Here is a 144,179-nt window from a genome sequence, read left to right on the forward strand (position 1 = left end):
GCTACAAGCTACAGGCAACCAAGGGAGCTCAGCTACCCATGAATCACAAAACGAAAGGCTACAAGCCACTGACGAACAAGGGAGTTCAGATACATCTGAATCAGAAAACAAAACGCAGAAAGCCACTGGCGAACAAGGCAGTACAGATACATCTGAATACAACATCACAAAACCGTACAAGCGATGGGCGACCAAACGAGTTTTGATGCAGGTGAATCATAAACACAAAACGCTACACGCTACTGGCGACCAAGCGAGTTCAAATCTCGGCTGAATCATTAAACAAAACGCTACAGGCGTCCAACAGAGCTCAGATACATCTATATCACAAAACAAAACGCTACAAGCTACAGGTGACCAAGGGAGCTCGGATACATCTGAATTATAAACACAAAAAACTACAAACGATGGGCGACCAAGAGAGCTCAAAAACACCTGAATCACCGAACAAAGCGCCACTGGCGACCAAGAGAGCTCAGAAACACCTGAATCACCAAACAAAGCGCCACTGGCCACCAAGAGCGCTCAGAAACACCTGAATCACAAAACAAAGCGCCACTGGCGACCAAGAGAGCAACACCCGAATCACCAAACAAAGCGCCACTGGCGACCAAGAGAGCTGAGAAACACCTGAATCACAAAACAAAGCGCCACTGGCGACCAAGAGATCTGAGAAACACCTGAATCACCAAACAAAGCGCCACTGGCGACCAAGAGAGCTCAAAACACCTGAATCACAAAACAAAGCGCCACTGGCGACCAAGAGAGCTCAGATACACCTGAATCACAAAACAAAGCGCCACTGGCGACCAAGAGAGCTCAGATACACCTGAATCACAAAACAAAGCGCCACTGGCGACCAAGAGAGCTCAGAAACACCTGAATCACCAAACAAAGCGCCACTGGCGACCAAGAGAGCTGAGAAACACCTGAATCACCAAACAAGCGCCACTGGCGACCAAGAGAGCTGAGAAACACCTGAATCACCAAACAAAGCACCACTGGCGACCATGAGAGCTCAGATACACCTGAATCACAAAACAAAGCGCCACTGGCCACCAAGAGAGCTCAGAAACACCTGAATCACCAAACAAAGCGCCACTGGCGACCAAGAGAGCTCAGATACACCTGAATCACAAAACAAAGCGCCACTGGCCACCAAGAGAGCTCAGAAACACCTGAATCACCAAACAAAGCGCCACTGGCGACCAAGAGAGCTGAGAAACACCTGAATCACCAAACAAGCGCCACTGGCGACCAAGAGAGCTGAGAAACACCTGAATCACCAAACAAAGCACCACTGGCGACCATGAGAGCTCAGATACACCTGAATCACCAAGCAAAGCGCCACTGGCCACCAAGAGAGCTGAGAAACACCTGAATAACCAAACAAAGCACCACTGGCCACCAAGAGAGCTGAGGAACACCTGAATCACCAAACAAAGCGCCACTGGCGACCAAGAGAGCTCAGAAACACCTGAATCACCAAACAAAGCACCACTGGCCACCAAGAGAGCTGAGAAACACCTGAATCACCAAACAAAGCACCACTGGCCACCAAGAGAAGAGCTCAGATACACCTGAATCACCAAACAAAGCGCCACTGGCCACCAAGAGAGCTGAGAAACACCTGAATCACCAAACAAAGCACCACTGGCCACCAAAAGAGCTGAGAAACACCTGAATAACCAAACAAAGCGCCACTGGCCACCAAGAGAGCTCAGATACACCTGAATCACCAAACAAAGCACCACTGGCCACCAAGAGAGCTCAGAAACACCTGAATCACCAAACAAAGCGCCACTGGCGACCAAGAGAGCTCAGATACACCTGAATCACCAAACAAAGCGCCACTGGCGACCAAGAGAGCTGAGAAACACCTGAATAACCAAACAAAGCGCCACTGGCCACCAAGAGAGCTCAGATACACCTGAATCACCAAACAAAGCGCCACTGGCCACCAAGAGAGCTCAAAAACACCTGAATCACCAAACATCTTCAACAACGGGCCTACAACTAAACTGTCCTACGCCGTATAATGTATTACAGTACATCCACAGGGAATACAGCCACCATCACAGGATGTCCTGTCTTGTCCGCCACCGCCACAAGATCCCTCTGCGCTGTGTTTTCATGAATAATAAATGACAACAAGAAGTTATTTCCTTTGTGAAGCAAGCTACAATGACAACATGGTGCACTTGCATCTGCATTCTATATTGATCCAGGCTTCAGGTACGTTAATGGCATGTAATAACGATATTCCAGTATACATTGATGTGAACCTAAACAGGGCCTATATACAGTGGTGAATTATTGAAGCAGTTCTGGTCCAGCTACACTGGTCGTCATAGATATATAAATATTATCAATATGCCACCACTCCCACGTAGCGTATCAAACGATAAAGATGCAATTCCAACCTTCAAAATACCTTAAGTGTATATACAATTCTTGACTACACCTCTCCTACCATTTCTGCTTTATTGGTTTTGGAAAAAATATATTTTTTAAACTTTTTTTTTAAAATTCATGTTGAGACTTTAACTTTTGATCGGGATAATTTAAAATTGATAAGGCAAAGTTCGATATCGTTTTGTTTTCAGTTTTTTTTCCCAAGCCATATCTGCAACTGGCAGCTGCAGTATTCTGGTTGCCTGGGACGACAGGAATCTCAAAACAGTGTCCTGGCCTTCCACAATGGATGCTGCAGTTCTAATATGACGACTCGTCGCTCATTTAAAGGGAGACTCTGTCCATGTACTGACTTGTTCGTACGAGTTGGCGCGTGGGGTGACATCAGGATAAGGATAGCTACAGTAGGCCTTGTTTGTCATGAATCAACATAAATAGGCATCCGTGGCATGGAAGATGGTGTGTCATCGTGCCCTGGTGCCAGGTGTTGATCATTCAATCAACCACTGGTTTTCTTGGCCAAGACTCAGATATATTCAGGCTCCCGTGATATATGCTAGTAGGTTTCAAAGGTCATGTGAATCTCTAACACATCTTAAAGACATATCTAGAAGAGTAGCACATTTTGATCAAGTTGTATATATCTAAATTCATAGAACTATAATAAAACCTAAAATTAATTTGAAAAGATAAATCGTCTTTAAAATCTAGCGTAGTCGTAACTACTTTCGTCCTTGTGATAACCGCCTTGCTTGAACATTGCTATGAGCGGCGTAAAACTGCACTCACTCACTCACTCATATACTACCCATCAAAAGTTTAGACTCACTAGAGTAAATGTTGCCACTTACTTCAGTCAACTGTTCTGAACTAGATTTTGCAAAATATTCCATACTGTTTAAAGGTACTGTTTACACATGAACTGATGTGTTGTAAAACAAATTCGTAACGTTGAAAAGATTATTGTCATGAGTTCAATAAATGATGAAACTCAGTGAAAATTGGCGAATTCTTAAAAAAACTTTACACCAAAACGCTGCTGTTCACATGCACGATATTTGCACATGCTTTTCAGCAATTTGATGCATGATCCTCGTGCAATTCATCTGCATAATGTTTGTAGTTGGTTCCCCAAAGTTAGTGGAGAAATCAATCTTCGATGTAACCGCATATATATACATAATATACAGTGAGTGCTTTAAGTGAGTCTAAACTTTTGATGGGTAGTATATTTGACATGACGAACTTGACAACGTAGGTCAGGGTAATAATATTTAAACGTTTCTGGTTTGAGATCCTCGTGTAGTGCGGTCGTCCTGCATTTCTGAGACTTCACGTGTATTGTGTTTTTTTAAAAGGTCCACCGCAACCTCTGCCAGTGAGAAGCTGCGAGTTATTGATCATGTGATCAGGCACAGTGACCTGGTTGATTGCATGTCATTTTACTCCGACCAACTCGCAGCTGCTCCTGATATCTATCACTGGTTTATCTGGTCCAGAATCTACCTATTACTGTAAATAATATTCCAGCTATATCAGTCCGCTCTGTAAATAATTGAGGCTGGCGCCCGATCCAGACAACGTTCGTAGCACTGTGCCATTCGTAAATCTATGATAAAGTATAGAGTTACGATGGGTCGTAACGTTACGAACGCTTTGTGGATCGGGACCCTGGACCAGAAAATCCAGTGGTCAACAGCATGAGCATCGATCTACGCAATTTGGACGTGTCAACCAATTCAGCGAGCCTGACCACTCGATCCCTTTAGTCGCCTCTTTCACGCGGGTGACACTGTTTCAGCAATAATTGTGTCACAATAGGGGGACCGTTCATAATTTGGGCGGTGTGTGTGTGTGTGTGTGTGTGTGTGTGTGTGTGTGTGTGTGTGTGTGTGTGTGTGTGTGATGATTTTTATGGAGAGGCATGTACAATGTGAATGAACCCCCTAAGATTTATGTACAAAGTAAGTGACACCCCTCCTGCATGTCATGTACAAAATTAATGACACCCCCCCACACCCACACCCATAACCTTTAAGCATGTTTTTTTATTATTGTTATGTACAAAATAGCTGACCCACCCTAGATCGTGGGTACAAAATTGATGACACCCCCACCCCACACATCCTTACCTTCCCGGAACAAAATGGGTGACCCCACTTAAAATCACACTCCACCCCCCAGCCATAAATTTTGAACGGTCCCTAGGGATGGAACATGAAACGAACATGAAATTTGTAATTTACTGTTGGATATCAATGATGAATACTTGATAAAAATTACGATATATGTGCGGCAAAATGTATTTTTTGATATCACAAACGGATAAATAACTCTATTAAATTATTCGAATCGGTGTTTCGTGTTTTAAAATATCGAATTCTCGATAGAAATATAATCTTTGCAAAAAGTCAACAAAGATCATTAAATTAAAATTAAAATTATTAATAAATACACACTCATTTTTTTAGAAAATTAAGTTTTATTTGAACATGTATTACAGGATGCATCGTCTTCTTCGACGCTTGCTCACACGATCGACGCAGCATGATCTAAGGGAAATAACTACGTATGCAGAAAACTCGCATCTGCCATTGCTTCCGGTTGAACCTGTGACATGTGACGAGCAAAATGTAAACACTTTGGACGGCAGTCCCTGTGACCAAAAATGTTAACAGAATGATTGAATTCAAGAAATGTTTTGACTTGACAGGTTCAATTACAGCTTTTATATCCCGAAGACGACAAGAGCATGGCGTATCAGGTACTGTTTTGCTTATCCACTGTTCATATTTCTAGTATTTGCCACTTTGACAACTCCCCCCAAACCAGACTGAGAGGATCGACAACCTACAGCAACAGCAACAACCTAGAATATCCTGGCAAAAAATTAATATAATGGTAGAAGATGAATCTCATTACGACTCCCTGCGAGTATTTACAAGTGCGCTATAATATTTTAATGTGACATTAAACTTCCGGCCGCAATCCGTGCTTTATTATAAAAAATGAATGTAAGACCCCTGAATTAAAGTACTAAGAAATCATTATGTCCTATTAATTAAATATGATGCGAAACTATCACCGACTTTACATGTTTGAAAGGTAGGGTATGGTTAATATTTGATGATGGGGTTAGTTACATTGTATGTCATCTTCGTCTCACATATACTGGCAACACAGATAATCATGATCACATGCACATCTTAGCACCAGAGACCATATATTAGATTATATGTTCTCTGTTAGCACTAAGGTGAACGTATCATCCCTTACTGGCTAGCGAACAGTTATCGCCGCGTAACAGTTATCGCCAATACATCAGTATCACACGTGCGCAGTTCCGGCCAATTACAATTTTCCCCACGGTATTTGACAACAATAAAGGACAGCAAAAGAAAATCCTTCACGGTAAGTAACATAAGAGACAACTCAATGATAAAGTTATGAACCCTATAAAAAAATAATTAACTTAGTTGGGGGATGTCCCATGACCTATATAGTAGCAAGTTCAAGTTCACAAGTCATTAATTGTTTCATTCCCTATCAATCTACTGTAAAAGAAACACTCAAATAGTCACACAAGCAATTATTCGAGGTTACTGTATGATATGAATATATCTTATTTCATGAATGGCGATAAGTGTTACAGTTAGTTGTGAGAAAACATGTATTTATACTGCCATGATTCCCTTCCGCCGCGTTATATAAAAACATGATCGGTGGCAGGGAATGGGCTGGATGCATCAGCAAATAGCTAATTAAGTACCATGATTAATTCTGTTTCATTAATTTAACGAACGGCTGAGTAATTTTGTAAATACGGCTAAAATGAGGCCATAACTGTTCGCTAGCCAGAGTCCTACAATACCCCTGATCATAGGTTTCACCATACCCCTAATCATAGGTTTCACCATACCCCTAATCATGGGTTTCATGATACCCCTGATCATGGGTTTCACCATACCCCTAATCATGGATTTCATCATACCCCTGATCATAGGTTTCACCATACCCCTGATCATAGGTTTCACCATACCCCTAATCATGGGTTTCATGATACCCCTGATCATGGGTTTCACCATACCCCTAATCATGGATTTCATCATACCCCTGATCATAGGTTTCACCATACCCCTGATCATAGGTTTCACCATACTCCTAATCATGGGTTTCACCATACCCCTAATCATGGGTTTCACCATTCCCCTGATCATAGGTTTCATTATATACCCCTGATCATGGGTTTCACCATACCCCTGATCATAGGTTTTACCATACCCCTGATCATGGGTTTCACATACCCCTAGTCATGGGTTTCACCATGACCCTTATCATGGGTTTCACCATACCCCTAATCTTAGGTTTCATCATACCCCTGATCATAGGTTACACCATACCCCTGATCATAGGTTTCACCGTATTCCTAATCATGGGTTTCTCCATGCCCCTAATAAATTGTTTCACCATACCCCTGATCATAGGTTTCACCATACCCCTAATCATGGGATCACCATGCCCCTATTCATAGGTTTCACCATACCCCTGATAATAGGTTTCACCATACTCCTGATCATGGGTTTCACCATAGCCATGATCTTGGATTTTACCATACCCCTAATCATGGGTTTCATCATACCCCTGGTCATGGGTTTCACCATACCCCTAATCATGGGTTTCACCATACCCCTGGTCTTGGGTTTCACCATACCACTGGTCATGGATTTCACTATACCTCTGATCATGGGTTTCACTGTTCTCCTGATCATGGGTTTCACTGTACTCCTGATCATGGGTTTCACCATACCCGTGGTCATGGGTTTCACCAAAGTTATAGACAAGAAAAGTCTCGTCTGCCTTTCGTCCTACAGCATGCTCACACACCGTGATGTATCTTAAATACTGTGGTCTTAAACCCAGTTTACACATTTACACTGAAGGAGCGGCCATTTTGTTTTTCGATGTCTGAATCCTGGCCCCGATTTCTCGAAAAAAACTTAAGTTTTTACTCAAATTTCAAACTGAGTTTGACTATTTGAAACAGCTGAATTTTAAATCAGCTGCATTTTTAAAATACAAAAAGCCCAAACAACTTCAGTATTCTATTCACCAAACTTAAATTATCTACTATGTTTGAATTAAATATCGTTTTCAGCTCATTCTGAGAAATGCTTTTTCTCAAATTTTAGTAAAAACTCTAACTTAAGTCAAAACTCAGACTAAAGTTTGTTTCGAGAAATCGGGGCCGGGGCCCTTATTCTCGAAACGTTCTTAGCCCTACTAACTTCTTAAGCCCATTCTTAACACATTGGCTACGATCAAAGTTAAAAAGTCTTAGGCAACGAACGTTTCGAGAATAAGGGCCCAGGTCTTTATGATTATGGTTTCAGCATCATTGTATCGGATTTATATGTTATGTGTGATATATAGTTCATCCCTTGATTAGCAGCCTCTGTCGGCAAATACCTTTGGGTGGGTTACTTTCTAATGACTCTTAAGTATGTATATGTTGTCAATGTGTTCAATTAGATTTTATCTCGCCTATCTCTTCCTATTAGATGCTGGGTCCATATCTCCACGAGTTCTAACTCAAGAAAAGGATGGATCTATCATATATTCCTGGAATGACTTCGACCCTCCCAACAAGAAGGTATTTCTTAATTCTATGTTATCCCAGAATTATGTGTAAAGTAGCAAAGAAACAGGTAGGTAGATAACGCGACAAACTGTTATAGATTTTTTTCAGTTAAATTACGTCATACTTACCCGTTTTAACAAGGAAGTCTAAAACAGCTCTTTGTATGTAACCATTAATTATCGCAAAGTATTGCGTTCATTGTAAAATTATTTTTGGTTTTGTTAAGCACAGTTTCTTTAAGATCCTTACGTGGGTTTTCATGAGCTGGACATTCAATGAGGTAGTGCTGAACTGTTTCTGGGCAGTGTAAGTTACAGCTTTCACACAGAGGAGATAGGTCTTTATCTAAAACACTTCTATATGCCTTTAATCCACAACGTCCCAGCCTGAGACGAGTTAAAACAACTTCATCTCTGCAACAACGCCGACAAATTTTATAATGTTTGTTTACTACAGGAAAAGTAGAGTACATCATGTGTCTACCTGTATTTTCATTATCCCATTTATTTTGCCAAGATGCATTTATCGAAGATGAAATGAAAAACCAGTAATCTCTTGGAATGGGCTTAATTGATTGAATATCTGGCTGTGGTCTGTTGCAAGCCATCTTAGCAAGTGTGTCAACTACTTCGTTTCCAGCTACACCAACATGTGCAGGAATTCAAACAATATCACAGCTGATGTACATGGAGTTTAAAACAGTATCAAGATACAAGATGTCATATAGTATGTCACTGTGTGGACCTTGTACACCTGATTGAATTGCTTGTACAGCTGACAACGAATCAGTAAATTATTGCTTCGTGTTCATTATCTTTTACCTATTTTAAAGCTTGAAGTATGGCTGTCAGTTCTGCTGCAAATACAGACAGATGATCAGTCAATCTAAATCTTTTGGATAAACCAATATTGGGAATATAAAAAGCTCCACCAACATGACCGGTTCTGGGATCCTTTGAAGCATCAGTGTAAATATGAGTAAAATTGCTATATTTGGTGTGAATGTAATCTTGGGTTAGGATTTTAATAACACTTGGTGACATTTGTTTGTTTACAAGCTCCGATAAATCCTGTGAAATCGAAGGTTGTGTTAAAGTCCATGGAATCGTTTTAGGGAGAGATCGAGCAGCATTCAACTGAAGATTATTCAACTTGTACTGTAATGCAAATTGTTGTACAAGTAATCCAAACGGTGGTTTTCCATGATTCCAATCACACATGACATATTCCACACAATCGCACAATATATCAGTTGCTGGTTGATACCTAGATGAAGCTTTTAAGGATAAATAGTACTTAAGGGCAACTTTAAGACGATGATGTTGCAAAGGAGGTTCTGAGCATTCCACCTGCAGGGCTGAAACTGGAGTAGTAGGAAAGGCACCAGTGCATATCCGAAAAGCTTTGGCTTGAACACAATCAAGTTTAGCCAAATGACATTTTGCAGCATTCATGAAAACTTGACAGCCATATTCTAATCTAGACAAAGTTAGTGCTTTGTACAAAAGAAACAAGGATGATTTATCAGCATCCCACTTTGTGGCAGACACGCTTTTCAGTAAATTGAGAGCTTGAGTACATTTTGATGAAATGTAGTTGCTGTGGTTTGACCAAGTGAGTTTTTGATCCAAGATGACACCCAAAAATTTAAATTCAGAAACAAATTTTATGTTCTGACCACCAGTGTGTAGCTTTAGATTTGGGGAAACTCTTGTTTTGTGAAGAACATAGCAACTGATTTAGAAGTTGATACCTTGAACCCCCACTTTGAACACCAAAGATCTATAGAATTTAGAGCTAATTGGATAGATTTATGAACAAACTCAATGTTTCCAAAACATCTCCAACAAGCACTGTCATCTGCAAATTGTGATGCATCAATGTTTAACATTGGTTCAGAACAGAAATCATTGATCATTATAGCAAAGAAAAACCTTTTCAGATAAATTACCTCCCTTAGTTGTGCCATTATCTGCTGATTTTAGGTGTTTATTAATAGTCATGGGCATACTAAAGTTATAAATCAGTAAATGTATGATACCTGATGGGCTTGTCTCCAATAAATCACTGACATAAATCCTGTTTAAAAATTGAGTACGACTTGCTCTTATGTTTTGTATTGAGCCTTTTATATATTTTGAACTAATTTTCAAAAGTGATCCCTTATCCTTGTCAGCCAGAGTTTGTTTTGAGAGACAAGTAATTGGACTTTGTCAATCACATGTCATCATAAACCAGCAGTTTGGGATGTTGGTTATGATATTGATCACTGGTTTGTCTAATCTGGACTGATATTGCTGTAACAGTGCTAAGTGCAGCATTAGATAAACAAATAGACAATCCACTGAGTGTTGTCTCTACATGATGGTGTCCCCTGTTTCAGTCTGGATCCCTGGTGACCCATGTGGGGCTTGTTAACCCAGCTACTCAAGAACACAAGGTGAATACTGTGTACATAGTGCTTGAGTGGTAGGTGAATACTATGTATAGTGCTTGAGTGGTAGGTGAATACTGTGTACATAGTGCTTGAGTGGTAGGTGAATACTGTGTACATAGTGCTTGAGTGGTTGGTGAATACTGTGTATAGTGCTTGAGTGGTAGGTGAATACTGTGTATAGTGCTTGAGTGGTAGGTTAATACTGTGTACATAGTGCTTGAGTGGTAGGTGAATACTGTGTATAGTGCTTGAGCGGTAGGTTAATACTGTGTACATAGTGCTTGATTGGTTGGTGAATACTGTGTATAGTGCTTGATTGGTTGGTGAATACTGTGTATAGTGCTTGAGTGGTAGGTGAATACTGTGTACATAGTGCTTGAGTGGTTGGTGAATGCTGTGTATAGTGCTTGATTGGTTGGTGAATGCTGTGTATAGTGCTTGATTTGTTGGTGAATGCTGTGTATAGTGCTTGATTGGTTGGTGAATGCTGTGTACATAGTGCTTGATTGGTTGGTGAATGCTGTGTACATAGTGCTTGATTGGTAGGTGAATACTGTGTATAGTGCTTGAGCGGTAGGTTAATACTGTGTACATAGTGCTTGAGTGGTAGGTGAATACTGTGTATAGTGCTTGAGCGGTAGGTTAATACTGTGTACATAGTGCTTGATTGGTTGGTGAATACTGTGTATAGTGCTTGATTGGTTGGTGAATACTGTGTATAGTGCTTGAGTGGTAGGTGAATACTGTGTACATAGTGCTTGAGTGGTTGGTGAATGCTGTGTATAGTGCTTGATTGGTTGGTGAATGCTGTGTATAGTGCTTGATTTGTTGGTGAATGCTGTGTATAGTGCTTGATTGGTTGGTGAATGCTGTGTACATAGTGCTTGATTGGTTGGTGAATGCTGTGTACATAGTGCTTGAGTGGTAGGTGAATACTGTGTATAGTGCTTGATTGGTTGGTGAATGCTGTGCATAGTGCTTGATTGGTTGGTGAATGCTGTGTACATAGTGCTTGAGTGGTAGGTGAATACTGTGTACATAGTGCTTGATTGGTTGGTGAATACTATATATAGTGCTTGAGTGGTAGGTGAATACTGTGTATAGTGCTTGAGCGGTAGGTTAATACTGTGTACATAGTGCTTGATTGGTTGGTGAATGCTGTGTACATAGTGCTTGAGTGGTAGGTGAATACTGTGTACATAGTGCTTGATTGGTTGGTGAATACTGTGTACATAGTGCTTGATTGGTTGGTGAATACTATGTATAGTGCTTGAGTGGTAGGTGAATACTGTGTATAGTGCTTGAGTGGTTGGTGAATACTGTGTACATAGTGCTTGATTGGTTGGTGAATACTGTGTATAGTGCTTGAGTGGTAGGTGAATACTGTGTACATAGTGCTTGAGTGGTAGGTGAATACTGTGTACATAGTGCTTGATTTGTTGGTGAATACTGTGTATAGTGCTTGAGTGGTAGGTGAAAACTGTGTATAGTGCTTGAGTGGTAGGTGAATACTGTGTACATAGTGCTTGAGCGGTAGGTTAATACTGTGTACATAGTGCTTGAGTGGTAGGTGAATACTGTGTACATAGTGCTTGAGCGGTAGGTTAATACTGTGTACATAGTGCTTGAGTGGTAGGTGAATACTGTGTACATTGTGCCTGATTGGTTGGTGAATACTATGTATAGTGCTTGAGTGGTAGGTTAATACTGTGTACATAGTGCTTGAGTGGTTGGTGAATACTGTGTACATAGTGCTTGATTGGTTGGTGAATACTGTGTACATAGTGCTTGATTGGTTGGTGAATACTGTGTATAGTGCTTGAGTGGTAGGTGAATACTGTGTACATAGTGCTTGAGTGGTAGGTGAATACTGTGTACATAGTGCTTGATTTGTTGGTGAATACTGTGTATAGTGCTTGAGTGGTAGGTGAAAACTGTGTATAGTGCTTGAGTGGTAGGTGAATACTGTGTATAGTGCTTGAGTGATTGGTGAATACTGTGTATAGTGCTTGAGTGGAAGGTGAATACTGTGTACATAGTGCTTGAGTGGTAGGTGAATACTGTGGACAAAGTGCTTGAGTGGTTGGTGAATACTATGTATAGTGCTTGAGTGGTAGGTGAATACTGTGTATAGTGTTTGAATGCAGGTGAATACTGTGTATAGTGTTTGAATGCAGGAGGAATACTGTGTATAGTGTTTGAATGCAGGTGAATACTGTTTATAGTGTTTGAATGCAGGAGGAATACTGTGTATAGTGTTTGAATGCAGGAGGAATACTGTGTATAGTGTTTGAATGCAGGAGGAATACTGTGTATAGTGTTTGAATGCAGGTGAATACAGTGTATAGTGTTTGAATGCAGGTGAATACTGTGTATAGTGCTTGAATGCAGGAGGAATACTGTGTATAGTGTTTGAATGCAGGAGGAATACTGTGTATAGTGTTTGAGTGAGTGAGTGAGTGAGTTTAGTTTTATGCCGCTTTTAGCAATATTCCAGCAATATCACGGCGGGGGACACCAGAAATGGACTTAACACATTGTGCCCATGTGGGGAATCGAACCAGGGTTTCTGTGTAGTGTGAATGCAGGAGGAATGCAACGCTGTTAACCACTAGGCTACCCCACCGCCCTGTATAGAGTTTGAATGCAGGAGGAATACTGTGTATAGTGTTTGAATGCAGGTGAATACTGTGTATAGTGTTTGAATGCAGGAGGAATACTGTGTATAGTGTTTGAATGCAGGAGGAATACTGTGTATAGTGTTTGAATGCAGGAGGAATACTGTGTATAGTGTTTGAATGCAGGAGGAATACTGTGTATAGTGTTTGAATGCAGGAGGAATACTGTGTATAGTGTTTGAATGCAGGAGGAATACTGTGTATAGTGTTTGAATGCAGGAGGAATACTGTGTATAGTGTTTGAATGCAGGAGGAATACTGTGTATAGTGTTTGAATGCAGGAGGAATACTGTGTATAGTGTTTGAATGCAGGAGGAATACTGTGTATAGTGTTTGAATGCAGGAGGAATACTGTGTATAGTGTTTGAATGCATGGGAATGAATACTGTGTATAGTGCTGGGAGGAATACTGTGTATAGTGCTTGAATGCAGGAGGAATACTGTGTATAGTGCTTGAATGCAGGAGGAATAGTGTGTATAGTGCTTGAATGCAGGAGGAATAGTGTGTATAGTGCTTGAATGCAGGTGAATACTGTGTTTAGTGTTTGAATGCAGGGTGGATACTGTGTATGGTGCATGTGAAGTAGTGAATGTTTGTAAAATGAGCATATGATGTTGACAGCAACATCTGCCTTGACAGGCCAGCCCTGCACTAGAGATATATACAAATCCACAAGGCAAGGCACTTAATTGCTTTGACAAGGACTCATTTTCCAAAGTGCCTTTACAATTCTGTTCTATCAGTTCAACATCCCAAATGTAATTTCAATGATAAAATAAGCAGTTCAGTTCAAGAAAATCTTTCAACAAACATCAACACTGTCTATACAGTAGTTTCCACATAATGAATGATCACATTATTACATATTAGTTTAGAACCTGACTGCATAGCTTTAAGAACCCTCTTGTAAACCCTCAACAAGTCAATAACTATCACTGAAACATGTCATCAGTTTTGAAGGCTATCAGATGCCCCAAAGCAATGAGTTATGATGATGGAGGAGATTTATGTACTTGTGTTCAGGTTATACAAGTCAACAACCAGAAGCTGAAGATTGTATCCTGCTCCGTCAATGCATCGAAGACGTTGCTAGGTAGGAGCATTGCATGCAGGGAATTCATAAAGTACCACTGGAATAGTTCAACACTTCCCAGATCATTATGTTCAAGTTTGAAGAAATAAATACCTTTTTGACTTTCCTGTTCTTATCAGTACATTCATGTTCTGTGTTTATATATCGTTTAAGGTTTATAGGATATTTCTTACAAGTAAACTTCGGGGTGGTGGGGTAGCCTAATGGTTAAAGCGTTGGCTCGTCACGCCGAAGACCAGGGTTTGAATCCCCACATGGGCACAATGTGTGAAGCCCATTTCTGGTGTCCCCCGCCGTGATGTTGCTGGAATATTGCTAAAAGCGGCGTAAAACTAAAATCAGTCAGTCAGTCAGACAAGTAAACTTCAGTAAGGCAAGATAAACATATGAACCAGCCATTCGGAATATTGATTGGCCAGACAAGTTAATGTGTAAAATTACAAGCTGATTCATTGTTAAATTGAAGAATGGTTACAATTTTTACAAATTACCATTTTTATGCATTAATTGTGTCTGTGCCAAATATTATACAATATTTATGACTAATTGTTTTCCAGAAAGGTCGCTGTTATGTTTTTGTTGATGTTTTTATTTGTATCTGTTGAATGTTCTTATCCATTAACTAAGCAGCTATACAGAAGAGAAGAAATTTTAACACTACCTCAGGAATGAAGTATTTAGTTAAACAGTGTGAATAAATTTAATACAGTTGAACTGTTGTTGATGCTTCTGCATACAAATGATGTTATAATTTGTTCCAGCTTTTACAACCTTGTCCAAGGGGGATGTATCTAAAGATGGCAAGACTGGAAGAGGTAAACCTTACCCCTTGTTGGGGATTCATTGTTAGAATAGAACTTCAGCAATCATTGCTGGTCGTAAGAAGCAACGGAATGGAGCGATATATTGCTAGACTTGCTGGATGAACCTTGTTACCAATACTACCCCTTGTTGGGGATTCATTGTTAGAATAGAACTTCAGCAATCATTGCTGGTCGTAAGAAGCAACGGAATGGAGCGATATATTGCTAGACTTGCTGGATGAACCTTGTTACCAATACTACCCCTTGTTGGGGATTCATCTTTATAATAGAACCTCAGCAATCATTGCTGGTTGTAAGAAGCAACTGAATGGAACGATATATTGCTACACTGGCTGGATGAACCTTGTTACCAATACTACCCCTTGTTGGGGATTCATCTTTATAATAGAACCTCAGCAATCATTGCTGGTTGTAAGAAGCAACTGAATGGAACGATATATTGCTACACTTGCTGGATGAAGCTTGTTACCAATAGTACCCCTTGTTGGGGATCCATTGTTAGAATAGAAACTCAGCAATCATTGCTGGTTGTAAGAAGCAATGGAATGGAACGATATATTGCTAGACTTGCTGGATGAAGCTTGTTACCAATACTACCCCTTGTTGGGGATTCATCTTTATAATAGAACCTCAGCAATCATTGCTGGTTGTAAGAAGCAACGGAATGGAGCGATATATTGCTAGACTTGCTGGATGAAGCTTGTTACCAATACTACCCCTTGTTGGGGATCCATTGTTAGAATAGAACCTCAGCAATCATTGCTGGTTGTAAGAAGCAACGGAATGGAGCGATATATTGCTAGACTTGCTGGATGAAGCTTGTTACCAATACTACCCCTTGTTGGGGATCCATTGTTAGAATAGAACCTCAGCAATCATTGCTGGTTGTAAGAAGCAACGGAATGGAGCGATATATTGCTACACCCGTTGGGTGAACCTTGCTAGACTGAGGTCTAAAGCAGCTGTCGCTTTCTGAATTGTTTCATAGAAGACTGGTCACATTTATGAACAGTGTGGTAAAATACTACATTATTTGTGTGTTATATGCCACAGTCAACAATGATAATTCTATGAAGACCACGAACAGTTGGAATGATGTTAAGTCCGATCTTTGCATAAGTTTTTATATGTTTCTATGTATGATTTGGATTCCTAAAGGCTACTTGAAAAATTTGGGGCCACTTTATGAGGTGAGTGAGTGAGTTTAGTTTTACGCCACACTCAGCAATATTCCAGCTATATGGCGGCAGTCTGTAAATAATCGAGTCTTGACCAGACAATCCAGTGATCAATAGCATGAGCATCGATCTGCGCATTTGGGAACCGATGACATGTGTCAACCAAACCAAGTGCCCAGCTGTTAGTCAGCCCTGACCATAGTCGCCGATCCCATTGAAGATCGCGGATCTCTTTATGAGGTATTATCCTGGTGGTCAAGCATAGAAACATTTTTGTCACGCATGGTTTGAACCACTTTCGCAACATTCCAAAGTCTATCGTGTCTGTACCAATGTTGGGAATTGAACCCGAGTCTTCTGTGTCACGAGCGAGCGCTTTAACCACTAGGCTATGCAAATGCACTGTGTATGTTGAAGGTGTACAAGATTGAAGGTGAGCTTCACTGCCTGAGAAGCAACTCATCTCCTGGCGCTGTATTTTCAGAGATGTACCAAGCATATCTTGCCGAGTTACAAGCCTCGGACTATCGTGTCTTCTCCCTCAACCTTGAGCGAAGAAGCTTCCTCAAAGTCCAGTTTCTGTACTCAAGTCATTCTGACCAATCAGCCCCCAGGGAGTCCCATCTTCTAGTCTTCCTTCATAAAGAGTGTAAGTATGACACACCTAGTCTGTCCAACCAATCAGCTCCCAGGGAGTCCCATCTTCTAGTCTTCCTTCATAAAGAGTGTAAGTATGACACACCTAGTCTGTCCAACCAATCAGCTCCCAGGGAGTCCCATCTTCTAGTCTTCCTTCATAAAGAGTGTAAGTATGACACACCTAGTCTGTCCAACCAATCAGCCCCCAGGGAGTCCCATCTTCTGGTCTTCCTTCATAAAGAGTGTAAGTATGACACACCTAGTCTGTCCAACCAATCAGCTCCCAGGGAGTCCCATCTTCTAGTCTTCCTTCATAAAGAGTGTAAGTATGACACACCTAGTCTGTCCAACCAATCAGCCCCCAGGGAGTCCCATCTTCTAGTCTTCCTTCATAAAGAGTGTAAGTATGACACACCTAGTCTGTCCAACCAATCAGCTCCCAGGGAGTCCCATCTTCTAGTCTTCCTTCATAAAGAGTGTAAGTATGACACACCTAGTCTGTCCAACCAATCAGCCCCAGGGAGTCCCATCTTCTAGTCTTCCTTCATAAAGAGTGTAAGTATGACACACCTAGTCTGTCCAACCAATCAGCCCCCAGGGAGTCCCATCTTCTAGTCTTCCTTCATAAAGAGTGTAAGTATGACACACCTAGTCTGTCCAACCAATCAGCCCCCAGGGAGTCCCATCTTCTAGTCTTCCTTCATAAAGAGTGTAAGTATAACACACCTAGTCTGTCCAACCAATCAGCTCCCAGGGAGTCCCATCTTCTAGTCTTCCTTCATAAAGAGTGTAAGTATGACACACCTAGTCTGTCCAACCAATCAGCTCCCAGGGAGTCCCATCTTCTAGTCTTCCTTCATAAAGAGTGTAAGTATAACACACCTAGTCTGTCCAACCAATCAGCCCCCAGGGAGTCCCATCTTCTAGTCTTCCTTCATAAAGAGTGTAAGTATGACACACCTAGTCTGTCCAACCAATCAGCCCCCAGGGAGTCCCATCTTCTGGTCTTCCTTCATAAAGAGTGTAAGTATGACACACCTAGTCTGTCCAACCAATCAGCTCCCAGGGAGTCTCATCTTCTGGTCTTCCTTCATAAAGAGTGTAAGTAACTAGTCTGTCCAACCACAATTCAAGTTACCTTCAGGCTGACACTATAATGTCTTCTGTCCATGGAACTATTTGTTTGGAAAATGTGATAATTTGTCTATTAATTGTTGACTAGGTACAGGTACGTGTGAAGATCATCATTATAAATGCAGTGACATCTATTTTTCACTTTACTGTCACCACTGATTCTGATCCATAGCAGAATTTGATTCATATGTACAGTCCGTTTGATTTCATTTGAGACCGATTAATTGCTCACTAACACAAAATGTAATAAATGCAACAAAACCAATTTTGCACAGTCACGTGAAATCAACAGACCAACTTTGTCTCATAATTTTGGATACCAGAATAAAAAAGTTGTTCAAGAAATGATCATTATTTTGTAGTCACTTTTCGCTATTCTTAACGAAGGGGGACCACAATTCATCAGTCTCAAATGGAATCAAACGGACTGTACTTGATGATCCTCGCGTGTTGTCATGTCTTTCTGTTTATGAAGACAGGTTATAAAGGTGTTGGCACTAAACTTTGAATGCTTTGAATTTTTGGTTATGTATTCTTTCATGAGAATCACATGTGTTTACAATCTCACCTCAAAGCTGAATCTATTAATTTAATGTCTTCCACAACAAGGTACCAAGAGTTATCCCCCTTTGTGTAACTGTGATTTGTTCAGCTGGGTCATTGTAACCGTGATTAGCATCAAATATTGCTTTATCTTTGTGTATGTATTGTTGCTTTCTATTTTCAGCAATAGGTTTATACAAGATCCCAATGGCAAGAGCTGGGGATAAGAGAACCGTGAGTGTTTACTTTCTGTTATCTGTAATCAAGAATTAATGTCATTAAGAAGTAATATTGAATAGTTAACGTTATGCATATCTTCTGACATGATGCCTGAAACGCTTTAGAACATCCCAATCCCTGATGTGATCTTCCCTGTGTATCTAATGTTCTAAGATGCCTAGCGGTTAGAACAATCAAAAAAATACATTATCAGACAATAAAGGTATAGTTTTTTGATGACGTAACAATTGAATGACATTATCCCGTCACTGCGCCATTCTAGTGTGCCCCCTCGCAATCGAACCATTTTACATTACTTCACAATGTAGGCGACGTCACGATGCATGTCAGTTGTCATCGCCTCGTACGGCCTCCTACAGTAAACTACACCGTTGCATCCAGTTTCTTGGTTTGCTGTTGCTTCACGCAGCTAACATCACTGGTGGAAACATTACGTTTATGTTTTACGACGGTTAAAATGTGTCATTGTAATGTTTACATTCCCACAAAGCAATTGTTGAATGTCGCTTGACTACTCAACTTCCTCTGGATGTACTGATCTAAACTTACGCTGGTAGTAGAAATGCAACGTTCATATTGCCCCATAGGGTTTACGTTAATGACAGATGTATTTAAAATAATTCAGAGAAGAAATTTAATCCAAACGTAAACCGTCATCAAACTGTTATCATTTTTTTTTCTGGTAACGTTCGTCTTAACGTAGGGGGCAGACACATCAATAGAACAGCTCGCCAGTTAGCCCTGTGCGAGGATTTTTAATTTAGGTCACCGACACTGTCGTTTGTTTTCTGCCTTAAATTAATCGTAATTATCTTTAGAAAGTATTAAATTTGGCATCTTAGAAAAGAAATACTCTTCGCTCTACCACCATGTATAGTGTAATAAAACACACTTTCGCCCTGAACTATTATAACGTTTAACTATAATAGTTAAACTATTATAACGTTTAACTATAATAGTTCAGGGCAAAAGTGTGTTTTATTACACTATACATGGTGGTAGAGCGAAGTGTATTCTTAAATACAAGACCTGTCTCCTCCAGGTAATAATCATAACTCTGTGCATCATGTCCCATGAGTATAATCCTGACAAACGTATGTCTGCTTAATCGCGTTCTATGTGTATAATCCTGATAAACCCCAGTCTCCCCAAGTCCCATGTGTATAATCCTCATAAACCCCAGACTCCCCAAGTCCCATGTGTATAATCCTGATAAACCCCAGACTCCCCAAGTCCCATGTGTATATTCCTGATAAACCCCAGTCTCCCCAAGTCCCATGTGTATAATCCTGATAAACCCCAGACTCCCCAAGTCCCATGTGTATAATCCTGATAAACTCCAGACTCCCCAAGTCCCATGTGTATAATCCTGATAAACCCCAGTCTCCTCAAGTCCATGTGTATAATCCTGATAAACCCCAGTCTCCTCAAGTCCCATGTGTATAATCCTGATAAACCCCAGTCTCCTCAAGTCCAAGTGTATAATCCTGATAAACCCCAGTCTCCTCAAGTCCCATGTGTATAATCCTGATAAACCCCAGTCTCCTCAAGTCCATGTGTATAATCCTGATAAACCCCAGTCTCCTCATGTCCCGTGTGTTTAATCCTGATGAACCCCAGTCTCCTCAAGTCCCATGTGTATAATCCTGATAAACCCCAGTCTCCTCAAGTCCCATGTGTATAATCCTGATTAACCCCAGTCTCCTCAAGTCCATGTGTATAATCCTGATAAACCCCAGTCTCCTCATGTCCCGTGTGTATAATCCTGATGAACCCCAGTCTCCTCAAGTCCTGTGTGTTTAATCCTGATAAACCCCAGTCTCCTCAAGTCCATGTGTATAATCCTGATAAACCCCAGTCTCCTCATGTCCCATGTGTATAATCCTGATAAACCCCAGTCTCCTCAAGTCCCATGTGTATAATCCTGATAAACCCCAGTCTCCTCAAGTCCATGTGTATAATCCTGATAAACCCCAGTCTCCTCATGTACCTGTGTGTATAATCCTGATAAACCCCAGTCTCCTCAAGTCCTGTGTGTTTAATCCTGATAAACCCCAGTCTCCTCAAGTCCATGTGTATAATCCTGATAAACCCCAGTCTCCTCATGTAGCGTGTGTATAATCCTGATAAACCCCAGTCTCCTCAAGTCCCATGTGTATAATCCTGATGAACCCCAGTCTCCTCAAGTCCTGTGTGTTTAATCCTGATAAACCCCAGTCTCCTCAAGTCCATGTGTATAATCCTGATAAACCCCAGTCTCCTCATGTAGCGTGTGTATAATCCTGATAAACCCCAGTCTCCTCAAGTCCCATGTGTATAATCCTGATAAACCCCAGTCTCCTCAAGTCCCATGTGTATAATCCTGATTAACCCCAGTCTCCTCAAGTCCTGTGTGTTTAACCCTGATAAACCCCAGTCTCCTCATGCCCCGTGTGTATAATCCTGATGAACCCCAGTCTCCTCAAGTCCTGTGTGTTTAACCCTGATAAACCCCAGTCTCCTCATGCCCCGTGTGTATAATCCTGATAAACCCCAGTCTCCTCAAGTCCATGTGTATAATCCTGATTAACCCCAGTCTCCTCATGTACCGTGTGTATAATCCTGATGAACCCAAGTCTCCTCAAGTCCCATGTGTTTAATCCTGATAAACCCCAGTCTCCTCAAGTCCATGTGTATAATCCTGATAAACCCCAGTCTCCTCATGTAGCTTGTGTATAATCCTGATAAACCCCAGTCTCCTCATGTCCCATGTGTATAATCCTGATGAACCCCAGTGTCCTCAAGTCCTGTGTGTTTAATCCTGATAAACCCCAGTCTCCTCAAGTCCATGTGTATAATCCTGATAAACCCCAGTCTCCTCCTGTATGTAGTGTGTGTATAATCCTGATAAACCCCAGTCTCCTCAAGTCCCATGTGTATAATCCTGATAAACCCCAGTCTCCTCAAGTCCGTGTGTATAATCCTGATGAACCCCTGTCTCCTCAAGTACTGTGTGTATAATCCTGATAAACCCCAGTCTCCTCAAGTCCCATGTGTATAATCCTGATAAACCCCAGTCTCCTCAAGTCCCATGTGTATAATCCTGATAAACCCCAGTCTCCTCAAGTCCAGTGTGTATAATCCTGATAAACCCCAGTCTCCTCAAGTCCAAGTGTATAATCCTGATAAACCCCAGTCTCCTCAAGTCCCATGTGTATAATCCTGATAAACCCCAGTCTTCTCATGTCCCGTGTGTATAATCCTGATAAACCCCAGTCTCCTCAAGTCCCATGTGTATAATCCTGATAAACCCCAGTCTCCTCAAGTCCATGTGTATAATCCTGATAAACCCCAGTCTCCTCAAGTCCTGTGTGTATAATCCTGATTAACCCCAGTCTCCTCAAGTCCAATGTGTATAATCCTGATTAACCCCAGTCTCCTCAAGTCCATGTGTTTAATCCTGATAAACCCCAGTCTCCTCATGTCCCGTGTGTATAATCCTGATGAACCCCAGTGTCCTCAAGTCCTGTGTGTTTAATCCTGATAAACCCCAGTCTCCTCAAGTCCATGTGTATAATCCTGATTAACCCCAGTCTCCTCATGTACCGTGTGTATAATCCTGATAAACCCCAGTCTCCTCAAGTCCATCCGTATAATCCTGATGAACCCCAGTCTCCTCAAGTACTGTGTTTTTAATCCTGATAAACCCCTGTCTCCTCAAGTCCATGTGTATAATCCTGATAAACCCCTGTCTCCTCAAGTCCTATGTATATAATCCTGATAAACCCCTGTCTCCTCAAGTCCTGTGTATATAATCCTGATAAACCCCTGTCTCCTCAAGTCCATGTGTATAATCCTGATAAACCCCTGTCTCCTCAAGTCCTATGTATATAATCCTGATAAACCCCAGTCTCCTCAAGTCCTATGTATATAATCCTGATAAACCCCAGTCTCCTCAAGTCCTGTGTGTTTAATCCTGATAAACCTCTGTCTCATCTAGGTCATGTCCGACCAACCACAAACCATGCAGTTAGTACGGAAGTTTGTTTGGTGTCAGTGGGACGCCGTCAACCAGCGACTCCACTACATCTACAACTACCGCCCACAAGGGGACAACAGCAGCGCCGTGGCTCAGAAACTTTCCACTCTTCAGTTCCATAAGAATGCTGACCATGACAGCATGGTAAGGGGACATTGGTTACCTGATGGCATAAGTGACAGAAACTGAGGGGTTTGATTATAAACCGTTGTTTCTGACCAACATACCTCTACTTGTAGGTTTAGCAGAAGCACTTTGAGTGTTTGCTGCATTACATGGAATAGTGGGTGGGTGAGTGAGTGAGTGGGTGGAGTGAGTGAGTGAGTGAGGTGAGGTGAGGTGGGTGATTGTGTGAGTGGTGAGTGGGTGGGTGGGTGTGAGTGGGTGGGTGAGGTGAGAGTCGTGGGTGATTGTGTGAGTGAGTGAGTGAGTGGGTGGGTGGGGGATTGTGTGAGTGGAGTGGGTCAGTGATTGGGTGAGTGAGTGAGTGAGTGAGTGAGGTGAGGTGAGGTGAGGTGGGGATTGTGTGAGTGAGTGAGTGGGTGGGTGGGGATTGTGTGAGTGGGTGGGTGAGGTGGTGTGGGTGATTGTGTGTGAGTGAGTGATTGGGTGAGTGAGTGAGGCATGTGTGGAATGCTTGATATTTACCACTTTGGTGAAGCCCACGAAGAAGTAATTGGGGCTGATACCATAAACCATCTTCATCAGGGCAAATCTGAGAATAAAAACTCTTCATGGGCTTCCTTCACACCAAAGGACTGCAACATGGTGTATGTCAAATTCACATATTGCTATAGAGGCATGCTGCTATTAGAAACAGGGCTCCAGACAATTTTTCCACATCAGGAGTACGTACACCTTATTTCTTCAATATAGGAATACTGGATAAACTTAAGAGTACATTTTGAGTACTGAGTGGAATTTAATGGCGTATCAGTAATCTTGTGTTTCGTTTCATATATGCACCACAACATTGCTGCTCTTGTGTAAACAGGTCAATAAACAATAAACAACACTCTTTCAGATAAATACGTCTGTAAATGATTCCCAGACCGTACAGCATTGCTGTGGTGTGTATGTGCTACGTTTTCTAAATTATTTCCTACCATATCGTGCATATTTTTTATCTGCACATACGCCAATACGGCCCTTATCTGGAGCCCCGAGAAATCAAGACTAATTTCTAACTTGAAAAAAGTAACTGATACCCCAAAAAGCTATGCATAAAAAAATGAGGTTCCAGTTATGTCATAGCTTAAACTAATGTGAAGGTTCTTGGCTCACAAGTAAGGAATCTGTCATGAAATAGAGAGTGAGTTAGGATTTTTACTTACATTGGCAGTATTTCAGCCATATCGTGACTAAAACAAGTTACAATATGACTGATATATTTCTGCTTGGATTATTTACAGTATATCACTATTGTTTGAACTCTCCCTTCATAGTATTTACAAGGACAAATATTTTGTCTTTGATTTGACTTGATTTGTTTGTGTTCTTTCAGCTTGACATTCCATTGAAGTTCCCCTTTCCCTATATCAGGTCAACTTTAAGGTAAGTCTTGCTGTTCCATATCACTCTGTTAAACTTGGGGGATGTCATCTAAATTTTCACCCGTGAAGATCTGGGTTATAATCGATCTTCAGTAACCTGTGCTTGTCGTAAGAGGCGACTAATGGGATTGGGCGGTCAGGCTTGCTGACTTGGTTGACACATGTCATTGTATCCAAATTGCATAGATCAATGCTCATGCTATTGATTACTGGATTGTCTGGTCCAAACTAAATTATTTACAGACCGCTGGGAGCACCTTTAGAATACAGCACCACAACTTCTCTCTGCCGTAGGTCACGTGTCATTAAGACAAGCAACCAGTTTGTGAGAACCCGTCGGACGCGAACCCGCAACCTTCGGATTGTTAGCTCGACAGCTAACCGACTGAGCTACGTCCACACTGTTGCACAATGTGCAAATTTATCGAGTCATTCCTGTGACGTCACGGAAATGAACGGAAAGAGTCAAATAGGTCACGAACAATTACGAAGGTTACGGGTAGACTTGGTGTCTCGTGATTTTTATCTATGGACAATTGCAGAATGGATCTGATGCCATTTGGCACACTCAAATCCCATTCCGTAATCTGCAAGATAGCGTGTGGCGTGGAATGAGCCGGTATGCCTCAAACTGAAAGGGTTGTTGACGTCAGGCGTCAGACGTAGATTTTACGGTGCATGCATGAATGACGCGCATTTATATAAATCGGTGATTTTGTGACAGAAAAGTGATGTAGGGAACGCTGTAAGGATAATGTGGATCGCACTAAGGAACGAGGGAGACATGAGCATGTGTTTTGACGGCACGAAGGTGAGTTAGCCTTCGAATCATTACTGAACAAAATTTATGTTCTGTGTGAAAGAGGCTTGAGTGCAAATTCCAGGCCAGTTTCCATTAGCCCAAAATTTCTACATTAAACCATTTCATAGTGTACTTTCGACGTTTTTGGTTTCCCGTTTTTGTGTGAGAAAAAAAAAGTATTAAAATGCAAAAAGGAAAACCAACAAATTGTACTCACGTATTACACCGGACCAACTATATTGGATTAGGCCCCTAACCCTAACCCTAACCCTAACCCCTAAACCTTAAACCCTAAACCCTCAGCCCTAACCCTAACCCTAACCCTAACCCCTTGAAATAATCCTAATAAATAGAATGCATTGACCGAACCGGCAGTATTAAAATGCAAAAGGGAAAACAACAAATGGTACTCACGTATTACACCGGACATGTACCTACTATATTGGATTAGGTCCCTAACACTAAACCCTAAACCCTAAACCCTCAGCCCTCAGCCCTCAGCCCTCAGCCCTCAGCCCTAACCCTAACCCCATGACATAATCCTAATAAATAGAATGCATTGACCGAACCAGCACAAACATGACTGACGTGTCCAGTGTAATGCATTTTTACCACTTCGAAAAATAAAATACTAATAAAAAAAGTTTCTATGTAATGGTGCAAATTACTGAATGAAAAAATATATATATATATGTATTTCAGTTCACATTGGTAAATCATTTAGACTAAATAGTTACTTAGAAACCAAAATATAAAATATATTTACATAATTTAAATAATTACATTGACCAAAATTGCGAATAATCGAATATATATAATATAGGCCGGTGTAACGCATTCTCGCTAAATTTAAAACATACAAAATACAATAGTGCACAAAACATAACACCTCAGCACCCCGTAATACAAATAAATATGAGCGTATTAGTGAAAAAAGAAAAATATTTCAAACTGGTGCTTGCAAAAAAATGCGCATCCGCCAGTATACAACTACTGGAAACTCTCAAAATCGTTGGGCTTATGCAATGACATAGCTAGTAGAGATGAAACACCAGTGAGCGGAGCTTATACGCACTCGCAGAGCTAGACAACCGTGTTGCCATGCAGGCGTCATAGGGCAATGTTTTGAGAACGTGCTTTCGAACAAAATCACATTACATTACGTAAAAGGGTATTATGATGTATTTTTAAAGTTTCTGGTGCTGTATTCTAAAGGTAGGCCGACCGCTGAATATTGCTGAGTGTGGCGTAAAACTAAACTCTCATTCATCTAAACTTTCAACAGGAAATCAGATTTGTCAGCAAGTACATGGATGATAGAGAAGCTATTTCTTAAAGATACATGTTCTAGAAACTGCGCTGAAGTTCTGTCAGTTTGTCTTCTGTATTAACTGCATGAGTGTAATGACAACCTTTGTGTTGGTTCTGTAGGTCCCACTATGCCGATAGACCACTGAATCCTGGCATTCCTGGTAAGTCTCAAGAACAGGGGAGGTAATCAACATGTTTGGGTAATTGATCACCACTAGGAAATATATTCCTGCTCAGAAATAGCATAGTGTTCTTAGTGTGAGCAGGAACGGGTAAAGGTCCATGGTGCCTACCTCTCCTTGGAGCTGTCTGAGCACCATCTTTCATTATTAACACCTCAAGACGCGGTCTAGAGATGGTGCTTGGTTCATGGTAGTTCTCTCCCATGGACAGTGTCCTGCCACCCTGTGGTGAGTCGGATCATTGGTACTGGATCTGTGTTCAGTTTCTGTTACTGATATATCCTCTGAAGGTTCATATCTCTACATCATGTAGCCGTACCAGCTTTTCTGGTCAGGCCAGGTTTGTGTGTCCCTTCCGTCATCCTTCACCAAAAGGGGGATGAGGTGTGGGTTATGAACGTTACAACATTATATGATCATAAACACATGTTAAGATGGAAATGGGTATGAACCCCTGACAGGTCACCACCTGGCCTGTCTGCCATCAAGCTGCGAGATGTGAACTGCTAAATAAAATGGTGAGTCAACATTAGTTCAGATTCACTTTTTATCCCCCGCAACTCGTTTTGCTGGGGGTATTAAAATGGACTCCGTCCATGCGTCCGTCCGTCCGTGCATTTTTGTCTTTTCCGGAGCAGAACTCTAAAACCATTGACTATTTCTTCACCAGACTTGGTACATAGATAGATCTGGTGGTGTACTGGTGCCTTTTGGTAGTTTTGGAATTCTGAATAAAATATTGTTGGCATTTCCATGGCAACAAGTTTGACTTAGACTGAAATTGGTGGTAGTGCTCTTTTCCGGAGCAGAACTCTAAAACTGTTCACTATTTCTTCACCAAACTTGGTACATAGATAGATCTAGTGGTGTACTGGTGCCTTTTGGTAGTTTTGGAATTCTGAATAAAATATTTTTGGCGTTTCCATGGCAACAAGTTTGACTTAGACTGAAATTGGTGGGTAGTGCTCTTTTCCGGAGCAAAACTGTAAAACCGTTTAATGTTTCTTCACCAAACTTGGCACATAGATAGATCTGGTGGTGTACTGGTGCCTTTTGGTAGTTTTGGAATTCTGAATAAAATATTTTTGCGTTTCCATGGCAACAAGTTTCACTTTGACTGAAATTGGTGATAGTGCTATTTTCTGGAGAAGAACTTCAAAAACCTTTCAATACTTTTATCCCCATAACACGCTTCATGGGGTCGTCAAAAATGGACTTTTTGTCTCGGAACTCTAAAAACCATTCACAATTTGGTGATAAGTGCTATTTTCTGGAGAAGAACTTCAAAACCTTTCAATACTTTTTTTGTGCACTTTTGTCTCAAATTTTCCGGAGCAGAACTCTAAAACCATTCACAATTTGGTGATAGTGTTATTTTCTGGAGAAGAACTTCAAAAACCTTTCAATACTCTCCTTCCACTTTTCTATATACACACCTAAATATTTGACATAATCATAACTTGTAGACATAATCATGAAGAGTAATTTGACATTGCGGGGGATATTGATGACTTTGTCTTCTTGTTTGCTATTTTGGGTTTTTGTACACTAACAGAATTTCTCTACACCTGTGACTTTGGTTCTTGGAAGTCTGTGTTAAAATAGATGTATCCCAAGAATGACCTCTTCTGAAAAAGAATGGGGGTTTGCATTTCTTTAAAGAGAGTTTTCCTTGGGGTAGGACCTCCCACCTCCCCACAATTCTGTTCTCTGATGTTTATCATCAGCAGAAGGAATGATGAGGTGGGGCAAGGTGACCTGGTTACCAGCACATGAGATGTAGGGGGAGGTAATCATAAGTGGCGGGGGCCGTATAACAGATAAAAACAAGTTTTATTATTTGTACAGTATTCATATTAAAACATTGGTGCAACTGTCACAGGACATTTTCAGCAGCAGAAAATCCATATTTGTACTCCTTGGAAGACTTTCTTCAAAGAATTGAAAACCCTACGTATTTGGCTTTATTTTAATCTTTAATCATTTGACCGAAGTGGGGTAAATAGAAGTTGAGGTGAAATTGGGTTTAACGTCGTACTTGAGAATATTTGGCTCATATGATGACGAGCATGCTTGTGTATGTGTATGTGCGCCTGTTTGTACTAGGCCAGACTTAAGCTGGTTTTATAGTGCTAGCCCACTGAGATACCATGCCGCAGTGAAGCATGAATACCCCACTCAGACACATTATACTGACTCTGAGCCGACCAGTCCTTGTTGTACCCATTAATGCCGAGCGCCAGGCAGGGACCAACCAGTACCATATTTTAACGTCTTCTGGTATGAGGGGTAAATAGAAAGGAATTGTGTAGATCTTTACTCCGTTATAGTTAAGAGAACAATGGGATTTTTATGTTTTAAGCCATGTGAATTTTCAGATTTGAATGATTAAACCAGAGATGCTTTTGACATCCATGTTATGTTAGCAGCAGACATGGTAGATTAATCTGAGACTGAAGACAGAGTTTCCCATGCGAAATAAATGTTTTCAGAAGTTGCACATGTTAACATTTCAGTTTTAGGTTACTGTTTTGCTACTGTGAGTTGTCATACCTGATGTTTCATTGACATTGTTTGTGTTTAGACCTGTATTTTGTGTTTGTGTAGATGTGAGTCTAAATACCTGTGTGCTGAGTCAGGCAAACGGGACGTACTGCCTGTGTCATCAACATATGACCTTCACCTCCTCCAAGGGCAAGGCCTCGCCAACAGCGGCAGCAGACGACAACACCATCAAGTACTACATCAGCATGGTGCATCACAGTAGGTAGCCCTTATTGCACCTCTACGTTGGCGGGTTTAGGATGAACAGCGTCCTCATGCTTGTTTCACTGATGTGGTAAATGTGTCACAAGTGCCTTCCCTTGAACATGAAACTGACCCGTGAAGATCCAGGTTAGAATTGATCTTCAGTAACCCATGCTTGTCATAAGAGGCGACTAACGGGATCGGGTGGTCAGACTCGTTGACTTGGTTGACACAAGTCATTGTATCCCAATTGCGTAGATCAAAGCTCATGTTGTTGATCACCGGATTGTCTTGTCCTGACCACTGAGTGCGGCGTAAAACTAAACTCACTCACTCACATACATGAAACTGATAAAAAGATGACATACAGTCAACACACCTGGAAACATAATTAGTTCCATTCAGGATTCGAACCCAGGAATTGCTGTAATCCACAGGGTTCGAAGGGCCAGGAAATGTTAGGCTGAGTTTCCCAGGGATTGAAGAGTACTCGTTGGAAAGCAAAATATTTTTAATGTGTTACACTAAATAATGTAATAATATTGTTCATCATCAAGAAACTACAGCTAGCTCCAGTGCTACAACTAAAAGCAAGTCATGCAATTTAAATCCCCAGATTTTCTGTTATGCTCTAAAAAAGTAATGGAAAATTCAGCCAATATTGTATGAACCCGCAAACTCGTACATGAGTAGGGGGCGGTGGGGTAGCCCAGTGGTTAAAGCGTTTGCTCATCAGGCCGAAGGCCCAGGTTCGATTCCCCACTTGGGTACAATGAAGCCCATTTCTGGTGTCCCCCGCTATAATATTGCTGGAATATTGCTAAAAGTGGCATAAAACCCAACTCACTTACTCACTCACATGAGTAGGTCTGATGCTGGTTTTGTTTTGCAGCAAAGGTTCTCCATGGGTGTGTCACAGGACTGCCAAGGAGTTTGATTGGATCACGTAGACTTTCCTTTCATTGGATTGGTGAGTTGTTTGCATAAAACAGGGTGGTGGGGTAGCCTAGTGGTTAAAGTCTTTGCTAGTCATGCCCAAAACCCAGGTTCCATGTGTGAAGTCCGAGTTTGGTGTCCCCCACTATGATATTTCTAGAATATTGCTGAAAGCGGCATAAAACCTCACTCAACCATTTACTCAGCATACATGTTTTGTCAATTACACAACAAGTCAGTAACATAAGCAGGAGTGACATTTATAAGGAATGGACCAACTTGAGGTGCATGCATAATCAAGTAGTTGCAGAAGAAAACATCCGTAGATGTGAGTTCAGATCTACAGAAAGATGCCCCTTTTCATGCCACCATAAGGAGATGGGGAACAGTATTTTAGCTTTGTAGTCACCATGTCTCATGATAATCCATCCTCTATAATCTCCAGGGTATACCTTACAATAAATCTCCACTAGTACCCTGAATCTATGGCTCGGACAGATAATTTTATTACCTCCCTTTGCTGGCTCTGCATTCTCACACTAGCCACTCAGCTAAGCCACCGTTACAACCGAGCTTGCCAGTGTCAACAAAGATAGCGGTCGCAGCCACGAATGTTTGTTCGTAGTGCGACTCAGATTTGGGGGGAAATCATACAGACAAATTGACTGGTCTGAAACCTTAAAAAATATATGCAAGAACTCTTTCTACCTCTTTCAGAGTACCTCTGCAACAATTATGTTGCCAAGTTTAATCAGTTAGATAAAAGAAGCAAAAGTGAGTTGTGATTGGTATGCTCAACTTCCCAGCGTAGACACCTGATTGGAGAAATTGCCAGCCAAGGGAGGTAATAAAATCATGGAGCCGAGACATAGATGCATCCAGGGTATAGTGTAGATTTATCGTAACGTATACCCTGGAGATTATCGAGGATGATGATAGTCCTGTTCTGTTTTTCTGTTCCAGAAAGAAGGTCAGATAATTGCAATGATTTGTTCTCATGTACATTCAGGAGTCTTAACCTCAAATACCTAAGCTTCTCCCAGGTATTCTTTGTCCATCTGCTCAATGTCAAACTGACTGTGGGATAGAGTTCGAACCATGTCATCATATTCTCCTTCACAGTAAGTACAACCCACTGACTGTAGTGGGATTGACGAGTGGGTCTCCCCGCTCAATGTTTCTGCTCAATGTCGGGATAGAGTTGAACCATGTCATCATATTCTCCTTCACAGTAAGTACAACCCACTGACTGTAGTGGGATTGACGAGTGGGGTCTGCTCCGCCTGCTCAATGTCGGGATAGAGTTTGAACCATGTCATCATATTCTCCTTCACAGTAAGTACAACCCACTGACTGTAGTGGGATTGACGAGTGGGTCTCCCCCATCTGCTCAATGTCGGGATAGAGTTTGAACCATGTCATCATATTCTCCTTCACAGTAAGTACAACCCACTGACTGTAGTGGGATTGACGAGTGGGTCTCCCGCCTGCTCAATGTCTCTCAATGGGATAGAGTTGAACCATGTCATCATATTCTCCTTCACAGTAAGTACAACCCACTGACTGTAGTGGGATTGACGAGTGGGTCTCCCCCGTCTGCTCAATGTCGGGATAGAGTTCGAACCATGTCATCATATTCTCCTTCACAGTAAGTACAACCCACTGACTGTAGTGGGATTGACGAGTGGGTCTCCCCCATCTGCTCAATGTCGGGATAGAGTTCGAACCATGTCATCATATTCTCCTTCACAGTAAGTACAACCCACTGACTGTAGTGGGATTGACGAGTGGGTCTGCTCCGTCTGCTCAATGTCGGGATAGAGTTCGAACCATGTCATCATATTCTCCTTCACAGTAAGTACAACCCACTGACTGTAGTGGGATTGACGAGTGGGTCTGCTCCGTCTGCTCAATGTCGGGATAGAGTTTGAACCATGTCATCATATTCTCCTTCACAGTAAGTACAACCCACTGACTGTAGTGGGATTGACAAGTGGGTCTCCCCCGTCTGCTCAATGTTGGGATAGAGTTCGAACCATGTCATCATATTCTCCTTCACAGTAAGTACAACCCACTGACTGTAGTGGGATTGACGAGTGGGTCTGCTCCGTCTGCTCAATGTCGGGATAGAGTTCGAACCATGTCATCATATTCTCCTTCACAGTGAGTCAGTGGGAATTGCAGGAAAGTTTTCTTTGACTTAATGGACCTGGTGGTCAGAACTCCAGCACATGAATAATTGCACGTCATTGTGATGTGTCAATGTATGTATCCTATCTATACTGCAGGAGGTCCTCAAACATGTATTGTGCATGCTGACCAGTTTCAAGTGTAGGAAGTATTATTTACTCCATATAGAACTCTGATTTGCCTTCCATGATACAGCTAAAGAATATTGTAGACTGTGGCATTAAGCATCAAACTACTACGTGGATAGCTCATGGTAGATTTGCCGACAGGCTGTATCAATTGTAGGGGTAGAGAGTGTATTTGTGAAATCCTGAGTGCTACTGCTCCAGATCAAGGAAGAGAGTGTATTTGTGAAATCCTGAGTGCTACTGTTCCAGATCAAGGTAGAGAGTGTATTTGTGAAATCCTGAGTGCTACTGTTCCAGATCAAGATAGAGAGTGTATTTGTGAAATCCTGAGTACTACTGTTCCAGATCAAGATAGAGATTGTATTTGTGAAATCCTGAGTACTACTGTTCCAGATCAAGATAGAGATTGTATTTGTGAAATCCTGAGTACTACTGTTCCAGATCAAGATAGAGATTGTATTTGTGAAATCCTGAGTACTACTGTTCCAGATCAAGGTAGAGAGTGTATTTGTGAAATCCTGAGTACTACTGTTCCAGATCAAGATAGAGATTGTATTTGTGAAATCCTGAGTACTACTGTTCCAGATCAAGATAGAGAGTGTATTTGTGAAATCCTGAGTACTACTGTTCCAGATCAAGATAGAGATTGTATTTGTGAAATCCTGAGTACTACTGTTCCAGATCAAGATAGAGAGTGTATTTGTGAAATCCTGAGTACTACTGTTCCAGATCATGGTAGAGATCGGTCGATGAGCACCTCCAGTACAGCAAGCTTCATGACCTCTGACCCCGAGCTAGATCCTGCCCACAGTAACGTGTCCGCCTCCGACACGGAGGGAACCGACATCCGCCCAGACACTCGCACACACACCGTCAGGTTCCAGGTACAGAGATGTGAATCTGATACCACAGTAACACTTAAAACTGCTGTAGCCATGATTACTGTGACACTCTTATGATGTCCATATATACCTTGGTTGCAGGACACAGTCGTGTTGTAGCACTGTAGCTGGCCTCAGTACTTGATTGTACTAACTGATTGTAGCCCAGCTAGCCTCAGTACTATGTAGTACTATAACTGGCCACAAAGCATGTGTGTAGCCCTGTAGCTAGCCTCAGTACTATGTTGTAGCCACAATACTCTAACTGGCCACAATACATGTGTGTAGCCCTGTAGCTAGCCTCAGTACTATGTTGTAGCCCTGTTAGCTGGCCTCAGTACTATGTTGTAGCCCTGTAGCTGGCCTCAGTACTATGTTGTAGCCCTGTAGCTGGCCTCAGTACTATGTTGTAGCCCTGTAGCTGGCCTCAGTACTATGTTGTAGCCCTGTAGCTGGCCTCAGTAGTAAGTTGTAGCCCTGTAGCTGGCCTCAGTACTATGTTGTAGCCCTGTAGCTGGCCTCAGTACTATGTTGTAGCTTTGTCTGGACAAACCAGTGATTGATAGTTTGAGTCACACTACAGTGAAACCTGGCCACACAATCCACTTATTGTCACCTGGACAACCAGCATTGGTTTCTGGGATCATGTAGGTTGTGTTACAGAGCAAACAAAGATGGTGACTGTGGTCACGGTAGAAGGTGAACATGAACTGAACGACCAACTGTCACACTGGATATGTGGACTGTGCTGACACTAGTGTTGTTCCAATGATGGAAAATAATTGAAAATCTATGAAAAGAAGGATTAAAAATGATTATTGATTTTAAAAAACATAAACGATTATTTTTCCTTATCCTGACTCATGTATTTTTGCTTGTCTCCCTCTTCCCGCAGACATTAGTGGAACACTTGAATCTTCTTTTTGAAGCTCCCTTAAAAAAAGCAGACGTAAAATCACTACTCACCAAGAGTTATCTCCCTCACCTTTTTGGCGGGAAAACGGCGCCACCCGTCTTCCCACTCTTCACTCTCTCCTTCTTCGCCCTAGTGGACGGTTGGGAGAGCACCTGGGTCTCCAACACAGCACTATATCCTTTTCTAACTTAGTTATTACCCTATCAGTTACCTTTATAAGGTTTCAGGGAGTATCCTTCTACAATATGGTTTGAAATTTATTAGCAAATTTGCCTGTTTATTCGCGTTTTCACGTGATTGTTCAATTTGTTTACATTTCATGAAAACCTGTTTTCGTTGCAGGTTTAGGTTCTCTGCTGCAGACCCGCATTTATTGTGCCCTAGTTGCACAGCAGCATGTACTTCCAGCTCTCGCTTTAAATTGTGTCAGCATTTAACAAAATTGGAATTTAATAATTATTATCTTTCTGTACTTAGACGTGCTAAGGATAAATCCAGACGGCTGTTGCAAGTCATGGCTAAACCGGCTGAGTCCCTAAAGAGCTGTTTGTCGTTGTCAGACGACATACTACCATCCAGTGATCTGCCGGAGCCGTCTTCAGAAGATGGGCGTGGGATGAAGTCCGCCATTACGTCGAAGAAAAGATCTTCTATGTCGGACAACTCCTCAACCCATACGAAGAAGAAGAGGTCATCTTCGTCGCAGAAGAAGCCTTATACACCTAAGGCTTCAACGAGATCTACTGGGGGCTCATCACAGACTACGAGGACCTTTTCTGCTGAGAACGTCCCGATGGAAGAAATAGGCTTATATGAAGAGCCGCCTATCCTCATCCCAGAGATACTACATAAGAAGAAGACGCAGGCCTCAGCAACGGTAACGTCAGCAACCTTATCGACGCAGTCTGAGTTACCTTCTACACTGGCAGCAGGGACCCATGAGGTACAGCGATCCCTGGACCATATCGCTACCCTCTCAGATGCGTCATCTCTACAGTCGTCGCAGACATTCAACCCCGGGACCTTCATGCAGCAATTCTCCCAACAGATGATGGACCTGATGGAGAAGCGCTTTGTGCAGGAAAGGACCTTGCATGATGGACAGCCAGCCGGCTCTCATGCTCAAGTCATCAACCTACGAGAGGGACCAGTGCTGCACGAAGGACCCCGCACCGGTGGTGCATCTGAGATGTCTACAAGAGGTTCTAGCTCTAGGACTAAGAGCAGACCTACCCTGCACCGCGGCGTCCAGCGAACCTGCGCGAAGGAAGGGACATTCATCCGACCGGAATAGATCGTCATCTGATGATGAGGCTAATAAAGAGCCTTCGCGCAGGCTACCTACATCACAGAGGAAGAAGCTTACACCTCCAAGAAGATACAGAGAGACGTCTCAGGACTCAGACCCTCAACAAAATCTCTCACCTGCGCGAAGGTCGTCAGATAGATCATCAATAATGTCACCATCACCACGCGCAGGTCATCGCGGGATTCACCACATAGGAATATAGTGCCTTTGGCGAAGGCAACCCCGGACTGCGTAGGCGGCTCACCTCCGCGCGGGTAGCCATACAGATCTCCTCTTAGAACTACACATAGTTCTACGTACTCATCTCCACACAGATCGCCACGCAGATCTCCATGCAGGGAGGATACTCAACGATCATATCCAACTGGACATGATACAGAGGACGATGGCGGAATCATATTTTCGGACTCAGAAATAAAATAAAGGATGGCTAATGGACTGGACCTAGCGTCACCCTCTAGAGAAGAGAATGAAGGATTCACGTACCTAAGAAAGGACGATGATGTAGACACAATCACCCTACCTCCAATTGACCCGGTCTCGGACGTACCTGAGGACCTTGACGCAGCCTTCAGGAAGGCAACAAAGTTCCAGTCTCCAAATATCCCACAGTTCAACGCAAAGAAGTTCTCACTACATAATATTGACCCCTTCATGAAGGCACCAGAAATAGATGAGAACTATAAAATCATCAACGACTCCCGGACCAAATCACCAGATTGATGACAAAAAGCTGGCACAGATAGACACTTTGACCAGACGGATTTTCTTTGGACTTAACAGATCGAGGGCAATTAATGAGACGATCAACTCCAAGTTCAGGAACTCAACTGCGGAGGAAGACCGGATGATTTATTCTGCCTCACTAACGCTGAAAAAGGACCACCAATTTATATCAGAGCATTTGGCATCCATATCAGCAGCCTTGAAGCTCGCCAGAAGACAAGGACTAAGCATCTAAGCATCTCTTGGGAAGGACTAAACGCTTACGCGTTCCCGCCACCAGCTCTAATAACGCAAGTGTTGCAGAAAATCATGCAGACGAAGAACCTGCAACTGATTTTGATCGTGCCTTACTGGCCAGCGAGAATATGGGTTCCATTCTCATACAAGAACTAGGACCTCCTCAACTGCAACTACCAGAGTGGACGAACTTGCTAGTACATCCACACACCAAGCAAGCGACACGGAAACCCCAAAGTGTTCTGCTACACGCATGGACCGTATCAAGGCGTACTTGAATAAGAGAGGATATTCCGCCAGGGCAGTTAAAGCGGTCACGCTAGCGTTACGCAAATCAACCCGGAACTTGTACGACGACAAGTGCCGAAGCTTTGAGACCTACGACTTGAAAAAAGGTTTCACAGCCATGAAAGCGACACACTCTCAAGTGGTGGACTACCTTTGTCACCTAAGACATACGAAGCAGTTAAAAGGGTCAACACTCTCAACATACCTAGCGGCATTAAGCTCAGTTATCACTATGAGGATGAGTGTAAAACTGACTAAGGTACCAGAGTTACTGGCCTTACTATGCTCTTTTAAATTGGAGGACCAACAACAGAGATTTAAATCTCCGGCTTGGGACCTCAATATAGTTCTACAGCATCTCACCAGTGACGCTTATGAACCATTAGATAGGACATCTTTTGAGTTCTTGACGCAGAAAACGCTATTTCTGATTGCCTTAGCAACAGCAGCAAGAATGTTGGAAATACATGCTCTAGACTTTGAAAGGACACGATTTGATGAAAATCAAAACATCGTACATATGGGACTAAGATGGGACTTTATAGCAAAGAATCAACTACCAGGTCAACATCTCAGCATTATCATCAGTCCTTGGGCCTCAGGATACACAAGATTTATCCTTGTGCCCAGTAAGAGCATTAAAAGTCTACCTACAAATGTCTAAGACCAGGAGACGAAAATTCAAGCGTCTTTTCATCCCTATATTGGCAGAGACACAGACAAAGATCTCTTGCACTACGATATCAATATGGATGAGAACTGTCATTTTACGGGCCTACAAAGCAGCAGGACTGGATCCTCCACGAGCCTCCAATCCACATGAAATTAGAGCTCTGGCGTCAACACTCGCTCTACATGGAAACTGCTCTATCCCTACTACGATAATGGAGGGCTGCTTTTGGAAATTGGACATGGTGTTTGCCAACCACTACCTGAGAGACATCCCAACTGAAGACGTCTCCGGTATTCACCATTTCGGCCCCCTTGTTGTAGCACAACAACTGACAGTTCCACAGAGGCGCTGAGACAGAGTCTCGCCCTTTTATCACATGACTTGCAAAAGCCAACACTCAGGAGAGTTATACAGCTTTAGAGTCCATATGCACGTCTAAGATGGACTAGCATGAGTGATAAGACCCAGTACTTGTAAGGACATACTCGTACATAACAAGGGTCACTTCTCCACTTGATGCATGCATCAAGAGATGGAGTTGTTAAATCTCACAAATAATGTTTGTGGTCCCCCCATCAGAGAAAGCTGGAAGTAAGGGTTACAGCAGCAGAGCTTAGCAGTAAATTTAAAGTGCTACCAGGAAGTTCCCATAGGGGGGTTCGTAAGACGTAAATCACCAAATTGGAATCCAGAAGTGGCTTGACCCACCACCAAATCCGTAGGATTCTACAAGCAAAAATACATGAGTCAGGATAAGGAAAAATATGTAATTTTCTGAATAAAATTGATATTTTATACTTATCCTGACTCATGAGGTATGCCCTCCCAACCTCCCCTCAGGCACTTTGGATTTCCCAGCAAATCTAAGTGTCGGGCTTGAAATTCGGAGAGAGTGAAGAGTGGGAAGACGGGTGGCGCCGTTTTCACGCCAAAACGGTGAGGGAGATAACTCTTGGTGAGTAGTGATTTTACATCTGCTTTTTTTAAGGGAGCTTCAAAAAGGAGATTCAAGTGTTCCACAAACGTTTGCAGGAAGAGGGAGACAAGCAAAAATACATGAGTCAGGATAAGTATAAAATATCAAATTTTTAACTTATCCTATCTCACGACTTGCACCTCTCTCTCTTCATTCGACCATGAGTGGAAACGAATTAAACTTTGCTCCAGGCCTTCCTTGTCCCTGTCCCCGTGCTGTGCATGCCTTCCTGCCTTAGCCATGCTCACTAGGCCGTGACAGCACGTGGCATGCGCAGTCCTCTCCCACGTGATCACCTTCCATACTCATTCTCTTTCTTGTCGCTCGACAGAGTGGACGTGAATTTTTTTTTTTCGTCTGATAATTACTCAACATGGTTAAGCCTGTTCAGGCCAGAAACGAAGTTTTGCACTCAGCGTAATAAAGTTTTTTCAGCTTGGGACCCACACACATCGTGTGTTGATTATGTGGGTTGTTGTGATTAGGACAAACGTTGTCCTAAGTGTTCAGGACTGTCTAATGAGGATTTTAAAGCTTACTAACGTGCTTGTGCCAGACGTTTGGCAGATAGGGCCAGGAATGCTTATGCGGGATCTGGTCCATCTCCCGCTAAAAACAATGTTTACATCGCCCCACCCTACCTGCTCGCCGTTCTAAATCTCCCGTCTTTCCCAGCGAAGATTTTATGGACGCTTCGTCTGATTCCTATTTGTCTGAGAATGTTAAAAGGCGTTTGGGACGCTTTCCTCACCTAGCTCCAGTTCTCGTACGCATGCAAGGGTGGTAATGACTGATATTTCCTCTACACAAGACCTGCGATCTACTTCATCTCGTAGATCCGTTTCTTCGGACCGTTCAAACTTCTCGAAAGCTTCTAAATCCAAGCATTCATCATCGAAGCGTGGATCGGCGTGGTTGGAACATAACCGTTCTCCTCTTCGTACGGTTTCATTCCACCGAAACAATTCACCCACACGAGTTGAGTCACCATCTGGTTCGGAGGTGCGAATTCGTTCTTCTACTGCTGGGAAGTGTCGTTCTAGATCTCGTTCACGCTCGAGCTCTCGTCGTCCTTCCAATGTACCAGTCCGAACCGATTCACCACCTCGATTCATTTCACCAATCAGAATTGGGTCTAATGCCAGTGTTGGTTCACTAGAACGGAACCATTCACCTAGCCGTGTCATTGCCAAGGGTCGAACTAGTTCACTCAGCCGAGCCGGCTCACCAGACCGTAATCGAATGGGTTCACCTGACCGAACTGATTCACGTAATCGAATGGGTTCACCTGACCGAACTGATTCACGTAATCGAATGGGTTCACCAGGACGAACCGGTTCACATTCCCGACTCATTCACCTCAACATAGGTTTCAGTTCGATTCACCATCTCATAGTCGAATCAATTCACCACAGCGTTTTGATTCACGTAGTTGTTCAGTCTCACCTGGTCGAAGTGGTTGGCCATTTCGATCCGGTTCACCTAGCCGTACGGTGTGTTTTCGTCAGAGTGATTCTCGTAGTCGGTCTCATTCACCTCAGGTGAATCAGGATATCCCCTCTTGTCAGTCTAGACTAAGTAGCGTAATTTTGCGCACACTGTAACAATATTTACTTCCTCGGATCCCCACTCGTCATGTGTGGGTTGTATTGACCTGTGTTCCTGGAGCAAACGTTGTCGGGAATGTGCTTCCTTATCAAGGACGTTTTTAGAGCATGTAGACATGCTTGATCCCGCTGGCTGGCAGACAGAGCTTGTTACACTTCAACAGTTGATCACCCGACAAACCCCCGCTTTTAACAACCGGTATTAACTGCTCGTCGTCCGGAGATTCCCATGTCGGACGGTGATAATTTTATTGGTGCATCATTAGATGTCTTCTCGTGGTTCTGCCTCATGAAAATGCTCTGTGTTGCCAGCTGACTCACACATCCGATCTACATCGTCAAATCGCCGAACCGATTCACCACACCGAATCGTTTCTCCATACCGAATGGATTCACCAGACCGAACCGTTTTGCCATACCGAATGGATTCACCAGACCGAACCGTTTCGCCACGGCGTATGTGGATTACGACATTGACTCAGTTTCCTCCTATCGCCGAAATGGTTCACATCATCGATTCAATTCACAGCACCGAAACGATTCACCTCGGCCGGAACATTTCACCGCGCCTCACCGGTTCATCTGAGCGTTCTAGATCTCTCCATCAGCTGAGATCATTTAAACGTTTGGGATTACTGAACCGATCCAGATCAGAACACGATCCAGATCACAACACCGGTGTAGATCACGGACTGATTCAGATCACGTCAACATTCCGGCTCACCACCCTGAACCGATTTACCAGCCCGACTTGTACCGTTTCACCAGGCCGAAAAGCTCCTTATCGTCGAACCAGTTCACCTGGCCGTTCAAGTTCACTGAATTGTCAGCATTTATCGAACTGTCAGCTTTCATCAATAATCCGTTCCTCGGACCTTGCCAGCAATTGAGCTTATTCAGGAATTGGGCGATTCACCACTCGTGTTTTTTCCAACACGGCGCATCTTACCAGCCTATCAGAGCCTATGCCAAATGTGTCTGGGTTGCCTCCCAAGACACTTAACCCGCATCGAACCTCGTCTTTGTTTTCATGGTTCGGGCTACGCCAGTCGCCTATAAGAGGCAGGAATGGTTTTGGTTGATTCGACACACATGATCGCATGGTTCGCCGACCACCTACAGCTACCTAGAGCAAGATACCAGATGTTCAATTGATTGCATTCAACATGAAGGATCGGGACTTGTCAACATTGGTTTTCCACATCCTCAACGAGGTTCGTGAACTTGAATCTAGATTGGGCCAAATTTGTCGAACTCTGCTAGTTTTCAACACGATCATAGTTTTCAGGGCATCTGTGAGGCGCTGAATTCCTCATTACGAAGTGGCAAGCTCTAAGCTCGACAATTTGATTTGTTTATCCGGTTCACCTTACGGCTTGTGAGGTGCTTAATGTTATTAGTCACATAACTTATCCCACCTTGTACCCCTTTTTGGGATGATTGTACAGAGGTAGTAGCTATGTGCTTCACCATGCCGAATTGATTTACATGTGATGTCAGTAGCACAGTCATCTAGAGATATCACGCTCGGCACTTGACGGTCTGACGATCCCAGTTCTCAAGAGTCCTCCGTGACCGGGGCTCATCTCATTCCAGATTTAATCTACCATCCGATCTTCACCTTTGATGAATGATTCGGTTCAACGATTCTACCCTTCGGTGGAGATATCAGTTCTACAACCACCCGATATGGCATAACTAGATACACTTGCTAGCCAGGAATACTTTACGACACTCCGATGAGTCTTGTTACTACAGACTACTGGTAACAGCGTGTTTGTGTATCGCTGGGTGCAATTGTTGCAGATGGTTCGTCATCTTCAGCTCCCTTTGTTTTACATGATAAGCAAATTTCTGGACAGATAACAAATGGGTGAAGTTTTTGCGCATGGTACCAGCAGTGATGTTTTGTCAAATAGCCAGCATAGCTCAGCCCGGAATTTATGGGTTGCGACTCGCCCGGTTAACCGAAGACCATGTTGTCCGTTTTTTTGTCACTCGTGTGTAACGTTTGCAAATGGCGGACTACTGTTTGTTTACCGGAATTTTGATGATTAGAGTGACTATGAAGTGCCCTTGCAGACTTGTCTTGGTCCCACGAATCGGATACCAAGTCCAGCCTTTAAATGCTAGTAACAATGAACGCTGCCATTCCCAGAAAGAGTGAATGTGTCGGGATTTTGACAGCCAGTCAAGAGAGACTGCTTATCGAGGGTGACAGACAGAAACACCCGTGAACGGTTTGACTAGTTTGACCTGCGAGGGTCGTGGGGTAGCCTAGTTGTTAAAGCGTTCGATCCCCACATGGGCACAATGTGTTAAGCCCATTTCTGGTGTCCCCTGCCATGATGTTGCTGGATTATTGCTAAAAGCGGTGTAAAACTAAACTCAGTCAGTCAGTCAGTCAGTCCCTCGACCTGTGAGACGCCTACCATCACATCCGGATACATCCAGACTATCGGAAGTATCTTCGATTTACTTTCATGGGGCGTCTTTGATACCAATGGAGGGTCCTGCTGCATGGGCATATGTGCGGCCCGTGGCTTTTTACTCAGATACCCATTCCAATAACAAGCTACCTGCATTGTCGAGGCGTGACACCGCCTCCGTGGTGTAGTGGTTAGAGCATCCGACCGAAAAGCGGAAGGTCGCGGGTTCGATCCCCGACCGCGTCATACCAAAAAGACGTTAAAATATGGTACTTGTTGGTCCCTACTTGTTGGTCCCTGCCTGGTGCTCGGCTTTAATGGGTACAACAAGGACTGGTCGGCTCGGAGTCAGTATAATGTGTCTGAGTGGGGCATTCATGCTTCACTGCGGCGTGGTGTCTCAGTGGGCTAGCACTATAAAACCAGCTTAAGTCTGGGCTAGTACAAGCAGCCGCACTTACACATACACGTGCATGCACGTCATCATATGAGCGAAATATTCTCAAGCACGACGTAAAACCCAATTTCACCTCACCTCACCAAGCGTGACATTTGAGAACTATATCGACGACTGTGTTCAAGCCCAGCAGGATCCAGACGTCCTTCCTCTCCACAGGCAGTTCATCATCAAGTTGCTCACGCAATTAGGATGGCTGCTAAATTCGGAGAAATCAGAGGTAACACCGACCCGATGATTTCTTTTTATTGGGACAATATTCAACACGACAGGTCATGATGTTTGTGCCCCAGGAGAGGTGGGACAAGATTCAGTGCAACGCACCATTAGTGCTGGTCCAACCCACACCTTTTCGCCAGTGGCAGAAGTTCTAGAGTGGTTGACGTCGGCACAAGAGCTGACTTACAGGGGCCAGCTGCAGCTTTGCCCTCTTCAGATGTTTCTGTGCCCATACATCGGGGACGACAACCCCAGGGAGTTGATTCGTCTTCCCACACAACTACATTCAGTCTTTCGTTGGTGGCTCAACAAGTGGAATGTTTGTGTTGGAGTCTCTATGGTGCCGACTCAACACCTGTTCATTGACACATCTTTCAAGCTGGGGCGCTCACTTTCTCCATCAAGTGGCCTAGCAGTGGTCATCAGGAGAAAGGGCCCTTCATCACTTCTTCAACGAACTGGAATTCAGCACTGTCATTATTGCCTGTTCGGCACTCGGGACAACCATCAGCTTCAGCGCAGATGATCACCAGTTACGATCGTTTCTGCTTTGTGTACAATCTGAATAAAATTCTGAATTTTATTTCTGATTTGTGTCTTCGATTCTTCTGGGACTTGTTTGTTTTCCGATTCAATTACCCTTTCACCCTCCACGGGACGGTGTCTGTGGGGGTTGTTTCAAAGCAGGGGCTGGCCCGATACTGGTCGTCAGACCTTGGAAATCGTGGTAATGCGACTGATTACACTCGCTAAGCTGCTTCCTTTCACTTTCGTGAAGGTAGTGACTGAACACCACATTGCTCGGGAATCCCGGTCTCTGGAGCACTTGTGCTTAGTAAGTCAATGGGTTCGAACTAACCATCGCATGTCTCGCTTTTGAGGGCGCTGGAGGGTCGCCACCTCACTTACTGTCCTCTGCTCCACGGAGTAATTACGTCAGTGAAGTGAGTCATTTCGAAGTGTTACGCCGTGGCGTTCATGCTCCTACGCACCTATACACATCTATGTGATCTTACTGTGGTAAGTAGTGGAAGTCATAAGATGATGTTGTGGTACTGAGCGTTAAAATTGTGAGTTTTTCCGATTCAATTACCCTTTCACCCTCCTCGGGGCGGTGTCTGTGGGGGTTGTTTCGAAGCAGGGGCTGGCCCGATACTAGTCGTTAGACTTTTATTACGGGGGTACCTTGGAAATCGTGGCGATGCGACTGATTACACTCGCTTAGCTGAGTCCCTTTCACTTTGTGAAGGTAGTGACTGAACACCACATTTGCTCGGGAATCCCGGTCCCTGGGAGCACTTGTGCTTAGTAAGTCAATGGGTTCGCACTAACCCTCTGCGTAGTAACTTTGGTAGTTATTGGCCTGCCTTGTAGTTGCTTCCCACGGTTGTTTTGGCATAGCGCTTAGCTGTTATCGCTTGAACCGGGTAATCTATGACCCACCTTCCTACCATGGGATAAGTGCAAGTCGTGAGATAGGATAAGTTTAAAAATTTGGAAATTTTAACTATAAATTGTATATTTATATACTTATCCTATCTCACGCGATAAAGTCCCACCCTACCTCCCCACTACTTAGATTACCACCGTTCCGGTTTTGTCCTTTTATGGCTCCAAGATCGAGAATGAGTATGGAAGGTGATCACGTGGGTGAGGACTGCGCATGCCACGTGCTGTCACGGCCTGGTGAGCATGGCTAAGGCAGGAAGGCATGCACAGCACGGGGACAGGGACAAGGAAGGCCTGGAGCAAAGTTTAATTCGTTTCCACTCATGGTCGAATGAAGAGAGAGAGGTGCAAGTTGTGAGATAGGATAAGTATATAAATATACAATTTATAGTTAAAATTTCCAATTTTATTCAGAAAATTACATAATCAGAATTTTGTTGTTTTTGTATAACACCCTTGAATGAAGTAAACTGACCATCAAATTTGACGAATATTCACGAACAAACATGCGTTCAACAGCGTAAAGCTATGCACATTGTAAAATTCTAACCACTTTTATTGTTACAATTACAATTCCAGTTTCTTTCTTGCATGCGTACATTTCATTGCATGACAGCATTAGTTATAAAAAAACCCATTAATTAGAAAAAAAACTGGGGAAAATTCCTTAAAATTGGTGATTACATTAAAAATGTATATATTTCGATTATAATCGATAAATCGTTCACCACAATCTACCAATAATCGATAGTGGATTTGGTTTTCGATTCCCAACACTAGCTGACACTACTTTTAACCCAACAGTTCTGACGTGTAGTAGTGGTGTAGAAGTATCCACTGATGGTGTTGATGTGTACTCTGCAGCTGGTGGACACCATGACCCCAACGGAGGTGCGGTGCGTTAGCCAGGCCTCCTTGCCGTCGCGGACGCTGGACATGCCGGACACCATGTCTGTGACCAGTCATCAGTGTAGGAACATCCACTCTCTGTCGCCGTGCAGGACATTTACCAGGGAAATAGGTACACCATTGTCACTCACTCACTTAACTCACTCACTCACTCACTCACTCACTCACTCACTCACTCACTCACTCACTCGTATCCTTGGACAAGATACTTAGATCCACCTTGTCTCAGTTCACCCAGCTGTAAAATGGGTACCCGTGAGGATGTGCTGGCAATGTGAGTGTTTAGTTCATTGCGCCAAACAGGCAGCATGACTGTATGCTCCCCAGGGAAAGAGTATCAGAAAGTATGATAGTGTCCTATGACCGGGGATAGTAATGTACATAGCGCCGTGAGCAGTCAGTGTGCCTGGATATGAGCGCCATATAAGTGGACTATTACTTTACTATTACTCGCGCAACGCACTCACAAACTCACTCTCGAAGTCACGAACTCACTCATGAACTCACAAAGTTTGTATACTCTTTACAAAATCATTGTCATCATTTAATGCTTTGTGAACAAAACCCAGAGGTATAGCCAGTTGTAATACTATTGTTAACACACAATCTGATTACGATTCTTGTTATCCATCTTTGTAGATAAAAGTCCATTGACATGTACAAGGTTGTTTTCGGCCAACAGGGGGCAGTGTATACGACTACCGTAATGGCCAAGTGTGGAAAGTGTGTGTGTCACTTGAGGGGCTGGTGGAGAGCTTCAAGACTGCATACGCTCCAACCCGACAAGCCCTTCTTCACTACCTCCTCATAAGAACAAAAGACCTCTACACAGTCAAACAGGTGAACTAAATGCTGAGCAATATTTCAGCTATATGGTGGCGGTATGAATTTAATTCAGTGAGTTTGATAATCCGATATCGTTCATTGCCCCTTATGAGTGAGTGAGTTTGATTTTACGCCGCTTTTAGCAATATTCCAGCAATATCGCGGCAGGGGACACCAGAAATGGGCTTCACACATTTTACCCATGTGGGGATTCGAACCCGGGCCTTCGGCGTGATGAGCGAACGCTTTACCCACTAGGCTACACCACCGCCCCAGTTGCCCCTTATGACAAGCATGGGTTGCTGAAGACCAGTTCTGTCCCGGATCTTCACGGATCTTAATCATGATGCTTGAGTCATCATCCAGAGGTAGACTGTCTGTCCTCATCCCACAGTGAAAGAAATCTGTGGTGTTGTGGCAACATGTACACTATGTTTGTGATCTTTGTCACAATCCAAAAACACTTCAAATATTTACATTGTTTTCTAAGTAATCCCAAAGAACCTGTTTACTTTTATTTTGTACATCAGTTTATCTTAGATTCTAAGATGATTCGGTGAAAGATCAAAGGCGCTGACAGTACTTTATCAGACGATAATGTACAGTTTTTGCATTACGTCACAATGTATTGGCGTCACTCCACAAGCGTCCTCGTGCTTTAACTATAATAATTCAGGACGAAAGTGTGCTTTATTACACTATACATGGTGGTAGAGCGAACTGTATTTCTTAACTTATATCAAAGCACTGTCAAGAAATAGTTTTTCAAATCATATTTCTTTTGGCTGCAGATTCCAGGTTCTTTCATGTAAAATTTCATTCATAGGGCTTTCACTGACACACTAGTCAAGGTCATCATGACCTTGGCACACAAATTCATACTTTGAGCCACAAGAGGTTCAACAAGTAAAAACACATTGTTCACTGGAATCAAGTTGATTCCCCGAAAATGTTGTTGTTGAACATTTTGCACCAAGTATGTCAACATTTTTCTTTGCCTAAATTTCTCAATGGTACATTATACAGTTACATTGCCGTTTGATGATGATGCGATAGTTCTTTTCCTGTTTCAGAGGGTGGTTTGGGTAGCCTTGTGGTTAAAGCATTCACCTGTCACGCCGAAGACAGGGGTTTGATTCCCCATATGGGTACAATGTGTGAAGCCCATTTCTGGTGTCCCTTCCATGATACAGCTGGAATATTGCTAAAAGTGACGTAAAACTATACTCACTCATTCCTCTTTCAGATCTTCAGCGACATCTGTCAAGATTTGACCAAGACAGAACTGACACAGTCCATTGCTGAATACCTTGTTGGTAAGATGGCTATGTTTTATGAGGTGTAGTTGGCGTGTTTCTGGAGCTGAGATTTGGGCTAGAATTGGTCTTCAGCAATCCATTCTTGTCGTAAGAGACTACTAACGGGATCAGGTGGTCAGACTCGCTGACTTTGTTGACACGTCGTTGTATCCCAATTGGGTTGATCGATGCTCATGATGTTGATCACTGGATGGTCTGGTCCAGACTCGATTATTTACAGACTGCTACCGTTTAGCTAGAATATTGCAGGAAAAAGAAACGAAATTAATCTAAATGTTTGTGTCTGGACCGTTATCTGAAGTCACATGAAGAAGCATGTGTGCTATGTCTACCGCACACATAAATGTGGAGGCTTTCTGATTGGCTGGTGTGTGCTCTTCTATTATTTTCAGTGTGATGAGCATCATGATGATGATGATGCAACTTCATGTTGAGGCATTGTGTACTGATCAGGGTTGGTCAGTAACTCATGTTGCATTTATGTCAGGGAGAGAATGTTGTTGTTTGTACTTGTGCTCATTGGCTAGAGTAGACAATGGATTTATCTTATGAAAATGTCACTTTCTGTTTGGCTGAATTTTCTATTATTTTATGTTGAATCACTTGTCAATGGGAGCTCATTCTGGTGATGTGGTAGTAATTCTTTATCTCGAATTTTCTTGTCGTGTGAAATCGTTGAAATTAGATGTATGGCGAATGTAAATCGATGGAAGGGAGATAATTTCGAAATCTGTGCTTGTCAGCTGGAAATTAGCGATGGCGTAAAAAAGATTTGTACCAGGTGCTTCAAACAATTCAAAGGGCTCGGGAACATAAACAAACATCTAGGGTACATCAACCCATGCCCACCTAGTGAATAAGTTATAATGTATCAGTTTAGAACGGTGAGACTGCATAGAGTTTGTATGTATTCACAGGAGATTGTGACACATAGTGTATACGAATATACTAATGATGGCGGTTACATCCACAATTTGTTGTTAATGGTGATGGCAATTACCTCCCTTGGTTCAGCGTCCACCTATAGCAATTACCTCATTGTTTCAGCATCCACCTACAGCAATTACCTCATTGTTTCAGCATCCACCTACAGCAATTACCTCATTGTTTCAGCATCCACCTACAGCAATTACCTCATTGTTTCAGCATCCACCTACAGCAATTACCTCATTGTTTCAGCATCCACCTACAGCAATTACCTCATTGTTTCAGCATCCACCTACAGCAATTACCTCATTGTTTCAGCATCCACCTACAGCAATTACCTCATTGTTTCAGCATCCACCTACAGCAATTACCTCATTGTTTCAGCATCCACCTACAGCAACTACCTCATTGTTTCAGCATCCACCTATAGCAATTCAGCCTCCATTGTTTCAGCATCCACCCAATTACCTCATTGTTTCAGCATCCACCTATAGCAATTACCTCATTGTTTCAGCATCCACCTACAGCAATTACCTCATTGTTTCAGCATCCACCTACAGCAATTACCTCATTGTTTCAGCATCCACCTACAGCAATTACCTCATTGTTTCAGCATCCACCTACAGCAATTACCTCATTGTTTCAGCATCCACCTACAGCAATTACCTCATTGTTTCAGCATCCACCTACAGCAATTATCAATTCTCATTGTTTCAGCATCCACCTACAGCAATTACCTCATTGTTTCAGCATCCACCTACAGCAATTACCTCATTGTTTCAGCATCCACCTACAGCAATTATCTCATTGTTTCAGCATCCACCTACAGCAATTATCTCATTGTTTCAGCATCCACCTACAGCAATTACCTCATTGTTTCAGCATCCACCTACAGCAATTACCTCATTGTTTCAGCATCCACCTACAGCAATTACCTCATTGTTTCAGCATCCACCTACAGCAATTATCTCATTGTTTCAGCATCCACCTACAGCAATTATCTCATTGTTTCAGCATCCACCTACAGCAATTACCTCATTGTTTCAGCATCCACCTACAGCAATTAACTCATTGTTTCAGCATCCACCTACAGCAATTACCTCATTGTTTCAGCATCCACCTACAGCAATTACCTCATTGTTTCAGCATCCACCTACAGCAATTACCTCATTGTTTCAGCATCCACCTACAGCAATTACCTCATTGTTTCAGCATCCACCTACAGCAATTACCTCATTGTTTCAGCATCCACCTACAGCAATTACCTCATTGTTTCAGCGTCCACCTACAGCAATTACCTCATTGTTTCAGCATCCACCTACAGCAGCATGAAGCGGCAGCTGGAGAAGGAAGTTTTGCGCTTCTTGCCCTTCACTGCAGCAGATACATTACGTGGCCAGTTTGAACGGGTAATGTCAAACTTAGAGGAGCATGATCCATTACTAATTGTCTGTTCCCCATTGTCTGTCCATCATTATCCATTGTCTGTCTGTCATTATCCTTTGTGTCATTACCTATTGTCTGTCCCTCATTGTATGTCCCCGATTATCCATTGTCTGTCCCTGATTATCCATTGTCTCATTATCCATTGGCTGTTCCTCATTATCCATTGTCTGTCCATCATTATCCTTTGTCTCATTACCTATTGTTAGTCCCTCATTGTCTCTCCCTCATTGTCTGTCCATAATTTTTCATTGTCTCATTATCCATTGTCATTCTCATTATCCCCCATTGTTCGTCCTAATTATCCATTGTCCATCCTCATTATCCGTTGTCTGTCCCTCATATCCATTATCTGTCAATCTCCATCCCTCATTATCAATTGTCTGTCTTTCATTATCCATTATCTGTCAATCTCCATCCCTCATTATCAATTGTCTGTCTTTCATTATCTATTGCCTGTCCCTCATTATCCATTGTCCATCCTCATTATCCATTGTCTGTCCCTCATATCCATTATCTGTCAATCTCCATTCCTCATTATCCATTATCTGTCTTTCATTATCCATTGTCCACATGAAAATGCTTCATGAATAAGCCAATCAGCATGAAGCAAAATGATAATATAAGAAATAAATCAAAATAAATCACCAACCAACATGGTGAATATGAGGAATATCCCCTGTAAATTTCAGCGGTATGTCCATTGCAGAGCCCGACAGGAGAGAGACTTGCCTGTTTGTCCTACACCTCGTTCGACAGTATCAACATCAGCACGAAGACAGCACGAGAGCGGGAGGGTCAGCAGCCGGTCAGTGAAGACATGTGGGACATCCTACGTCGCAGACTCAGGATGAGGCAACTGGACCACGCCACGCACTTTAACCTGGACATCATCAGCAAGAAGTTCTCAAAGCTCACATCAGACGAGGAGCGAGACAGGGTGGGTATCTTTGCATTGATTTGATGAGAATATTTGCCATGGTAAGTACTCAAGTGCTTGCATTTTGGCTGACCGGAACTAAAACCCATGATCTATTCCCATGGTTTTTATCGTCTTAAATTACTTTTCATTAACATTTTACCAACCGTTCAAAGGGAGAAAAGGAAACAGATGGGATGGGCAGACATGATTTTTGTTTGCACTCGGCAACATTCAAGCTATATGGCAGCCGTCTGTAAATAATCAGGTCTGAACCAGACAATCCAGTGATCAACATCATATGGCATTCAATCACAATCCAGTGATGAACATCATTTTGGATACGATGGCATGTATCAACCTGACCACCTGATCCTGTTAGTCACCTCTCACAACAATGGGTTGTTGAAGACCAGTTCTAACCCACAGACATTGAAAAGGCTTTTAATTATTTCTTTTGGTTAGATTTTCAAAACCTTCAGGTAGTCCAAACATTCCGCAAACTTCTTGACTTCAGTGGGCCTGGACGCTTTATTGTTGACAATTAGGGACAGAGAATGCGTAATAAGTGTCCTAAGTGTTTAGAGAAATAGTTAAACAAGTAGTGCACAAACTTTGTGTGGCGAAATGTTTTCAGTAATAGTTACCAGGCCAGTTACCTGGGCGCATTTAAATATTACATATAGGTGTGTCTAGAAGTTGGTCAGGATTCGCTTACAAGAGCAGGGTACTTATAAGGGTAAATATTATTTAAGTATAGTAAGCTGGAGTATTACAATATCAGTGATGCATCTGGCTTTGTTATAGTGCGTTAACACTGTCGTCTGAAAACATGTGATGTCTGAAAACCTATGATCCAACAATATACCCCTTCAACCTTGAAACAGTGGTGTTTGACTGTATCTACTGAAAATAGTGTTAAATACAGGTTCTTGTTGAAAGACTCTGAGAAGCAGAGACCCATCTCAGTGTTCAGTATGTGATTTCATTGGTGTATGTTTCAATGTCAACTTCAGGATGGTTGGTTGGTTGTTGTTTAACGCCACTCTCAGCAATATTCCAGCTATATGGCGGCGGTCTGTAGATAATTGTGTCTGGACAACACACTCCAGTGATCAACATCATGAGCATCAATCAGCCCAATTGGGAATCGATAACGTGTGCCAACCAAGTCAGCCAGCCTGACCACCCGATCCCGTAGGTCGCCTCTTACAACAAGCATGGGTTGCTGATGATCAATTCTAAGCCAGATCTTCATGGGTTGTCAACTTCAGGTCAAGTGGGAGAGAGTCATCAAGCCATCCAAAGAGACGTTCCTTGGAAGTATTCACAGAACAAACAGGTTGGTGCAGTTCCTTTTGGTTCAAGATCTGGTATATGATTAACTTTTTATCTCAATTGTTGAACTGTATTTGGATCTTCACCCCATAATTAACTCCAGGAAAACATTTTTCCTTAACCTGACTCATACATTCATGCATTTTGCTTCCCTCTGTTAACCTAAGATTTTATGCAAATATTCTGTAATTTATTCCCCAGGAACAGTAATAACATCTTACCCAAACACATCCCTCTATTGTACATACGAACCACATTACAAGCCAGGGACTTGTCACTCACTCAATTTTTGCCGAACAAGATGTTTTTGTAATCCAAGCCATCCTATCGAAATTATAAAGATTTTTCAAAATTCTTGGCTATGTTTATCCTTTCAGGCTTTTAATGCTTCATATCCACTGATTATTTTTTCTCAGTTTGGTGTTTAATTAAGTTTATTTCGATATAATTACAACCCACAGTCTCTTTGTGAAAAACTGCTCTTTGTGTAAGCTATAAGTATCACATCAGGACCCCTACCCAACCTGGTCATCATGCATCCCTAGACATTGCAACATAGACAGTAAATGTTGTTTCTGTGCCCCTCTTTGGAAAAATGATTTTATTGTCTGTTTGCAGTACAGATTAAAAAGATGGACAAAAAAGGCATTGTCCCAGTCGTCATCTTCTATGGAGAAGACTATTGAACAGTTTGCAGAACTTGAGTTGTTCTAGTACATTCCTCTGAGGGAGATGTTAATGTTCAGTCTATTAATATGAATTTCTTTCACTCGTTAGAGTATTTGCCATCACGGGACTCTATTGTTGGTCCAAGGGCTGTTGATTTAGTCGTGAAGGTCACATGTAATTAGAGGAACACATCGTCTGAAGAGCAGAACAATCTGCAGAAACTAGCAAAGTTGAAGAAGACCATGAAGAAGTAATATACCTCTGCAGAACCATATCCGGCTGTTACTTCACGGTTCTTGATCCTGTTTATTATTATTGGATATTTATATAGCGTACATATCCATGCACTAGTGCATGCCCAAGGCGCTGGTATTTTTTTCCTCGATCATTGGATGTCAATCTCAGCGGCACATCTTAGTATCAATCTCAGCTTCCTGGGGAATATACAACTCTTGCTGCCACTAGGCGCACCAAGTTATAGCATCTTTCCCATCCTTACGAGGTACCCATTCACAGCTGGGTGGACTGGGACACATAGTCACAGTACTTTGTCCAAGTTTACTCATTAGTTGAAAAGAAGACTTCGCGACCTGCATAGAGAATTCTCAGAAGAATATTGAAACGCCAGACACAGATCTTTTGCAACCACAGGTGTTGGAAGGTCAATCATCATTCACACACCAACGCTTTCTCAAGTGGACAACTGGTAGTCTAGACTGCAGACTTGTGTACCCCTCTGAGAAGTTGTGCCAATTTACACTTCTCAGAGGGTACACAAAGTCCGCAGTCTAAACTACCAGTTGTCCGACTTCCATTTTTGTGGAAGTCGCGGTGGCTGAGCGGGTGAAGCGGCTGACTTTGTCAGGGTTTTACACAGACTTTTAAAAATGGGAGCCATGGTGACTCACAATATTTATTTTTGGGAGTCATGTTCAATATTTGGGAGTGATGAAAATGTTAATATTTCTTTGTGTTTATCATTCTCAGTATGTAACTGTGTATGTCACACCACCAAATGAAACTACAGCATTGTTCAATTCAAACAGCCAGGATTACTGTCGTCTGAGTTCTCTGGAACAATCTGACATCTCTGTAAAAGTCAAATTGTCATCAAACAATATCATTTTTTGCTTATCAAATCGATTTATTGAACTGAATTGTGAGGGCCAGCCATAAAACTTGCGCCAAGCTTGACTCGTATGATAATATTTTGAGAGTCGTTTACAAAATTGTTGCGTCAAATACGCAGGAATCACGGGTCATGTAAAACCCTGCTTTGTGTGCTGGCGATTAGGTGCTTGACTCTGAGGGTGTGGATTCGAATCCCGGATGGGACTCAACCCAAGAAAGTACTAGAGTTTGTACTTTACTAAGAAAGTGTAATCCCAAATATAACATATGTTACACATTCAGCAGGGTGTACTTTGTTGCAAGGACAAGTATTAATTTCTAATGCTCAGGGGGTCAGAAATCTATGTGAAGTCATTGCTACGTCAAACCTGGGGGACGTCCACAATCTTTGGTGGTTGTATTCGTCATGCGAGTAAAGAAGTAGTTCAAGACTCCAAGGATGCAATGCTGGTCAAGTCAATACAAAGGAAAAATATGTATATCCACACTTTCCTCTAATATTTTGTACGATTTGGAAATTACAAAAATGGAGGGAGTGACGAGTCACCGTTGGGGTGCCAGTGAGATGCTTTTACTGTTCTTGGGGACATAACTCAGAATGTTTCCATTATATCTTGGGTTAAATGAGAGAAAAACATAAAGTATGAGTCAGGTTAAGTTTAAAATAATATTTTTACTCTGATAAATACTTATTCATCAGCAATTGATAATGGTGGTGGTGGTGATTATGATGAAGATGGAGAATTGCTATGACATTGACCTTCAGGTCTACACCAGTACAAGTGTCGAATGGTGGGCGGCTCAGTCGGACAGAGATGGTGCTTGGACCTCAACCCGTCTTCCTGCAGGGAGCCTATGGTGAAGATGGGTCCAGGACAAGGCAGCTGAGTGCAGTGGTACGACCTCCTCTTTCATGTGTTGCTTTCAAGAATCGTTAATGTCGTCTCTGGCCCCTGGTGGGAAGGTGGGGTAGCCCATTGGTTAAAGTATTCGCTCATCACGCTGAAGACCCGGGTTCAATTCCCCACATAGGTACAATTTCTGGTGTGCCCACCATGATTTTGTTGGAATGTTGCTAAAAGTAACGTAAAACTTAAGTCACTCACTCACTCTTGAGTTGGTTTATGGACCACATATTACAACAGATGTTAGACCCTGATCCACCTGGCATATGATTGGATGAGCCACACACCATGCCCACACGGACACACACAGACGGACACACACGGACACACACGGACGGACACACACACAGACATGTCATATATCATGCAGTTGGACCCAAATTATATGTCTTGTGACAATCTCAAATCGATGTGTGGTTTCATCTGTGCATATCACCTGTCACCATGGTAACATTATACATCTGTGCTGTAGACAGAGGAGCTGCTTACCTCCTACCTGGTTCGCCATTTGAAGAAGGACAACAAGGTGAAGGCTCACAATGTGGCCAAGGAATATGTTGCATGCCAGGTGGGTAAACAGATGTCCTGTGGTGTCAGTAAACAGATGTCTTCTAGTGTCAGTAACCAGATGTCCTGTAGCATCAGTAAACAGATGTCCTGTAGTAAACAAGATGTCTTCTAGTGTCAGTAAACAGATGTCTTGTAGTGTCAGTAAACCAGATGTCCTGTAGCATCAGTAAACAGATGTCCTGTAGTAAACGTGACGTCCCAGCAGCGTCAGTAAACAGATGTCCTGTAAAGCGTCAGTAAACAGATGTCCAGATGTAGCAGATGTCAGTAAACAGATGTCCTCAGTAAACAGATGTCCTGTAGTGTCAGCAGATGTCCTGTGGTGTCAGTAAACAGATGTCTTCTAGTGTCAGTAAACAGATGTCCTGTAGCATCAGTAAACAGATGTCCTGTAGCGTCAGTAAACAGATGTCCTGTAGCGTCAGTAAACAGATGTCTTCTAGTGTCAGTAAACCAGATGTCCTGTAGCATCAGTAAACAGATGTCCTGTAGTGTCAGTAAACAGATGTCCTGTAGTCAGTAAACAGATGTCCTGTAGTGTCAGTAAACAGATGTCTGTAAACAGATGTCTTCTAGTGTCAGTAAACAGATGTCCCTGTAAACGTCCAGTGTCAGTAAACAGATGTCTTCTAGTGTCAGTAAACAGATGTCCTGTAGCATCAGTAAACAGATGTCCTGTAGCGTCAGTAAACAGATGTCCTGTGGTGTCAGTAAACAGATGTCTTCTAGTGTCAGTAACCAGATGTCCTGTAGTATCAGTAAACAGATGTCCTGCAGCGTCAGTAAACAGATGTCTTCTAGTGTCAGTAACCAGATGTCCTGTAGTATCAGTGAACAGTAGGGCTGCAAGAAATCAACTATGAGGCCAATACAATATGTTTTTCAAAGTAACGGAAACGAATATTTATTTATGTTTGATATCAAGGAATTAAATAACAATTGGATGTGTTAAAACATTTAAATGATATGTACTATGAAGCTCAAAAAGCAATCCAAACAATGCTGCTGTTGTAAGGGGCCTTGGCCAAATACAACAAGGCAGGCTGTATTCCATTTGGCATATGCTCTTTGATGAACAAGAAACTAGTTCCAACACTCTCTTAATAGTTGTAAATATTCAGTTCTAGTGACCATGAATAATGGACTGAATTCATGAAGGGATACGGTGCAATTCAAACAATATGCGAGTTAATTGTAACAGGACTCGTTGACAGAGGTTCTTTCAGCGATGGTACACAGATGTGTTGTCGGTACTTAGGTATAAGGGAAATACTGTCTGTGTAACTGACACTTCAGGGGGAAACCTATATACTTTCTGTATAGGTACAGAAGACCCAGCAGCTGTGTCACCTGTTGTGGAGTCTGAGACGCACAGAATCGTCTGGGTGTGACAACATGCTGCCCAACCTGTAAGTCACATTCCACACTTCACACGGTATTCCACTCTTCACACATTATTTTCCTGTGTGCCTGTGTTTTCTCTTTCTGTGTCCTTTTGGATTTGGGTCTTGTTGTTTGGTCCTTCCATTCCAGTTATTTCATGCTGGTGCCAGTGTCCGTCCATTCCTGTGGTGTGGCCTAAGTTTTTCACTGGGGTTATTCCACCTTTTATGGTTCTGGGCTCCTTTGTGTGGCAGTCATCCTTCATATGTTGTCGTTGGGTGTGTTTCCTCTGGGATTGGTGGGATCTGGGTCTTTGGTCAGTTGTGTGTTTTAAGCCATCCACTGGTCTGTTTCCTCTTCCTTCATTCCTTCTTCCTGTGCTCCTGTCTTCCTTCCTTCCTTCCTCCATTCCTCCTTCCTTTTCCTTCCTCCACTCCTTCCTTCCTCCTGTGTCTTCCTGCCTCTTCCTCCTGTGCCTTCGTCTTCCTTCCTTGTCCCTTCCTCTCGTCCTTCCTTCCTCTTTGTCTCTCTCGTCTTCTCTCCTTCCTCCTTTCCTCCTCCTGCCTCTCCTCTTCCTCTCCTTCACCTTGTGTCTTGTCTTCCTTGTCTTTCCTCCTCACCCCTGCCCTCTTCTTTCCTCCTCACCCCTGCCCTCTTCTTCTCTCCCTCATCCCTGCCCTCTTCCTTCTCTCCTCATCCCTGCCCTCTTCTTTCACTCCTCACCCCTGCCCTCTTCTTTCACTCCTCACCCCTGTCCTCTTCCTTCTCTGAGGACCCCTGGTACAAATATCAGTGAGTGAGTGAGTTTGGTTTTACTCCGCTTTTAGCAGTATTCCAGCAATATCATGGCGGGGGACACCAGTAATGGGCTTCACACTTTGTACCCTTGTGGGGAATCGAACCCGGGTCTTCTGCGTGACGAGTGAACGCTTTAACCACTAGGCTGCCCCACTCAACCGGTACATATATCAAGTCACCTAACTGGCAACAGTCACCACGGGAGCTCCAACTAATCTGTCTGTAACAAAGTCCAGACTAGTGTCCAATCGTCAGACTCTAACAAACTCCAGACTAGTGACCAATCCTCAGACTGTAACAAAGTTAAGGCTAGTGACCAATCCTCACTCGGTAACAAAGGCGAACCAAGTGACCAATCCTCAGTCTGTAACAAAGTCAAGGCTAGTGACCAATCCTCAGTCTGTAAGAAAGTCCAGGCTAGTGACCAATCCTCAAGTCTGGAAAAATGTCGAGACTAGTGACCAATTCTCAGTCTGTAACAAAGTCCAGGTTAGTGACCAATCCTCAGTCTGTAACAAAGTCCAGATTAGTGACCAATCCTCAGTCTGTAACAAAGTCCAGGCTAGTGACCAATCCTCACTCGGTAACAAAGTCCAGACTATAGTGACCAATCCTCTGTCTGTAACAAAGTCGAGGTTAGTGACCAATCCTCAGTCTGTAACAAAGTTAAGGCTAGTGACCAATCCTCACTCGGTAACAAAGTCCAGACTATAGTGACCAATCCTCAGTCTGTAACAAAGTCGAGGTTAGTGACCAATCCTCAGTCTGTAACAAAGTCCAGGTTAGTGACCAATCCTCAGTCTGTAACAAAGTCCAGACTATAGTGACCAATCCTCAGTCTGTAACAAAGTCCAGGTTAGTGACCAATCCTCAGTCTGTAGCAAAGTCCAGACTATAGTGACCAATCCTCAGTCTGTAACAACGGAGTGACTAGTGACCAATCTTCTGTCTGTAACTAAGTCCAGTTTAGTGACCAATCTACAGTCTGTAGCAAAGACGAGACAAGTGACCAATCGTCAGTCTGTAATAATGTAGAGACTAGTGACCAATCCTCAGTCTGTAACAAAGTCCAGGCTAGTGACCAATCCTAAGTCTGTAACAAAGTCCAGGCTAGTGACCAATCCTCAAGTCTGGAAAAATGTCGAGACTAGTGACCAATTCTCAGTCTGTAACAAAGTCCAGGTTAGTGACCAATCCTCAGTCTGTAACAAAGTCCAGATTAGTGACCAATCCTCAGTCTGTAACAAAGTCCAGGCTAGTGACCAATCCTCACTCGGTAACAAAGTCCAGACTATAGTGACCAATCCTCTGTCTGTAACAAAGTCGAGGTTAGTGACCAATCCTCAGTCTGTAACAAAGTCCAGGCTAGTGACCAATCCTCACTCTCGGTAACAAAGTCCAGACTATAGTGACCAATCCTCAGTCTGTAACAAAGTCGAGGTTAGTGACCAATCCTCAGTCTGTAACAAAGTGACCAATCCCCAGACTATAGTGACCAATCCTCAGTCTGTAACAACGGCGTGACTAGTGACCAATCTTCTGTCTGTAACTAAGTCCAGTTTAGTGACCAATCTACAGTCTGTAGCAAAGACGAGACAAGTGACCAATCGTCAGTCTGTAATAATGTAGAGACTAGTGACCAATCCTCAGTCTGTAACAAAGTCCAGGCTAGTGACCAATCCTAAGTCTGTAACAAAGTACAGACTAGTGACCAATCCTCAGTCTGTAACAAAGTCCAGGTTAGTGACCAATGTTCAGTCTGTAGCAAAGGCGAGAGAAAGTGACCAATCCTCAGTCTGTAACAAAGTCCAGGTTAGTGACCAATCCTCAGTCAGTAACAAACTCCAGTCTAGTGACCAATCCTCAGTCGGTAACAAACTCCAGTCTCGTGACCAATCCTCAGTCGGTAACAAGCTCTAGTCTAGTGACCAATCCTCAGTCTGTAACAAGCTCTAGTCTAGCGTGACCAATCCTCAGTCGGTAACAAGCTCTAGTCTAGTGACCAATCCTCAGTCGGTAACAAGCTCTAGTCTAGTGACCAATCCTCAGTCTGTAACAAACTCCAGTCTAGTGACCAATCCTCAGTCTGTAACAAACTCTAGTCTCGTGACCAATCCTCAGTCGTAACAAGTAACAAGCTCTAGTCTGCTCTAGTGACCAATCCTCAGTCAGTAACAAGCTCTAGTCAACTCTCGTGACTCCAATCCTCAGTCAGTCGGTAACAAGCTCTAGTCTAGTGACCAATCCTCAGTCGGTAACAAGCTCTAGTCTAGTGACCAATCCTCAGTCTGTAACAAGCTCTAGTCTCGTGACCAATCCTCAGTCGGTAACAAGCTCTAGTCTAGTGACCAATCCTCAGTCTGTAACAAGCTCTAGTCTAGTGACCAATCATCAGTCTGTAACAAACTCCAGACTATAGTGACCAATCCTCAGTCGATAACAAGCTATAGTCTAGTGACCAATCCTCAGTCGGTAACAAGCTCTAGTCTCACGTGACCAATCCTCAGTCGGTAACAAGCTCTAGTCTAGTGACCAATCCTCAGTCGATAACAAGCTCTAGTCTCGTGACCAATCCTCAGTCTGTAACAAACTCCAGACTATAGTGACCAATCCTCAGTCGATAACAAGCTCTAGTCTAGTGACCAATCCTCAGTCGGTTACAAGCTCTTGTCTCGTGACCAATCCTCACTCGGTAACAAGCTCTAGTCTAGTGACCAATCCTCAGTTGGTTACAAGCTCTTGTCTATAGTGACCAATCCTCAGTCTGTAACAAAGTCCAGGTTAGTGACCAATCCTCAGTTTGTAAAACTTTCAATCATGTTGACTTCTTTACTGTATAGGGCGGTTAACAATTCGCATCCATAAAAACATTTAGATAGAATCATTCGTTTCATGTATTAAATGTAGCAGGATGGAGGTCACATTTGTTCAGGTCAAGCGATTCGTAGTGAATTAACACATTGTCTTGCTTTTACTGTTCATTACTGTTCCTCCTCAGAGTTGTCAATTGTACCATCGCCAGACTTGTATTTGACATTATTATGGAGCTGGGGTGATTTACATGCTGTTCTCCTGACTTTCAATTCTAGGTTTCCAGACCTATTTCACGGCACTTGGCTTCCGCTGTCTACACTTGAGGTATGTCATGTATGCTGCTCTCCTTGGTTTAATGTTTTGTGCACCATATCTGTCATCAAGAAGCCTTCATAATTACTGCTGGTGTGCTGAGGACAAGTAAAAATGCAAAGTGCTCTGGGTTAGGAAAGAAAATGAAAATTTCTTCAGCTGTCATCAGTTTCATCCACCGAGTGGTAAATGTGAGAGTCACGTCAGGCTTTCTGACCCACATGAAGCTGACAACCAAATTTTGTACAGTCACATGAAATCCACAGCCCAACTCCGATGATTTGTCTCATCATTTTGGACACCCAAACAAAAAGTTGTTTAACAAACGATCATTATTTTGTTGTCATTATTACTTCCGAGGGGACCACCGCAACTTCCACAAAAATGGAAGTCGGACAACTGGTAGTATAGACTGCGGACTTTGTGTACCCTGTGATAGGTGTAAATGGGCAGAGGGGTGTTTAAGGTTGGGTAGCCTAGTGGTTAATGTATACGCTTGTCAGTTCCCCGAACTACTGCATTAGATACAATGTGTGAATTCCAGTTCTGGTGTCACACACCATAATATTGCTGTAATATTGCTAAAAGCGGCATTTAACCATACTCTCTCGCTCCCTCACTCACTCACTCACTCACTCACTCACTCACTCACTCACTCACTCACTCACTCACTCACTCACTCACTCACTCACTCACTCACTCACTCACTCACTCGTCTGTTCACAGGTTGTTTCTGCAGTACGTGGACCGAGGAGTCTTGTCACTCACTGGCCAGTTCGTCACACAGCTTCTTGCAGGTGAGGTGTAGGAGCTACATGTTCTGGACGTATGTCATGTTACCGTCCACACTAGGTCTACAGGCTATGATGCAACTCCAGTACCGCTCAGAGTGGTTATCTCACAAATCTCACCACCTCTGTGGTGTAGTGGTTAGAGCGTCCGCCCGGAGAGCGGAAGGTCGATCCCCGACCGCGTCAAACCAAAAGACGTTAAAATATGGTACTTGTTGGTCCCTGCCTGGCGTTCGGCATTAATGGGTACAACAAGGACTGGTCGGCTCGGAGTCAGTATAATGTGTCTGAGTGGGGTATTCATGCTTCACTGCGGCATGGTATCTCAGTGGGCTAGCACTATAAAACCAGCTTCAGTCTGGGCTAGTACAAGCAGCCGCACATACACATACACACGCATGCACGTCGTCATATGAGGGAAATATTCTCAAGCACGACGTAAAACCCAATTTCACCTCACCTCATCTCATCTCACAAATCTCACACTAACCCTTAGTTGCATTCCAGATGTTCCTGATTCTGACGAGGATAAAGAAAATTCCGAGATCAAATTCCAGATTATTTCCAGATTGCCAAAGGTAAGTTAATTAGGTTCTTGGATTCAGCTGAAATGGCGATCAGTGTAGGAACAGAAGCTGGAAGCTGAGTACCAGCTGGTACCTTGTGATAAGATATGTACCACGATACTGACAGTATCACTGTTATCATGATAAACCACAACAGATTGTAAGAAATGATGAAATCTCAGAAGTACATCTTAAACATCTTGCTTCATACGTTATTTATTTTTTCAGAAACTAAGCAAAACAGTTTGAAATGGAAGAATGGTTATACAATGTAATGATCATGAAATAATGTTATTCATTTGTATAGTGCTCATTTCCAATGTAGCACTGAATTATTGCCCCGAACAACTGGGATACAATGACATGTGTCAACCAAGTCGCCACTTACGACAAGCATGGGTTACTGAAGAGTGAGTGAGTGATTTTAGTTTTACGCTGCACTCGGCAATATTCCAGCTATATGGCTGCGGTCTGTAAATAATCGAGTCTGGACCAGACAATCCAGTGATCATCGATGTACACAGTTAGGAACCGATGACATGTGTCAACCAAGTCAGCAAGCCTGACCACCCGATCCTGTTAGTCGCCTCTTACGACAAGCATGGGTTACTGAAGATCAATATTCTAACCCAGATCTTCACAGGTAGGTTACTGAAGATCAATTTTAACTCAGATCTTCACGGGTTGATACATGTATAAGCGGGGGACACCAGAAATGGGCTTCGCAAGTTGTACCCGGGGGGATATTATCAAGCTTGACAAAGAAACACTTTAGCCACTGCCTTGTTGAACCAAACAGAAGAATAAACGTTGCTGTGTGTGATAAATATATTTCTCAAATGAGATATGTGATAATACTGAACACAAAGGTTTTGTTTTATTGTTTTGTATGTCATATCTTAGTCATGGGAAACTAATTGCCGTTGCCATTTCATAGCATCCCATAAGTCATTTGAAATTAATTGCAGTGGTGATATTCAACCATGCCCTTGACCCTTCAACACTGGAATGTTGTCGCTTGTTTTATATGGTGCTTTATTGTGATTACGTGTGTGTTGTGTTCCAGACACTAGCAGAGGAGTGTTTCCGCCTCTGGAACCATCCTCTGTGTGCCCGGTACTTCGCCTATCAGCAGGTGACGGAGATACTACTAGATGGTAATGACGATAATAATAATAAATGTGAACTTAAAATGCACTTTTCCATGCACAAGGCCCATGCTCAAAGCGCTAAAACAGTGGATGGATAATATACATATATACAATGAGGTACTAGTAGCTAGTCATAACGCAATGAAAACAGATGAGTCTTGAGCAGTTGTTTGAAGGAATCTAAGTCAACTGATGACTTAATGGTGATAGGGAGAAAGTTCCATATTAGAGGGGCAGAACAAGCAAAGGATTTCCTTCCAAAAGTTAGCAGTTTGAAACGAGACACAGAGTAGGTTCAGATTCTGACAACGGAGCTGTCTGTCTTGAGTGTAAGGGGTAAGAAGTTCTTGTAAGTTTTCAGGACTTTGAGTTCCAACTGTGGTTATCTCGAATTTTCGGCTCACCTCCATCCATCCCTCCAACATGTGATATGACCATGGACGACCAGTATCTATGGCGACACAATACATCGTATACAATTGCATCCATACAGCTTTCCAGAAATCTGTGATCATGGATTAGAATGCCCAATTTTCTCTGATTATGTTTCTAGATTTGTCAGGACTATAACTGTTTGTCTGTCCACAAACCATGCATGGTTTCAGGAGGAATAGAATATGAACATGACTGGCATTGAGATAGAACGTGATGTTGGACCAGATTCTCAGCACACTGTGATATAACTGAAATGCTGTTCAAAAATGTCTTTTTAAGTCACTCACTCACAACATATACCATTCAGCAAACTGTGCTTGTACCTGGTGACCAACTGTAGACATTGATTTAATGTGCACCTCATTGTTCCAATAATACAGCTTGGTCCTTTCATTTGCTTAGGTGCCAAATTTGCCAAATCAGAAGACACAAGAGAAGGTATGTTACTTATACAGAGGTGTTTTGTACCTACAGGCATAAACGCAGTATGATAGTGTTGTGGGTACCTGAGTCAGGTGGTAGGGCGGGATGTCTGTTGGTACCTTGCTCAGGTGGTTGGGCGATTAGTGTCGGTACCTGTGTCAGGTGGTAGGGCAAGGTAATGTGGGTACCTGGGTCAGATGGTAGGGCAAATTAGTGTGGGTACCTGTACCAGGTAGTTTTGTGAGGTAATGTGGGTACCTGGGTCAGGTAGTATTGTGAGGTAATGTGGGTACCTGTACCAGGTACTTTTGTGAGGTTGTGTGGGTACCTGGATCAGATGGTAGGGTGAGGTAATGTGGGTACCTGGGTCAGGTGGTAGGGTGAGGTAATGTGGGTACCTGTACCAGGTAGTTTTGTGAGGTAGTGTGGGTACCTGGGTCAGGTGGTAGGGTGAGGTAGTGTTGGTACCTGGGTCAGGTGGTATGGTGAGGTAGTGTGGGTACCTTGGTCAGGTTGTAGGGTGAGGTAGTGTTGGTACCATGGTCAGGTGGTAGGGCAAGGTAATGTGGGTACCTGGGTCAGATGGTAGGGCAAATTAGTGTGGGTACCTGTACCAGGTAGTTTTGTGAGGTAATGTGGGTACCTGGGTCAGGTAGTATTGTGAGGTAATGTGGGTACCTGTACCAGGTAGTTTTGTGAGGTAGTGTGGGTACCTGGATCAGATGGTAGGGTGAGGTAATGTGGGTACCTGGGTCAGGTGGTAGGGTGAGGTAATGTGGGTACCTGTACCAGGTAGTTTTGTGAGGTAGTGTGGGTACCTGGATCAGATGTTAGGATGAGGTAGTGTGGGTACCTGGGTCAGGTGGTAGGGTGAGGTAGTTAGGGTACCTTGGTCAGGTAGTATTGTGAGGTAGTGTGGGTCAGAAGGTAGGGTGAGGTAAATGTGGGTACCTGGGTCAGGTAGTAGTGTGGGTACCTGGGTCAGATGGTATGGTGAGACTGTTGGTACCTGGGTCATGTGGTAGGGTGCGGTGGTGTGGGTACCTGGGTCAGGTAATATTGTGAGGTAGTGTGGGTACCTGGGTCAGGTGGTAGGGTGAGGTAGTTAGGGTACCTGGGTCAGGTAGTATTGTGAGGTAGTGTGGGTCAGAAGGTAGGGTGAGGTAAATGTGGGTACCTGGGTCAGGTAGTAGTGTGGGTACCTGGGTCAGGTGGTAGGGTGAGACAGTGTGGGTACCTGGGTCAGATGGTAGGGTGAGGTAGTGTGGGTACCTGGGTCAGGTGGTAGGGTGAGAAAGTGTGGGTACCTGGGTCAGGTGGTAGGGTGAGGTAATGTGGGTACCTTGGTCAGATGGTAGGGTGAGGTAGTGTGGGTACCTGGGTCAGGTGGAAGGGTAAGGTAGTGTGGGTTCCTGGGTCAGGTGGTAGGGTGAGGTAGTGTGGGTACCTGGGTCAGGTGGTAGGGTGAGGTAGTGTGGGTACCTGGGTCAGGTGGAAGGGTGAGGTAGTGTGGGTTCCAGGGTCAGGTGGTAGGGGTGAGGTAGTATGGGTACCTGGGTCAGGTGGAAGGGTGAGGTGTAGGTACCTGGGTCAGGTGGAAGGGTGAGGTAGTGTGGGTACCTGGGTCAGGTGGTAGGGTGAGGTAGTGTGGGTACCTGGGTCAGGTGGTTGGGTGAGGTAGTGTGGGTACCTGGGTCAGGTGGTAGGGTGAGGTAGTGTGGGTACCTGGGTCAGGTGGTTGGGTGAGGTAGTGTTGGTACCTGGGTCAGGTAGTATTATGAGGTAATGTGGGTACCTCCATAGTGGCAGTTTTGTCTGGGTTTTTTACTATCTTATGTGTACCCTTCAACATTCCGCTATTGTTGCTGAGCCTTGATCACATAATTCTACCATGTACTGCAGCTGTGGTTCTCCATCAATAATTATTCTGATTAACTCGCAGCCAGAGATAACGACAGCATAGCAAGCGGATCCAGTGGGTACATGGCCTTCCCTCCATTGGAAATATTCATCCGTCATCTGAAAGACACAACGAAAGGTCAGTGTCTCTTACTGATGGCGCACTGTAATGTTTGTGTTAGTGAGTGAGTTTGATGCTTTTAACAGTCAAGTCATCCCGTGATGTGGAGTGAAGTTATGTAGGTTTAACACCTCACATGAGATCATATCATGCCACAACAACATGATGAAGGTCTTCAGTAGTGAGTGAGTGAGTGAGTTTGATGCTTTTAACAGTCAAGTCATCATGTGCTGTGGGGTGAAGTTATGTAAGTTTAACACCTCACATGAGATCATATCATGCCACAACAACAGGATGAAGGTCTTCAGTAGTGAGTGAGTGAGTTTGATGCTTTTAACAGTCAAGTCATCACGTGATGTGGGGTGAAGTTGTGTAGGTTTAACACCTCACATGAGATCATATCATGCCACACAACAGGATGGAGGTCTTCAGTAGTGAGTGAGTGAGTTTGATGCTTTTAACAGTCAAGTCATCACGTGATGTGGGGTGAAGTTGTGTAGGTTTAACACCTCACATGAGATCATATCATGCCACAACAACAAGTTGAAGGTCTTCAGTAGTGAGTGAGTGAGTTTAGTTTTACACCACTTTTAGGTGTGAAGAGCGAACGCATTCACCATAAGGCTATCACACTGCTCCAGGTCTTCAGTATTTACAGGGTAATCTAATGGTTAATGTGGTCGCTCTTCATGCTGAAGACCTGGGTTCGATTCCCCACATGGGTACAATGTGTGAAGTCCGTTTCTGGTGTCCTCTGTCATGATATTGCTGGAAAAAATATTGCAGCGTAAAACTAAACTCACTTCAGTTTTTACACTTTGGTGAAATCCATGGAAACAGTTACGGTGTGGACAAACTCAAAACAATCAGTATGATGTAGGATACAAACTTAACACTGGTTGCATGTATGCGTAGGTACTTAGCTGTTAACTCTGGGAGCGACTATCAGATGCGGTCACAATTGGGCCAGGCTCCTGTTTCAGTTATAAGATCCTTGCAACTCGCTATTTTAGGCAGTCAAAATAAAAATAATTTTGTGTTGATCTGCATTTTAATTTTTTTAACACTGATTTTGTACTTGTTCCTTTGGTCTGCAATACTAATTAGTTTACAATATCAATTTAATTTCAAATAAGAAAAATGAAACCACTGAATGAATATTGACATTCTGACACAGGCAAAATATGTGTCACTACCTTTTGAAATTTCAAAATTCTGGGAGGTAATGAAAATGTGATGCAACTGCTTGTGTATTTGTTACAGGAAGCATGAAGCGCCATGGTCGCAGTGTGACTGAATCGGTGGGCATCATCGACGTTGATACAGTTCTGTTGGAAGAGGTTGGACTGCAGCATTCAAAGTCTTCTACACAATATGACATGTCAACTGTAAATTTTTAAACTTAAATGTCATTGTGGCACATGCACACAACATATAGATCACAAATCAGGGGGGCGGTTGGATAGCTTAGTAGTTAGAGCATTTGCTCGTCACGCCAAAGAACCAGGTTCAATTTCCCCCAAGGGTGCAATGTGTGAAACCCATTTCTGGTATCCCCTTCTGTGATATTGCTGGAATATTGAACAACCCCCCTCGACGGAGCCAGTGCAAAACATTAACTTCAATGTGGTCATGAGTCATTTTCAAAAGGGGGCGGTTCAAACGCCTGGATCCTTCCCCACTCTGAGGCACCTGTTGCAGATCTTGTGTCTCATTAGGCAAGTGATGTGGTGTGAGGACACCTGCCAAATATACGTTCACACATTGTTGTCAGTGTGCATTCTGCAGCCTAATTAAGCAAGTTGTCCAAAGCTGGCCACACTAAATGAGCAAGCATTCTTATTGTCATTTAGAGGCCCATGGCATGTTAAGAATTCTGGACAGTAGTAAAAGCCATAGGAATCCTTTGAAAATTATGAGATGTGTTCATCTGAAAGAAAACTAGATATGTTTTATTTCAATGCAGTTTTCACTCATTCTGGCACAATCTATATACTTGATCATATCAGAATGCCAGAACTTGAAGGAGTAATGTCCCCACTTGCTTCATGTTACATGATGTTCATACAAATATACCAACCTATAATTGTTGATTCTCATAACTGAAATTGGGTCCTTTTCCTACCTTGTCCTTTCTGTTAGTTATGTGCCCTTATGTCCTCTTTCCAATCATGTGCCCTTTCTTTCAGTCATGTGCCCTTTCTTTAAACCATGTGCCCTTTCTTTAGATCATGTGCCCTTTCTTTCAGTCATGTGCCCTGTCTTTAGACCATGTGCCCTTTCTTAGATCATGTGCCCTTTTTTCAGTCATGTGCCCTTTTTTCAGTCATGTGCCCTTTCTTTAGATCCTGTACCCTTTCTTTCAGTCATGTGCCCTTTCTTTACACCATGTGCCCTTTTTTCAGTCATGTGCCCTTTCTTTAGATCATGTGCCTTTCTTTCAGTCATGTGCCCTTTCTTTAGATCATGTGACCTTTCTTTAGATCATGTGCCCTTTCTTTCAGTCATGTGTCCTTTCTTTAGACCATGTGCCCTTTCTTTCAGTCATGTGCCCTTTCTTTAGATCATGTGACCTTTCTTTAGATCATGTGCCCTTTCTTTAGACCGTGTGCACTTTCTTTCTGTCATGTGCCCTTTCTTTAGACCATGTGCCCTTTCTTAAGACCATGTGACCTTTCTTTAGACCATGTGCCCTTTCTTTCAGTCATGTGTCCTTTCTTTAGACCATGTGACCTTTCTTTCTGTCATTTTGCCCTTTCTTTAAATCATGTGACCTTTCTTTCATGTGTCCTTTCTTTAAACCATGTGCCCTTTCTTTCTGTCATTTGCCCTTTCTTAAAGTGCCCTTTCAGTGACATGGTGTCCTTTCTTTAGACCATGTGACCTTTCTTCTGTCATTTGCCCTTTCAAATCATGTGACCTTTCAGTTATGTGCCCTTTATTTCAGTCATGTGTCCTTTCTTTAGACCATGTGCCCTTTCTTTCAGTCATGTGCCCTTTCTTTAGATCATGTGCCCTTTCTTTAGATCATGTGACCTTTCTTTAGATCATGTGCCCTTTCTTTCAGTCATGTGCCCTTTCTTTAGATCATGTGCCCTTTCTTTAGATCATGTGACCTTTCTTTAGATCATGTGACCTTTCTTTAGATCATGTGACCTTTCTTTAGATCATGTGCCCTTTCTTTCAGTCATGTGCCCTTTCTTTCAGTCATGTGTCCTTTCTTTAGACCATGTGCCCTTTCTTTAGATCATGTGACCTTTCTTTAGATCATGTGACCTTTCTTTAGATCATGTGACCTTTCTTTAGATCATGTGACCTTTCTTTAGATCATGTGCCCTTTCTTTAGATCATGTGACCTTTCTTTAGATCATGTGACCTTTCTTTAGATCATGTGCCCTTTCTTTCAGTCATGTGCCCTTTCTTTAGATCATGTGACCTTTCTTTAGATCATGTGCCCTTTCTTTCAGTCATGTGCCCTTTCTTTCAGTCATGTGCCCTTTCTTTCAGTCATGTGTCCTTTCTTTAGACCATGTGCCCTTTCTTTAGATCATGTGACCTTTCTTTAGATCATGTGCCCTTTCTTTCAGTCATGTGTCCTTTCTTTAGACCATGTGCCCTTTCTTTAGACCATGTGCCCTTTCTTTAGACCATGTGCCCTTTCTTTCAGTCATGTGCCCTTTCTTTCAGTCATGTGTCCTTTCTTTAGACCATGTGCCCTTTCTTTAGATCATGTGCCCTTTCTTTAGACCATGTGCCCTTTCTTTCAGTCATGTGCCCTTTCTTTAGATCATGTGACCTTTCTTTAGATCATGTGCCCTTTCTTTAGATCATGTGACCTTTCTTTAGATCATGTGACCTTTCTTTAGATCATGTGCCCTTTCTTTAGATCATGTGCCCTTTCTTTCAGTCATGTGTCCTTTCTTTAGACCATGTGCCCTTTCTTTCAGTCATGTGCCCTTTCTTTAGATCATGTGCCCTTTCTTTAGACCATGTGCCCTTTCTTTAGATCATGTGACCTTTCTTTAGATCATGTGCCCTTTCTTTCAGTCATGTGTCCTTTCTTTAGACCATGTGCCCTTTCTTTCAGTCATGTGCCCTTTCTTTAGATCATGTGACCTTTCTTTAGATCATGTGACCTTTCTTTAGATCATGTGACCTTTCTTTAGATCATGTGACCTTTCTTTAGATCATGTGCCCTTTCTTTCAGTCATGTGCCCTTTCTTTAGATCATGTGACCTTTCTTTAGATCATGTGACCTTTCTTTAGATCATGTGCCCTTTCTTTCAGTCATGTGCCCTTTCTTTAGATCATGTGCCCTTTCTTTCAGTCATGTGTCCTTTCTTTAGACCATGTGCCCTTTCTTTAGATCATGTGCCCTTTCTTTAGATCATGTGACCTTTCTTTAGATCATGTGACCTTTCTTTAGATCATGTGCCCTTTCTTTAGACCATGTGCCCTTTCTTTAGATCATGTGACCTTTCTTTAGATCATGTGCCCTTTCTTTAGATCATGTGCCCTTTCTTTAGACCATGTGCCCTTTCTTTCAGTCATGTGCCCTTTCTTTAGATCATGTGCCCTTTCTTTAGACCATGTGCCCTTTCTTTCAGTCATGTGTCCTTTCTTTAGACCATGTGCCCTTTCTTTAGACCATGTGCCCTTTCTTTCAGTCATGTGTCCTTTCTTTAGACCATGTGCCCTTTCTTTAGACCATGTGCCCTTTCTTTCAGTCATGTGTCCTTTCTTTAGACCATGTGCCCTTTCTTTAGATCATGTGACCTTTCTTTAGATCATGTGACCTTTCTTTAGATCATGTGCCCTTTCTTTCAGTCATGTGCCCTTTCTTTAGATCATGTGACCTTTCTTTAGATCATGTGACCTTTCTTTAGATCATGTGCCCTTTCTTTAGATCATGTGCCCTTTCTTTAGACCATGTGCCCTTTCTTTAGATCATGTGCCCTTTCTTTCAGTCATGTGTCCTTTCTTTAGACCATGTGCCCTTTCTTTCAGTCATGTGCCCTTTCTTTAGACCATGTGCCCTTTCTTTCAGTCATGTGCCCTTTCTTTAGACCATGTGCCCTTTCTTTCAGTCATGTGTCCTTTCTTTAGACCATGTGCCCTTTCTTTCAGTCATGTGTCCTTTCTTTAGACCATGTGCCCTTTCTTTAGATCATGTGACCTTTCTTTAGATCATGTGCCCTTTCTTTCAGTCATGTGCCCTTTCTTTCAGTCATGTGTCCTTTCTTTAGACCATGTGCCCTTTCTTTAGATCATGTGACCTTTCTTTAGATCATGTGACCTTTCTTTAGATCATGTGCCCTTTCTTTCAGTCATGTGTCCTTTCTTTAGACCATGTGCCCTTTCTTTAGATCATGTGACCTTTCTTTAGATCATGTGCCCTTTCTTTAGACCATGTGCCCTTTCTTTCAGTCATGTGTCCTTTCTTTAGACCATGTGCCCTTTCTTTAGATCATGTGCCCTTTCTTTAGACCATGTGCCCTTTCTTTAGATCATGTGACCTTTCTTTAGATCATGTGACCTTTCTTTAGATCATGTGACCTTTCTTTAGATCATGTGACCTTTCTTTAGATCATGTGACCTTTCTTTAGATCATGTGCCCTTTCTTTCAGTCATGTGCCCTTTCTTTCAGTCATGTGTCCTTTCTTTAGACCATGTGCCCTTTCTTTAGATCATGTGCCCTTTCTTTAGACCATGTGCCCTTTCTTTCAGTCATGTGCCCTTTCTTTAGATCATGTGCCCTTTCTTTCAGTCATGTGCCCTTTCTTTCAGTCATGTGTCCTTTCTTTAGACCATGTGCCCTTTCTTTAGACCATGTGCCCTTTCTTTAGATCATGTGACCTTTCTTTAGATCATGTGCCCTTTCTTTAGATCATGTGACCTTTCTTTAGATCATGTGACCTTTCTTTAGATCATGTGACCTTTCTTTAGATCATGTGCCCTTTCTTTAGACCATGTGCCCTTTCTTTAGACCATGTGCCCTTTCTTTCAGTCATGTGCCCTTTCTTTAGATCATGTGACCTTTCTTTAGATCATGTGACCTTTCTTTAGATCATGTGACCTTTCTTTAGATCATGTGACCTTTCTTTAGATCATGTGCCCTTTCTTAGATCATGTGCCCTTTCTTTAGATCATGTGACCTTTCTTTAGATCATGTGACCTTTCTTTAGATCATGTGCCCTTTCTTTAGATCATGTGACCTTTCTTTAGATCATGTGACCTTTCTTTAGATCATGTGACCTTTCTTTAGATCATGTGACCTTTCTTTAGATCATGTGACCTTTCTTTAGATCATGTGACCTTTCTTTAGATCATGTGACCTTTCTTTAGATCATGTGACCTTTCTTTAGATCATGTGACCTTTCTTTAGATCATGTGCCCTTTCTTTAGATCATGTGACCTTTCTTTAGATCATGTGACCTTTCTTTAGATCATGTGCCCTTTCTTTAGATCATGTGCCCTTTCTTTAGATCATGTGCCCTTTCTTTAGATCATGTGCCCTTTCTTTCAGTCATGTGCCCTTTCTTTCAGTCATGTGTCCTTTCTTTAGACCATGTGCCCTTTCTTTAGATCATGTGACCTTTCTTTAGATCATGTGCCCTTTCTTTAGATCATGTGCCCTTTCTTTAGATCATGTGACCTTTCTTTAGATCATGTGACCTTTCTTTAGATCATGTGCCCTTTCTTTCAGTCATGTGCCCTTTCTTTAGATCATGTGACCTTTCTTTAGATCATGTGCCCTTTCTTTAGATCATGTGCCCTTTCTTTAGATCATGTGACCTTTCTTTAGATCATGTGACCTTTCTTTAGATCATGTGCCCTTTCTTTAGATCATGTGACCTTTCTTTAGATCATGTGACCTTTCTTTAGATCATGTGCCCTTTCTTTCAGTCATGTGCCCTTTCTTTAGATCATGTGACCTTTCTTTAGATCATGTGCCCTTTCTTTAGACCATGTGCCCTTTCTTTCAGTCATGTGTCCTTTCTTTAGACCATGTGCCCTTTCTTTAGATCATGTGCCCTTTCTTTCAGTCATGTGCCCTTTCTTTAGATCATGTGACCTTTCTTTAGATCATGTGACCTTTCTTTAGATCATGTGACCTTTCTTTAGATCATGTGCCCTTTCTTTAGACCATGTGCCCTTTCTTTAGATCATGTGACCTTTCTTTAGATCATGTGCCCTTTCTTTAGACCATGTGCCCTTTCTTTAGATCATGTGACCTTTCTTTAGATCATGTGACCTTTCTTTAGATCATGTGCCCTTTCTTTAGATCATGTGCCCTTTCTTTCAGTCATGTGTCCTTTCTTTAGACCATGTGCCCTTTCTTTCAGTCATGTGCCCTTTCTTTAGACCATGTGCCCTTTCTTTCAGTCATGTGTCCTTTCTTTAGACCATGTGCCCTTTCTTTCAGTCATGTGCCCTTTCTTTAGATCATGTGACCTTTCTTTAGATCATGTGCCCTTTCTTTAGACCATGTGCCCTTTCTTTAGATCATGTGACCTTTCTTTAGATCATGTGCCCTTTCTTTAGATCATGTGCCCTTTCTTTCAGTCATGTGCCCTTTCTTTAGACCATGTGCCCTTTCTTTAGACCATGTGCCCTTTCTTTCAGTCATGTGCCCTTTCTTTAGATCATGTGACCTTTCTTTAGATCATGTGACCTTTCTTTAGATCATGTGCCCTTTCTTTAGATCATGTGACCTTTCTTTAGATCATGTGCCCTTTCTTTAGATCATGTGACCTTTCTTTAGATCATGTGCCCTTTCTTTAGACCATGTGCCCTTTCTTTAGATCATGTGCCCTTTCTTTAGATCATGTGCCCTTTCTTTCAGTCATGTGTCCTTTCTTTAGACCATGTGCCCTTTCTTTAGACCATGTGCCCTTTCTTTAGACCATGTGCCCTTTCTTTAGACCATGTGCCCTTTCTTTAGATCATGTGACCTTTCTTTAGATCATGTGACCTTTCTTTAGATCATGTGACCTTTCTTTAGATCATGTGACCTTTCTTTAGATCATGTGACCTTTCTTTAGATCATGTGCCCTTTCTTTCAGTCATGTGCCCTTTCTTTCAGTCATGTGCCCTTTCTTTAGATCATGTGCCCTTTCTTTAGACCATGTGCCCTTTCTTTAGACCATGTGCCCTTTCTTTAGATCATGTGACCTTTCTTTAGATCATGTGACCTTTCTTTAGATCATGTGACCTTTCTTTAGATCATGTGCCCTTTCTTTCAGTCATGTGCCCTTTCTTTAGATCATGTGCCCTTTCTTTAGATCATGTGACCTTTCTTTAGATCATGTGACCTTTCTTTAGATCATGTGACCTTTCTTTAGATCATGTGACCTTTCTTTAGATCATGTGCCCTTTCTTTAGACCATGTGCCCTTTCTTTAGATCATGTGCCCTTTCTTTCAGTCATGTGTCCTTTCTTTAGACCATGTGCCCTTTCTTTCAGTCATGTGCCCTTTCTTTAGATCATGTGACCTTTCTTTAGATCATGTGCCCTTTCTTTCAGTCATGTGTCCTTTCTTTAGACCATGTGCCCTTTCTTTCAGTCATGTGCCCTTTCTTTCAGTCATGTGCCCTTTCTTTAGATCATGTGCCCTTTCTTTAGATCATGTGACCTTTCTTTAGATCATGTGCCCTTTCTTTCAGTCATGTGCCCTTTCTTTCAGTCATGTGCCCTTTCTTTAGATCATGTGACCTTTCTTTAGATCATGTGACCTTTCTTTAGATCATGTGACCTTTCTTTAGATCATGTGACCTTTCTTTAGATCATGTGACCTTTCTTTAGATCATGTGACCTTTCTTTAGATCATGTGACCTTTCTTTAGATCATGTGCCCTTTCTTTAGATCATGTGCCCTTTCTTTAGATCATGTGACCTTTCTTTAGATCATGTGCCCTTTCTTTCAGTCATGTGCCCTTTCTTTAGATCATGTGACCTTTCTTTAGATCATGTGCCCTTTCTTTAGATCATGTGACCTTTCTTTAGATCATGTGCCCTTTCTTTCAGTCATGTGCCCTTTCTTTCAGTCATGTGCCCTTTCTTTAGATCATGTGCCCTTTCTTTCAGTCATGTGCCCTTTCTTTCAGTCATGTGCCCTTTCTTTAGATCATGTGACCTTTCTTTAGATCATGTGCCCTTTCTTTCAGTCATGTGTCCTTTCTTTAGACCATGTGCCCTTTCTTTCAGTCATGTGCCCTTTCTTTAGATCATGTGACCTTTCTTTAGATCATGTGACCTTTCTTTAGATCATGTGACCTTTCTTTAGATCATGTGCCCTTTCTTTCAGTCATGTGCCCTTTCTTTCAGTCATGTGCCCTTTCTTTCAGTCATGTGCCCTTTCTTTAGATCATGTGACCTTTCTTTAGATCATGTGCCCTTTCTTTAGACCATGTGCCCTTTCTTTCAGTCATGTGCCCTTTCTTTAGATCATGTGACCTTTCTTTAGATCATGTGCCCTTTCTTTCAGTCATGTGCCCTTTCTTTAGATCATGTGCCCTTTCTTTCAGTCATGTGCCCTTTCTTTCAGTCATGTGCCCTTTCTTTAGATCATGTGACCTTTCTTTAGATCATGTGCCCTTTCTTTCAGTCATGTGTCCTTTCTTTAGACCATGTGCCCTTTCTTTAGATCATGTGACCTTTCTTTAGATCATGTGACCTTTCTTTAGATCATGTGACCTTTCTTTAGATCATGTGACCTTTCTTTAGATCATGTGCCCTTTCTTTAGATCATGTGACCTTTCTTTAGATCATGTGACCTTTCTTTAGATCATGTGCCCTTTCTTTAGATCATGTGACCTTTCTTTAGATCATGTGACCTTTCTTTAGATCATGTGACCTTTCTTTAGATCATGTGACCTTTCTTTAGATCATGTGACCTTTCTTTAGATCATGTGCCCTTTCTTTAGATCATGTGACCTTTCTTTAGATCATGTGACCTTTCTTTAGATCATGTGACCTTTCTTTAGATCATGTGACCTTTCTTTAGATCATGTGACCTTTCTTTAGATCATGTGCCCTTTCTTTAGATCATGTGACCTTTCTTTAGATCATGTGACCTTTCTTTAGATCATGTGACCTTTCTTTAGATCATGTGCCCTTTCTTTAGATCATGTGACCTTTCTTTAGATCATGTGCCCTTTCTTTAGATCATGTGACCTTTCTTTAGATCATGTGACCTTTCTTTAGATCATGTGACCTTTCTTTAGATCATGTGACCTTTCTTTAGATCATGTGACCTTTCTTTAGATCATGTGACCTTTCTTTAGATCATGTGCCCTTTCTTTCAGTCATGTGTCCTTTCTTTAGACCATGTGCCCTTTCTTTAGACCATGTGCCCTTTCTTTAGACCATGTGCCCTTTCTTTAGACCATGTGCCCTTTCTTTCAGTCATGTGCCCTTTCTTTAGACCATGTGCCCTTTCTTTAGATCATGTGACCTTTCTTTAGATCATGTGACCTTTCTTTAGATCATGTGACCTTTCTTTAGATCATGTGCCCTTTCTTTAGATCATGTGCCCTTTCTTTCAGTCATGTGCCCTTTCTTTAGATCATGTGACCTTTCTTTAGATCATGTGCCCTTTCTTTCAGTCATGTGCCCTTTCTTTAGATCATGTGACCTTTCTTTAGATCATGTGACCTTTCTTTAGATCATGTGACCTTTCTTTAGATCATGTGACCTTTCTTTAGATCATGTGCCCTTTCTTTAGATCATGTGACCTTTCTTTAGATCATGTGCCCTTTCTTTCAGTCATGTGCCCTTTCTTATCACCTAATACTGCTTTGGTATGACATTTTATGCTTGGAGAGTATATCACCTAATACTGCTTTGGTATGACATTTTATGCTTGGAGAGTATATCACCTAATACTGCTTTGGTATGACATTTTATGCTTGGAGAGTATATCACCTAATACTGCTTTGGTATGACATCTTATGCATGGAGAGTATATCAGCTAATACTTCTTTGGTATGACATCTTATGCATGGAGAGTATATCAGCTAATACTGCTTTGGTATGACATCTTATGCATGGAGAGTATATCAGCTAATACTGCTTTGGTGTTTCATTGAACAATTTTTGTTCAAGTGTCAATCAAACTGAAACTCTTTTTTATAAGAACTGCATCCTTCTCAAAAAAATTCTGTAAAATATTGAAGTATTCACAAGGAAATATAATGTATAAGTCTTCTAAATGTACTGTAGCTGCAGGGGTAGTTATGTTGACTATACTTAAAAAATGGTAATGGAGATGACAGAGTGAGTGAGTGAGTGAGTTTGGTTTTACACCGCCTTTAGCAATATTCCAGCATTATTACGCCGGGGGACACCAGAAATGGGCTCCACACATTGTACCCATGTGGGGAATCGAACCGGGCCTTTGGCGTGACGAGCAAACGCTTTAACCAGGAGATGATAGAAGGACCTTATATGAGCTGCAATTGTTAATAGATACTGACATCGATACTGACATCAGGCAGTGTGGATCACATGCCCTCGTGTCTTTGCGAGGATTAAGATTTTTTTTAAAATTTAGATGACCCCCGATTCAAAATACTTCACAGTACAATAAATCATGACATGCATTGTACTGTGAAGCATTTGGAGTCGGGGGTCATCTCAAAAATTATTTTTTTAATCTTTAATCCTCGCAAAGACACGAGGGCCAGTGATGTGGATCCGGGCACCTATGATCCACATACGTTTGAAACAGTGATAAGCACAACTAACTCAACAAGGTATTGCTTGGCCTGATGAACTGAAACGTATTAAACATGACTAGCCAGTTCACATTCCCGCATTGTCAGTACAACATAAGTGTACAGTAAATAGTTCTATAGAGACATGACGTCGCAAGTCACGTCAGGCTTGACTGACAGAGGCGTCAGATTTACCAAACTATTGTTGTGAAGTGTTCCCCGAAAATCTGCAGAGTCAGCACACTAAAAAGTGACATTGCACTTTTCCGAACTACGGTATGTACACAGAAATACACATTCAATATGTAGTCTAGTGTATGCGGGTCTGTATAAAGTCAACAAGGGCTTGCTACAGGGCATGAGAAGGTTGGTATGAAGTCAATAAAGGCTTGCTACTGGGCATGAGGTCTTTAATTGTATATACTCTTCTTTGTATTGAAATGAAAAACACTCCGAAATACATAATTACATGATAGTGAGTGAGTGAGTTTGGTTTTACGCCACTTTTAGCAATATTCCAGCAATATCACGGCGGGGGACACCAGAAATGAGCTTCACACATTGTACCCATGTGGGGAATCGAATCCGGGTCTTCGGCGTGACGAGCGAACGCTTTAACCATCAGGCTACCCCACCGCCCCTAATTACATGATAAATTACAGGTATAATCATAAACGATACATACATATAACAATCATAATCTTAGCCTAGTGGTTAAAGCATTTTCCCGTCACGCCGATAGGCTCTATTCCCCACATGGGTACAATGTGTGAAGCCCTTTCCTGGTGCCCCCTGCCGTGATATTGCTGGAATATTGCTAAAAGCGGCGTCGAACTAAACTGACTCACTCACTCACTTTTCACAGTATGTATTACATTAACATACTAATCAGAAGTTAAGGGTCAAAGGTAGACATTGAATTATGCATAGCAAACATCTAAGACATCTATTTCCAAGCATTAATATGGTTAGAATATGTGAACAGTACATCGTGGTTCGAGGTTAACAGAGGGCTGAAACGAGGATGCCTACTCTCCCCACTTCTTTTTATTTTATATATAGATGACCTTATAATGGGAATAAAAGCAACTGGAAAAGGTGTGAAAATAGGCAGGGAATGTATTAGCATATAAGCATATGCTGATGACGTGGTTCTACTGTCAGAAAAGGATGACGACCTAAAGGACATGTTATCTGCGTTGAATGAAACGACAACAAGGTTATCATCAAGCAAGACAGATCAAAATTTGTTCATTTCGAAATTCCTCAGTGCCAAGCTGTGGAACCGGTTTCTTGTGCGGTGAGTCCAGACTACAAGTATGTGAAAGCTACAACTATCAAGGATTTTAGCTGACTGAACATTTGAATTATAATATCATGGCAAAAAACGGATTGAATTCTGCAAACAGAGCTTTTGTGCTTCTCATATCGAAATTTTGCCTTTCAGTGTGTATACCAAGCTGTATGATATTATGGTATGGTCAACTCTAAACTACAGTACATCTGTGGGGAACTAACGAGTATTAGACAATCTTACCTGAGTGTCTTTTGATATCAACTATTTCATCACGAGTTGATCAAGTTACGAATATCAGAGGATATTTTAACTTTTACCAACGGTTATTGATATATTTGGTATCAGAAGACACGAGGGTGAGATTCTATAATATGAAAAAAAATTAAAAATCACTCTTCATTAGTTTTCAATGAAAAATGTACATCTCTGAACACGGTACTACCATTAGACTTGCAGTGCAGCGATGCCATAGCATTGTGACGTCATCACGTTTATGGCGTCATAGCATTGTGAGTCATGTACTCGATGATGTCAGGGCATGGTACAAAATCTACTGTCAAAATGGTATCTCCTGGAAGATATCGTTTGTTATAGCCACAGCCCAGTGGTACGAAACTAAAAATATGATACGAAACTGAAAATACGAAACTAAAAATAATCACTCCTGCTTTGTCTGTTACTTCTGTCACTAGAGGTTCATACATTTCATTATATAGTCCAGGAGGAGGCAGCTGAAAAACTTCAAATCGTAGCCTCCCCAGTACTGATTTTGTTTGATACTGATGAAAAGGCCTGTAATACTCTCAGATTGTGGTATCAGGGGTGTTTTACAGGTCATTATATGTGGTGGGGGTCTGCGAGCATTTTCGTCACGTTTGGTTTGCTGCCCGACAACACCTCAAAGTTAATCATTGATAGTTTTACTACTATCAATCTGATCACTTTCATTTTGACTTTTGTGTACTGCTAAAGGATGTAGAAATTATTTGACATAATTTTATTTTGAAACAAAAATCAAAATTGCCGCCATTTTGGCCGCCATTTTGTTTTGTCGTGTTTTGCCTTCTCGGCACATAAATTTACATAAAAATGAACACCGAATGTTTCCATTTACATCCAAAGTTGATACTTTTGATGTTTTTTGACACTTGTTTCTCCTAGAGTGATTGCTTGGGCACACAACAAGTCATTTTGTATGGTCATATCGTGGTAATTTAATTTGTTACAGCTTATTCTTTGAGACAGGGGTATTTTAACGATTCTCCGACTTTTCATGGAAATGTGTGAGGGTGATTTATTTAATGGCAGTTAACATTATTTTGTTTAAACAACTTTACTTTAGAGTGACGGCAAGTTATAATTTTTAGATATTACCCAGAATTCAAAATGGCCGCCAAAACGGCCGCCATTGTAGTTTAACTACATATACATGTACTTAGTGGAGGACTAAATTTGTACTGATATGAAATCCAAACAACTTATTTGGTGTCTAATGTTTAATATAGTATAGGAATAGAGCTAAATGTCAATGATATGGTCAATCAAAGCTTCACACAAATATTTGATGAAATAACATTATGTTAAAGTGTTTGAAAACTATGCTTCATGGCCGATAAGTACGTCTAAGCTTTGGTTGTAGCTATTCAAATTGTACTATCAGATAACTTTTATCACTTTTGATACATCCATAAGCTATAAGTTTATAGCTATGCAGGTTCATATAACAATACTTTGTGTTGATCTGTAGGGCGAGATTATGGCTGGATGTATTGCATGTATATTTTTGTTTCAAATTTTATTAAAAGTTTTCAACTTAAGTATCACTGTTTGTGCTTAATAACGTAGGTTTTACAAACGTTTGATCTCACACAAGCAGTATCTCCTGTGGATAAAATGCGTTACACCACAGAGCAATACGTTTATTCCTAGGACTCGGGGGGTATACACCGAATGCAGATGTGAATGGAGAGAGTGGATGGGAGCCACCGGGCGTCACACAGTGGGCAGCAGCTGGCAGACTCTGGACCACGACGAGGAACACGCCACAGAGACGTCTCAACAAACGTATTTCCATGTGGGCTGCAAACTATGAAAACCTGGAACCATAGAATAACCGACCAACTACAAAAATCAAACCTTGGACGCTTATGCCACACAGCGACACTCCTTGAGGGTAGACTTTTATCTCAGTGTGTTAGAAATAGTGCATTTAGCCATTACAAGGACCCATGGACCATACATTAGCAGTTGATCAATCTACACGTCATAATTGAGGGAACAAGTTAAGGCCATACAGAACATTCAAGTCCGAGTGTAAAGGAGAAGCCTACCTGAATCAGCTATTATCAGAACTCACAGAAGTGCTTATGCAATATAGAAACAGGAAAATGTCAAAATATACCACGTGAACGCCGGTTTTGTTTTAACATTTCATCCTGGGTTGAAGATGAGAAACGTGTTTTACTGTTCTGTCCTTTATACGAGGAAATGATATAGTTACTATATTTCTATACCCGGCTTTCACTTACCAATAAGGAAAGATCGACCAACACGGGGTGGGGGTCGCAATCTACGTTAAGAATAATCTTATGTTAAAGAAATGAATCATCTATAAGTACTTGAGCTTGAAGCTTGATCAGATCAAAAAATAGTAAAATATTTAATTGTTACATTTTACCGCGCTGATAAAAGCGAAGCTTACTGGGAATTGATTGATCAGTCCATAAACAATGCAATAGATTTAAATCTACAAACTATTATAACCGGTGATTTCAACATCGATGCCCTTAAAGGGGAAGTGTACACGAATAAATCACATTTATTCTTCTGTGAATCAAAGTGAACTGTTTTAATTAGTTAATACCAATGTTTGAAAATATCCACTCATTTTTCTTACAATGTAAGTATAACCCTCAAAATAAGTGCTGAAATGTTATGCCAATATGAAGCCTTTGTTTGCCGAGCTAAACCGCCCTTTGATTATGACGTAATTGGTGCCACTTGATTTTAAACTGGTCTACTGTCTAGTCCCAAATCAAACGATAATAATACTGAAATTAATCACGTGAAAAAAGTTCGAAAGAAGCAAAAGGACAGAAAATGTAAGCAGCAGGACAGATTGATCGTGTGTGTTTTCATTCATAACCTCACCTCAATGAAAATACCAAATATGTATAACAATGTTGACGTCCCTATGACATCACTATCGGGAAGCGACTTTTTCAAAATGGCGTGTTCACTGACACGAGTACGCCGGAGTTGTCGAAGAAATTTTCGTTGTTTCAAGCAACGTATATGCATAAATGTGACATGTAAGTAGTCCGAAAATTCTGCCAGTCTGCTGGTTGTTATTTTCTTCTTGTTTTCATTGTGACCAAGGGAAATAGTCAGAAATTAAGAGAGGTACCGTCATCGTTGTGCGTGAGTTTGCGTCAGTCATGGCGTCACGCTTTCAGAAACCATGATATGTTGTGATGAATCTAGAAAATCAATCGAATACACCTATTTTATTTAACTATCGCTTGCTACGATACCTTTCCCATGCATGTTCCAAAACTAATGAGCATGTGTATGCAACAAGCAAGTAGGCGAGCGGATACACAGTGTAAAATCTGAGATTGGCTTTGTATACATTTCAAACAAGTGGTCCTTTCCCAGCGCGGCATCTGATATATTTCGTTCGATTTCAGTGAAACACTTCGAATTGGTGACAAAGTCCATTTGTCAGTTTATTTTGAACTGTATGAGAAATTCAGGGATTCGTGTCAGGAAGATGGTGTTAAACTATATACAATATTGATTTTATGGGCGAAATATAGCCGACATACATGTGACGTGATTTTATAAACACTCTGTAATATGGCTGAAAATTCACTTTGACGTTAACTGTGTTTGCAAGTGTATTTTCCAAAACATTCTCAGCGATTCTCGGTTCATCGACAATGTTTCAGAACGAGCATTAGTGATTTGATCATACAACAACAAAACTACCGCTGATCACAATGATAGGTCTGTTTCTTTTAAATTCAATTCTCCCAGTACAATTTGACATTTGAATTAAGACACGCAAAACGCAGTGAATGGTGATGTAGTAATGTGTCAAAACTGGCGAGATTTACGATGCATGTAATTTTCAGTATATTTGATCTACAATGAACGGGTGATATAGAAAAACGAATTTCAAACAGAGTTCAAAAGAGCAAATTGCATTTATTTTCGTGATGTACATGGATATGGTATCGATATCAAAGTGAAGGTGGAAGAGGAGGGACATATTGTACGATTTAAGTAGGAATTTTAGTAACAAACGTAGAATGCCGGCACATTTGCCGATGGCAAGCTACATGTAGTGCACATTTTAGTTTTTGTGAAAAAAGATACCGTTGAAAAGGCGACCGACACAGGTTGAATGTTATGCAATTTGGTTACGTGGTAACACATTTAGTATAATGTATACGTTTTTTCAAACTGCAACGTCATTACAGTGTAGAACTGATGACATAGCCAGCTGACGGCCAGGCAACGGGTGGATTAAAACAGTAGCCTGCGCATCGAGACACAAGAACCACACCTATACCTGCACCACGTGAAATGGGTCTAATAAGGTCTAACGACGTCATTCGTTTATCATTTGGGCACCAATGACGTCATTTCCAAAGGACACAAGCCATGTTGTGTTTATTGTGGACACAGAACTCTCGGTAAATGTTGAAAATATGAATTGATATAACGCAAAAAATAAATTAGTTACTTCTGATATATGTACGGGTTTGGATATAAAACTACTTGACAAACATTTTTCATGATGAAAAAGTGCAAGACAAAAAGGTTTATTTTCGTGTTCAACTTTCCTTTAATGAAAATAAGTCCAAAATTGATAATCTAAAAATATGTTTGGTTTAACACTGACTGACGAGCCTAATCGAATTACACCGACTTCTAGGACGCTGATTGAGCTTATTCTTGTAACAAATGTTAAAAATGTAGTCAGATCCGGCATTTTAGACCCTGTTTGCAGCGATCACTGTCCTTCGTATGTACTATTAAAGGAACAACTCTCTAACGATATAAACTTTGAAAGAAAAAACTTTAGTTTTACCTGATGAACAACGATGTATTTGTTGAATGCTTATCCAATGTAGATTGGGAAAAATTCTTATCCCAAAATGTCGACAATGCAGATAAGTTCTCGGAATCTTTTATCGATGTTTGTAATGATCATATCCCAAACAAAACCGTAACAATCAGTCCAGGTGATTCGCCGTGGATTACTAGTGAAATTCGTCGAATAATGAAGAAACGTCACCGGCTGCACAAAATTGCTGAAAAACGCGATCTCCCCTCTGACAGCGCAAAATTCCGTCAAGCTAGAAATAGTGTTGTATCATCCGTAAGAACCGCTAAGAAAAATCATATTTTGAACATTGATCGCACTATTAGTGAAACACATGGGAAAGAGGTCTGGTGGCGTCTAGTTAAAACTACTTAAACGGCTCAAGTAACATCAGCCGATTCCCACCAATAGATTATAATGATGTCATCTATGAAAGTATGGAGGATATCTCTGAAGTAATGAATGACTATTTTCCCAAACAAGCTAGGGTCCAAAACACGGACAAAAACCTCCTAACCTTCTCAAAGAAAACTGATAATTTCTAATCATGAATAACCATAACGGTCAACGATGTTCGCGATATTCTCCTATCCGTCGATGTAACTATAAAGCTAAATCTGGAAAGAAGCTTCTGTCGTACCAATTCGTAAAAAGTGTAGCATAAACGAAAGCAGTAACTATAGATCCGCAGCACTGACAAATTGTCTTGCAATGATTATCGAAAAAATACATGTTTAAATATGTTTCTAATTATCTGAGAGATAGTAACTTAATCAGGAACTTCCAATCTGGTTTCATGTCGGGTGATTCAGCTACAAATCAACTAACGTAGCTGTACGATTTCATAGCCAGAGGAATGGATGAGGGAAAGGAAGTCAGGGCCGTTTTCTGTGACATTAGTGAGGCTTTCGACAAGGTTTGGCACAAAGGTATACTTCATAAACTTGAATCATATGGTTTAAACAGCAACTTGTTACTATGGATTAAAAGTTACTTAGAAAATCGATGTCAACGCGTTGTTATAAATGGTCATAAATCTGACCTTAGACCAGTTCCAGCGCAGCAGGTGTCCTTCAAGGATCAGTTCTTGGACCGCTATTATTCATACTTTACATAAATGATGTTGTTGATGACATTAATAGCAAGTTAGAGTAACATAAGACTTTTCGCGGACGATACGTCGCTCTATGTTATAGTCCATGACCCCAAAATAGCTGCAGGTTGTTTAAATGAGGATTTATCAAGAATATCTAAATGGGCAGAGGAATGGCAAGTTGATTTCAATCCAAGTAAACCCAACACGTCACAATTTAATTCTGGACACCCAAAAGTCCAGAAGCTCTCCGCACTGTGGCAACTTTCTGACAAGGGATTTGACAAAATTAAACATGCAGTAGTCATGAATATATGCTAAGGATGACAAAAGGAAAAAACATGTTTTCGAAAACTTTCAAAATTTAAACTCGCTCAATGGCCTATGGGCAGACATGTTTAGTTTCGCTCAGACTTCATGCACTTGAGGTTATAAATAAATGAATATATGTTTATGAGTATCATAACACACTATTTAACTCATTTTGACTGAATTCGACTAATTTAGAGCTTTATTGAAAAAATGTCGCCCATGGGCGAAAAACAGTTTGGCCCATGGCGAGAATATTTACTTTTGCTCAAAATTCATGTTTTTAATATTTAGGAGGTTAAAATGAATGAAAGTATGTTCGTTAAGTGTCATGAGAAAAAATGAAATCATTTGGACTTAATTTGACTAATGTAGGGGTGGTTTCCCTCTGTGGCATTTGCGTCTGTCACATATCATGTACAAGTGCAACACAGGCTTGGTTTGCAGTACATCATGTGTGAGACAGACATTCAGCCATACCTGTCTTTTGTTTATATGGTGTTCAAATGCAGTTGAGATTGATGTGAGGTGAGGTGAGGTGAAATTGGGTTTAACGTCGTGCTTGAGAATATTTCGCTCATATGACGACGTGCATGCGTGTGTATGTGTATGTGCGGCTGCTTGTACTAGCCTAGACTGAAGCTGGTTTTATAGTGCTAGCCCACTGAGATATCATGCCGCAGTGAAGCATGAATACCCCACTCAGACACATTATACTGACTCCGAGCCGACCAGTCCTTGTTGTACCCATTAATGCCGAGCGTCAGGCAGGGGCCAACAAGTACCATATTTTAATGTATTTTGGTATAACGCGGTCGGGGATCGAACCCGCGACCTTCCGCTCTCCGGGCGGACGCTCTTACCACTACACCACGGAGGCGGTCAGTTGAGAATGATATATGTTTATCATTGTATTGTAATTTAATGCATGAAAATTGTTCTGTTTCTCGTCTTTGTAAATACTTACCTGAATGGTAATTGATAATTGGTGTTATTTCTATCTAATGAGTTTGATCAAAGGTGTTAATGATCTACCCTCAATCAGTTACGGCTTGCAACACACATGTGCCATACAGGGACATAAGAAACGCTCGCTTGCCATACAGGGAATCTTGACCCAGATCAATTAATTTGCCAAGTGCCACAGAGGGCATGGACCATTTAAGGATTATAGTTAATCTCTGAGACAGGCATTTGGTGGTACATTTAAAAGCTATTTAAGCAGTATAAATCAAATATATTTTGCGAAGACCACAAAAGTAGCGGACGAAGTGGCCTGCTTTCACTTGTACCATGGGCTCCCTTTCTGTTTTTGTGTGAACCATATGATATCGATTTTGTTTGTTTGATAAGTTTGTCACTGATTCACTTCATTAAACTATGGTAACATGTGTATACTGTTTGCAATGTAAGCTGATTAACAAGTTTCATGTTTTCCCTTTTTTGGAGGTTGTAAATGAATGAAATTATGTTCATAAGTATCATGACAAAAGTGAAATTATTTGGACCGAATTCGACTAGTTCAGAGCTTTATTAAAAAATCTCGCTGTGTTCGTGCGATGAAAACAGTTTTGTTGACATTACGGTACTAAGCGTTGGAAGAAAGTTTAGGGAATGTTGTTCCATGTATGAACCAACGCTTGTCCCAATTCAGCGGACGTCAATGACTGATTCTGGGCTTGATGTAAACGTCTGTCCATTTCATCCCAAGCCGGAGAAACAGCTGGCCATTGGGGTACCGGAATGTTCTGCTGTCTCAGGGAATCTGTCACAACCACGCGCTACATGTGGACGGGCATTATCCTGCTGAAGCGTGAAGTTACGTTTCTATCCTTGAATAAACTACTGCACATGAGGCCCAATATCTTTCATCCCTGTATCGCAGACCTGTCAGATTGCCAATGACAAGTTGTGTCCAACCATGAGATGTGATGTTCCCCCATACCATAACGCTTTCGCCACCGAACTGTCGACGTCGCGTCAGCATACTATTCAACTCGCTGTCTGTATACCTTTGCCATGCCATCTGATCTGTCCAGATGAAATCTCGACTCGTCAGTGAACAAAACACTGTCCAAACCTTGTCTCCTGTACGGTAGATGCTGTCTGCATCAGACAGACGTGCCTGTCGGTGACGTTGGAGCAAAATTTGACGTATTGCAGGCCGTCGGGCCCGGATGCTGTGCTCCCTTTCGGTTCCATACAGTCCTGGAACTGGTTTGATAGAAGCCAGGAACGGTCCGAACAGTCCCACTGACAGTTTGGAATCGATTCCTTAGATGGGTTTAGCTGAATGTGGTTGTCTTGCTGACGCGACGTCACGCCTGGACGGCCAGTCCGAGGCAAATCTCTCGGGTACCCATTGTGGTGAAAACGTCTCCATAGAGATGATATCGTGCTTCGATGGACATCAAAATGTCTGGCCACTTCATTTTGGGCCATTCCAGTCTCCAGCATATCCACCGCGCGGAGACGCTGATTTTCTGTAAGCCGTGGCACGTTGACGTGTGCAGTTTCGATTGAAATCAACGTGTTCGCCACAACATCCAGAGTGTAGAGAATAACGAAACGTTCTTCAATTTTCAATATCATGTGGAAGAACTTTTGGTGTCAAAAAGGATCCAAAAGTGAGTAAGTGTATTGTGCACAAAGTGCACGTGCCATGCGTTATAGGTGACATCAATTTTTATGCAAAGTGCTTTGATACATGTTTTTATGGTTATTATTATAACTTTTCAAATAACTTTATTTAATGCAATTTTATGTTATGCTCAGTTAGTTTTTTTCGTTAGTATATTTCAGTCAGTCTTGACCAATATAATAAAGGGGAGTTAGCTGGCAGGCCAATTTGAATTTGAATTTTCTTAATTTTCTTGTCAAAGACACACGGTGTGAAAGCACCCATCAATCTACCGATTATATGACACCACACGTGACAAAATCATGTTTATAATTGTGTCGTGATCAATCATTTGTTGCATCTGGCAGTCAGCCCTTCGTCAAGACTTGCGCAATTCAATATAAGGTAAGGACATCCTGTCAATATCATTGAAAACGGAAGAAATATTTGACACCTTCAAACTACCGCCTGCTAAGATTGAACAAATCACTACAACAGGCAGTATTGTTACAAAGTAGAAAGTACTTATCGGCGACAGAATACTGACACATGGGAAATGATTCAGCAGCTCCTGACACCACCTGTTGTGGTCGAGGCATGGCCATACTATAGCGAATATGTTTAGTTGCAATATTTAGTTCAATATTGGCAGTGGTTGCTGTATGCACCTGGTGCAATGAAACATGTAGTTGTACTAAGATGGACCGTATTGCCTCGTTGTGTAAGAACTTAGTGGCGAGATGGCCAGGCAGTACGCCTGACAGACACGTGTTCAAGAAGAATCAAGGGCAGCAGCACCCTAAAACTCTCACGACTCTACAGGACGGTGATATTCTCTGTAACAGTAGATACGAATGTCTCCATATTATGACTCCGGACAATTCATTAGAATAATATATGTCATGCATAATTAGTGTTTAATGTTGCTATTAGTTAATAAAGCTATGCCATAACCAGTTTCTGGCCATGATATAATTTGAACTCACAGGTATGAATTACCAAACGATACACTGCCTGGAACCCTAGCGTCAATGGCTGCAGTAAGCAAACGTTCATTTTTGGTGAATGAGACAAGTGACACCGTCATATTTTGAATTTTATTTTCAGAACATCAATTAGCGAAAAGCATGACGTAGTCACACAACGAAAATTAATGCTCCCTGTGTAACTGTGGAAATTTCAATGAAAACAATGATCGCTAATTCAACAGAAGCTATGCATGACTCATAGGCGGATCCAGAGGGTGCGTACAGGGTCGCGCAAGGCCCCCTTTCACAATATAATGCCTTCTTGTGGGTGATACAATTAAAGGCGTCATCCTAAGGGGGGTTGGGTAGCCTAGTGGTTAAAGCGTTTGCTCGCCACATCAAAGACCTGTATTCGATTCCTCACATGGGAACAATATGTGAAGCCAATATCTGGTGTCTCCCACCCTGATATTGCTTTAATATTGCTAAAAGCGGCGTAAAACCATACTCATACCCGAAGGCGTGATCCAAACTGCCATACTTGTAGTGGTGTTAAAGTCTTCAGCATGCAGAAAGGTTGATGCATGCAGTGAGTTTAGGTTTACGCCGCTTTTAGCAATATACCAGCATTATCACAGAAGCGAACTCCACGAACGGGCTTCACACATTGTACCCATGTGGGGATTCGAACCAGGTCTTTAGCGTTACAAACGAACGCCCTAACCATTAGGCTACCCCACCGCCCCGATGCATACAAACCATGGGCACTAAATACACCGAACACAGCTAAACACACGTTCTGTTCAGAATGGTTTACATGCGCTTAACAAATGTATCTAATTTGGTATGTTATATAGAATTTTTACAGAGGCTTGTGAAGCATTCAAAAAATATAATAAATACTTGCACACTTTTATTCATGCATTTATTCATTCATTCATTCATTCACAAGGTGTACAAGAATAGTTTGATGATCTCTGCGGACATGGAGAAGTCATAACCTATGATTATATTAAATTACTCTATTATGTTAATACAAATTTAACGACAACAGCTATTTCACTCACTTGGTCGTTTTATTACAAATCGTCTTTTGCTGACTTTTGCTGAGAGAATTTAGTGGATGAACAAACATGCACTTTAACAATAGGTGTTAGCTTTGAGTGAATGAGTTGGAGTGGGAGTTTCGCCGCTTTTAGCACTATTCCAGCAATATCACGACGGGGGACACCAGAAATGGGCTTCACACATTGTACCGACGTTGGGAATCGAACCCGGGTCTTCGGCGTGACGAGCAAACGCTTTAACTACTAGGCTATCCTACCGCCCTGTGTCCTTGAAATGACCCAGAATAATCAATAGTGATTCTGTACCAGGGACATATGCCATTATCCCAATGGTGCAGAGTAGCTTGTTTCGGTTTTGTCTGCACTTCATGACAACCTGGATATTGTCCACAGCTAAAGCCATGGCCTTGCTGATTCCTGGCCACCAGAACTCATGAGCCTTCACTTTCACATTCCAAAATGGCCATAGTGAATCTCATCCAGAACGTGTATGCACAGATTTTCAATCACTCTACATTACATTAAACATCTTTGAAACAATGTGAGCTCTGATTTCTTTAACCGGTAAGGTTTAATTTGTTTTTAATGTTTAAATTTAGTTCGGTGGGTTGTTTGTTGCTTAGCACCAGCAATAGTCCAGCTATACGGCAGCGGTCTGTAAATAATCGAGTCTGGACAACACAATCCAGTGATCAACATCATGAGCATCGATCTACGCAGGATGCAATGACCTGTCCCAACCAAGTCAGCGAGCCTGACCACCCGATCCCATTAGCTGCTACCCCGCTACCCCGTTAGTTTGGGCAATCAGCCTATGGAGTCTCGAGCCTCCTGGCAAGGGAAATTCGGTAGAAATACGGATATACTGAGTTATAGTTGATTGGTAAAAACAAATGAAATAGACATCTATTTTAAGAAATATGTATAAATGCTTGGGTTGAAATTAAAAGTAATACCTAAATAAACTACGTCAAGCGAAGTGCAGCACTTTGGAAAAGGGAGGGCTTCATTTCATGAGAATAAGTGTTGAAATTATAAAATTGTGTTGAAACTATGCTACACAAGGAAGTAAAGGACATCTTTTATTTTCCCAGGGCTATAGTTAATGTATGCCAGATTAGTCATGAACAAATTATGTCAACTTAAAGGAGAATGTTAATCCTTTTTTGTCATAGGGGGGTTAAAACATTCAATAAGTCACCTTCCATAATCATGATAATTAAAATTGAACAAATTGTTTGTAAAATCGCAATAACACGTGTAAGACACACTCGTAATTCCGGCAATTACGGAAACGCCCGACCGTTAAGGAGAAGTAGCTAGTATCACGTGACATGACGTCATATGTGCCGATCGCTTCCTCTTTGACACTGTCCATGGATTCTGAAGCAGTAAAATATGTTCCCGAAGTCACTTTTTTATATGGATGTTAGACCGTATCAATACGAGCCGATTGTACATCTTGCAAGAGAAACTTCCGGTGTATTGAGGGGTGGGGTGGGGCGAGCACCCCCACCCCCCACTCCCACCTCCTTCTCCCTCGAAAACTTTCCCTGATGAGTACTTCCCCCTAACCTTTGTACTTCATGAATTATGTGCACCCACTCCCACCCCCACCCCCTTCTCCAAAATCCTGGATCCGCCCCTGTGTAGTGTAGTATTTATGTCACAAAATGATGTTGTGGTAAAGGAGGTGACTTCAAGAAGTGGGGCGCTGTTATTGTCAACAAAACGTCCACGCGAGTTCCCTATTGATGACATGGATTCAGATCTGTGAGAACCTGTGCACATGTTAGACATGCGATATTAGCTTGTAACACTACACTGTAGGAAGCTGTTGTACATAGATCCTGTCGGTGTGGATATCCTGGCTGTAAGGACACATTGTTGTACTGTGCTAACTAGTGAATACATTCCCCATTTCTTTGATAAATCGCCAGATACACATATGTATATATTTGTTTCAGAATTTCTTAAGCCCAAATCTGTAATTGACGACCAACGTTTATGATGTTAATCTTGTACTAATGATTCGACTAATCTCGACCATCGTTGTTTGTAGTTTAAAGGTTCTCTAAAGTAATTTTGTTTTGCATTTACAGTGTGTTGTACCCAAACGGTAGCATTTCATATGGCGATATATTCATGCACGAAACCACGGTGATCCGGGACTGGTCTAAACACATTTGTAGATCAATGGCGGATCCAGGGGTGTGGGGTGTGGGTCAGCCCCTTTTTGGGAAAAAAATGACTTTAAAGTGCACATTGAAGTTGAAGTTTAGCATTGGCCAAACAAGGAGGGATTTGGGGGTGGGGGTGGGTTGGAGCAGAATACTGGTCAGAGTGTTCGAGTGCCTGAAACCCCAATACGTCTAATGATTTCCATGCTGGAGAGTAGGGGACGCCAGGCCAATACATTTAATGATTTCCATGTTGGTATTCAAACCCACAATCGCCAGTACACAAAGTCGGCGATCTAACCTACTCGGCCACCCCGGCTTCCACACAAATTGAATTCTGACAATTTTCTGGTAGTCCAGGTCACGTATTGCGAGTACCTCTCTGACGAGAGTAAATTGTCATGGCTCACATGCCTAAGGGTTTCACTACACATTACATTGCCATTTAGAAAGTGGTCCCTTGTATCATCTCCTTAGAATTGGTACTTTTAGAATCTAAATGTGTTACATATCCTACAGTGAAGTGGACGTCTGCTGACACCACACTACATGCTTGATGACAATCAGCTTACTGAATCAGGGCTTTGTGTTTCCTACTATCTGCTGATGTTGATGATGCCTTAAAACATGAATACTCACGCACCCACGCACCCACTCACTAACCCATCCAGACACCAGCTCACTCACTCACCCACCAACCCAAGTACCCACCCAACTACCCACCCGCTAACTCATCCAGACACCCACTCACTAAACCCACTCACTCACTCACCGACCCAACCACTCAATCACTCACCCACCCACCCACTCAATCACTCACCGACCCACCCACCAAACTACCAACTCACTCACTCACTCACTCATCCAGTCACTCACCCACTCAGTCACCAACCCACTCATTCACTCACCCAGTCACTGCCCCACCCACTCACTCCCTCATCCACTCAGTCACCCACTCACTCACCAACCCACTCACTCACCCACTCACTCACACATCCACTCACTCACCCACCTAACAACTCACTCACCCACTCACTCACCCACTCACGCACGCACTCACTCATCCACTCACTCACTCACTCACGCACGCACTCACTCACCCACTCACTCACCAACCCACTCACTCACCCACTCACTCATCCACTCATTCACCCACTCACTCACCCATTCACCCACTTTGTCAGGTCACCACAAACCCATTCCCAGAGTGCCTCGCGGACCAGGATGTAAACTACTTCCGACCCGGAAGCTGTTGTGATGAGATAAGATCACTGTACGTTCAAGTTGTCTATAGGGAAGTGATATGCTCATGATGAACATGTATACAACGCTGGACAAACATGTGATATTTATCAGAGAATAGTTTCCACACTTGACTATGTATGTAGAAGTCATTTTTCTTCGAGAGAAATATCAAATGCAAATATGCTGGTTGTAAGACGGAACCTGAAGGACCAAGTGTTTTGGTTGAAGACAAGTCCATAACCGATGGAATATCAGGTTCAGAAGCAGATAATCTGGATTCGATTCCCCATATGGGTACAATTTGTGAAGACCATTTCCGATGTCCCCAGATATTGCAGGAATATACTTATTCACTCACTCACTCAATTCAACTTAAATACCACAGCTCACTTCAAGTCTTCATCTGATGGGGCGGTGGGGTAGCCTAGTGGTGAAAGCGTTCGCTCGTCACTACGAAGACCCAGGTTCGATTCCCCACATGGGTACAATGTGTGAAGCCCATTTCTGATATCCCACGCCGTGATGTTGCTGGAATATTGCTAAAAGCGGCGTAAAAGTAAACTCATTCACTCTAGTGTTCATAGTTCCCTCACTGGCCAAGTTGTGTGATCTGTGTGTGTGTGTGTGTGTGTGTGTGTGTGTGTGTGTGTTATATATATATATATATATATATATATATATATGTGTGTGTGTGTGTGTGTGTGTGACACATAGATGACACTGATCAAGGGAGAGATCGTCACTATAAACTAATATATCTTACATGTATGGAATATGGTTTAGGGATTGTGAGACTAATAGAGTGTTTTATATAACAATAATCCACTACACAACTTCTGTCATGTACAATAATGAGTCCCGAGAAGATGCCGAGTTTCGACCCTGAGCAACCCGTGCGACTTACAGAATCGGGTAGTCGCTGACATTGCTGATGACGTCATCGTATCCCCATCGTTTAGATAGATGCCCATGATGCTGATCACCGGATTTACTGTTAAAGACTCCATTGTTTACAGATATATATCTGAAATGTGCGGCGTTAACACGAGAAAACAAATTTCCACACAAACATACATGTGCGTGCGTTCGTTCGTGCGTGTTGTCCTGAGAGATGTATGCCCGGACTCGCCTGGTCTATCGAAGTCGCTGAAAGGAGTGAGGGGTCGTACGACCGTGACGCCGAACCGTCTCCATCACAGTCATGCTATGATTAACGCAACATCGGTTTACTTTGTCTTAGTTCATCTCTTACTACATCTTCAATACAAGACGGGATGGGCTCGTTCCACAGCGGGAACTGAATGATGGCCACAGTCCACTTGAAAGGCCCGCACCACTGTACTCGTGTTAAAGGTATCTTTATAAATGGTTCGAGCCTCACCTGATCTTGATCACGTGTCCGAATACGTCGTTTTGATTAGTTTAGAAAGAATATCTCACCATGAACTCACCTGTGTCGTAATAGGAGATATACTGGAAATCATAGCTTTACTCCTCTTCTTGATATTTCAACGTTAGTGAGTACATTGTGTGAAGCCTCATTCTAGTGTACCCCGCCGTGATATTGCTGGAATATAGCTAAAGCGTCGTAAAACTAAACTCACTCACTCAGCTAAACCAATGTTGCCGGACATTAAAGTGAGGGAAAATGGCCTTGCTGCTTATTCCCGGATAAACGTTCAGAATGAATACCTTTTTAATTTGGTGAATGTTTCAGTACTTGATATTTAGGTGCAGAAGATTTAGCATCAAGACAATGAGAGCAACTTCTATCCACTGGAAGGATTGCCGAGCCACAACCAACACCAAGATGGCCTACTGACATCTTACAGAGGCGAATACAACCATATTGTAGGCAACAGGCTAGATTGCCATCGACAAGTTTGTCATCAGTTTGAAGGACATGGTCCGTCAACAATCGAGGCCCACACCTTCCATGTTTCACCATCCCAACCTTTAACAGCATCAGACCTGCACTTATACCGATTTATATAATATGGATATAAGGCGATGTAAATTATTAACATGTGTCATGTAAAACTAAACGTGTTCGATCAATATTCTGTCACTGTCATTCCTTAAATTAAAAGGTTTACAAGATCATACAACGCAGTGACTAAATATCACAGGTCACCAAATAGCACAGGGAACAAAATATACAGCGCACCTTTTGTTGTAGGGGATTATCTCGCTTCAGTGAACTGGGACCCTAAAACAAAAGGTGCTGGGTAAGTGAGAATGACCCGTTTTAGGGGGGTGGGGGTGGGGTGAAATAAACGAACACTCAACTCTTACATGTGTTTCCTAGGTGTGCTAATCTGGCTATTGTTTTCATGTGTTTTCTAGCATGTGTAACAAACGTTAATGCTGCGATTGTAGGACATGGATTTCAATACACTTGAAATCTCGTATGATCAGGGTTAAGTATATATATATATATATATATATATATATATATTTAACACACGCGTACATAATTAATAATGCGGATAGAGAGTGTTACAACATTGACTCTACTTTAACATGTATTTTTAAGTAGTTCGGTAATATTCTCTCCAAAAAAAAGAAACGCATATAGGAATTTCAACTGTATTTTTATGTTTATTTTGAAACATCTTGTAGGCTTTATGAGTCAATGAAATACATAGCGAAATTGCACATAGCGAAATTGCACACTGGGAATGCAGACTTATCCGTCTTTGGCACCAACTCGAGGAAAGTCAGTTTGAGTGTCGCATGGAGACGTGTGGTGGCGCTGAAGTCAATACTTCGTGTGACCACCGTGGGCATCCAGAACTGCGCGGCATCGCCTCGGCATCGCCTCGGCATCGAACGAATAAGTCTCAGAATCTCGTGTTGCCCGATCGCAGCCCACTCTGTCTGTAGTGCCTGTGTGAGTTGCTGAAGTGTCTGAGGCTGAGGGTTACGGCGTCGCACCCGTCTGTCCAGGGCATCCCACAGATGTTCGATCGGGCTTAAGTCCGGTGATCTTGAGGGCCAGGGGAGCACATTGACGTTGTGGTTCTGGAGGAAGTCTCTACTGTGACGTGCTGTGTGGGGCCTGGCATTGTCCTGTTGAAACAACTCCCTCTAGCGATCAATGATTGGAAGGAGGTGTGGGCGTAGGATTTCGTCAAAGTACCGTTGAGCTGTCAGGTTGCCCTGGATCATCACCAAATCACTTCTCCTACGGCAGGTGATCTCCCCCCACATCATAACACTTTCCCGGCCGAATCTGTCCACCTGGGGAACGCAAGCGTCGGCGAAACGTTCACGGCGACGTCTGTACACCCGCATTCTTCCATCGCGTCGTTCCAATAGAAATCGTGATTCATCACTGAACCAGATTCTACGCCAATTCGGTAGGTTCCAGGTCTAAACGTTGGTGCACCATTGAACTCGATGTCGACGATGTTGTTGTCGAAGCACAGGGCCAAAATAAGGTCTTCTGGCACGTAAACCAGCCTCTCTCAACCTGTTGCTGACGGTCTGTGCAGAAAGCATCCTCAATCCGGGTATTTGTCGAGCGGTACTGGTAGCCGTAGCTGTTCGATGACGCAGGTGATGTACCCCGGATGTAGTGATCCTGCGCCGCAGTGGTCGCTCGAGGTCGCCCACTACGAGGGGCATCTGCTACCGCATTCTGCCGGCGATATCTCTCCCAGAGCCGTGAAATGGTGCTGTGGTGAACATTCATGCGTCGGGCAACTGCACGTTGAGAGTGGCCAGCTTCAAACAAACCAATGCGATATGACGGTTGGCTTCACTTAGACGTGGCATTTTGCGTTCGTCAACAATATTCCAAATACAGTGAATAATCGACAGACAGCGATCAACCTTTTATACCCATCATTGAGACTATCTGATCCCCAACTTTCACGTGCATTGCATGTGAATTGTGTAATCTGTGACACTACACGCCGAAATTGAAAATCATGCTGTTTTGTTGTGATGTTTCAAAACATAAACACCATAGGACTCATAAACAGAGCAAAACCTTTTGTAAAATGAATCACGTTTTAATTCATTGCTACAAGGAATTGCTATTTTCATGATGCGTTTCTTTTTTGGGAGAGTATATATCTGTCACATCGGACCATAATATACTGAGATCATTAGAAATACATGACGAAGTGAAACCCATGACTGAACACCTACAATTTAAAGGTCTGCTCCATTAACGTGTGTGCCTTTCTTGACTCATACATGGCGTCTGTTTAAAAGGTTCATATATCGGGTCTATAGGCGAGCATTGGGCATTGTTTTCTATAGAACTTAGCAAGCTGTGTAAGTGTAGGCCTCTGAGTAATAAATAATTTTAAGATGGATGTTATTGGTACTTTGCATCCTAGCGTTTCGGCAGTTCTTTGTCTCCTCTCTATACGTCAACAACGGTAGATATTTGTTGTAACTAAACCTCCACATGTTTCCATCCAATTAAAATCTATTATGTTGACTCCTTTATATTCGAAATTCACAACACACTTTATGGTGACAGTTTCAGCCTGGTCAAACTTGCCTTAATACAAGATGGATCGACCAAGAGCGATGTGTATGTTAAGGAGTGAGAGAGTGCGTGTGAGTATTAGTGCGCGTGCGTGCATGTGTGTGTGTGAGAGAGAGAGAGAGTGAGTGAGTGAGAGAGAGACTGATGTGTCATACTGGGTATCAAGGGTATGCATTTGAATTTTTTGTATGTTCATATTAACGGTATTGAAACAAGATGATCACGGAATTTCCAACTGTGTTAAATACCGGGTTCATGTAGTTATATTTTATACTCACTCACTCACTCACACACAGGGCGGTAGCATAGCCTAGTGGTTAAAGCGTTCGTTCGTCACCCCGAAGACCCGGCTTCTTCTACTTTACGGTCATTCAGTTTCATGAGTATCTGTGCACAAGTAACTCAAAGTGAAACCAGTTATGCTTGTTTTTAAATGTAGTTTCGAATATTAATCAAATGCGCAGCTTATCTGGAGTTCTGGAGACGTTTCAGTGCATCAATACAATGTATAGATACATCAAAGTTCAAAAAGAGAAGACGTTCATTCTGCACCGTCTCGGCATGGACTGAATAAGTCTTTGAATTCGATTTTTTTTTTTTAAATTTAATTCTTTTCTTCTTTTTTTTTGGGGGCGGGGTTGTTAAGAGGGGTCACCCATGTTCTGGGGAGGTAGGGGGTTCATCAGTTTTTTACACGTGATCTAGGAGGTGTCAGCAATTTGTACATATATTAATATTAAAAATTTATGCTTACAAAATATGGGAAGGGGAGGGTTCATTGATTCTGTACACGACATGCAGGGGCTCACTTAATTTGTACATAATTTATTTTTTGTTTTTGGGGGGGTCTCTCCCTCTCTCTCTCACACACACGCACACACACACCTAGCCATATATTATGAACGGTCCCTAACGTCTGGGGCGCCGGTTGTCGTTCACGTACGCGTGGGCTGAGGTCATCCCACAAATGCTCGATAGGGTTGAGGGCGGGAGATTTGGAAGGCCATGGTATCACTGTAATGTTTTCATTCTGATGATACTGAACAGTGGCATGTGCTGTGTGAGGCCTGGCATTATCTTGCTGGAACAACTCCCTCTTGCGGTCAATGATCGGAACCGTATGAATCTTTAAGACTTCGTTTCTGTACCGAATAGCAGTTAACTTTCCATGAAGGTGCACAAAGTAAGATTTCGACATGTAGGATATTTCCCCCCACATCATGACACTTCCATTGTCATCGTCAACCTGGACACGACATAATTCTGTGCAAAACGATCATGTCAACATCGATAGACACGTATTCTCCCGTCACGGCACTGACCCATACACGCAGCCAGTTTTGTAGATTGCGAGAACGTTATTGCACCACTGGAATAGTCGACGTTGATGTAGTCATCGCAGCACAGGGCCAAAATACTATCTTCTGGCTCGAAGTCCGGCTTCTCGTAAATGATTACGAAGTTGCACTGACACTCTCGTAAAAATATTTGAAATTACATGCATCAGTATCACCATTCTCTTCCCACAGAGGTTACTTGTCATATCTTCCTACGAAGAAGGATATCCTACAACATCTGAGTTACACACCATGCTGTGTCAAGATGGGCAGTAACAGCTGCCATGGGAAAAGGGCGAAATCAAACGGGACCAAAGCCTGTACATGCGGTGAATGTATGACAGTGATAGGTACAATTGTATGTCGGTTTAATGTTGTAAAATGTGAAATATTTATCTTTAACATGTATGTAATAATTGCTTGTTTGACCCCTTCAAAGGTCAGGAAATTTGTTCTGAGTTTATATACAAGTCATCAAAGTATAGAAAATTCCCTTCTGCTGTCAACATGTCAGATACAAACATAACTCCCTTGTTGTACCAATAGTTATACAGAATAGGTTTGTTATCAACCAATATGTCATCATTACACCAGATAGACTGTGACTGGATTTCAAATTCACTTGTAATAGTATCTTTTTGCTTAGATGTGAACCAAGCCCAAGCAAGTGACACATCCTTCCAAAACTGATTAGTTAAGGTTGGAGTAACAACAGTTTTAATATAATTGCTGTCTGCAGACCATTGGTAAATTTCACATGTTATCTTTCTAAGAAAAAGATAGTCCCACCTATTTGATTTCTGTAATAGTTTTCTTACCCATCCAAGCTTTTGGGCCGCAATTGTCTCTTTGATTTTTGGTACCTTTAATCCACCATGTTTAGGGAGAGATGTAACAATCTCCCTTTTAACTTTGTCTGGTTTTCCTTTCCAAATAAATCTAAAACATAGCTTTTGAAGCTTATCTAAGACATGATCTGGATATGAGGATTTGGGAGTGAAGCAAATAGGTGATTTAATTTGGAAGCAGGAGTGATTTCAAAACTGTGTTTCTTCCAAGGGAGCGAGTGTTGTGCTGACCAGGTATTCATTTCTTTGTAATTTGAGACAATTTATCAGAATAATTTTTTTCAACCATACTTTCTAAATCTATGTCAAAATGAATACCTAGAAGTGTAAATTCAGTATGAGTCCAGTCAAATATCCAGTCTTATTTAGTCTTGATCTCTTTTTTAATCCTATCCAAATTAGCTTTGTTTTTTCAATATTAATTTTTAGCCCAGACAATCTTGCAAAGAATTGTACTGTATTTAAGGCAGCATATAGACATCTTTCAGAACCATCCAGTGTCATTGTCGTATCATCAGCAAATTGTGACATAATGTATTCAATATTATCAATTCTATTCCTTTTAGATACTTATTATTTTTATCATTAAGGCCAAGATTTCTACACAAACCAAAAATATATAAGGCGATAGAGGATCCCCTTGACGACAGCTCCGGGTTATTTTAAAGAAGGGTGATGCAAAGTCATTAACCAATACACTGGATTCAATAGCATGATAGAAAAGATTTACCCATTGAATCAAATCTGGTCCAAAGTGATAGAAATTGAGAGTATATTTCAAGTCAAGCGAGTCAAAAGCTTTCTCAAAGTCAATCAATAGGAGTAGTCCAGGGATTTGATATGTTTCAGTATGTTCCATCAGGTCATAACTTAGTCTATAGTTACTTCTCCTATGTATCTTCCAATGATAAAGCACTTTGGTCTTCAGTGATGATACTTGGAAGAATGGGCTTAAAAAGTAATATATGCTTCAAGTAAAAAAAAGTCATTCGCGACTTCTGTGGTCATCCCAAAATATTCCATTTATATACTGTTGAAATAGCTTTTAAATGTACATGTACCATCAAATCCCTGCCTCGAAGATTAACCATAATCCTTAATACTACCATGGAACGACTTTCTTCACATCCACAGAAAGTATTAAAGACAACACCATGTTATTATCTTATCTAAATATTTAATAGCGATACGTTCAATGTATTATTACACAATTTATGTTTTGAAAAGAACGGATGGGTGTTTTAGTTATTTTTTTGTCCAACCACGAATATCTGATTCGTAAACTGGAATATTCGAACGCTGAGTCGTGGGCGACGAGTGAAAGCAATCCTCAGTGGACAGGGGTTATCTTTCCCGGGCGCGCCTTCCAGATGGCGCTGGCACTCAACATATAGGGTCGTAGGTTCATTGTCAAGGCCATTCCGCGCACACCGGCCTGCGAAGTTCGGTTGTAGAATTTGGATAGAGAAGAAGTATCCTGTGACAACTGTCAAAATGAGTGAATACCACAGACCAGATGCAAAGAAAATACAGACTTTAAAGGACATCGCCAATAAGCTCAGAATAAACAGCATCCTTTCGACCAATGCGAGCAACTCGGGGTAAGTTCTCAGTTGACCATGAACATGCATTTTATGCAAGCAGCGTGGGTGTTGGTCCCAACAGTAAATGTGTAAACTCATGGTTTGCTTATAGTATTCAGCCATGACTTTGCAAAAAAGATATTTGTAGATGTTATGAAAACTTGCCTACTTGAAATAATTTACTTCATGCATGCTTGCATATGAGAATTCATCTGCAACTCGTTGATTTTCCTGGAGAGAAATGGTATTATCCGATATTTTCATGATATTATCAAAGTTTTGATAGGTGCTTCCAGAGACCATATATCGTATATATGGTCTCTGGTGCTTCTTACAGATGTCATTACCAACTTTGAATAAAGCTGCTATTTTAGCATTATGGTTAGTCTATGTCCTTGAACGTGAATTGTTCTGAAATCCTGCAACTTTAAATTTCTGTGCAATTTATTCATTTTAGTGTAGTAAATTTAAGAGGGATACAGAATAACAATTTTTAAACTGTTGAAATATGGATCGGTTTTTGTTTCGTGGATCAAAATTTGCTCATTATGGCCAGTAACTTTGTCTGGTGTGCTCAACATCTGTTGGAGGATCGAAGAATGAATGAGAAGGTATACTTCATAACAAATAAAGATTGTGTATCTGCATAAACAAAGCCAAACTGACATATTTTTGTTGTTGATTAAGGGGCAGTGGGGTAGCCTAGTGGTTAAAGCGTTCGCTCATCACGTTTAAGACCCGAATTCGATTCCCCATATAGGTACAATATGTGAAGCCCATTTCTGGTGTCCCCAGCCAGGATTGTCATATATGTCTATGCATAGATTGTCATGTATGTCTGCACACAGGGTCGGGTCTGTGACATGTCTGCGCACAGGGTCGCATTATGTTCGCGCACAGGGTCGCGTACATGTCTCGCGACAGGGGTCGGGCATGTCTGCGTACATGGGGTTCGCATGTCTGCAAGCACAGGGTCGTACATGTCTGCGCGCATCGGTCTGCGTCATACATGTCTCGCGCATTGGGGCGACATGTTGCGTGGGTCGCATTATATGTCTGCGCACAGGGTCGTCGGTATGTCTGCGCATTGTGGGGTCGCATACATGTCTGCACACAGGGGTCGCATGTCTCAGGGTCGTATACAGGGTCGTACATGTCTGCACACAGGGGTCGTGTATGTCTGCACGCGGGTCATATATGTCTGCACACAGTGGTCATGTCTAAACACGAGGGGCATTATATATACCCTTGCCTGTACACAGGAGGTGCCTCACAGTTCGTGTGACAGGGTCTTTTCAGTTCACTGGTGATGTGACTGTAACCATCTTTCGTATCACCATCAGTGTAACGATCCGTTGACTTTCAGCTCGCCAGACAAGTACCCTATCCACCAGACCATGTCTGTGTGTTGATATTTCATGTGTTTGTACGCAATAAACTGTTACTGAAGTGGATAGTTGTGATGTTGATTTCTTCTTCTTGTACAGATATGCAGCTTGGGTACATGGACTTCTGTCATTACATAAATAATAGGATGTATTGTTCCATCTGTAAGTGAATATATTGAAACTGCGGTTATTAAGACAAAGATGTAGGACTCAACAGGCCATTGCACACTGATCTCATGTTGTTAAACAGGTTCCTGTGAAGTGGATTTATGGCATATGTAGAGCTAACCTCCGTCATTTGTTCATAGTATGGTGTTTTGTGATGCATATATCAGCTTTCAGTAGCTATAGTGAGAAGATTGGAAGATCAGCTTGTTATAAAATACCTGTTAGCCATTAGTTGCGGTTTCATGGTGTAAGATCAGAGGATCAGTTGCCATACTTTTCTTCGGCCATTTAGTCAAAAAAATTCACACAACCCAAACAAGTTGGATGTTTAAGTGATAATAGTGCAGATATGATTCAAGTTAACTGAACAAAAGTTCTTTCACTTGGTCAGTTAGACAGGAATCATGATCTGTGATATTGCTGATTCATCATGTTTCATGTTTTTCAGTGTTAATGTCTAATATTAATCTTTGAGGTTCAGATAGTGTAGGATCAGATACATACTGGCAAACAAGAATAAGTTGGACCGGCGCAGTGAACGCTTTTCGAGAATCAGGCGGTGCACGGCAATTTGGTTTGTGAAAGGTAGAGCAGATGTAGGCTAGTGCAGTGCATGGCGATGAAATTGATTCCACAGGTAGCTGCAACACCTTGCTCACAAGACTCTCACGTTGTCAGTGTAGCACTACACTTGATCGCAGACAACCTGGATCCCCTTTGCTCACAATGGCAAGCGCCAGTGGGTGGCACTCATGCATGCTATTATGGGTCAATTATCACTAATATCAGGTCGGTTATCAACTTATCCTTGTTTGCCAGTAGGAGCCATGGACCTTCACCCGACTTTCCAGAGTTAAATTTTTTCATCAGTACACATTAGAATTGGTCTTTAGTAAGCCATGCTTGTCCCCTTTGATTCAGTTTGAAGATCCAGGTTAGGCTTATTCTTCAGTAACCCATGCTTTTTGTACGAGGCGACTAACAGGATTGGGTGGTCAGGCTCGCTGACTTGGTTGACACATGTCATTGTATCCCAGTTGCATAGATCCATGCTCATGCTGTTGATCACTGGATTGTCTGGTCCAGTCTCGATTATTTAGAGGCCACTGCCATATAGGTGGAATATTTCTGAGTGTGGCATTGATGATGATGATGATGATAGGATATTTATATAATGCACATATCCACGCAACTGCATGCTCAAGGCGCATTGAACAACAACCAAAACAAAAACAGAATCTGTCCAACAGCAGGGCTCCAGATAAGGGCCATATTGGCGTATGTACTGATAAATAATATACACAATAGAATAGGCAATAATTTAGAAAACAGCATATACGCACCACAGCAATGATGTATGGTCTTAGAATCATTTACGGGTGTATTTATCTGAAAAGGTATTGTTTTATTGTTTATTGTGTTGTTTACACAAGAGTAGCAATGTTGCGGTGCATGTATGAAACGAAACTCCAGATTACTGATATTCCTATGAATTCCATTCAGTACTCTAAATGTACTCTTAAGGTTTTCCAGTACTCCTGCTTTACAAAATAAGGAGTACGTACTCCCGTTGTTGAAAAATTATCTGGAGGCCTGCAACAGGATTGTAAATGAAAGTTTACTTTATACAGTCCGCTTAAAAAATAAGGTCGGCACCAGAATTCAAGGGTCGGTCGTGTAATTGGAACCATAACTTTTTTATTTGGCTTAGTCACTGTTACGAAATCCTGGCTGTTGGTGGATTGATGTTTGAATAAATACCTGCTTTGTCATGTTTATATTTCTTCAGGGAGCATAACAAATTGCAAGTCATTCCATGGCATTTGATTGACTCACTTGCTGACAAGCCATTTTTGTCTGTTTCCATAGTTTACTCACATAAGAACTACATCCCGTTTGAACTACATCCCAAATTAACTACAGGGATTAATTATCTGAGTAGGGGCACCCACATGGCATGTAATGAGCACAGCCCATCAGCTCTCTCAGAAGAACTACATCCTTAAACTCCTATTGACCAGTAATTATGTTGTTGTATAGGTAGTAATCAGAAAGTAAAGGACAAGAGAGAAGGGTATGTTGTAGTTAGTGAATGTTCTTGTATTCATATGATAGAAAAAACAAGCCAAGCTTAGTATATTGGAGTAAAGGTATATTGGAGTAAAGGTGAAATATAAACGAAAGAGTCTTTTAAAATAGTTTGTTTATAGACTGCAATCCAGTACCACGATGCAGTTGGCTACTTATTGAAGCTGGGCTAAACTAGTTCTACATGGATCAGATTGGACACTGAGGATGAAACTGACGCTAAATTATCACACTAAATATATAAGCCTATCTATAGATGAACTATCTATACATCTATATATAAAACTTCAGACTTTATCTTCACAAGATCTTTCGCCGGTCAACGGCTCTTTATGTGCACCATAGGCGGAGCATAACGGTAGTAGCTATGTTGTCATGATGCCTATGATGTTACAGTTAGTGCCAATAGGTAATATGTAATAGATATATAAGACATATCTTCTTAGGTAGTTGAGAATGCTGTTCATAGAGCAGTAAAAGTCCCAAGAGAGACACTTATGAAAACAAAAGAAACAAATACAGAGATGGACATTCTTCCATTTGTTTGTACCTACAATCCTAATAACTGTACAATTATGCCCATTATAGAAGCAAATCTTCCAATTTTGTATAAAAGTGATATGAAAAAAGGTTGATCAGTCAGTAAAATTTCAAACACCTCGATGTGGAACTTGTTCACTGAAGACTGCAAATTTACATTTTGTGAAGGCAAACTATTTACTGTCAAAACGGACCATAACGTGTACTGTTTCTTGATTTGTCAGTAATAGACTAGGTGGGGATTATACTGTTTCTTGATTTGTCAGTAATAGACTAGGTGGGGATTATACTGTTTCTTGATTTGTCAGTAATAGACTAGGTGGGGATTGTACTGTTTCTTGATAGTAATAGACTAGGTGGGGATTGTACTGTTTCTTCTTGATAGTAATAGACTAGGTGGGGATAGGTGGGGATTGTACTGTTTCTTGATCAGTAATAGACTAGGTGGGGATTGTACTGTTTCTTGATAGTTGATAGTAATAGACTAGGTGGGGATTATACTGTTTCTTGATTTGTCAGTAATAGACTAGGTGGGGATTGTACTGTTTCTTGATTTGTCAGTAATAGACTAGGTGGGGATTATACTGTTTCTTGATAGTAATAGACTAGGTGGGGATTGTACTGTTTCTTGATAGTAATAGACTAGGTGGGGATTATACTGTTTCTTGATTTGTCAGTAATAGACTAGGTGGGGATTATACTGTTTCTTGATTTGTCAGTAATAGACTAGGTGGGGATTATACTGTTTCTTGATTTGTCAGTAATAGACTAGGTGGGGATTGTACTGTTTCTTGATTTGTCAGTAATAGACTAGGTGGGGATTGTACTGTTTCTTGATTTGTCAGTAATAGACTAGGTGGGGATTGTACTGTTTCTTGATAGTAATAGACTAGGTGGGGATTATACTGTTTCTTGATTTGTCAGTAATAGACTAGGTGGGGATTGTACTGTTTCTTGATAGTAATAGACTAGGTGGGGATTATACTGTTTCTTGATAGTAATAGACTAGGTGGGGATTATACTGTTTCTTGATTTGTCAGTAATAGACTAGGTGGGGATTGTACTGTTTCTTGATTTGTCAGTAATAGACTAGGTGGGGATTGTACTGTTTCTTGATAGTAATAGACTAGGTGGGGATTGTACTGTTTCTTGATTTGTCAGTAATAGACTAGGTGGGGATTGTACTGTTTCTTGATAGTAATAGACTAGGTGGGGATTGTACTGTTTCTTGATTTGTCAGTAATAGACTAGGTGGGGATTGTACTGTTTCTTGATTTGTCAGTAATAGACAAGGTGGGGATTGTACTGTTTCTTGATAGTAATAGACTAGGTGGGGATTGTACTGTTTCTTGTTTCTTGATTTGTCAGTAATAGACTAGGTGGGGATTGTACTGTTTCTTGATTTGTCAGTAATAGACTAGGTGGGGATTGTACTGTTTCTTGATTTGTAGTAATAGACTAGGTGGGGATTGTACTGTTTCTTGATTTGTCAGTAATAGACTAGGTGGGGATTGTACTGTTTCTTGATTTGTCAGTAATAGACTAGGTGGGGATTGTACTGTTTCTTGATTTGTCAGTAATAGACAAGGTGGGGATTGTACTGTTTCTTTCTTGATAGTAATAGACTAGGTGGGGATTATACTGTTTCTTGATTTGTCAGTAATAGACTAGGTGGGGATTGTACTGTTTCTTGATAGTAATAGACTAGGTGGGGATTGTACTGTTTCTTGATTTGTCAGTAATAGACTAGGTGGGGATTGTACTGTTTCTTGATTTGTCAGTAATAGACTAGGTGGGGATTATACTGTTTCTTGATCAGTAATAGACTAGGTGGGGATTGTACTGTTTCTTGATAGTCAGTAATAGACTAGGTGGGGATTTTCTTTCTTTGTCAGTAATAGACTAGGTGGGGATTGTACTGTTTCTTGATCAGTAATGTCAGGTGGGGATTGTAATAGACTAGGTGGGGATTATACTGTTTCTTGATCAGTAATAGACTAGGTGGGGATTATACTGTTTCTTGATTTGTCAGTAATAGACTAGGTGGGGATTGTACTGTTTCTTGATAGTAATAGACTAGGTGGGGATTGTACTGTTTCTTGATTTGTCAGTAATAGACTAGGTGGGGATTATACTGTTTCTTGATTTGTCAGTAATAGACTAGGCCAGATTGTACTCTTTCTTGATCAGTAATAGACTAGGTGGGGATTGTACTGTTTCTTGATTTGTCAGTAATAGACTAGGTGGGGATTGTACTGTTTCTTGATTTGTCAGTAATAGACTAGGTGGGGATTGTACTGTTTCTTGATTTGTCAGTAATAGACTAGGTGGGGATTGTACTGTTTCTTGATTTGTCAGTAATAGACAAGGTGGGGATTGTACTGTTTCTTGATTTGTCAGTAATAGACAAGGTGGGGATTGTACTGTTTCTTGATTTGTCAGTAATAGACAAGGTGGGGATTGTACTGTTTCTTGATTTGTCAGTAATAGACTAGGTGGGGATTGTACTGTTTCTTGATTTGTCAGTATTAGTCAGTAATAGACTAGGTGGGGATTATACTGTTTCTTGATTTGTCAGTAATAGACTAGGTGGGGATTGTACTGTTTCTTGATTTGTCAGTAATAGACTAGGTGGGGATTGTACTGTTTCTTGATTTGTCAGTAATAGACTAGGTGGGGATTGTACTGTTTCTTGATTTGTCAGTAATAGACAAGGTGGGGATTGTACTGTTTCTTGATTTGTCAGTAATAGACTAGGTGGGGATTGTACTGTTTCTTGATTTGTCAGTAATAGACTAGGTGGGGATTGTACTGTTTCTTGATTTGTCAGTAATAGACTAGGTGGGGATTGTACTGTTTCTTGATAGTAATAGACCAGGTGGGGATTGTACTGTTTCTTGATTTGTCAGTAACAGACTAGGTGGGGATTGTACTGTTTCTTGATTTGTCAGTAATAGACTAGGTGGGGATTGTACTGTTTCTTGATTTGTCAGTAACAGACTAGGTGGGGATTATACTGTTTCTTGATTTGTCAGTAATTTTAGGTGGGGATTATACTGTTTCTTGATGCAGTAATAGACCTGTCTCTGATTTTGTAGGTTTGTCAACATATTTTTCTGCATGGATGATTAAAAATGCTGTTTTGTAGTTGTAGATATTTTTATAATTCAATGAAATTGACTTTGTGATGTGTTTGGGGGGGTGAAGAGGAGAAACATTTCAACGAACATAAGATGTCTGTGAGTGTTTATTGTATTACTATTAGTGAAAAACAAAACATTTTCGCTCTTATTTATATTATTACGTAGTGTGCATAGAAATGAATGGTCAGGAATGATACAGTGCTGAATATGGGCTCTTGTTCCCAAAAGATCTCATTTTTTAATATATTGTTTGTCTATACAGCAAGTCAAAGCTACTGTACCCAAAAATCACTTGTCTCGAGTGATTGACCAAGTAGTCACATCATCTTGGGTTCATGTTAAAGGTAACAAATGGAGAAACTCGCCAAAATGTGAATTTTTTAAGGAGGCGTGGATGTAAGCGATTGCCTAAAATCACTATGAATGCACTCCCTAAAACATTCTCTGTATTGAGTTTTGTACGATTTGGGAAAGAATGGACATTGAGATCAGGTAATACAGGGTTGTTCTGTATCGTCTCGCACAGTTTCACTTCGGCCCTTACCAGGTTATTTAGTACAAGGAGTCAAAATGAAGGAGTCTAGGATATCCTCGGGTTCTGAATCTTCCAGATAGGCCTCTATCAAATTCATGCATTTTCAGAAACTTAATGTTAGTCAAGTTGGGGTGGTGGGGTAGGCTAGTGGTTAAAGCGTTCGCTCGTCACACCAAAAACTTCGGTTCCATTCCCCTATGGATATAATGTGTGAAGCCCTTTTCAGGTATCCCCGGTCGTGATATTACTGGAACATTGCTAAAAGTGGCATTAAACTTAACACACTCACTCAATGTTAGTCAGGGTCGTTTCATTGCGTCATGGTCATAACTTGTTGCAAAGCTGACATTTTATCGTACGTGAATCAACAATAAAACCGACTTTCTAAATCACTTAAATACAAATCCACTCAAACACTCTCCCATTCACTCACTCACTCACTCACTGTTAGTCATGGTCGTCTCGGTGAAACATCGTCAAATTCTATTTCTGCAACTAGCATGATGTTGTATCATTCGATTCCACACCAATCCATTTACATGCAATCTCTCCACACGACCATGTCTGGAATATCAATGAGATGCACAATGATAACTGTTGACTGGGGTAATAAAACTGGGGTCACATTCGCTGATGGTGCGACCATAGTAATTCATTCTTCAGCTGGGACTTGCAGCAGCTGGTTAATTGATTCACTTGTTGGTTAATTAATTCACTTGCTGGTTAATTAATTCAGTTGTTTTTGTCTTCATTTCTGTTTGGTATTCTTTCGTCTGTCACAAATATTGCCAAATTTCACTCCCATTCTTTATATGATGTTCTTTATGATAGATGTATACCTTTACTCTACGATGTTGTTCATCATAGACTTACTAACATATGTATGAACTCCTATTTATAATAAAAGGATTCCCACAGCAGACGGTTGTGATTTTGTATGATGGAACTAAATAAATAGAAACAGAAATTTGTTTTATATGCCATTTCTCTTCTGATAAAAAAGTATCCAAAATTGTTTTTCTTAACTTTGCATCTTGAATAATCTCTTCTGATAAGTGAGTGAGTTTAGATTTACGCTGCTCTCAGCAATATTCCAGCCACATGGCGGCAGTCTGTAAATAATCGGAACTGGACCAGACAATCCAGGGATCAACAGCATGAACATTGATCTACGCAACTGGGATACGGTGACGTGTCAACCCAGTCAGCGATCCTGACAACCGGATCCCGTTCGTCGCCTCTTATGACAAGCGTGGGTTACTGAAGATGAATTCTAACCCGGACCTTCACAGGTCTGATAAGACAGAAGTATGTTCAGAAGTCTATTTAAGATGTCTTGTATTCCATCATCACTGATCATTGCATAAGTGATGGCTATACTTTGTGAGAGTGGTCACCATGGGGAACACCCTCTAACCCAACCGATCCGTGAAGATCTGGGTTAGAATTGCTCTTCAGTAACCCATGCATGTCCTATAGGGTCGGTGGTGTAGCCCAATGGTTAAAGCATCCACTCATTACGCTGAAGACCCAGGTTTGATTCCCCACATTGGTACAATGTGTGAAACCCACTTCTGGTTCACCCTGTGTGACATTGCTGGAATATTGCAAAAAGTGGCGTAAAACCATACTTTCTCGCTCTGGCCTCTATTAGTCGTCAGTTATCTAGACTCATGAAGATCAAGGTTAGAATTGATCTGCGCAACCCATGCTTGACATAAGAGGCGACTAACGGGATCGGTTGGTCAGGCTCACTGACTTGGTTGACTCATGTCATCGTATCCATATTGTGTAGAATGATGCTCATGATGTTGATCACTGGATTGTCTGGTCCAGACTCGTTTATTTATACACCACCGTCATATAGGTGGAATATTGTTGAGTGCGCGTAAAACTAAACTCGCTCACTCACTCTAACCCAACCAGGTTTCATCCTTTTCATTGTAAGAATCCTAGTGTTTGCAATATTCTTTCTGGTAAATTGATGTTTCTTAATATGTAATCTTGATATGCTTAGTGTTCCTTTGGCATGTCGGAGAACCAATCTGTATGTCACTTAGCTGAACTGTCGGTATGTCAGAGAGCAGATCTGTTGGTATGTCACAGAGCTGATCTGTTGGTATGTCACAGAGCTGATATGTTGGTTTGTCACAGAGCTGATCTGTTGGTATGTCACAGAGCTGATATGTTGGTATGTCACATCACAGTGCTGATCTGTTGGTATGTCACAGTGCTGATCTGTTGGTATGTCATGGAGCTGATCTGTTGGTATGTCATGGAGCTGATCTGTTGGTATGTCATGGAGCTGATCTGTTGGTATGTCATGAAGCTGATCTGTTGGTATGTCACAGAGCTGATCTGTTGGTATGTCATGGAGCTGATCTGTTGGTATGTCATGAAGCTGATCTGTTGGTATGTCACAGAGCTGATCTGTTGGTATGTCATGGAGCTGATCTGTTGGTATGTCATGGAGCTGATCTGTTGGTATGTCACAGAGCTGATCTGTTGGTATCTCAGAGCTGATCAGTTGGTATGTCACAGAGCTGATCAGTTGGTATGTCACAGAGCTGAACTGTTGGTATGTCACAGAGCTGAACTGTAGGGAAAATATTTGGTCTGTAGCAAGTCCACTACCTTTGGCTTCTCCCTTATCCCCCTCCCGTCCCCCAGATAAAATTCAATAGAAGTCCTTTAATATGTAGGTCACCTTCACAGTCTGGTGATTGTGTACATGTGAAGTATTGAATTTACATCCTGGATGGAGCAGTACATTGTTGGCAAAATTGTGTTCATCAGTTAAGTTTGTCAGGTGAATGGGCATTATAAAGTTTTTAACACTGAATTTAACTAGGGGTGAAAACAGTTACGGAGAGATATGTAGTTTTATGAGGTAATATTTTGGGATGCACACTCTCTCTCTCTTAGAGATGTTTATTTCAATGGTATACCTATTGTTAATAAAATGTTAATAAGTGATTAAACTTTTCATTACTTTTCAAAACTGTCGATCTTAAATAATAGAATTAAGCCAGAAGCCACAGGTGGTGAGGTAAAACCAGGCAAAATAACCTTCGGGTGAAATTACGAGTTTTGTGAGTGGACACCTAACATTAGAAAGTGATTGCCAGAATGTGTAATTATGTCAACTTCATACTAACCAAAAGTGCTTGAATTAGTTTCAACTAACTTGATTTTAATTAAAAATAGAATTTGTTGATATAATTCTATGGATAATTTAGATCTTATATCTTCTTATTTCTTCTCGGGGCGGTGGGGTAGCCTAGTGGTTAAAGTGTTGTTCGTCAGCGAAGACCGGGTTGAATCCCCACATGGATACAATGTGTGAAGCCCATTTCTGGTGTCCCCTGCCGTGACGTTGCTGGAATATTGCTTAAAGTGGCGTAAAACCAAACTCACTCAGTCAGTCAGTCAGTCTTATTTCTTCTCAATCTGTCATAAGTTGTGTCACAAATAATACCTTTCCACTCCAACCCAGTGCGCACTTATTCCTCAGTTATATTTTAGGTCTGATACATTCAAGAAAATATAATACACGTAAAGGTCCAGGTTAGAATGAACTTTCAATACCCCATGCTTGTCGTAAGAGGCGACTATGCTGGATCGGGTGGTCAGGCGATTATTTACAGACCACCGCCATATAGCTGACTTGGTTGACACTGTCAATTAACAACACTTTGCAACTGAAAGCGTTAAGCTAGTCTAATTGACCAAAGACCGGGTTCCATTCCCCACAGGGGTACAAAGTGTGAAGCCAATTTCTGGTGTACCCCGTCATGATATTGCTGGAATATTGCTAAAATGGTGTAAAACTAAACTCACTCACTCACTATACTTTCATTAACCCATAATTATCATGGAAGTTGACATCAAGTTCAAAAGTGTATTGGAATCAGTGTTTGCCCTTTACAATGTTAAATACTGCTATAGGAGAGCTTGAGAGATGTTAGATCCAGCTGTATCCATGTGTACATATTACATGGTCAGGACGCCTATGTCAAGATAGTCCTTCGCACAATGTAGCATATACATGTTATACCAGGCCTCCCTCGTGGACATTGGTCAGTCTGTTTCCATACATGATATTCCCCAATGTAGCATATACATGTTATACCACTCCTCCCTCGTGGTCATTGGTCAGTCTGTTTCCGTACTTAATATTCCCCAATGTAGCATATACATGCTATACCAGGCCTCCCTCGTGGACATTGGTCAGTCTGTTTCCATACATGATATTCCCCAATGTAGCATATACATGTTATACCACTCCTCCCTCGTGGTCATTGGTCAGCCTGTTTCGGGGGTCGTACTTAATATTCCCCAATGTAGCATATACATGCTATACCAGGCCTCCCTCGTGGACATTGGTCAGTCTGTTTCTGTACTTAATATTCCCCAATGTAGCATATACATGTTATACCACTCCTCCCTCGTGGTCATTGGTCAGTCTGTTTCCGTACTTAATATTCCCCAATGTAGCATATACATGCTATACCAGGCCTCCCTCGTGGACATTGGTCAGCCTGTTTCCGTTCTTAGTATTCCCCAATGTAGCATATACATGCTATACCAGGCCTCCCTCGTGGACATTGGTCAGCCTGTTTCAGGCCTCCCTCGTAATATTTCCCAATGTAGCATGTAGCATATACATGTTATACCACTCCTCCCTCGTGGTCATTGGTCAGTCTGTTTCCGTACTTAATATTCCCCAATGTAGCATATACATGTTATACCAGGCCTCCCTCGTGGACATTGGTCAGCCTGTTTCCGTACTTAATATTCCCCAATGTAGCATATACATGTTATACCAGGCCTCCCTCGTGGACATTGGTCAGCCTGTTTCCGTACTTAATATTCCCCAATGTAGCATATACATGTTATACCACTCCTCCCTCGTGGACATTGGTCAGCCTGTTTCTGTACTTAATATGCTGCACATCGTATATACTAAGCCTTCATATTGGACACTGGTCAGTCAGTTTGTCTCGATATTGCTCTACAGTGCTGGGTGACATGCTGTTGCCGATACCGTCCTACTGACCCAGCTGTCATGTAGATAGGCCTATCACTTAGCAAGGTCACTTGAGCCACACTCAGCAAGGTTGATGTAGCAACACTGGCCTGCCTGTCACAGATCAGCCGGAATTAGGTTGCCTATCTGTACATGCACTGGTCAGGTTATTTTGTCTTCCCTCACTGATGTCAGCCGAGGTTCATGTGTTACTAGATTGAAATGCTGTATTCATTGTTCTGTCTCCCATAGTGAGAGAGTGAGTGACTTTTGTTTTACGCCGCTTATACTAGCAATATTTCAGCAGTATCACAGCTGGCGCCACCAGAAATGGGCTTCACACATTGTACCCATGTGTGGAATCAAACCCAGGTCGTCTGTGTGACGATTGAACACTGTTACCACTAGGCTACCCTGCTGCCCCGTCTCCTATCAGGCCAGTTTTGTAGCCCATGCTTGTCTCAGTAACCCATGCATGTCCTATAGGGTCGGTGGTGTAGCCCATGCTTGTCTCAGTAACCCATGCATGTCCTATAGGGTCGGTTGTGTAGCCCATGCTTGTCTCAGTAACCCATGCATGTCCTATAGGGTCGGTGGTGTAGCCCATGCTTGTCTCAGTAACCCATGCATGTCCTATAGGGTCGGGTGGTGTAGCCCGATGTCTTGTCAGTAACCCATGCATGTCCTATAGGGTCGTGTAGGTGTCAGCCCATGCATGTCCTATAGGGTCGTGTAGTGTGTCTCATGCATGTAACCCATGCATGTCCTATAGGGTCGGTGGTGTAGCCCATGCTTGTCTCAGTAACCCATGCATGTCCTATAGGGTCGGTGGTGTAGCCCATGCTTGTCTCAGTAACCCATGCATGTCCTATAGGGTCGGTAGTGTAGCCCATGCCTGCCCATGTGGTGTAGCCCATGCTTGTCTCAGTCGGTGTAATGCTTGTCTCATAACCCATGTCCTATAGGGTCGTGTGGTGTAATGCCCATGCTTGCTTGTCTCAGTAACCCATGCATGTCCTATAGGGTCGGTGGTGTAGCCCATGCTTGTCTCAGTAACCCATGCATGTCCTATAGGGTCGGTGGTGTAGCCCATGCTTGTCTCAGTAACCCATGCATGTCCTATAGGGTCGGTGGTGTAGCCCATGCTTGTCTCAGTAACCCATGCATGTCCTATAGGATTGTTTCAGTAACCCATGCATGTCCCTATAGAGGTCAGGGGTGTAGCCCATGCTTGTCTCAGTAACCCATGCATGTCCTATAGGGTCGGTAGTGTAGCCCATGCTTGTTTCAGTAACCCATGCATGTCCTATAGGGTCGGTGGTTTAGCCCAATGGTTAAAGCATCCACATGTCCTATAAGACCCAGGTTCAGTAACCCATGCATGTCCTATAGGGTCTTGGTACAATGTGTGTAACCCATGCTTCCTATAGGGTGGTTAACCTCAGTAACCCATGCATGACATTGCTGGAATATAGCAAAATGGTTAAAGCATCCACTCATTACTTTGAAGACCCAGGTCTCGATCAGTCATAAAGAATCTCGGTCTGGTCTCTATCGCTATCATATTAACTAGACCCATGAAGATCAAGGTTAGAATGTGCTTGATGTAAGACTTGAGCAAAGGGATTGGGTGTCAGGCTCGCTGACTTTGTTGGCTGATGTTTGATCACATAAAGAATCAATTTTCACTAACATGTGAGGTCAGTTTAAAAATTTCAGATTTCAATTATATTTCAGACATACAGCACCTGTTATACATTTAGCGAATCAATGTTTAAAACACTGCATGAGAAATCAATTTTCACTAACGTGGGGTCAGTTTAAAAATTTCAGATTTCAATTATATTTCAGACATACAGCACCTGTTTACATTTAAAACACTGCATGAGAAATGTATTAAAAGAAGCCTATTGCCCTTAATTTGCTAATAGTGTTCCATAATATATAGGTATTAGGGAAGACAACATGCCCAGACTGTGCATAATCGTCTACATAGATACGGTTAAACCAGATGGTTACTTCTTTGTTAGAAAGAATTATCTCCCTTGTTCATCTTACTTCTAAAATGATGTTTGAAAGTCGTTCTCCCAGGATAAAATGGGGTAGTTATGAAGTTAAAGCGTACGCTCGTCACGCCGAAGACCCTGGTTTGATTCCCCACATGGGTAAAATGTGTGAAGCCCATTTCTGGTGTCCCCTGCCGTGATATTGCTGGAATATTGCTAAAAGCGGCGTAAAACCATATTCAGCCAGTCAGTGTATGACATTTGCTTGTCTCTGTACGACATTGGCTTGTCTATGTGTGACATTCTCTTGTCTTTGTGTGACATTTGCCTGTCCTTGTATGACATTTGCTTGTCATTTTACATTTGCTTGTCTATGTGTGACATTCTCTCTTTTTTGTACGACATTTGCTTGTCGTTTTACGACATTCACTTGTCTATGTATGACATTCGCTTGACTATGTGTGGCATTCGCTTGTCTTTGTATGACATTTGCTTGTCTATGTGTGGCATTCGCTTGTCTATGTATGACATTCGTTTGTCTATGTGTGGCATTTGCTTGTCTTTGTATGACATTCGCTTGTCTATGTATGACATTTGCTTGTCTTTGTATGACATTCGCTTGTCTATGTGTGGCATTTGCTTGTCTTTGTATGACATTCGCTTGTCTTTGTGTGACATTCGCTTGTCTTTAAAATCATGTTTCACAAATGCCGCATCAGCTGATAATGCTAGCTCCGTAATGGAAAAAGAGGCAGTGAAGAAGCAATGCCGTCCTCCCAATTGAACGCTACATGTCTGTAACTGTCTGTAACTGTGTGTAATTTTATTGCTTCAGTCACCCAACATCATGCTGCTCCATGGCCGATATCATGTCTGTGTTGTTCTTCGACACCATGCGCTACAGCACTGCAGAGCCGCGGAGTGCCTCAGCGGACAGGTTCGTCCTCTCCAAGGTACGGAATGCATATTAGAGTGACTATGACCAAAGGAGCATGACCAAAATAGCATTACCTTTTCCTCAATTTTTCATATTTCTTCAGATTTTTCAGGATGTTGGGTAGCCTTAAGATTTTTGTTTGCACTTAATAAACAATGCCTACATGGACAGTTTCAGCTTTCCTCTCTGGCGATGCACCATCATGGTAGTAATAACAATAATGGTCCATTGTCATGCACAATGCTTGCTCGAAGCGCCCAAACAATCTGATTACTATTACCCTTGATAACCCAAGCTGCCTGTTAGATGCTGGAGAGTTATGGTCACTTGACTTTATCCCACCGGGTACCTATTTTCTGCTGGGTGAACAGAGGCAGTTTTGAACTCACTTGCCTAATGTGAGACCACATGTATCACTTATGCTTTCTTGTGGAGCAGGACTGAAGTCATAGAAACTCTCAGGAGTCAAGCTGCCAAACACGGTCACCCATCCAAGGATTCTCCACACCGCCTAACATTGCTTAACTTCAACTGAATTGTGACCTGAGCTCTGTGTGCAAGACCACTTGCCACCACATACATTACATAAAACTCAAATGCATGCACTCAAAAATTGTCACATGAATGTCTCGGTTTTGATTCTCCACATGGGTACAATGTGTGGAGCCCATTTCACGTGTCCCCAGATATGATATTGGAATGTTCCTAAAAGTGACAAACAGCCATATTCACTTTCATGAAAGAAGGTTGTACTTGTCCAGCAATACATGTTGCCATCATCTTAAAACTGGGCACACAGCTTTGTTTCTTGTAGGAGAAATTTATTAATTGCAATCTACAATATTCTTTGGGCCTGTGCAATAACATTCTTGGATGACATGTGTGTTCTTCTGTTTCAGGGCCATGCTGCTCCCATACTGTATGCTGCCTGGGCTGAGGCAGGTTTGTTCCCCGAGTCCGATCTCATGAACCTGCGCAAACTCTCCTCTGATCTGGAAGGACATCCAACTCCGGTATGTCACCTGTGTTTTGTGCAATACCTTCACATGAAACTCCCTGTGTCACTGGAGCTGCCTGTGTTTTGTGCAATACCTTCACATGAAACTCCCCTGAACTCCTGTGTTTTGTGCAATACCTTCTGTGTTTTGTGCAATACCTTCACATGGAGCTCCCTGTGTTTTGTGCAATACCTTCACATGGAACTCCCTGTGTCACCTGTGTTTTGTGCAATACCTTCACATGGAACTCCCTGTGTTTTGTGCAATACCTTCACATGAAACTCCCTGTGTCACCTGTGTTTTGTGCCCCTGTGTTTTGTGCAATACCTTCACATGGAACTCCCTGTGTTTTGTGCAATACTTCTTCACATGGAACTCCCTGTGTCACCTGTGTTTTTTGTGCAATACCTTCACATGGAGCTCACCTGTGTTTTGTCACCTGTGTTTTGTGCAATACCTTCACATGAAACTCCGTGTGTCACCTGTGTTTTGTGCAATACCTTCACATGGAACTCCCTGTGTCACCTGTGTTTTGTGCAATACCTTCCCATGGACCTCCCTGTGTCACCTGTGTTTTGTGCAATACCTTCACATGGAACTCCCTGTGCCCCCTGTGCATATATTTTTAATGTACAAAATGGTTAGACAAACCCCCTGCCCCGCCCCTAAAAGTGTGTACAAAATTGATTGAACCCCCTCCTATCTTCCGAGAACAAAATGGGTGACCCCCACCATAAAATCATCACCCCTCTAGCCATAAATTATGAACGGTCCCTAACTGTGTGTCACCTAAGTGACTAGACTAGTGATTGTAGTATTTCTTCATCACACTCTAGGTTTGATTCCCCACATAGTTGCCATAGGTGAAGCCTTTACCAGTGCTCCATGGGTAGCCTAGTGGTTAAAGCGTTCGCTGGTCACACCAAAGACCCGAGTTCGATTCCCCACATGGGTACAATGTGTGGAGTCAACTTCTGGTCTACCCTGCCATGATATTGCTGGAATATTGCTAAAAACGGTGTGAATCCATACTCACTCACTCGCACATTGTGGAGATATATCATGAGCGATATGGTTTGCATATTGTTGATGCTTCTTAAACAACATTGACTCCCTCTTATGGTGTATGTTTTGTCTTGCAGAGACTGAACTTAAACAACATTGACTCCCTCTTATGGTGTATGTTTTGTCTTGCAGAGACTGAACTTAAACAACATTGACTCCCTCTTATGGTGTATGTTTTGTCTTGCAGAGACTGAACTTAAACAACATTGACTAAACAACCCTCTTATGGTGTATGTTTTGTTTTACAGAGACATTGAACTTAAACAACATTGACTGACTCTCTTATGGTGTATGTTTTGTCTTGCAGAGACTGAACTTAAACAACATTGACTCCCTCTTATGGTGTATGTTTTGTCTTGCAGAGACTGAACTTAAACAACATTGACTCCCTCTTATGGTGTGTATGTTTTGTCTTACAGAGACTGAACTTAAACAACATTGACTCCCTCTTATGGTGTATGTTTTGTCTTGCAGAGACTGAACTTAAACAACATTGGCTCCCTCTTATGGTGTATGTTTTGTCTTGCAGAGACTGAACTTTAAACAACATTGGCTCCCTCTTATGGTGTATGTTTTGTCTTGCAGAGACTGAACTTAAACAACATTGACTCCCTCTTATGGTGTATGTTTTGTCTTGCAGAGACTGAACTTAAACAACATTGACTCCCTCTTATGGTGTATGTTTTGTCTTGCAGAGACTGAACTTAAACAACATTGACTCCCTCTTATGGTGTATGTTTTGTCTTGCAGAGACTGAACTTAAACAACATTGACTCCCTCTTATGGTGTATGTTTTGTCTTGCAGAGACTGAACTTAAACAACATTGACTCCCTCTTATGGTGTATGTTTTGTCTTGCAGAGACTGAACTTAAAACAACATTGGCTCCCTCTTATGGTGTATGTTTTGTCTTGCAGAGACTGAACTTAAAACAACATTGACTCCCTCTTATGGTGTATGTTTTGTCTTGCAGAGACTGAACTTAAAACAACATTGACTCCCTCTTATGGTGTATGTGTTTTGTCTTGCAGAGACTGAACTTAAACAACATTGACTCCCTCTTATGGTGTATGTTTTGTCTTGCAGAGACTGAACTTAAACAACATTGACTCCCTCTTATGGTGTATGTTTTGTCTTGCAGAGACTGAACTTAAACAACATTGACTCCCTCTTATGGTGTATGTTTTGTCTTGCAGAGACTGAACTTAAACAACATTGACTCCCTCTTATGGTGTATGTTTTGTCTTGCAGAGACTGAACTTAAACAACATTGGCTCCCTCTTATGGTGTATGTTTTGTCTTGCAGAGACTGAACTTAAACAACATTGGCTCCCTCTTATGGTGTATGTTTTGTCTTGCAGAGACTGAACTTCATTGATGTTGCAACAGGGTCACTAGGTCAAGGACTGAGCGTCGCAGCAGGCATGGCGTACACGGCCAAACATTTTGATAAAGCGGAGTAAGTAATTCAGCTTCATGTTAACTTCTTAACCAACACTTGAAATGACATGGCTTTAATTCACAGTTTGCCTTGTCATGTTTTGGTCCTATCCTTGTTGGCGTGGTGCTAAATTAGTTGACTGTGGCATAAAACATTTGTTTATATTCACACGGTTTTGGCTCAGTTTCTAACATGCTTTGTTGAAGTGAAGTTCTGTTTGAAGCTCTGTATGCCCCTTTGTATGCCCCTTTGATTGTCATCAAAGACGACCATGTCATTTGCCATGTAGATGGTGTCTGCATTGCCTTTGGTTCGATCCATGTGTTTCATACGGAAAAAAACTTCTTGTTACTCAGACTGGTGATCATCACTGTATAAGTGGAAATGTCTTAAGCAACAATCAATGACATTTTGCCTCACTTCACCTCTCCTAACCATACCTCACCTTACCATAAACCTCAAATCACCTCACCATATCCTAACCATACCTCACCTAACCTCTTTCACATCCTCTTATCTCACCTCACCATCTAACCATACCTCACCTTAACTCACCATACTTCACCTTAACTCGCCATACCCCACCTTAACTCGCCATACCCCACCTTAACTCACCATAACTCACATTAACTCACCATACCTCACATTAACTCATTATACCTCACATTAACTCACATTAACTCACCTTAACTCAACATACCTCACCTAACCCCATTTGAGTCATCTTATCTCCTAACCATATCTCACCTTAACTCATCTCACCTAACTTAACCACACCTCACTTCACCATGCCCATTGCTAATATGCTATTAACTATCTTTCATGCCTTAAGCATGTTTCACCTGGATGTGTTTGTCAAACAATGTTCGTAATTTGGCAAACAACTGACTTCTCCTTTTTTAATGTTTTTCAGCAAGTTGTAAGTATCAATACCATGGTTACCGTTTTGGTCTGTTTTCATGTTATCATTTGTGGGGGATTAATTGTTAAGTTTCTTACTCCGAGGGTAGAATGAATAATATTGTGTTCAATTTCAGTCGAATACTTTCATGGAGGACTGTCATCATGACAAACTAATGATAATATTTTCCAATGTGCACATCCGGTCTTTTGTATACTATCTCAGTTATTTTTATCCCCCGTAACGCGTTTTGCGGGGGGTATTAAAATGGACTATGTGCGTCCGTCCGTCCTTCCATCCGTGCACATTTGTCTTTTCCGGAGCAGAACTCTAAAACCGTTCAATATTTCTTCACCAAACTTGGCACATAGATTGATCTGGTGGTGTACTGGTGACTTTTGGTAGTTTTGGATTTCTGAATAAAATATTTTGGCATTTCCATGGCAACAAGTTTGACTTAGACTGAAATTGGTGGTTGTGCTCTTTTCCGGAGCAGAACTCTAAAACCGTTCAATTTTTCTTCACCAAACTTGGCACATAGATAGATCTGGTGGTGTACTGGTGCCTTTTGGTAGTTTTGGAATTCTGAATAAAATATTTTGGCATTTCCATGGCAACAAGTTTGACTTAGACTGAAATTGGTGGTTGTGCTCTTTTCCCGAGCAGAACTCTAAAACCGTTCAATTTTTCTTCACCAAACTTGGCACATAGATTGATCTGGTGGTGTACTGGTCACTTTTGGTAGTTTTGGAATTCTGAATAAAATATTTTGGCATTTCCATGGCAACTAGTTTGATTTAGACTGAAATTGGTGATAGTGCTCCTTTCTGGAGCAGAACTATAAAAACCTTTCAATACTCTCCTTCCACTTTTCTATATACACCTAAATATTTGACATAATCATAACTCGTAGACATAATCAGGAAGAGTATTTTGCCATTGCGGGGGATATTGATGACTTTGTCTTCTTGTTATGTTTTTATTGTTTTGCTTTGCCTTACTGTAGCAGTGGCTGAAGTCAGTGTATTGTCAGTCAGAGACAGGGATATATGTCTCCGTGATGAACAAAAATGATTTTCATATTGTGAAGATAGATCTTGGTGGACTACGTATGTGCTTCATGGTGAATTATGTGCATGCATCATGTTGGTTTACGTACATGCATCATGGTGGATCTAGAAATATGGTTGACTATGTACATGCATATGTGCATCATGTGTGGTTGCATCATTACGGATTACAAACGTACATACCAGGGAAGAGCCGGGTTAGAATTCAGCAATTCGTGCTCGGATCGGGTGATAAGGCTTGGTTGACACATAATCATTGGATTGACTATTGATCCATATTTAATTATATACAGTTAGTATATAAAAGTGAGTGAGTTTAGTTTTACGCCGCACTCGGCAATAATCCAGCTTGGCGGTCTGTCGATAATCGAGTCTGGACCAGACAATCCAGGGATCTACAGCAGGAACATCAATCAAGTATTTATATAATATACCATGATATACCTACCGGTATGTTTGTTGTTTAAACCTATAATTCACCATGATGCACTTACAAATACTAACTGACCTGTGAAGGTCCTGACCGCCTCCGCGGTGTAGTGGTTAGAGCGTCCACCCGGAGAGCGGAAGGTCGCGGGTTCCATCCCCGACCGAGTCATACCAAAAGACGTTAAAATATGGTACTTGTTGGTCCCTGTCTGGCGTTCAGCATTAATGGGTACAACAAGGACTGGTCGGCTCGGAGTCAGTATAATGTCTCTGAGTGGGGTATTCATGCTTAACTGCGGCATGGTATCTCAGTGGGCTAGCACTATAAAACCAGCTTGTCTGGGCTAGTACAAGCAGCCGCACATACACATACACACTCATGCATGTCGTCATGTGAGCAAAATATTCTCATGCACGGCTTTAAACCCAATTTCACCTCACCTCACCTGTGAAGGTCCGGGTTAGAATTGATCTTCAGTAACCCATGCTTGTCGTAAGAGGTGACTAATGGGATCGGGTGGTCAGGCATGCTAACTGGGTTGACACATGTCATCGTATCCCAATTGCGTATGTGGTGGATTATATAGATGCATCATGGATTTTGTAGATGCATAATAGCCCATTTCCTAAAGATGTTCACAGGTACTGGCTCTGTTGCAGCTACCGGACATATTGCCTTATAGGTGATGGGGAAAGTGCTGAGGGTTCTATCTGGGAGGCTATTGCCTTCGCCAGCCACTACAAGCTCGACAACCTTGTCTGCATCTTCGACATCAACCGTCTGGGCCAGAGTCAGCCAACCAGTCTTGGACATGAAACAGATGTATACAAGAGGCGCCTGGAAGCTTTTGGGTTGGTAGATAGCACTGTGCTGCATGAATTGTTACCGAGTTGGGATCACTTTTATGATAGAAGTATTGTGATCCTGAGAAGTGTCACCCCATGATCGAGTAGGTTTCAGGCCTCCATGCTTGTCTTTCTGTTGGGATTGTAGACCCAATTAGGTTTCAAGCACCCAATGTTGACATCGCTGCTTCATAAGAGTCAACTATAAATATTTGCGAGTGCAGAGCCTGTGATCCTGCGAGAAAAATCTGATATCCAATATTTTGTCTTGTCAGGTGGAACACAACCGTTGTAGACGGCCATGATATAGAGGCTCTATGCAAAGTGTTCTTCAATGCTGGTAGAGACAAAGGCAAACCCACCTGTATCATCGCTAAGACCTACAAAGGAAAGGGTTGTCCAGGTGAGTTGTATACCTGTGTCAGCAATAAGACCTTATTGGGGAAGGATTGTCCAGGTGAGTTGTATACCTGTTTCATTGATAAGACCTTAAAGGGGAAGGGTTGTCCAGGTGAATTGTATACCTGTATCATCACTAAGACCTTCAAGGGGAGAGGGTTGTCCAGGTGAGTTATATACCTGTATCATCGTCAACACCTTCAAGGGGAAGGATTGTCCAGGTGAGTTGTGTACCTGTATCATCAAAGCGTCTGTACAGGTGAGGTGTGAATTCGTGTCATCGCCAACACCTTCATAGATGAGATGTGCACCTGTATCAATGTAGGGGGAGCTTGTATCCTGATTCTATGATGTATGAATCATGACGTCAAGAAGTCCTGATGTGTTGTAGGTATTGAGGACATGGAGAACTGGCATGGTAAAGCCCTGGGTGCAAAGGGAGAAGAGTGCATCGCAGCCATCAAGGCCATCATGTCAAACAACGGCCCTTTTGGCCTGAAGCCTGCAGTGCCCACCATGAAGGTCCCGGATGTGGACATCACCAACGTGAGACTGGGGGAACCACCCAGCTACAAGAAGGATGAACAGGTATGTTGAGCAGGATCAGCTGAACGACATTGTTACCATTTGTGTATTGGTGTATAAGCAATACGGTGAGATTTTAATTGGCATGGTAGACCCAACCTTTTTATCGCCTCCAAACACGCTTTTAGTGGGGTATTAAAATGGACTCCGTTCATAAGGCCCATCCGTCGTCCGTCTCAACTGCAGTCGTTTTGTCTTTTCCCGAGCAGAACTCTAAAACCGCTTCATATTTCTTTCACCAAACTTGGCACATACATGGATCTGGTGGTGTACTGGTGCCTTTTGGTAGTTTTGGAATTCTGAATAAAATATTTTTGACGTTTCCATGGCAACAAGTTTGACTTAGCCTGAAATTGTGGTAGTGTCTTTTCCCGAGCAGAACTCTAAAACTGTTCGCTATTTCTTCTTCACCAAACTTGGCACATAGATAGATCTGGTGGTGTACTGGTGCCTTTTGGTAGTTTTGGAATTCTGAATAAAATATTTTTGGCGTTTCCATGGCAACAAGTTTGACTTAGACTGAAATTGTAGTAGTGCTGAGGGATGTGGGTAGCCTAGTGGTTAAAGTCACTGGCGTCACTACCGAAGACCCGGTTCAATCCCCACATGGGCACAATGTGTTAAGCCCATTTCTGGTGTCCCCCGCCGTGATATTGCTGGAATATTGCTAAAAGCGGCGTAAAACTAAACTCAGTCAGTCAGTAGTAGTGCTCTTTTCTGGAGCAGAACTCTAAAACCGTTCAATGTTTCTTCACCAAACTTGGCACTTAGATTGGTCTAGTGGTGTACTGGTGCCTTTTGGTAGTTTTGGAATTCTGAATAAAATATTTGTGGCATTTCCATGGCAACAAGTTTGACTGAAATTGGTGATAGTGCTGCTTTCTGGAGCAGAACTTTAAAAACCTTTCAATACTCTCCTTCCACTTTTCTATATACACACCTAAATATTTCTATATACACACCTAAATATTTGACATAATCATAACTCGTAGACATAATCATGAAGAGTATTTTGCCATTGGGGGGGATATTGATGACTTTGTCTTCTTCTTGTTTCTTATTTTGAAAGCAAGACTACTTACGGGATCGGGTGGTCAGGCACGCTGACTTGGTTGACACATGTCATCGTATTCCAGTTGAGATAAAAATAGATTGATGCTTGTGATGTTGATCACTGGATTGTCTGGTCCAGACAGATGCCATATAGCTGGAATATTGCAGAGTGCAACAACAGCGTTAAACAAACAAAACAAACTGAAAACTAAATCAGTTTATGTAGATCTAAAAAGACCCTCTTAAATTATGTCAAATAAAATCGGTTGAAATGAAACATTTTAAATCTATTTTCTGAACTGATGTCATCCCTATGTCATGCCCTGATTACTTTGTCAACTAAACATTTTGTGGGTAGTTATGTTACTATTAACTTGTTAGGGGAGGTGGGGTAGCCCAGTGGTTAAACTGTTCGCTCATCGCACCGAAAACCTTGCCCCGATTTCTCGAAACAAACTTAAGTCTGAGTTTTGACTTAAGTTCAAATGTTTACTCAATTTGAGAAAATGCATTTCCAAGAATGAACGGAAATCGATATTAAGCTCAAACATAGTAGACAACTTGAGTTTGGTGAATAGAATACTTAAGTATTGTGGGCTTTTTTATTTAAAAAATGCAGCTGAGTTCAAAATTCAGCTGTTTCAAATTGTCAAACTCAGTTTGAAATTTGAGTAAGAACTTAAATTCGTTTTGAGAAATCGGGGTCTGGTTTCAATTTCCTACATAGGTACAATGTGTGAAGCCCTTATCTGGTGTCCCCCTCTGCGATATTGCTGGAATATTGTTTAACCCATTCAACACCGCAGGCCGAATAATCGGGCCAGGCAGTAGTCACGTCAAAATGAGACATAATTTTAGGAACCTACCTGACTTTTGATTCATATATCAAATCTATCACATTTCACAATGTCTGAAAACACTTATTAAATTTCAATTTATCATATATTACCAGCAGAATTAAAATCATAAACTATTTTTCGCAATGTTATTGAAAACAACGATTCTCGGACACATGCTTCGGCAGCGACCCACAATAACATTGTCAAAGAGCAAAGTAACGATGTTTCGAGGAAATTATTAAATAAATTGAATAAACTAATGAATAAAATCAACAACAGCATTCATAAAAGTTGTCAAACGCATATATAAAATTACTATTTCCATCTTTTTGTGCGATCATGTAATGCAAGTCAAGTCACTGACAAGTGACATCTCGCCTCGCCGCCTCAATCTTCACTTCACGGACCGCGATGTTTAATGCGAAAATACATACATGAAGCATTTTTGTCACAGGTCATAACCTAGCACGATCACGATCCAATAAGTTCCATAATTTACGATTATAGGTAGCGATTTCTTGCTTAATATGTTCAGAATAGCATTATTTCACCCAAAACTTTTGTCCAAATCTAAAGTTTTCGTTTTACGAGGATGGTATCCATTGCCGTAATATGATTGGCTACCTTAGGTCATGTGTCTGATTTTGACCAATCACGACCCTTTATAGCAGACTGTGGCGAAAAGCGCCATTGGAAACCAATCTTTATCCAATAAAATCGCTTCTACAACTGTGAAAATACTCTTGACAAGGGTACAGTGATATTGTTGATGTTCAGAGCTTTTCGAGCGATGCCCGACATCAAACGATTTGTCAGCGCATGTTATTCATAATGAAGCTTCGAAAACGGAGGTATTTTCAGTTGTTATGTCATTTTACCGAAGCGGAAAGCCACAGATATCGGAAATAGGCTGACCATACATATTGTTTAAAAATCTTTTTATAATAATTTTCTGATTACTTAAAAATGAAAATATAAAGAAAAAGGCATGGGCATGTTATGGGATGTCACAAATGGAAAAAAATCGCCATAGTTTTGCTTCTTTAGGTGGTTTATCTGGACGTTATAAATGTAAGCTTGCATTTTCATTCAAATATAAATTTATTTAAGTTGTAGTTGTATTATTTGAATAATATTATAAAAATAAACTTCATATTTATCAACAGTAGGATTAGATCTTTTAAATGGTGTATGGGATGTAGTAGCAATAACGTTTTACAAGCTTATAATTTCCTTCATAAACATAGGCTTCATCTATGACCTCAGAGTCTCTGGGAACTCAGTGTCATGGCAGTAAATGCCTCTGGTTGACTGGTGTTGAAAGAGTTAAAGCTGTGTAAAATCCAACTCATTCGCTCACTCACTCAAGCTTGTTGAAAACATCGCAATAAAAGAATAAATACAAACACATGAGATTTTAGTCTTCCTACTTTATTGTTTGTGCAGAAGATATTTGAATGTCCATGTTATCTTTTGTCATATTATCATATTATAATAAATATACAATTAACAGTAAAAATTGTGGCATGTATATATGATGTAAATATATATTGTGTTATTGCTCAGTGAGGGGCGGGGGATAGTCTAGTGGTTAAGGTATTTCCTCGTTATGCTGAAGACCGGGATTCAACTCGCCACATGGGTACATTGTGTGAAGCCCATTTCTGGTGAAATTGTGATATTGCTGGATTATTGCTAAAAGTGGCGTAAAACGAAACTAATTAAAACTATTGTTTCTAGCCCAACAAGACTGCATGTTGTTATTCAGAATCTGATCAGAAACTAACCGATGTCTTTCAACTTTCAGATTGCTACTCGTGTTGCTTATGGCAATGCTTTGCTGAAGATAGGGAAGAACAACAACAGAGTTGTGGCCCTTGATGGTGATATGAAGAATTCTACCTACTCCAACAAGTTCCAGGTGAGCTCTCTCGACACGTGGTTGCTTTGTCAGAGGGTGACATTTGGAACAGTCCTCAGTATTCATCATTGTTTCAAAGAATGTTATGTGAGGATACCAACATGGATTAATAGGAGAAAACATAGTGACACAGTGGCAATTCAAGGGCAGAATAGGTACCAGCATTCCATGTCCTGAAGCACTTCCAGGGCAGAATAGGTACCAGCATTCCATGTCCTGAAGCGCTTCCAGGGCAGAATAGGTACCAGCATTCCATGTCCAGGGCAGAATAGAGTACCAGCATTCCAGGGCTTCCAGAATAGAATACCAGCATTCCATGTCCTGAAGTGCTTCCAGGGCAGAATAGGTACCAGCATTCCATGTCCTGAATTCCATGTCCTGCTTCCAGGGCAGAATAGGTACCAGCATTCCATGTCCTGAAGTGCTTCCAGGGTAGAATAGGTACCAGCATTCCATGTCCTGAAGTACCAGCATTCCATGGGCGCTTCCAGGGCAGAATAGGTACCAGCATTCCATGTCCTGAAGTGCTTCCAGGGCAGAATAGGTACCAGCATTCCATGTCCTGAAGTGCTTCCAGGGCAGAATAGGTACCAGCATTCCATGTCCTGAAGTGCTTCCAGGGCAGAATAGGTACCAGCATTCCATGTCCTGAAGTGCTTCCAGGGCAGAATAGGTACCAGCATTCCATGTCCTGAAGTGCTTCCAGGGCAGAATAGGTACCAGCATTCCATGTCCTGAAGTGCTTCCAGGGCAGGAAGCATTCCTGTCCTGAAGTGCTTCCAGGGCAGAATAGGTACCAGCATTCCATGTCCTGAAGTGCTTCCAGGGCAGAATAGGTACCAGCATTCCATGTCCTGAAGTGCTTCCAGGGCAGAATAGGTACCAGCATTCCATGTCCTGAAGTGCTTCCAGGGCAGAATAGGTACCAGCATTCCATGTCCTGAAGCACTGAATAGGTACCAGCATTCCATGTCCAGGGCAGAATAGGTACCAGCATTCCATGTCCTGAAGTGCTTCCAAGGCAGAATAGGTACCAGCATTCCATGTCCTGAAGTGCTTCCAGGGCAGAATAGGTACCAGCATTCCATGTCTGAAGTGCTTCCAAGGCAGAATAGGTACCAGCATTCCATGTCCTGAAGCGCTTCCAAGGCAGAATAGGTACCAGCATTCCATGTCCTGAAGCACTTCCAGGGCAGAATAGGTACCAGCATTCCATGTCCTGAAGTGCTTCCAGGGCAGAATAGGTACCAGCATTCCATGTCCTGAAGCACTTCCAGGGCAGAATAGGTACCAGCATTCCATGTCCTGAAGTGCTTCCAGGGCAGAATAGGTACCAGCATTCCATGTCCTGAAGTGCTTCCAGGGCAGAATAGGTACTAGCATTCCATGTTGTCCTACAGTAATACAGAAGCAAACTAGTTAAGAAGCGTTTCATGCTTTGCCCATCACATTTTTGGATTAGCCAAGGCCCACAGCATCTCATGTGAACTTACAGTTCTTATCCTATCAGCCACTGGTTTGTACTTTTACATGCATGATATGATATAACTTACCATATGTTATATTTGGGATAGCACTTTCTTAGTAAAGTACAGATTCTAGTACTTTTGTTAGGTTGAGTCCCATCCAGAATTCGAACCCACACCCTCAGTCAGGCACCCAATCGCCAGCACACAAAGTCAGCCGCCTAACCCGCGCAGCCACTGTGACTTCTACTTGTGTAATCATATGATATGATATAGCAAGATTATGATGCATAACCATGTTAACTCCTTACAATATATTTACCAGACCTGTTTAACTGCAGCATGGTGTCTCAGTTGTTTAGAAATAAACACCCAGGATAGCAAACTAGTGCACACAAGGCACACCGGGCACGGACATGCAATAATCATGCACACAGCATTAAAGCCCATTCGGTATCCTTCAGTTACAAGCAGCTATAATGATTTCCATGTTGTTGTTTTTTGTTTTTTGCAGGCTGTTTTCCCAGAACGCTTCATTGAATGTTTCATAGCTGAGCAAAACATGATTGGTGTCGGAATTGGCTGTGCCACTCGTGATCGCACCATTGTGTTCATGAGCACCTTCTCTGCCTTCTTCACCCGGGCCTTTGACCAGATCAGAATTGGCGCCATCTCTCAGACCAATGCCAACTTTGTGGGGTCCCATGCTGGAGTGTCCATCGGTAAGGATGATGTCATTGCACGACAGGCAGACCGATGCTTGAGTGTCTGTCTGCATCCTGAAGGCATGGATATCCAAGTTGTGAGACACTACAATTTGTATTGTAGAGCCATGTTTTAAAGACAAGTTTGTAAACTATACTACTCAACATTGACAGGGATAATCATGGGGTGGAGGGGAAGTCTAGTGGTTAAAGCATTCGCTTGTAGCGCCGAAAACCCGGGTTTGATTCCCCACATGGGTACGGTTGTGTGAAGCCCATTTCTGGTGTGCCCCGACGTGATATTGCTGGAATATTGCTCAAAGTGGCATAAAACCAAATTCACTAACTTGCTCTGTGTATTATGAAAAATACAAATATGACTGTCTAAAGTGGAATAGTAATTGCCGTGGGTTTGAGTCTTGATTCACACTGATTGTTTTGGGGTTTGTCAGCCCCAGCCATGCTTGAGGGTTAACAGACATGGCAGTGTTTATGATGTCGTTTCATTGGTCAATCAAGACCATCACATGACTTAATGACCCATTTATGTGCTACAGGTGAGGACGGTCCTTCCCAGATGGCGCGCTAGAGGACCTGGCGATGTTCCGCTCCATTCCAGGGTCAACTGTGTTTTACCCCAGTGATGCCGTTTCTGCTGAGCGGGCTGTGGAACTAGCTGCCAATACCAAGGGGATCTGTTTCATCCGTGTCTCGCGCCCAAACACTCCCATCCTCTATGGAGCCAATGAGGAGTTCCAAATAGGGAAAGCTAAGGTGAATTTTGACAAATATTTTGATATTTTTTAGCGACGAAATAATGGGCACTGCAAGCTACTTTATAGAATGGAATAATGCAAATAGCAACAAATGCAGTTAATGTGAAATGTAGACATCATATCTTAGGGGATTTTATCGAAGAAAACCATTTTTGGATATAAATGGAGAATACGTTAAGGGGTGAAAGCCTGGTTAATGTTAAGAAAGAAACTCTTTCTATTATTCCACACATACTAAAATTATTGATTAGTTAATCTTTTTTCATTTCATAAACACTCTCTATTATCTTACCTTCATGTAAAATACTTCAATTTCATTGGTGAGTGACGCTTTAACAAGTTTCCGTGTCACCCCTCCCAGGAGGGTAAAAACTGAAAAATATTACCTGCTGCTACGGTAACCGCCAAACTCTCCACCGAGAAGCTGTATCACTAACAATCGTATGACATCATAATGTGACGCATGCAGAGCACGGAGTTCGAAAACCATTCGATTATCTGTTTTTTAGTTCACTATGTACCCATTTATTTTACAGACTTTCACTGCTTTATTTAAACTATTTTATACATTGAATCATTTGCACACTCAACTTAAGATATGATTCATCGTTTTTATAGCAGTTTCAAACTTGTCAGAATATGTTTCACTGATGTTAAAAATCCAGTCGAGAGGCAGACGCCATGTTGTTTACATGTTGCATAGTCGGTAGCGGGCTTATCGATCTTCAAAATGGCTTCAAGATGAATATGTTGCATTATCTTTTACAGTGTAAGTTGTTGACAGGCTTCCACTCTCTATGAGCCTGGTTGTTAAAATGTTTTCTTGGCACATGAAGGCGAAGGTTTTAGTTCCAATTGGTACATTGTGTTCAGCATATTCTGACAGTCGCCTGTCATTATAGCGCCGGAATGTTGATAATGGTGGCGTGGGACCAGGCTCATGCCCCTGTACCTAATGGGTTAAGATCACTCATTTACCTCTTCTCGATGGTCTTCAAACCTGGTTTTGGACTCACGAAGATCCAGGTTGGAATTGATCTTCAGTAACCAATGCTTGTCATAACGGGATCGCTGACTTGGTTGACACTTGTCATCGTATCCCAATTGCGTAGATCGATGCTCATGATGTTGATCACTGGATTGTCTGGTCCAGACTCGTTTGTTTACAGACTGCCGCCATACAGCTGGAATATTGCTGAGGGCATTGTAAAACTAAACTCACTTTCTCACTCAAACCTGGATTGTGATTACATTCCATAAAGCATCTTGAGTGGCACATGGGAGACAACTCTTTAAATAAACAAGGCGCTTTCATTAATGTTGTCATGCCTACCTCATTGTTTCATATTATGAACTTAAGTCAAGGTGTAACACTCAGTGTTTAATGCTTTTTTCGAGGAAATTCTCCATATTCATTTCAGCTAGGCAAACAGCAGAATCAAAAGAAGATGTTATAGTACTCTTCATGATAACAATTAACTTGCCCACAGGATATGTTCCATTAAGTACATGGGAAACAACAATAGTGATAAGATGTGGCAATGATTCTATTTCAGATTGTGCGCCAAGGCAACAATGATGCTGTGACGATTGTGGCATCGTGCATTACTCTTGTGGAGGCCATCAAGGCAGCGGACACTCTTGCAGCCAGCGGTGTCAACGTTACTGTCATCGACCCCTTCACTATCAAACCCATCGACTCCGCCACCATCATCAGCTGCGCTAGGAAGACTGGCGGCCGCATCATCACAGTGGAGGACCACTACTCTGAAGGTACAGGTTCACACCAATACCACTGCTACATCACCTTCATCCCACAACCTCGCAACAACATCATATCACCACAACATTACTACATTTCCACCACATCATTTCATTATCACCACAGCACAACCACAATATTCCACTGCCACATCACCTGCACCACCACATTGTCATAACAACTACACATCATCTGAACACATCGTCACAACACCACCACCACATCATCACAACACCACCACCACATCATCACAACACCATCACATCGGCGCAACAACAACACCACATCATCACAACACCACATTGTCACAACACCACCACCACATCGTCACAACAACACCACCACATTACAACAACAACACCACATCGTCACAACAACACCACTACATCATCACAACAACACCACATCGGCACAACACCACCACCACATCATCACAACAATACCACATCGGCACAACACCACTACATCATCACAACAACACCATCACATCGGCACAACAACACCACTACATCATCACAACAACACCACTACATCATCACTACATCATCACAACAACACCACTACATCATCACAACAACACCACTATATCATCACAACACCACCACCACACATCATCACAACAACACCACATCATACATCATCACAACAAACACCACATCATCACAACACCATATCATCAACAACACACATCATCACAACACACCACTACATCATCACAACACCACCACTACATCATCACAACAACACCACTACATCATCACAACACCACCACCACCACATCATCACAACAACACCACTACATCATCACAACACCATCACAACAACACCACCACATCATCACACAACCACTACATCATCCCAACAACACCACCACATTGGCACAACACCACCATCACATCGGCACAACAACACCACTACATCATCACAACAACACCACCACCACATTATCACAACAACAGGACCACATCATCTCAACACATTGTCACAACACCATCACATCGGCACAACAACAACAACACCACCACATCGGCACAACAACAACAACACCACCACATCAGCACAACACTACCACCACCACCACCACATCGGCACAATACCACCACCTCATCGGCACAATACCACCACCACATCGGGACAACAACACCACCACATCGGGACAACAACACCACCACATCGGCACAATACCACTACCACATCGGGACAACAACAACACCACATCATCACAACACCATTATATCGGCACAATACCACCACCACATTGGCACAATACCACCACCACATCGGCACAACACCACCACCACCACATCAGCACAACACTACCACCACATCATTATATCGGCACAATACCACCACCACATCGGGACAACAACACCACCACATCATCACAACACCATTATATCGGCACAATACCACCACCACATCGGCACAATACCACCACCACATCGGGACAACAACACCACCACATCATCACAACACCATCGGCACAATATCGGCACAATACCACCACCACATCGGACAACACCACTACACCATCATCGCACAACACCACCACATCAGCACAACAACACCACCACATCGGCACAACACCACCATCACCATATCATCAGCACATCTTGCAATAACACACCACATCATTACATCATTGCAACAGCAACAACACATCATTACTCAAACCACCACAGCATCACCTCAACACCACATCACCTCATTACCACAGCATCACCTCAACCACCATTTTCCACTAACATATCCAAAGGCTGTGTGTTGAAAATGCTGAATCGTTACTTCCATTCTTCAGACTCTTTGGCATTAACGTAGACATTAAGTCCATCACTTTCAGATAGTTGTTCTGCCTAAAAATAACACTGATAATAGCATTTAATCATTGATTGATGCTCTTGATGTCAATCACTGGATTGTCTGGTCCAGACTTTGTACAGACCGCTGTGATAGAGTGGCAATACACAGACAAGACAAACTTTGCTCCCCTATATGAAGCAAGCTTTTGCAAGATTTATTTCAACACTGCTCATCACACTGTTTATCTTTGCATACAATATGGGGCTCCTTTCACGAAGCAACCTTTACTAAGGTTAACCTCAACTCCCATTCTTTAACATTGCACTAAGGCTACCGTAGTGACTTACAATCACCTTAGTGCTTTGTGAAAAGAGGCCCTGGTATCATAGTCAGATATGAAACAGCACAGATTTTCAACACTGTTTATTATTTGAATTTTGTGTGTGTGTGTGTTAAAAATGTATTGAGACATATTTTGAATATTGCTATTTCAACTCATTGTTTCAACTCTATTTGTTCACATATATATATATATTATTTCAAAATGCAGACTATTTCAAAATGCAGGGAGATCCACCTTCATACAGGTGGAATATTGCCGAGTGCGGCGTAAAACTAAACTCACTCACTCGCACTCAAAACTAAACTCACTCACTCACTCAAAATACAGATCGGCTGGTTAAGAAGAAATATGTTTCTGTGAAACTTACCTTTTGGAGTGATGTGGCTGTCAAGAAAAACTGATTCAGCCAGATGTTGTTATTGTGGTTTGAAACCTCTGATATACAAATCAAATTCATGTTTTCCAAATCCAGGTAAGATTGACTAAGATGTATTTTGGATTGTGTCTTCAGGAGGAATAGGGGAGGCTGTACAATCTGCCGTGAGCTTGGAAAGGGACATAATCGTGAAGCGACTAGCAGTCCAGGAAGTCCCACGCAGCGGTAAACCCGCAGAACTGATTGACAAGTATGGAATCGGTTCCAACAGTATCGTCAAAACTGTCAACCAGATCATGTCTCAGTGAACGTACCAACCTCCTCTGGAAAAACAGGAATATATCCATTGTTTTCCTTAAAAGGAAACTGGCCTCTGTTACACACTGCATTTAGGAAACGCCTCCATTATTGCATGTAGGAAATCATTGAGGTGATAAAATGTTTTATTATTATTTCTGTTATGAACAGTTGTTTGTATATTTTTTCAAATGATTATGGATGATTTTGAGTATTCCAATGGGCGTATTGTTGTGGAAGGTATGTAATGTCATTACATTGTGTGAACACACGAATGGCAGACAGTTTGTTGTTTTGTGAGATCCTTGTTGAAGAAGTGTTCGTCAGAGCTCCAGTGCTTGTTGATCAACTGTGTTAACGTGAGTTTGCATGACATTACTGAAACATGTTTTAGATTCGTACAGAGAACAGGATTCTACTACTGCATATTGTGAGGATATTTGGAATATCCAGGGAAATGTTGACAGATTTATTTTATATATAGCTTTTTACGGTCTATGAAATTTAATCAAGAGTAACATAGTGTATTGCTTTCTGAACTTTTATTTCTATTTGTTTATAGTGCTAGCTGCTAACATCTGTTTTTTACTACTACATGTCAATGTGCTAACCCTATTGTATGTGTAGTTAGTAGGTGATAGGCCAAGTGTTTCACGTGGAAATTGTAAACTTCAGCATAATTTCAGCCTCATTATGATGCCTTGAAGTGTCATCTTGGAAATAAAAATGGATTGTATTCTTTGGTAGTTGTTTCGTGTTGACTCTTGACGCCAGCTCAGAGCAGGCCTGTGCATAGTATTGCCGAGCTTGCTCCTCAAGAATGGAAGTGTGACAACTGATCATCTAGATAAAGCCCTTTGTCTGTCTCTCCCACGTTTATGACCACTTTTCAAAGGCAGTGTGTGTTCATAGGATTTTTTGTTGACAGTGTAGAGCAGGACTGTGCATAGTATTGCCGAGCTTGCTCATCCTTGCACCTCAAAAATGGAAGTCTGACAACTGATCATCAAGAAGAAAGCTCTTTGTCTGTCCCTCACCCATGTATGACCACTTTGAAAAGGCAATGTGTATTAGTAGCTTCCATAGATGTTGTGGCTGAGCAAGTTGAATTGTTGACTGTGTGTTCAGTGATAAGGTGCAAGACTCTGAGAGTGTGGGTTCGAATCCAGGTGGGACTCGACCCCCAATGTACTAGAATCTGTACTTAACTGAGAAAGTTATGCCAGATATAGTATATGTCACATCGACCTACATAGACTTACATAGACTGTGTGTTTGCTTTAGTTATTCTTTGTACAGTATTTCAGTTTTAAGGTACACATGAAGATCCGGGTTAGAATTGATCTTGTCGTAAGAGGCGACTAACGGGATCGGGTGGTCCGGCTCGCTGACTTGGTTGATACATGTCATCGGTTCCCAATTGCGCAGATTGATGTTCATGCTGTTGATCACTGGATTGTCTGGTCCAGACTCGATTATTTACAGACCCCCGCCATATAGCTGGATTATTGCTCACTCACTCACTCAGTTTTAGGGACTTATCATGTAATTCTGGGGTGGGGGGTTGAGTGAGGTTTGTCTGGAGACTGTATCAAACTTTGCATGCAAGTCACAATGAGTGCAATGATCCTAAAGATGTCAAACCCTATTTCACTTTGTTTCACCATTCGTCACCACTCGCCCCTTTCCGTAACCGCCAAGAAGACTCGTCCCCCACTCGATACTTGTTATGTGCGAAAATACGACAAACCAATCAGAACGCGCGTAAATGAGCGCGGTGCTTTGATAAAAGTAATCCGAGTACTTAAATCGTTTATGGCATTGTTTAAAGAATCATGAAAAATATATATCGTCATTTTGAAAGTAAAAAGAACATAGCTAAAAGGATTTTGCTGGCTATTATGAAGTTTTTAATAAGAATCATGCGATTGACGGTGAGAGATTCATATACACGCACGTGCGCTTGTTGACATAACAGCTCTCATGGGTCCAACTGAGTATTTCTGACGAGCTTGCGGGCTTGTTATGGAGATTGTACGTGCGCTTCGACCAATTTAGGAAATGCAATTATAATCGCTACAAGTTTCAAAACAACAATATCGTATTTGTATGTAACTAATCAACCTTAATCTTTAACATTGGACTTATATTTTATAGCTCTGGGGATATTTAGTCTGACTGTTTTTTGGTCATTCATATTGTTTTCAGCGAATTCATTTGAAATTCCACCTGGGGTGTGACAGCAAGGTTACACCAGAGACCATATAATATCTATTATATGGTCTCTGGTTACACGAATGTTCAGTTTGAGAAATATTTTAAAGTCATTTTTGAGTATCTGCTTTGGGATTTAATGTAGCTGAAAAAATATAATTTTATTTGTATATTCAATAAAACAATTCCCATTTGTGATTATTAAACCATATTTAGAAAATTAGCATAATTGGAAATATAAAGTGAACAGCTGGTAATAATTACATAAGAATATGTCTTAACAAATATGATTTTCTCCTTCTTTTAGTTGTATCAAAGAGGTTTAATTCTTTAAAATAGATAAGAAAAAAACCCCAGAACAACAACCTAGCAATGTACATGTATTTCCGCGAAGTTAAGAAACATTGGTATCAAACAGGCATAGAGTTATCGTTCTTGTTTAAAGAAGTTCTGATGTTCATGCGCCAATATGAAATCCTTCGAGAGGGGCACAAGTCGCTATTCGGCTTGTCCCGGAATAACACGAGTAGGTCACGAATGTTTGTTTCACATGTGGAGGCATTGGGATTGCGGGGTGCAAACTTTGATGATCCAAACTCATTGTGGGCCGCTTGGATATAGCTGGAATAATTACCGATGATTTATCACACATTTCTATCACCGCAGGGGCGGATACAGCTTTTTGAGAAAGGAGGGGTGCACACCATTAAGAAAGGTGGGGTGCACACTTCTTTTTCACGAGAGTTTCAATGGTCATTTAATAAAATTTCAGGACAAAAGGGAGGGTGCGCACCCCTGCACCCCCCTCTGGATCCGCCTATGCAACGTATCAAATGAAATATTAAATGGCACTTAAACAGTGGCCATCAACCTCTCCAAAAGACTGACGGAAGCGTTCATAAAATCTATTGCGAACGTTTAAAGGGAGGCAACTTTGGTTTGTGATCAATGAACTTGTTTCTTTCATTAATTCAATTTCTGTGATGCTTACTTGGTGAAAAAATGAAGAAGCCAGCATTGTCTAATAAGGCCATTTAAAGGGTTTAGTCAATGACAAGATGGCAGCCCCAACAAACAGTACTGTTGTTTATAGAGATTGTCAGCAATCTGGCGATGTGCAGATCAAATCTACACTTGACTGTCAAGTGGTCCACATCATTAGCATCAATCCATGCAATGTGATACAATGACGTGCCTAAGTCAAATTATCGTATCTGGACATGCGGATATTTCTTGGGATATGTTCTTAGCCGGAATCTCTCTATTCATGTGAGTCCGCCTCCGTGGTGTAGTGGTTAGAGCGTCCGCCCGGAGAGCGGAAGGTCGCGGGTTCGATCCTCGACCGCGTCATACCAAAAAGACGTTAAAATATGGCGCTCGACATTAATGGGTACAACAAGGACTGGTCAGCTCGGAGTCAGTATAATGTGTCTGAGTGGGGTATTCATGCTTCACTGCGGCATGGTATCTCAGTGGTCTAGCACTATAAAACCAGCTTAAGTCTGGGCTAGTACAAGCATCCGCACATACACATACACATGCATGCACGTCGTCAAATGAGCGAAATATTCTCAAGCACGACGTAAAACCCAATTTCACCTCACCTCACCTATTAATGTGATTCATTCTAATAACTTATTTTATGAAAGGCGTGGTGGTCGAGATTTTAATCTAGCCTGGATCTTCATGACATTATAAAAACAGGGTAGCCGCAGATTGTGTATCCCTCTACCTGTTAATCCTAAGCACATGCAGGTAACTCTTTCACCGTGTTGTACAGGGCACTATGTCGACCATCTAGACCTTGATTGACACTCTTCGATAGGCCCGAGCATGGCTTTCGATGTTTTTGCTTAAATATGTTCGATAATCTCTTTAAATGCGTTTGATAGTCTCCCTTTAAATAAATTTCATGGTGTCCTTTCCAATATATCTCATGATTTCTTTTTAAATACGTTCAGGGGTCTCCCTAGAACTACTTTCACTCCAGATGCATTTGCGTTTAGTTCAGTTGGCACGCCTCTAAGATTTGATTGTGAGTTCGAATCCCAATCTTCTTATAGCTAATGAGAACTATATAGTTTGGGGATGGTTGTAGTGCAAAGCGGCTATATGTGACCACTCTCTCAATGCAGCGTAAAACAGATGGTATAAGATCAGAGACACACTTTCACAAGCCTGAACATTGTTGCATCGTTATGAAACTCGAGAGTGGCTTCGGAATCTTGGATGTCAACCATATTGAAAGCGTGTAAATTAAGCGGAAATGTTCGGATCCAACCTGGGCCGGTGGGGTAGCCTAGTGGTTAAAGCGTTGGCTCGTCACGCCGAAGACCCGGGTTCGATTGCCCACATGGGTACAATGTGTGAAGCCCATTTCCGGTTTGAGAATTTCCTCTCAGTTACACTCGCTCATTCAGTCATCGATCAGTGCGTGACTTGGGACAGTGTTTCAGCTTCCACAAGCACGAGTATGATGCTGACACGTGAAGAATCAGAATCATGGCAAATGTGTCATTCCAACCTGAGATCACTGCACTACGTTCCTGACGCCCAAGGGAGGCAACTCTACAGACAACTGCGGTGCCTTTGAGGAGTGGGCCAAGGAGGAGGATAGGCGACACGGAAATGATGATCTGAAAATCAAACATCAACCAAAGTCATGCATATATATTTAAAGGGGAGATGGTGTAGATTAGTAGTTAAAGCATTCGCTGGTTACGCGGAAGACCCGGGTTCGATTCCCCACATGGGGTACAATGCGTGGAGTCCATTTCTGATGTCCCCCGCCATGATATTGCTGGAATATTGCTAAAAGCGGCGGAAAACTAAACTCACTCACTCCTGAAGAATTTTGGTACTTTTACGTCAACAACCAACAACAACGAAATAATCCTGGGGTCTATGCCTATGCGATATCAGACAGGAGCTGGTAACATGTATATCTGTGGGAAATACTTCATCTACGATGTAATATGAGTAGATGAAGTTATGTATAATACAGGCCATGTTGGCAGAGACAGACGAAGTATGAACACAATCCACAGGCAGACGTCCACAGCGTGATATAATTGTCTGCTGACATTCTATCTCGGAATTTACATCAATATTCCACTAATGACGGAATGTGCCGATCTTGACGTCACAGGTTAAAGGTCGGTGTAATTAAAGTATCCGACATTCCGTGTTTCTAATTAAGGAAGATCTGATCGCTACACTATTCACTACAGGAAGGAAACGACAAAGTGGCGTATTTTATCACAGGAAATACGACTGGCAACTCTGAGCTCGGTCCCAAGTCCACTGCTACATTTCGACTGGGATACATAATTACCGGGTGAGGTGAAATTGGGTTTAACCTCGTACTTGAGAATATTTCGCTCATATGACGACGTGCATGCGTGTGTATGTGTATGTGCAGCTGCTTGTACTAGCCCAGACTGAAGCTGGTTTTATAGTGCTAGGCCACTGAGATACCATGCCGCAATGAAGCATGAATACCCCACTCAGACACATTATACTGACTCCGAGCCGACCAGTCCTTGTTGTACCCATTAATGCCGAGCGCCAGGCAGGTACCAACAAGTACCATATTTTAACGTCTTTTGGTATGACGCGGTCGGGGATGGAACCCACGACCTTCCGCTCTCCGGGCGGACGCTCTAACCACTACACCGCGGAGGCGGAATTCATCTATTCATAGCTGTGTGTACTGGGTACAATGTTTTGATATAAGAACGGCCAGCCGTTGGGCTATGAGTTAGGTTAGTGGTAAAAGTGTTCGTCTCGAAGACCCAGGTTCGGACCTCACAGACTACAATGAATGTGTGGATACCATTTCTGGTGTTCCCTGTCCTGACTGATCTTTTGGGAATATTTCTAAAATATAAAACACACTCACTTACTCGTATACGCCGTTTTGAATGTTGAGTGAGTGAGTTTAGTTTTACGCCGCACTCAGCAGTATTCCAGCTATATGGCGGGGTCTGCAAATAATCGAGTCCCGACCAGACAATCCAGTGATCAACAACATGAGCATCGATCTGCGCAATTGGGAACCGATGACATGTGTCAACCAAGCCAGCGAGCCTGACCACCCGATCCCGTTAGTCGCCTCTTACGACAAGCATGGGTTATTGAAGGTTCATTCTAACCCGGATTTTCACGGGTTTGAATGTTGAATGTTCACATACCAAACCGACACCATTCTCGTCACAGACACGAAAGAAATAAGGTCTGTCTCTATAACATGTGCTGGGTCTGAATGTGAATTGTATCAGAAACGTCCGAGCCCATATTTAGGGAGTGAGTGAGTGAGTTGAGTTTTACGCCGCACTCAGCAATATTCCAGCTATATGGCGGCTGTTTGTAAATAATCGAGTCTGGACCAGACAATCCAGGAATCAACAGCAGGAACATCAATCTACGCAGTTGGGATACGATGACATATGTCAACCCAGTCAGCGAGCCTGACCACCAGATCCCGTTAGTCGCCTCGTACGACAAGCATGAGTTGCTGAATATCAGTTCTAACCCGGATCTTCACGGGTAGACAAGCATGGGTTACTGGAGGTCAATTCTAACCCGGATCTTCACGGGTAGACAAGCATGGGTTACTGAAGATCAGTTCTAGCCCGGATCTTCACGGGTAGGCAATCATTGATTACTGAACATC

General features: G+C 41.9%; 2 protein-coding genes and 1 long non-coding RNA gene across 3 annotated transcripts; 2 read left to right on the top strand and 1 right to left on the bottom strand.

Annotated features, from left to right (window-relative positions):
- Positions 1–1,316: 1,316 nt before the first annotated feature.
- On the bottom strand, positions 1,317–2,023 carry LOC124258669. The gene is made up of 3 exons (XR_006893642.1): positions 1,581–2,023; positions 1,428–1,527; positions 1,317–1,327 (listed from the first exon to the last, which is right to left on the bottom strand). It is a non-coding gene; the product is annotated as an uncharacterized LOC124258669 (long non-coding RNA).
- Positions 2,024–5,026: 3,003 nt separating this feature from the next.
- On the top strand, positions 5,027–68,796 carry LOC124258602 (gamma-secretase-activating protein-like). Its single transcript, XM_046692668.1, has 31 exons — positions 5,027–5,179; positions 7,974–8,065; positions 10,437–10,493; positions 14,193–14,262; positions 15,024–15,077; positions 16,749–16,913; positions 18,765–18,814; positions 22,800–22,982; positions 24,343–24,392; positions 26,625–26,665; positions 29,294–29,449; positions 30,327–30,411; positions 31,334–31,340; positions 31,404–31,491; positions 33,418–33,572; positions 45,720–45,876; positions 46,447–46,604; positions 47,836–47,905; positions 50,147–50,244; positions 50,988–51,218; positions 52,472–52,539; positions 55,102–55,231; positions 55,713–55,808; positions 57,134–57,219; positions 61,073–61,129; positions 61,844–61,914; positions 62,416–62,486; positions 63,541–63,631; positions 64,463–64,498; positions 66,426–66,521; positions 67,767–68,796. The coding sequence occupies exons 1-31, from the start codon at positions 5,095–5,097 to the stop codon at positions 67,901–67,903; spliced, it is 2,991 nt and encodes a 996-aa protein (XP_046548624.1). The 5' UTR covers positions 5,027–5,094; the 3' UTR covers positions 67,904–68,796.
- A 33,398-nt stretch (positions 68,797–102,194) lies between these two features.
- On the top strand, positions 102,195–138,032 carry LOC124258617 (transketolase-like). The gene is given in 13 exon segments (XM_046692684.1): positions 102,195–102,404; positions 118,119–118,236; positions 119,120–119,233; positions 121,644–121,741; positions 124,784–124,975; positions 125,245–125,372; positions 125,760–125,956; positions 129,653–129,766; positions 131,747–131,954; positions 132,494–132,516; positions 132,519–132,710; positions 134,269–134,485; positions 137,129–138,032. Coding segments are annotated over 13 exon segments (1,881 nt in total). The 5' UTR covers positions 102,195–102,297; the 3' UTR covers positions 137,302–138,032.
- Positions 138,033–144,179: the final 6,147 nt, after the last annotated feature.

This window comes from Haliotis rubra, unplaced genomic scaffold (genome assembly GCF_003918875.1).
Source record: "Haliotis rubra isolate DU_JTF1 unplaced genomic scaffold, ASM391887v1 Scf7, whole genome shotgun sequence".
Taxonomy (NCBI): Eukaryota; Metazoa; Mollusca; class Gastropoda; order Lepetellida; family Haliotidae; genus Haliotis; species Haliotis rubra.

What these genes read in the sequence shown, in the direction of transcription:
- LOC124258602 (XM_046692668.1), top strand. Translation starts at nt 5,095, where the DNA reads ATGATTGAATTCAAGAAATGTTTTGACTTGACAGGTTCAATTACAGCT. An exon ending in AGATGGCAAGACTGGAAGAG is followed by an intron (nt 15,078 to 16,748) that starts GTAAACCTTACC and finishes CTGTATTTTCAG; the next exon opens with AGATGTACCAAGCATATCTT. An exon ending in AGGAATATGTTGCATGCCAG is followed by an intron (nt 55,809 to 57,133) that starts GTGGGTAAACAG and finishes CTTTCTGTATAG; the next exon opens with GTACAGAAGACCCAGCAGCT.